At 33.4% G+C, this 144,179-nt stretch overlaps 9 protein-coding genes and 3 pseudogenes across 15 annotated transcripts; 3 read left to right on the top strand and 9 right to left on the bottom strand.

Annotated features, from left to right (window-relative positions):
- Window positions 1-11,309: 11,309 nt before the first annotated feature.
- On the bottom strand, window positions 11,310-15,407 carry LOC142607725 (homeobox-leucine zipper protein HOX3-like). The gene is made up of 4 exons (XM_075779328.1): window positions 15,079-15,407; window positions 14,521-14,702; window positions 14,114-14,193; window positions 11,310-11,788 (listed from the first exon to the last, which is right to left on the bottom strand). The coding sequence occupies exons 1-4, from the start codon at window positions 15,164-15,166 to the stop codon at window positions 11,464-11,466; spliced, it is 675 nt and encodes a 224-aa protein (XP_075635443.1). The 5' UTR covers window positions 15,167-15,407; the 3' UTR covers window positions 11,310-11,463.
- An 8,515-nt stretch (window positions 15,408-23,922) lies between these two features.
- Window positions 23,923-45,424, bottom strand: LOC142608452 (ATP-dependent DNA helicase homolog RECG1, chloroplastic/mitochondrial). Of its 5 annotated transcripts, XM_075780234.1 has the most exons (19): window positions 45,248-45,424; window positions 45,013-45,098; window positions 43,953-44,035; window positions 43,755-43,881; window positions 42,061-42,681; window positions 41,842-41,954; window positions 39,638-39,872; window positions 36,521-36,684; window positions 35,513-35,594; window positions 33,399-33,488; window positions 32,471-32,538; window positions 32,305-32,374; window positions 31,440-31,511; window positions 31,117-31,269; window positions 30,874-31,017; window positions 28,878-29,036; window positions 28,054-28,137; window positions 26,411-26,983; window positions 23,923-24,453 (listed from the first exon to the last, which is right to left on the bottom strand). In XM_075780234.1, exons 2-19 carry the CDS (start codon window positions 45,049-45,051, stop codon window positions 24,361-24,363), a joined length of 2,970 nt encoding a protein of 989 aa, XP_075636349.1. In that variant the 5' UTR covers window positions 45,052-45,098; window positions 45,248-45,424; the 3' UTR covers window positions 23,923-24,360. The 5 variants fall into 5 exon arrangements, with proteins under 5 accessions (XP_075636349.1, XP_075636347.1, XP_075636348.1 ...); XM_075780232.1 differs by having other exon boundaries at window positions 32,305-32,538; XM_075780233.1 differs by having other exon boundaries at window positions 32,305-32,538; window positions 43,791-43,881; window positions 45,248-45,416.
- Window positions 45,425-52,333: 6,909 nt separating this feature from the next.
- Window positions 52,334-54,100, top strand: LOC142608125 (UPF0481 protein At3g47200-like). The gene has a single exon (XM_075779836.1). The coding sequence runs from the start codon at window positions 52,385-52,387 to the stop codon at window positions 53,966-53,968; it is 1,584 nt and encodes a 527-aa protein (XP_075635951.1). The 5' UTR covers window positions 52,334-52,384; the 3' UTR covers window positions 53,969-54,100.
- Window positions 54,101-61,570: 7,470 nt separating this feature from the next.
- Window positions 61,571-62,772, bottom strand: LOC142606578 (serine carboxypeptidase-like 50; annotated as a pseudogene).
- A 1,202-nt stretch (window positions 62,773-63,974) lies between these two features.
- Window positions 63,975-65,770, bottom strand: LOC142608038 (serine carboxypeptidase-like 50). Its single transcript, XM_075779742.1, has 2 exons — window positions 65,335-65,770; window positions 63,975-65,100 (listed from the first exon to the last, which is right to left on the bottom strand). Exons 1-2 carry the CDS (start codon window positions 65,732-65,734, stop codon window positions 64,094-64,096), a joined length of 1,407 nt encoding a protein of 468 aa, XP_075635857.1. The 5' UTR covers window positions 65,735-65,770; the 3' UTR covers window positions 63,975-64,093.
- Window positions 65,771-66,277: 507 nt separating this feature from the next.
- Window positions 66,278-68,214, bottom strand: LOC142608327 (uncharacterized). The gene is made up of 2 exons (XM_075780081.1): window positions 67,836-68,214; window positions 66,278-67,243 (listed from the first exon to the last, which is right to left on the bottom strand). The coding sequence occupies exons 1-2, from the start codon at window positions 67,980-67,982 to the stop codon at window positions 66,944-66,946; spliced, it is 447 nt and encodes a 148-aa protein (XP_075636196.1). The 5' UTR covers window positions 67,983-68,214; the 3' UTR covers window positions 66,278-66,943.
- A 2,366-nt stretch (window positions 68,215-70,580) lies between these two features.
- On the bottom strand, window positions 70,581-78,105 carry LOC142606579 (serine carboxypeptidase-like 50; annotated as a pseudogene).
- Window positions 78,106-82,631: 4,526 nt separating this feature from the next.
- Window positions 82,632-87,381, top strand: LOC142606713 (alcohol-forming fatty acyl-CoA reductase-like). Of its 2 annotated transcripts, none has more exons than XM_075778050.1 (10): window positions 82,632-82,801; window positions 82,957-83,060; window positions 83,330-83,532; window positions 83,622-83,722; window positions 83,809-84,001; window positions 84,385-84,546; window positions 84,842-84,923; window positions 85,057-85,323; window positions 86,779-86,902; window positions 86,994-87,258. In XM_075778050.1, the coding sequence occupies exons 1-10, from the start codon at window positions 82,723-82,725 to the stop codon at window positions 87,020-87,022; spliced, it is 1,344 nt and encodes a 447-aa protein (XP_075634165.1). In that variant the 5' UTR covers window positions 82,632-82,722; the 3' UTR covers window positions 87,023-87,258. The 2 variants fall into 2 exon arrangements, with proteins under 2 accessions (XP_075634165.1, XP_075634164.1); XM_075778049.1 differs by having other exon boundaries at window positions 82,636-82,801; window positions 86,779-86,906; window positions 86,994-87,381.
- Window positions 87,382-97,836: 10,455 nt separating this feature from the next.
- On the bottom strand, window positions 97,837-100,633 carry LOC142606580 (protein decapping 5-like; annotated as a pseudogene).
- Window positions 100,634-102,726: 2,093 nt separating this feature from the next.
- Window positions 102,727-104,979, top strand: LOC142606909 (uncharacterized). 2 transcript variants are annotated; one of them, XM_075778277.1, is made up of 5 exons: window positions 102,727-102,912; window positions 103,022-103,163; window positions 103,252-103,333; window positions 103,487-103,603; window positions 104,689-104,979. In XM_075778277.1, the coding sequence occupies exons 2-5, from the start codon at window positions 103,042-103,044 to the stop codon at window positions 104,737-104,739; spliced, it is 372 nt and encodes a 123-aa protein (XP_075634392.1). In that variant the 5' UTR covers window positions 102,727-102,912; window positions 103,022-103,041; the 3' UTR covers window positions 104,740-104,979. The 2 variants fall into 2 exon arrangements, with proteins under 2 accessions (XP_075634392.1, XP_075634391.1); XM_075778276.1 differs by having other exon boundaries at window positions 102,737-102,920.
- A 13,621-nt stretch (window positions 104,980-118,600) lies between these two features.
- Window positions 118,601-124,639, bottom strand: LOC142607470 (mitogen-activated protein kinase 9). Its single transcript, XM_075778980.1, has 11 exons — window positions 124,052-124,639; window positions 122,306-122,714; window positions 122,092-122,219; window positions 121,805-121,864; window positions 121,265-121,414; window positions 120,952-121,107; window positions 120,708-120,845; window positions 120,524-120,597; window positions 119,517-119,618; window positions 119,172-119,415; window positions 118,601-118,979 (listed from the first exon to the last, which is right to left on the bottom strand). The coding sequence occupies exons 1-10, from the start codon at window positions 124,283-124,285 to the stop codon at window positions 119,199-119,201; spliced, it is 1,668 nt and encodes a 555-aa protein (XP_075635095.1). The 5' UTR covers window positions 124,286-124,639; the 3' UTR covers window positions 118,601-118,979; window positions 119,172-119,198.
- Window positions 124,640-126,260: 1,621 nt separating this feature from the next.
- On the bottom strand, window positions 126,261-130,515 carry LOC142605497 (nudix hydrolase 25). The gene is made up of 6 exons (XM_075776894.1): window positions 130,247-130,515; window positions 129,457-129,507; window positions 128,709-128,801; window positions 128,062-128,156; window positions 126,707-126,818; window positions 126,261-126,611 (listed from the first exon to the last, which is right to left on the bottom strand). Exons 1-6 carry the CDS (start codon window positions 130,310-130,312, stop codon window positions 126,507-126,509), a joined length of 522 nt encoding a protein of 173 aa, XP_075633009.1. The 5' UTR covers window positions 130,313-130,515; the 3' UTR covers window positions 126,261-126,506.
- Window positions 130,516-144,179: the final 13,664 nt, after the last annotated feature.

Below are 144,179 nucleotides of genomic sequence, written 5' to 3' on the forward strand. Positions count from 1 at the left end.
TATTCTTTGACTTCTATTTATGAGTAGTATTTCTGTCACACTTCATCTCCTTTACTTTGCAGCTACATATACAAGTCCTTATCTTCGTCAATCTTCCACACCCACCTCCATTCTTTTTGAACACTATCTTGTACTTGTACTCGTTTTTTGAATTAAAACCTTCAATTCCTCTTTATTTTACTCTCTTATAATCATTGAGTTCTTTGGAAATAGTTTCCTTCCTATGAAAGTGACTCATAATATAGAAAGGGTCAAATTCATGTCATCAAAGAAAGTAGGATGAGGGAATCAAAGCTTGCAAAAGATTCAAAAGGTATATATATAAAATCTCATATAGATCATTGTTCATGCATCTGTTTAATTGAGACTGTTTCGTCTAACGAATTGAATCCCATTTTGCTTATAGGTATAAAATATTGTTTAGTTAGTGAAAAGAGTACATGGAGGATCAGTATGAGTCATATTCGTGTTGACTAACATGGCAAACGATAATTATTCATTGTTGCGTAGAAGAAAAACCTTTTGTGATCACTTTTACTCTGTCACTAATTTTAGCCTCAAATTTCTGTACGGTTAATAGCTGAACACCATGGGATTATGACTAAAATGATAATCAAATAAAATTCCACGTTCGTTTTTTTTTTTTTTTTTCTGTTTTTTCTTTTTTACTGTCATCATGTGAGAAATGAGAACGGTACTCATTGCGAATCTCTCTACGTGAGACATGCTAGTGTGGAACAAATCAAGATGAATGTAGAAATAGCATTTTTTTAATTTAAATTTTAAAAGTGACTAATCTTAATGATACTTTGACAATATCATGCATATGGAGATGCTAATAAGGCCCACATTATAACTAAGAATCACTTCTACGCTATTTCGCCATCATTACGGGTATAAAATAAAGAGAATTTAGTAGATTATGATCCATCAATGAAGTCATACTTAGTTTGCAACTACTAAAAATATTGTGAATCTTCCTTCTCTAATCTAGGAAGATCAATAGTGACTAAACATGTGAGGCAAAGGGAATGTGTTTTAGTTGATTATTGACTAACCATATACAGATTAACCCTAAAAGCTGGTTGCTAAAGCAAAGAGCTAGGGAACCATTGAGCTAATTATTCAGAAGATCCATACCGAAAGGAATAATAGAATATGGAAGTTCTTGAGTAATAAACATCAGTCACATTCAAATGACTAAAATATCAGTCTCCTTGGCCCTGCATGATTGAAAATATGTTATCAAATCAAACAAAAGAAGCATCTTTTGGCAGTGAAGGTTACCCACCATGAAATTCCTCCTAACTAAAAAAATTTAATAATAACAACAATAATAAAAGAAACTTTCTTTTGGACCACAGTTAAGACTATACAGGCAATCCCCAACAAACCTACTGTAATTTATAAATAAAATATATATACCATGCACACACACGCATATCATTAAAAATGGGGAATTCAAACTTAAGTTTTCTTAACAAGTATGGCATTTCTAGCTATATATCATATTGTGTTAAACTAGATTGCTCCACGTGCAATTCATTGAGTAATTACTATCAGAGATTAAAAAGAAGAATAACAAAAGGTTATTTAAATAAAAACTACACACTTTACTTCTAATTCAGGCTGATGCACCAAATTACTATAGCATCTATAAGACATTTTGTCATTCATATAAAGCAAATGCGATGAGTGCATATAGCTGCTCTGTGTATCTATAGACTCTATACTCTATGGATTGAACATTTGAACTTCAAAAGCCAACTTCACCTCAAACTAGCTAGGTACAAGCGTCGACAGGTTTCCATCCACAGAGGGGGTCCAATTGTACCCGATCGCGTAAAGCAAGAAGGACCCCAAAGACTAATGTATTGGCAATGCACATGGATATGCAAGCCTCAAGACACTACACACGTGCACATCTATAAGTACACACGTGTAGGTCTGTAACTAAGCAAAAGACATAGAGGACCAACCCCACCATTGTTGTTTCTCCAAAAACCAAAATAATCTTCCACTCTCTTTATGAACCAACAATCACTTAGTTTTGCTGCCACTGGTATTTCTAACCATTGAGTGCCCACTTCGTGCCCCATCTTGCAAGAAATAAAATGATTTTAGAAATGTGTTATAAATGACCAAAATTGAATGCCCATAAATATCGGGAATTAAGGATCAAAGTAAGTAAACAAGGCATGACACAATAAAAGTGATGTACAATTGGTAGATTTTGCTTGATTCTTAAAAAGTGAAAGTTGACAAGAGAGTCGAGAAGTACTGCTATTATTAGATTAAAGAAGAGGATGATTGAGATGCGAGGAAAAGGAAAAAGTTACATTATAGGTCCAAGTTGAGTGTTTCGAAGTGGCTCTCTTTATTGCGGTTAGTACATAGTAAGATATGTTAAAGATAATGGAGGACTCAAAAGAGGTGAACCTGTCGGCCCATTAGGCCTCTGCCCTACCCTCACCAGTCACCACCACCATCACCACCACCCTCTCAAGTTCACCATGCTGCTGGAGCCACCAACCCCATAAGTCCCTTTTCCAAAGCAACTAGAAACTTTGGTGTCGTAACTTTATATTGGGAAATGTTAACTTAGTTTCAGAAATAGTTATAGAAACTTTTTTTCGAAAAAGAGAAAATGAATTAATTATTTTGACAAATTTTTATATGAGTTAACAGGTGTTTCTTTGAGCAATTATTAATAAACCATGTTAAAAATGTTTTAAAACCATTTTCATGAGAAATATAAAATGTAATCAGAAAAATTAGTTACTTTATTATTTTTTCATAAAATGTTTCTAAAAATTGTTCCTAAACCAATGTGCTTAAAACATTCGTTAACATTTTCCTTTTCATATTTTTAATTAAAGTGGCGATAAATTTTTTTTTAAATAATTTATTAACAATTGATTTAAAGATATCTGTTAACAAAACTCCTTTATCTTATCAAATTGTACTCATTATGCATGATAGCTGTTGGGATCTTTTTGTGACCGGTACACTTGTTGCATTTTGATATATGTCGGAGGGTAGATCTAGATTTGCTTAGGATGTAGTTTGAAATTCATGTTAATAGGATCCTAAAATTTAGTGTTATGGAGTGTAAGAGCTTTTCCATTATGAAGATAAAGTAAGCAAGAAATAAACACGTGTAACTTAAATTTAACAAAGAAAATTGTTTATAATGTACAAGACTTATGTCTTATACTCTAGTTGTTTGGGTTGCCTTTGAATTAGAGACCCATATTACGTATGTAGGATTCAACGGGAAGATTTTGGAAACGCTAATATTGGCACGTTGATCTTGAAATGAGCCATATGACTTTTGTTAGAATTGAGATTGCAAGTGTGAGATACCTGCCATGGTAGAGATGGAAAGCAATTAGCAATTACATATATATTGAGGTATTCAGCCAAGGTGGAAGTGGAAGGTGTTTAGGAATGGCACCCTAAGATATTCGACAAAGAATGATATTAAGTGTTTTGTAGTAATGACACCATCTATGGAGCATTCAGCTGCATACCCTAAGGCAATTAACAGCACATCACGAGACATTCAACAATACTAGATAGGTAATGTAGCCATCAATAAGTGTGAGATGCTATAAGATGTTGAAGTTAGCTCATATTTGTTATTAGGCCATTAAGTTGGAAGCCTTATAATGAGTGTAGTGAAGTATAGTGGAGTAGGGATTTAGATTGTATCTAATGCATTAGTTGCATTAGACATATTACGATGTAGACACGTGTTCATGACTCTATATCCTATGCAGTAATGCATTAAATACAAGTCATGTCCGTAAAGTAAAATGCATTATTGTAACCTTTATTTATAATATACCTTGATGTATAATTTGTTAAAAAAAAGTGTTTTCAATGATATGACTTATAATAGACTCACTATTTGCAGTAAACATAAAACATTCCCATGTCTCCATTTTGAATTATGTTATAGTAACTTTTTAAGATGGTGGGTCTTTTCCCCTCTTTAGGTAAACAATGGTCTAATAACAAATCTACTTTTCATGTGATTAATAAAACTAATAAGATAGGTCTATTGAACATTAATTAGAGCCGCACCATTCACTCCTTTTTCATCTACTTTCTTGCACCTTTTACCTCATTTCATGGAGGATAAGTGCCAATTCAAATCCACTTTCTTGGTAGCGTACAGAATCTTTTTCGAGAATCTAGCGTAGGAGCGTAGCTCATGCTAGTGGTGTTGGCTTCTTGTTCTTTTTTTTTTATTTTTTTATATAGAAGTGTGAATATGAAATAGTTAGTACTATGTTAGAAGCGTGATATGTGAATAGTGCAATTTCAAAGTCTGTTTCTCTCAAATTATAAACTCATGAGTTGATTTATCTAGGAAAACTAAGTATTGCATAGTAAACATTATAAAAGTCCTAAGCTCATGTCTCAAGTTTCTTTAAGAAACAATGTGTACGCAATAGTTGAACAATCGAGAGACTTTGTTCTGGAAGTAGATTTTTATTTCAAGTTGTAATCTTGTTGTTCAAGCAATTAGTGCATAGCTGCTTGTGTGTGTGTGTGTCTCTCTCTCTTCGTTAACTTAGGCCGCTTGTATATATTGAAAAGTGTATTTCTTGCATTTTGAATCGAAGGGAGATTCTAATTCGACCAAAAAGAAGAGTAGGCACTAGGCAAAGGTTTGGTAAGGTGATCAGCTCAATCGTCTTGTTAGGCTCTTTTTTTCAGGTCCAAAGTAAACTCTAGCTAATCAATCACGTTCTAACCAAAATGAAATTGATTTTGTCATGTAAATGTTAAATCCAACAGTATAACTCTACTTCAGGTCAAACTCCAATAAAAATAAATAACAATGATCTTCTTTTATAGGTCGGTTTTAATTAGGTTCTGATATTCGGTGCCTACAACTGCAAGTGGGACCTTCATTTGTTAAACCAAGGTCAACATTTGATTAGCCCATTTTTCCAATACCTTGAGATTTCCCAAATAATTGAAGTTATGAGGCAATTCTAGCTTCTTTTATTTTTTTTAAGGATCTATATTAATTAATAGATGCATTTATGACATTCATTAATCGGTCATTATAGAAAAATTTTAATATTATTTTTATGATAAATATATAATAAATTTGCAGAAAGATTAGTTTTTTTTTACTTTTCATATAAAAAATTTTAAAAATATTTTTTAATCCAATGCCATTAAAAAGTTAACTTTTTCCTTTTCTTTTTTAAATTCTTAAATTTTCTTGATCTGTCTCTTATAGTCTTACTAGGTACCATACATATCTTTAAAACAAGCAAAACTGATCAAACTTAAATTCAATTTAAGTGATACACACATCTGAGGAAGTAGGAACGGCATGATCATGTGGAATGAGATGGTGCCCAATTTCACATGCATCTTAATGTGGACAGTTAAACCACCATTGTCTATTGCACACGTGAATACAAGGTTGACCTAATCTCTTGGGACCATGACCATGATAAGGATAGGTTATCGTATCAAGATATTATTAAGATTGGTTATTGATTAATAATGATAATTAATCAATTTCATTAGTACCAACGAAGTGTTACAGGAATTAGGTTTCGTGCTTATGGGGTTGTCTTTAACATACATAAATACTAGTATAGTATAGTTTAGTATAGTATTAGTTGTTTATTATAAACCCAAAGCCAACCATGTGAAAGAACATTCTTTTGAAATTGTGTCACTCATTCTTATTCCTCGGCCCTTGCTATTCTCACAATGCCCTTTATCATCTCTCTCTCTCTCTAGCAACTTCCAAAATACAACTAAGAACATTTTATCTCTTTGGAATTTGAATTTCTATCAAGTATCATTAAGATTTAGTAGTACATTGTGATAAAAAACGGGTGAGGAAAAAAAAATAAAGGAGAGGGACATATTTAATGGTGCTTGGAGACATGTTGAGTTTATGTTTAGACACATTTTAGGTTGGAAAAGACCTTTCGTGATAAAATTTTCTGACTATTTGTCTACAAGGCATGTGTCTACACGACCATCCATTTGGAATAAAGCTTTAGCTAGCTATAGCTTGTGAGACTTGAGAGGTCCATATATATATATGTGATATGGTTCAGTGCTTTAGTGAATTTATTCTACATGTTGGGTTGAGAGGGAGTGTAAATTAAATGCCCAACAAAGGGATCTATTGTGTTGAATGCACTAAAATGACAAAATGATTTGTATTTTTCTATTATGCTTTATTGCTTTGGTCTTGAAGCTTTGGTCTTGGAAAAAAGAAAAAAAAGAAAAAAAAAACTTTTCATATTTTCAAGGTACGTTTTCGTTTCTTTTTCTTTTTTCCCATAGAAAGCTATATGTTGAGTAAAATTGTATTAAAATCGACTAATCACCTCCTCAATTATCATGAATAAACGAAAATGGAAGGCTCTATGACTTGGGGGACGCACAAGTGTCACTGCAGGCACTGGTTTATAATTGCTGAATCTCATCATTCACACACATTCTAAGCCATGTGCTAAACTTCTAAAAGCATACTTTTTTTTACTAGTGAAAGGTGAATATTATTGAAAACATAAACATAGTTTATGGAAACATACAAACGACCAATAAAGGAACCAAAACCAGCAAGTACCTACACTCCATAACAACACGAGCCAACACAGTCAAGAACATACTCACTACAAACATTAGACACTAAAACACACAATAACTAAAACCCACAACAATGAGACATGAAACCAAGAGTAGCTACATCAAGCTCATGTCAAAGCACAAACACGTACGGGGTGGAGAGAAACCCATAGTGTTCCAAAAAAGACATAGCAAAGGAAAAGTGGGGCATTTGTCAATTTTCATAGTGATTTATATTTTTGTGTCTTTTCTCTCCCCAAAACCATATTCACATCATCTTTTTATCTCACGATCTATTATTGTTATAAGTTTTATAATTTAATTGGTATCTCTTAGCATTTGCAAGATAAAGTTTGGATCTAAACTTGTTTGGAGCTATATTTTATAACTTACTACGTAATGATTTATAAAACTATCAATATATATTATTTAAATAATGACTCATTAAAAAATGTTACGTGAATAAAATTATATTAAACTCATGAACTATCATATAGTAAGTTACATGAAGATAACTCTAAGTCGGTTTGGAACCCAATTTTTTCCATCTATGGAGAATTATATGGTTCAAATTCTCCTTCACTCATTGTAACTATCAAATTATCACTAACTACATATTGCTAAATAAATTAGTTCCAACAAAAAAAAAAAGGTCTTATAACTATTAAAAAATATGGTGTATTGACAATATGTTAGTAATATATGGATTCATTGTCCAAATAAAAATGTTATTTTACACAACTTTTCACCTTAACTAATTGTAATAGAAGTCGTGCAAATTTTGGTGTGCCTAACATTTGGTTTATAAAGTATCCTATACATACCTCTTGACTAGATCAGTAGAACTCATGACATCTACGATCTAGCTATAGCTAGGCCACTTGAAATTCCTCGTACTATAAAGTATAAAGCCCAAGATTATCTACCTTACAATATATATATATATATAGAGAGAGAGAGAGAGAGAGAGAGAGAGAATATTGTGTCTGTTTTAGACCTTTGAAGGTTTTTTGGATTTTCAAAAGCCTATCTAGGCCACTTGAATTCCTTGTGCTATACAGCTCAAGATCAATATGTACCTTACAATTGATATAGAGAATATTGTGTTTCACTGTTTCTGTACATAGGAGGAATATTGGATTTTCAAAAGCCTAAAAAAAAGATTTCTGCCTAGAAAAACTGAAATACCAGGTCAAACAAATGCTTAAATTATGAGGTGATTTGCAAAGCCCTATAAGAAAAGAAAGGATGAAATATGTCAAAGTAGATTAGCTCTGCTTGATTGCTAAATGCTAACTCTAAATTTGTTATTAAACCATTGAATTAAGGATAATGCCAAAGTTCATGCCCCACAACTAATCAAAGAAGTGATGTGGTGCAACTTGATTTGAGTATGTCCTACATAAATTCCATCATTTGTGAGTTTGGTCCTTGTTTCAGACAGGATCAAAGAGTGTTCCCTTGATGCAAAATGAGAGGACATCTTTCACATTTCTTAGCTGTTCTTAAACCCCCAAATATGAGTTTTATGAAGAAATGTTTTGTCCAGTTTCAGTTTTCTTGATATTGGGCTTCTCTTCACAACAGCTCATGATTTTACAAGAATTCAAGTAGGGCATACTATGCATACAATTTACTAACACATTGTTGGCAGAAAACTGACCGACATTGTTGTGATTTCCCCAATTCGATACAACTCATTTGTAACATAAATAGATGGAAACACAAGCCAACAACTCCTATGATTCCATGGCCAATTCTTCCCTTCCTCAAATTAGATATCAACTTTGATGAAAAGATACTTATTGAACCAACTGATTTAGCTTAAATTAATAGTAAATCACTTTCCCATAATTTATTATTAAAAAATCGCTAAAATAGTTTAACTAATTGGCTTAAGGCACCAAGATTTAGGCTCTAATAAGTTCAAATTCTAGAGCTTTATAGACAAAGGACATCATAAACGATCACAAATTGACATCCCTAACTATATACTTAATGCTAGGGCAATACAATAAAAATTGCAAGAGAAATATAGAAATTACGACAAAATTTATTTGTAGATCTCAAGTTCTCAACACAATCGAACTAAATTTTATATATCTCATATTCTCTTGAAGGATATTTAAGCCCTCTCAATTGGCAAAGCTAAACTCTTAACTTGTCTCCTCCAAAATACAGCCCAACAATATTGTTTGGCACAAACCAACCCTTCACCCATACCTCATCTCTTTACCCTTCCCTTGCGTTTGGCTTGATCTATTTTCTCATATATTACATTTAAGCCCTATAAGTCACTAAACTTATAAATTAATATGAATTATCTCTCCTTATCAATGTAAGATTCCAAATATAACTAAAATACTAAGAAAAATGCTATATCCACAACTTTTTACAACAAATCAAGTTGTTACTAATTGTTACTTGTTGGCAAAAAAATAATTTTAGTGATGAACTCAAATTAAAACTAATAACAATTTGTCACCTATAATTGAATATATATTTCAAATACTTAACTCATTAACCACACATAGCTCCCACAGTTTCACACTTGATTTGCTAACTTACCATTTAATTAATTATCTCAAAATTATAAGAAGTACTTATAATTTTGACATAATTTAAGCACATAAATATTCCATTTTACTCACTCCTTGCTCACTTGAAAAACCTGACCAATGGGACCCCATGGGATTGCGCAGATTTGGAGCTCACTGGATAATCCCTCTAAAATCCAAAGAATTTGGGCTGAACTAACATATAATTTAGCTCGTGCTTCCGAGTTCTCTGAGTAACTTTAAACTTTCGGCCCTTTTATGAACAAACATTGGGCCTGCCAATTAATCACTAGTACATTTTGTTGTGCTTGAAAGATTTTATTTTTTATTTTTTTCATTTTCTAAAGGCCCGTGGGATTTAGGTATTATATAATCAAAGTTTTTTTTGAATCCATTATATAATCAAAGTTAATCCTCTATTATCATTTAAAACTTTTTGTTTAGTGCGTCAAGAAATTTTATCTATTAGGCTTAGTTGATATATTACTTTGAATCAAAATCTAAATTCATAGTTTTTAAAGGATGAAAGGGAACTACTTTCTAGTATGCATAATTGTTAAAATTATGTATTTAAATGATTAAATTTATCATTTTTCAATATTTGAAACTTTAAGAAGTTCGATCACTATCTCCTTCACTCTACCTCATATTAAAAATCTCACGTGTTGAGTTTCACCTATTAAAAGGGAGTTTGAGTCTACCTGTGAGAAGGAGTGTTAGAATTATTTAACTAAATGACTATCATTTTTTAATAATTTAAACGTTTGGGAGACTCCGCAATTTAGCAGAACGTTTAAGTTATTAGAAGAAAAAAAGAAAAAGCACATGCACTATCATATCCCAAATTCCAGTTTCGGATCTTCATTCTATACCACATCAAAGCCCTAACTAGTTTTCTTAAATAGACAAACATATATTTAAGAGCTATTATCCAAAAAATTTAGAGACAGATACAGAGGCGCAAGTTTGGGCTACGTTCTGAATTTTGAAGTGCCATTTGTTAGAAGTCTGTACCCAATGCAGAGGTTATTAATGGCCTCGCAACTACAAGATCAGGTCAGCAGAGGCCCAAGGTAAATAGCTGATAGCTAGGCCCTAAATCTATGGGCCATGCCCAAATGTTTAAGATTCCGATAAAAAAAAAAAACACAAATTTTAAAGATGGAGCCTTAGAGATGTGAATGATGCAAGGAATTCAGACGAAAATTAATGAACTTAAAACCACCCCTTCTTCTTCTCAAAATAAAATAAAATAAAATAATAATAATAATAATAATAAAAACCACCCCTTCTTGTAAAGCTCATCAATGGAATTTTTTACCCCCTACTTTAAAAAAAAAAAAAAATTGCAATAAGAGTATAAGACAATGAGAAATCTAAAGGGTAATGAACTTTTGTTTTGGTATAGTTTATTTTACTTAAAAATAGGTTAGACAAAAATAAAATTTATACTTAAGTTTTTTTTTTTTAAATTATTATACATAAGCAAATAAATTAAATACATCCCAAAAAAAAAAAGAATCACAGATCCATAAAGTGGATGGGACATCATCCAACTCACTAGTTGACCACTTTCAGTTCAAGTAGGGTTGTTTAATACTAATTATTAGGGTCGCTATATAAATCTCATATTACTTTAGGATCAATTCTTTGTAATATACAATCTAATCTTTTTTCTTTTTTTTTAAACTATTGGCATAATAATCATTAACCCACGAATCCCATGGGATCTCTCAAATTTACTTTGTACAATGACGAAGACGAAGTTCCATTAGACTATAAAAGTGACGTGACTGATATGTATAGGTGAAGTGGTAGCAAGCATTTATCAGAATCACAATTTCTAAGCACAGAAAAAAAATGCACACCCTATAGCCACTATAACCAAATCCGAACCTGTCCCATTATACCTTATGTTATTATTTGCAACTTGCAACTTTTTTTATTTTTCCCTTTTCTCTTGGGCCTTGGATATGTCGGTTGTTGACATGATAAAATATTAGATTTTGATTCTATATGGTCCCAGATTATTGACTCACACGTTATAACATTTCCAACTTGCAATCTTTTTCATTAGTTTCCTAGGTAAACATGCCAACATGACCAACACAACAGAAAAAACACCCCCAATTAAAATTATCTATATAGGAATTGATATTAAACAACATTCCATAGACACTTTTTTTTTTTTTTTTCTTGTAAACTACTATGAACATTATCTAATCTAATTTTTTTCCTTTTTTTTTTTCCACTTAAATGGGTCATTACACATGATAATAACCGCCTAACAAGCCGCCGGAGATTGCCGGGATTGAAGGGTGGACGTTGTCACTTTGGTAGACATTGTGGTGGTGGTGGCGGTGGTGATGGCGGTCTTGATGGGACCTTTTTCGAGATTAGTGGTGGTCACGCGCTCGCAACGAGGGCACATTGTCAGAGTGGATGCTGGGAGGGGCTCACAACTATGGGGAGAGATTACTGTAGGTGGGCCCACTTTCATGGCCCTCAGCTCCTCAACCTCCCTCTGAAGCCTCCGATTCTGCTCTGTCAATGACCCAAACCATCTCTTCAAGTACTCACATTCCATCTCTGTTTGTTTTAGCTTGCTCCTGTTCAGATCACAATGTCTAATTTAGTTAATTTTATGCATGTGTAACATGTGTTATTTTTGCATGCTTTCAAGTTGCCAATGCACAAAAATGTCTTGTTCTTCTCTTCTTGTGTGTGGCCTATGTTTACGTTCTTTTTAATTTAGTGGATAATGTTTTTGTTTTTGTTTTTTTTGGTTTGAAAGAAGAGAATTCGAACTCAAGTTCTCTTATATAAGAAGTAATGGATAATGTTTTTTTTTGTTTGTAATAAGTGAAAGAAGGGAATTCGAACTCAAATTCTTCTAAGTATTGGATAATGCTATTAAACTACAAAGCGTATAATAAATCTTGGTATTCAAAAGTTTAGGTGCTTGTACTTATGGAGGTAGTACTCAGAATCATTTATAATCTGGTTTTTCCTTTTGAGAATTTTTACCCTCGTGATTACTGAGTGATCTAAGTGTAATTAATGTTTTTACCATCCATACATGCACAGCATAGGTCACAAAAGGAAGAAAATGTGGTCAATGAATTTTCAATGTTTCAAACCTAATAATAAGTGCATCAATTTCCCATTTAAAAAAAAAGTGCAACAATTTCTTCTATAATAACAATTACTACTAGTACTAGCTAGTGTCATAATAAAGTAAAGCATATTGTTCTAAAACATCTTGATTCATAAACAGTTTCAACTGATCAATTATTATGCTTAAGAAATGGCTATTTAATATTAAAATAATAATAATAATAAATAAAAGAAAAGAAACTGCAATTTCCCCAATTGCTACAACTACAAGAAACAAAATGAGAAAGTAATAGATATAACGTAGCTATTATTATGTACAAACTAATTAAAGAATATGCCATTGCTTTTATTGGTATATCAAATCGATAATTTAGCACACGTTACACGTAATTACATAAATGCATGGCTAGTCCAAAAGCATAACGAGTCAAAGTTGCACTTATTAGAGTGAAGCACACGAGGAAGAAGAACTTATGGACCTCAGTGTACTGATCCTTCTAATAAATAGAGTGCTATCATTATTATTTATACTTTGGACAACCATCATTATATTGAGGCACAAAGATGAGCTCATGAGATAACCATATCATTAATTGCTCATAATTTTGCTGAGCTATCTTTTTTCTCTCTTTAAAAAAAAAATAAATTAAATGAAAATTAAGCTACTGAGATAATTATCAAGTGTCTATGGGAATTGGTAGGATTAATAATAATAATAATATTATTATTATTATTATTATTATGGTCTACGATTGCAAACCCCACCAACTCCATCATTTTCTATTAGGATTTACCCGATTGCCAATAACAGTGTGTTACAACATTTGTGACAATAACTGGTAAGTTATGCCCAACCATTCAATTCCAACAGCTACTATTTGAAAAAAGATATTAGCTAACTAACGCAAAAGGATTTCATTTCTCAAAATAATTTTATATAATTCCTATTATTTCATCATTAATGTAACTATGCTGCATTTAAATTTCACAAACCATGTATTGGAAGTATTTCCAACTTGAGGTGCATCCTGTAGTAGTTCTAATTCTTTATTAATCATGATTTTTTTTTTTAAACTGCAAAACCATGTATGGATAATTGTCTAATCCATTTTGATGTTAGTTTTCCTTATTTTGTACATATAAAATACAAGTATAGAGACTCGTTTTTTTCTCTTAAAAGCACTAAATTATACATATTGGTGGGTCTTAAACTCCCCACTTTACCTTCCACTTCGTACAAAAAGAGAAAATGTTATTTGAACTAGAACTCATTCACAAAAATGAAGACAGTTTTCTATTAGCTCTTTCCTTGTAGGTAAGATGTGAACAACTGATTTGACAAAATTTATAGTGTGCAAATTTTTCTTACCCTTTCCTTATAGAGGAGGAAAGATACCATTTAGCTACAAAGACTTAGATAAAACATTACGTATCACATAAATTTTTCTATGTTATATATATGTAGATCCACACACACACACATATATATATATACACACACTTTGTCGATCGATCATAAAAAGTACCTATATTATTTTCCAGTAAAATGACCAAAGCAGCCCCATACGAATCAGTATGGAAATATTCTGTTACATGTATTATGTGTTTGAAGAAAATCTTATGCTAAACAATGGATCGCTTTCCACTTTATAAAGAGTACGAGTTATACGGGTTAGAAATTTAGAATCGGATTCAGATTATATACTCTGTAATATTATTATTATTCTGTCAACCTTAAATATCTATGACTATTCCCAACCACCAACAAAAGAACCATAGCATTGAATTTCAAATAAAGCATATTTAGGGTACAGTACCTGGCCCTACGGTTCTGAAACCACACCTCAACTTGCCGTGGCCTCAGCTTCAACTGCATAGCCAAAGCCTCTTTTTGTTTCTGCACAACAAAAACTCCAAAAGAGTTCATAAATTTCAGCAACATAGATATTTTCATATAACCATTATATGGGAGAGAGACTCTTATTATCCCATAAATAAATAAATAAAAGTAATTACGAGAGACTAAAACTCGTTAATAATTATCTTATTTATCTGATATATGTATTTTCGTATGAGTTTTACATTTGTACGAGACCCGCATGATTTAATGGTCTCAAAACTTTTAATACCAAAGTCTTAGTATTGCACCTCTTCATTTTATTTTTGTGTTACCAATAAGAAAGAAAACAAAGAGAGGGAGGGATATAGTGAGAGAGAGGTTTACAGGGTTTAGGGTGTGGTTTTGCCTGAAACTTTCTTCAAGGAGACGAGATTGTTCCTTAGTGAGACGAAGTTTCTTGCGAGGTGGGCCTCCGTTGCTGCTTTCTTCTTCATCATCCATGTTCATCGTGATCCAATCTTCTTCAGCACCTATTGATGGTACTTGGTTTATGTCCAAGTCCCTCACTGCAAAATAATGATCAGTAAATAATAACCCCCTTCACTTTTTTTATTTAACATTGTTATTGTTCACCAAATTTTTACAAAAAAATAAAAATTTGTATAAATCAACCACATATTTATTCAGCATGAATCTTTCTTTATGCCATGGGATATGAGAGAAAGAAAGAAAGAAAATTCATGTGATCATGATTCATGCACCATAAAAAAAAAAACTCCAAAAATATGAATTATTGAAAGGAGAAACCGATATCTGATTGGCATAGCAGTTCAAATAAAGCTCAAAGAAGATCAAATAAATAAACTTGCCAAACAAAGAGAGATATGAAAGAAACAGAAACGAAATGAATAATCAAAGTAACAAAGTTTGTAACTTAATTACCAGACGAAGGAAGAGATGAAGATGAAGCAAAGCCAGGCATAGACATGGTCAATTCCAAAGCAGATGAGCTAGAAGGCAAAACAGCCATGAAACTTGTACAACAAATAAGAATCAGAAGAAGAATAAGAAGAAGATTTAAGCGAAGGGAAAAGGTAAAGTTTCACAACCAATAAAAAAATAAAAAATAAAAATAAAAAGCCCAAAAGAAGACACAGATGGAAACAGAAGTAGATGATGAAATGGAGAGAAAAAGGTTAAGATATAAAGGTCAAATAAATAGAGAGGAGCATGGAAAAAGACCGATACTGAGGTTGGGTGTGTGTGTGTGTTTTTTTTTTTTATATATATATATAATTTTTTTTTTTTTTGGTGTGTTTTGTAAGAGGAGTTGGTTTAGGGTTTTGACTATGGTCGTCAAGTCAAGGGTTCTGACCCGTCTGATTTTGGACACGTGTCAGGCTGATGATAAGGCTCAGTGTGGGAGAAAAACCAGCAGATTTTCCTGTTTAGAAAGGGGCCTCAGTCTTGTGTTGTCGGTTCTAAGGTCAGCTGGTGAAATGATTGGGAGGTTAGACTAGGCCTCAAGCCCCCTCCTACACCTACACCTACACCTACAACATTTTTTATTTTTTTACTTTTAATGTCCCACATAAATTCTTTTATAAAACAGAAAAAAAAAAATTATTTTTACGAGGTTCACGTCTCGTAATAGAAAGATACATGTATCGGATACAAGTAATATTTATTTAAGGGTAAACTATGTATTTGGTCTCTATCCTATACACCATATTTTAATTTGATCTCTAACCTTTTAATTGTGTCAATTTGGTCACTAATCTTTTTTTATCGTGTCAATTTAATCTTTTGGATGAAAATTAATGACATGTCTAATGACCAAAATAAAAAATTAGTTTCTGTTGATGTGATAATAAACTAAAATTTTATTTTGGCTACTTACTATGTAAACAATTTTCGTCTAATATATAATGACAAAGACTAAATTGACACGACATTAAAAGGTTAAGGATCAAATTGACACAATTGAAAAGTTAAGGACCAAATTGAAATATGGTGTAAAAGCTAGGGACTAAATATGTAGTTTACCCTTTATTTAAATATGTCATGTTAATCACGTTATATGAATATTATATGATTGTGTGGTTTATATATTCTAATAAAGAAGATGCATGTATGAACCCTATGCAAAATAATTATTGTTCAAAATAAAAAATGTGGTAAATGTCATTCTTATCTTGCTAATATGACTTTTTAAGTACATGATTTTATCTGGGTCTTTGAGAATTTGACTTGAGATTATTTCATGTTCTTTGGTCTGGGATTTGACCTGAAATTAAGAGGAAGAAACCACTGTGGCTGTGGACTTGGGGGTACATGAGGTTCATGTGGGGAGGTTGGGTAGGAATTAATGCATAGATACTGAGGATTGAATGCTATTTTACCTGCAACTGCAAGCGGGTACAAAGGAATTGTAACGCCACTTTGCATTTATAGAAGGAAAGAAAGACATCATTTCTGAACAGGGAGTTTGGACTGGACTCATTTATGTAGGATGGGCATGCTTGTGTGTGGAGACCTTTGTTACTTCCTTTGCAAACTGTACCAATCATTTCGTACCATATTTTTTGCATCATGTTGGTGTTGCCATTTTAGTGAAAAGAAAAAAAAAAAAAAGGCTATTGTCTCTGACAGGATAGGAAATTTAAACCCCAACACTTATGAAACATCATAAGGCATGTCAGTTAGCTATAGCTTACTGCAAAAGTTTAAAATGATCATTGAAAAACGAAGACTTCGAATTTTGTTTTATAGGGAAAAAGTAGACAAAATCTCCCATTGTTTATCTGTAGAATCCTATTTAAGCTATATATTTTTTAAATTATTTTTTTTTTAGAATTGAAAAAGTTGTCTATATTTTTTTAATTTTTGAGAAATTTTTTTCCAAAAGTGAAAATTATTGTATGCCCTAAGGACATACATTAGCAAAATCCTTTAATATAATGCTTAAGGTATATTTGATATCGTTTATTGCTAAAAATTAAAAACATTGTAACAAAATACAATTTTTAAATGTGTGAATAGTATCATAGGGCCTAGTTTTAAAGTTGTTTTCTTTATAAAAAAAAAAGTAGTTTGTAGGTCCAGTGAACAGTGCATGGGACCCACAAAAAATGCATGGGATAGCTGAAACGTAGACGTTGAACGCCAAACGTTGTATCCAAACAGATACTTAGTGTGTGTTTGGATTATGATTAAAACTTAAAATTATTTCGCTATTTAGCTTATTTTTACTATTATTTATGAGTCTCACTGCACTTTTTGGAACTATTTATAAACCCTACTGTACTATTTCAACTAATTTTTATTACCTTTATCTACAGTACTTTCAGCAATAATATTTTAGTTTCAGCAAAATAAGCGGTATCCAAATACATTCTTAACCTCTTTGATATTGTTTTATGCATAAGTCATTAAATTTTTGTTAAAAAATCAATTAGTTGTTCATGTAATGACACGTAGTTGTAGTCATTAAGAACTACATTTCACATAAAACAATACCACACGTGAGTTTTGTGTTATACTAAAAAAAAATCTTAGATGATTGTGTTACAAAATTAACGGTTTATACACGTATAGGGTTAGGTTTTATGCTCAAAATATTTGGAAAAAATGCACCGAGGTTTTGTGTATAATATTTTTGTTTCTTTGTTTTCATTATTGAAAGGGATAAGTCTTTCTTTTTGTTTTTTTAATGTGTGTTAGGAATAAGTCTACTTTTTTTTTTTTAGACTAATATGCATAGGAGAGTTTAGAGGGCACAAAATTTGTCTAGACGTGAATTACCTTTCATAAAAGGCAAAAAAAAAAAAAAAAGTGTTCAATTCACGGTTTCATGAATCCCCTTAAACAAGGACCTAGAAGTGGTCAAATTTGACTAGACTCATAACAGCAATCAAATTGAAAGGTCTGAGTCAGTCTACCCATTCAATAGATTGAATGCATATTAACCAATATCAACCCACCAGACCCAGTAGTAAACAGGTTTGGTTCAAAGTTAAGAAACCACCAAATTTGCTTACCAAATACTGCTACCAAAGACACCAAATAGAGAGAGAGAGAGTACTGACAAACTTGGAATACCCAAGACTTTTTGTTGCACCAATATCTACGATTCTATTATCTATATAAAACTTTGAACATCAACATTAATTTTAAACTAATTATTGAAAAAAAAAAGCCGCCATAGACGTCCACAAATTCGGTCCAAAGGCACGCCAATTAAGTCCACGTGCTTAGTCTTAAACTCTTAATTAATTAACACTAGCTACTACTGATTTGCTTTCCTTCTTGCCAACTAACCTCAACTAAACTCTTGATTAACACTAGAACGATTCAAAACCAACCTTTATGTCCAATTGGTATCCTAAAAAATATTGGCCTACCTCTATTTCAATTTCTGATTAGCGCAGTCACCAACTTGTACTTCCTTTTAGTAATAAATAAAAAAAAATTCACATTTTGTTTTTATAATTATTGATGTAATAAGTTATTATTGAAGCAACATTGTTTTTACATGACTTCATTATTGATATTACTTTTGTTATTATAAATTACACCATGTCACTTTAACCATTTTGAAGAATATTACGAAAAAATTGTTTTCGAATATTTTTTTAAAAAAAATGAGATTTTCTAACCTCTCTCACAAATTTTAAACTTAAAAGGAGATTAGCAAAGAGAAAGTGTATCTCTATGCTCATATTGACTGCGTCCACACCTCTCTTTCACAATATAAATTATACATGTGAAATAAAGAAGTATAGAAAGAGCTATTATGATGTGGAAATAAAAGTTCCCTCAATGAATGCTACAAATAAGGAGCAATTATATATAGATGTAATTGGGATGTGGTGGGTCTTAGTTCAAATGTTACATAGAAAAGAATATTAAGAAAAAAAAGATAGCTCAATATTATTATCTATTTGCATTTCTCAAAAAACTCAAACTTTTACACAAACAATTGTGGCTTTGTTTAGGACAAAAGAAACCAAAAGGATAAATTTCAATCAATAGAATTCTCATAAATGGAACGCATTTTTGAGACCACAAAGTTGTTTAGGAGACCAAGTTCAATGCATAAGTTGCCTTATAGCTAGTGCAAATAATTGTGCATAAGGACTTCCTGCTTTAGGCAAGCTTTATCCCACTTAACAATTTATATCTTCTTTAAATCTATTGTATAAGAGCGCAATAATTGTTTCCCTAAATTTCCATCACAAATTCACAATAGTCTTTTTTTACCTCTTAAACTTTATTCAATCACAAAGTTTGAAAACATGATGAAGTTTCACCCATATCATAGAGGTTATTCTTTCAATATATAATGATTATGGTGGACACAAACCCTTGAGAGAGAGAGAGAGTTATATTGGATGAAACAGGTATGTTGCTCAGCTGATTTAGGAAAAAAAGAAACAAGGTATAAACCTGAATTTTATACACTTCCTTAATTCCTTTTCTTTTTTATTTTTCAAGATAAAAAATTTATCATTGAAAACGTAGTACTTCATTCCAACCAATGATATCATGTAAATTTCAAAGGTCAAAAGAATTTAATTGTATTCATTAAGAAAAAAAAATCCTCAAAGAAAGTAATAGGTCTTTGATCATGGCTAGTGATTATTGACCTATACATCCAATAAAATCACAGGAAGCTTTCGCATTTGACTATATGATGCCAATAGACAAGGAAATGCAAACCACGAGCAAATGATTTCACACTTATAGTGAAAGTTCTAGCACGACATGACAACCTAAAAAATCTATTCAACGGCCAAGAAAGAAAAGAAAAGAAAAATCTTGTGATTTGCATAATTAATGGAAGCATTTATATTATATTCTAAAACGATCTCACACATTTGTGGTAATCGAATTAGATGCATAAACAATGACGAAGTCACATTGTTTCTAAGGCAAATGAAACTTTTGGAATCAAAGTAGAAAGAAAAGTTTTTCCGAAGCAAAAGAAAACAAAGGGAGTATTTATTACATGATTACGAACAACAATTTTTAGTTTTTAAACAATATTACGTATTTTTTTACACATTTTTTCACTCACACGTATTTTTAAAATAGCTTTTTAAATTTAAAAACGGTTGATTAAACACACGAAAATTTTCAAAATTGGCGTGAAAAAGCCGTAATGCTTGTGAAAGGGTGAGGTGGTCTCTTCTCATTTCTGGGTCTTGTGGTCATAAACAACACAATTGCACACGGCCGGACACAACTTTTCACTAAAAAATTTATGGCAAAAGCGTGGGAATGTGGGGCCTAGTTTGATGATTAGATTAGGGACAACACATGGAACAACAAAACTGGTAGACCCCACAGTTGATGATTGGGTAGGGAACCATATTGGGACCCACTGTGTCTGCTTGTCCTTCCTTTGCCTTTGTTGATTGGGTAGTCCATGAGCATTCAGTGTCTTGCTATCTCAGTGGATTACATGTTGGGCCCATCAACCCCCATGAATTCCCCAATTCCAAAGTGGGATTTCTGGTTTTTCTATCTGTCGGTAAACAATGTTGTTTAATTTTAAAAAACTCTTTAAAAAGCGAGACAATCACTCCTTCTTTGATTAGGGTTCTTTCTTTTTTTTTTTTTTTTTTTTTAGCTTTAATTAAGGGGGGAAAAAAAAGAGAGAAAGTGATTACATGCGTGAATTGTAGTTTTTCACTGTAGACTGTAGAGTTTTTTGGTAATATACACCAAACAATGTACCTGAAATTAGTCAGATTTTGTTGAACATGTCTCTTTGTTTAATAATAATAGAGTATTATCTTTCTCTCAAATCCTACTATTTCTATATAAACAAATTAAATAGTGTCTGAACAAGTTTGGGATAGAGTGACTTGTTCTATTGGGAAGCGTAAACTTCAATCCATGAGTTAAATAACATGTGCCATCACTCTCGTATCTTATTCTAACTTGATAATATAATAATAATAATAATCTGTGAAGGTTGCCAATTTCACGAGCAACCCAGCTTTGTATCGAAAAATAGGAAGGAGACAGTAATAAAGCTGGAATTACCATGATGGACTGTCATTTTAACTTGCTACTATAATTGTTCACCGTTATGAACTAGAATAATAACGCATGAATGATGACAGATGTTATACAAACTAAACAATGATAGTAAAGACACTGGAATTTTTGTAGAAACTTAGAGAATTAGTACATAGGAAGGAGACAGTAATAATTGAACAAGAAAAAACCATGGCAATACTTAGTCAAGGGCTAAGATACCCCTTTTTCTTTGTTGTCCTATTTTAAACAAATTTTACTCGTGCACTCAAGGGCTAAAACTCCAAATCTCACCCACCACACCTTGGAGGGATGGATATAGTACTTGGGCCAAAGCAAATGTTTATTATGATAAAGCCCTAAATAAAGCTTAATTTTATGGTGGTGTTCAAGTCACAATTTCAATGCAAAAAATGTGTGTACGTTTTTGTATAGGCTAAAATACACTTTTGGTTCCTACATTTTGGGTCAATTCTCATTTTGATCTTAAAATTGATTTCGTTACTAATGTAGTCCCGAAAAGAAAAAAATTATTTTTAAAATGATCCCTGTCATCAACCCACTAACGGAAACCTCCTACGTGGCAGATGGAGTCATATGCTTGCTGACATGGCATTGACGTGGCTATTAAAATATTATTAAAAATAATTATTTGGCATTTTAAAATGTCACGTCAGCATTTTAATTTTTTTAAACAAAGCCACATCAGAAAATTTATATAAAAAAAGAAATTAAATTTAAAAACCTTAAATCTAATTTAATTAAAAAAAATTATTACTTATCATTATTATTTATCATAAGAACATTACAACTTTTTCTTCGTGTTCTTCCCAAATCAAACCCAACAACCAAAAACTCAAACCCAGATTACAAGAACACAAACCCAGCAACCAAGAACTCAAACCGAGATCACAACACAAATGAAAAAGAAAAAGAAAAAAAAGGAGACCAAACACAGACCCATATCACAAATAAAGATCAAATATAAATGAAACCCAGATCACAACCCAAGCCAAAATCATCAACAAACCGAATCACTGATCCATGTTCACAACACCCACATGCAAGACTCCAAATTTTTCCCATTGTTTTCACGGCATCAAGACCCCATGGCCTCCATGATCAAAACCTCGAAGATCAGCCTCTTGATCTGCTCACCGTTGGTCAATATTAGGTGTAAGGTTTTGAGCAAAGATGAGATTTTGAAATTAGAGAGTTTAGGGTCAGACCGGCGATGCGTGGTGGAGAAGAATCCAATTAGTCTCCAAATCATTCACAAACCCAATCTCCTCCGCCAACCCTAGCGAGTTCACCAAAACCACCGAAGCGGCAATGCTCTTCTTCACCGGAAAGGGCAACCTCAACACCCGAGCTAGATCGGCACAGTTGAGATTAACACGAACCAACTCAAAGAGTGGGGTTGGTTTGTCTTGGATTGCTAGGGTTTGATCATGGGATAGGTTTTGTGGGTCTTCAATTTAAGGGGTTAAGGTTTGTCGAATTAGGGATCATGAGATTCTGGGTTCTCTTGATCTTGATTTTGAGTGGTCATGCGGTTTGGCTCTTGAGACCAAGAAAGGTGTTCTTGTTAGGAATGGATAAGAGAGCTCGGGTTTAGTGTGTGTGAGAGTGAGAGATGAGAACACGTTGAGAGCTTTTTTTTGCTGAATGAGAACACAATGAGAGCTTGAGCTTCAATCTTTACAACTTAAAAAAAGTAAATTTTTTTTGTTTTTATTTTTATTTTTTTAATTAAAATTAAAATTGAGATATTTGGCTTTTTATTTTTTATTAATTAAAATGCTGACATGGTATTTAAAAATGCCAAATCATTTTTTTAATAATATTTTAATGACCACATTAGCACCATGTCAGCAAACAAGGCACTCTGTTTACCACATAAGAGGTTTCTGTTAGTGGATTGATGGCAGAGATCATTATAAAAACGATTTTCTTTTTTTAGGGACTACATTGATAGCAAAATCAATTTTGAGACCAAAATGAAAATTAAACCAAAATGAAGAGACCAAAAGTGCATTTTCGCCTTGTGTGTAATAACAAGCGTACTAGTATTTGCCTTACTTTTATAGGTCTGCATGCCTAATAGAAGCACAAAGCTGTGTTATCGCTATTAATTTCTTATAATCCACATTACTTAGTGGTACATATCCTATTGTAAGAGAGAACTCACCCAGTGTACTATATCTCTCTTTCATATAAATGTGAGTCTCAATTTGTGAAACCCACATCGGATGCATTTAATCATTTAACATGAGAGAGAGGCTTTCAATTTAAAAATGTAATAAGTTGAAATGGAACACTGTAGAGGCTCCTATATTCAACAGTGGGCGGTGAATAATGATATAACTTGCACGATTAGAAAATTGACCTATGAGAATGACATTGAAAGTTTCTAGCAATTTAATTGAATACACTTCCAAGAGTAAGAGAATCAATCTGATAAATGCTTGACATATTTTACTTCTAGTTTTCTAATTCTTAACACTATTGAATTGAATAATGGATTGAGTTCCAGTTGAACTTCCTATATAGTCAAGCTGGTATTGTGTTCAAAATATTAACCCAATACACATTTAGCACTGGTTGAGTTAGACTACCACATTTTTATTCCCAACTGACCTGAGCAGTTGCTTGCAAGGTTCTGAATATAATGAACAAAAAAGTCCGCATTTATTATCAGTCCAAAATGAATCAAAACCTCTTGGAAACATTTAGAAATTTGTGATGCAGTTCCAGTTAAGTAAATAAGAATTTCATGACCCTTACGAGTTTCAAATAGTTTTCCTTTACAAAATCAAAGTAACTTCCAATAGCTAAGCAAAGATAAGAATTTCATGACCCTTACAAATTTCAAATAGTTTTCCTTTACAAAATCGAAGTAACTTTCAATTGCGCATATTTTCCTACCAAGAGTTGAGTTCTTCTCCAACTAGAAAAGAAAAAAGGAAATAGAGAAGGAAAAAACCAAATAGTATAATACTAAAGATAGTATGAAAACCATCATTACAGTGCTGTACATGGAAGCATCAAGCTTGTAGAATAACCATATCATACAAAACATACAGCTGCAGACAAAATTATAATTTCAAAAAAAGAGGCCAGCATACCATGAAACATCGTCAACATGGACTAGACAAATTTGCAAAATTTTACAACTCAATCACCCAGAAGACAAAGAGGCTGTCTCATACTAAGCTCTGCTTTGAGTGTGGGGAATTGTTCCAAATCATGAGAAGCACCTAAAATTTTCTGCATTGAACAAACATAGCTTGTGTTATACAGGTCAATTCCCAAAGCACCAACTATGCAAAACAGGTTTACAAAAGTGAAACAGATTCCATTCAAGCACTCTTTATGACATCAGGGCATTTTCCACCAATTTGGCTTTTCAAAGAAAGACAGCACTATTACTATGACTTTCCATGAAAAATTATCCAGAAACTCATCCAATTTCTAAAACAAACCATTACACCAACCTTGGGACAGCTAAAAAAGAAAGCCCAACAATGGCACAAAACACCATTTTCAGGAACAACAGCTAATGAAAAATACAAACTAATCAACTTTATTTGCCCCGAACATTGGAGTACCAATCCCCAAACTCGAAGGCCATCTCATCAGCAGAAGGCCACTAGAGTCCAATGGTCACCCCCATCAGGTGGCACCTTGTATCATGCCTCTGTAAATGTCCCCATAATTGTATTGCTCCCTAGAAGAGTGCTAGGACGTAGCTGAGATAGGAAACCAATCATAGGAGTGATATAATCTAGCCAAGTGTCAATCTGAACTCATTCATGCTAAGTGTCACTCCTTGACCTAATGAGCAACTTCCATTCTGATTAGGAAATCTTTTAGATGTGGGCATTATCAAAGGAAAGCGCAACCACTTAAGTGCCAAAAGTGGACACAAAAGACATAACTAGCCAGGTGAAAGTAGCTGCAAGATCCCCATAAGACGTACCAAATTAACAGCTTGCACAAATTTGGGGAACCAATTTGCATTTTGGCCTCTTAGATTTATGGATATGGGATGTAGCTGGATCCATTTGTTTAAATTAAGGTCTCCTATGTTATCAGGCTTGCTATTGGTAAGTTTTCAGATACTTAATTTGGGCATAGTAGTCAAAGGCCATGGAGCCAAATGTAGGGTTAGAAATACTTAAAAAGGTTTTTTACATTGAGATAATGCTTATGATTGAACAGTGAATAAGCCATACAAGAATTTTGCAACTATGCTCTTGAGGTTTGTGTTATGAAAACTCTCTGATGCTTAAGAAAATTAGGGATGATGCCTAGCCTTGTTTTCTTTTCTTCATAATTATCAGCACCTCATCTGGCTTTCAAACATTACAATCTGGCCTTGATCTCTCACTGTCAGAGCCTTAAAATCCATAAAATAAAAACCCTAGAGCAAAGCACCTCTAGCCTCCAAACACAAAACTAGATCTGCTACAACTCCCGATTTACCATTGACAGTCCTGAATCAGATATGCTATTCTTCCATTTCTCACCTATTTTAAGCTCCAAAACATATACATCTTGTTATTCCACAATTAAACCATACCTACACATTATTTTCCAGCTTTTTCCAACAAAACCCCTAATCCAAAAATCCCTGATTCCCCTCAAACACCTACTGCCAGACAAAATCCTACAACTTAAAGTTCTGTTTCCAGCCACTCTTTACCTTCAAAATCACTCTTTCCAAACCCAAATCAGTTGTTATGACCAGCACATCCAACCCCTTAAATTGTCCTTACGTGCAACCACTGAAACCCTTCAAGAAACTGGCCAGAGGACATTTGCAGTGGTCCTACTCTGTTTGGTATTAGAGCCCCATGTCCTACAACAAAAAGGCCATACATCCCAGGTACTTAAGATCAGATACACATATCTTGTTCCTTTCCTAAGTGGTTTAGGCAACAAATTTTTGACATTTTATAATACACAAGCCATGCCAGTGTGTTATAGGGCACAAGTGCGTTACCAATGTTAGTAATCACCTCAAAAGAAATTAGCATTAACCAAATCATTACACAAAAAACAATCTGAAATCCAGATAACTCTAAATGTAGTCCACTTGAGTTCCTAACACTAGAATAGTAAAAATTATACTTGGAAAATTTTTTTTAAAAAAAAGGCTATCAAGATTGTTGTATATTTGTAGCAATGAAAAATCTGAAAAGGGGTTAAAGAAATAATTTACCAGTGCAGCAAGATGTGCATCTTGTAAAATATTCCCATCTATTTCCAATCGGGCAATGGGGAACTCTGGAAGATGACCTGACTGTTTCTTACCAAGCAAATCACCAGGTCCACGTAAAAGGAGGTCCACATTTGCCAAGTAAAAACCATCTGACGATTTCCCTAGAACCCTCAACCGGTTTAGGCCACTGGTGGTAGATGCTAACAATATACACTTAGACTTTCTCTCTCCGCGTCCAACTCGTCCTCTAAGTTGATGAAGCTGAGCTATACCGAACCTCTCAGCATTCATGACAACCATCATAGATGCGTCTGGAACATCAACACCAATCTCAATTACTTGTGTGGAAAGTAGTATACGTGTTTCTCCAGATCTGAACCGTCTCAATGCTTCCTCTTTCTCATCACTCTTCATTTTTCCATGTAACAACCCACAGCTGTATCCCTGAAACCTATGAGATATAAGTTCAAGATCTGCAGACGCAGCACGAAGCTGGGGCAGCTGTTCAGATGGTTCAATGACTGGATACACAAGATACACTTTCCCTTCTACTTCTAACTCATCCAGCATCATCTGTTACAAGCAAAACAAAGTAATTAACAAAAACATTACTGCTACTTTAGCATCCATTGATGACCGGCCTTTATTTGAGAACAATGAACCTTTAAAATCCTACAGATGCATATGCAGAAATTACCCCGCCAAAAGGGAAAAAAAAAAAAAAAAAAAAGCATATGTGCAAGCATTTTAGCCTTGTGCCTGTGTCCCATGTCTAGACTTTCCAGAAATGTGATCAACAGCTCATACCCATCTCTCTCTCTCTCTCTCTCTCAAATTTCTCACAGCCTTGTGAATTATACTTGTCCCAGCAATTAGTATGCCAGAATTAACTTTAATGTCCAATGCTGATGCCTCTTTGACTCTCCTGATTCAACTCTTCTTTATCTCTCAGTTTCATAAAACCTTAATACTCCTTTTAACATAATTTATGCTCCATACAAAAAAAATTCAATGACAAAAGACTAATAACAAATTGTTGATTGCATATGAGCACTTGGTGATGTGAGCATCTTATGATTGGTTTAACTTTAACCTATGCTAGTCTAAGGTAGAACTAGGTGAGTTTCTTCCAAGTCTCGTATATATGAGGGGAATTTTTCAATATAAACAATATTAAACAAAAAGGAAATAAAATGGTTCATAACAATGAGAAAACTGAAACCCATTTACATATTCTTCTTGTCACATCTTGCAGCTTCCTTTTATTGATAAGTAAAAATGATACAAATAAGTGAGTGCTGTAGACTGTAGTTTGTTGGTTGGTCCCAGCAAGGCCCGAACTCATGACCTTCAGCTCATAAGACCAACACTCTAATCAACTGAGCTTCCTTTTAAAAACAAAAGATAGCAGCAAGTCTTTTACTTCTGAAAGGGATACATTTTTAAAAAAAAAACTAAAAGCAGATATCTTACTTATATTCCCTAAATGAGAACATTTTGAAGTCCAATATAAAGAATTTCTTGTTTGCATTGATGGCTTTAATTTGTTTCAAATATTAAATAATCATGCCTTAACTTGAGAACCACAAAAGATAAGAAATGATTTTGTACTTTAGATCATTCACTGCAAGAAAGACCATTACCTTGTACACATTCTCAAAGCCATCTTCATTTCCTTCGATAATGAAAGTTTCAACTGGTATTCTTCCGGGAGGTAGGTCAGTTATCTGTTAAAAAATAAACCAACAAATTGCAGTTAGCAAGAGACAAAATGTTTAACTAACAAATTGTAAAAACTCGGAATCAAATAGCTTAATGTGAAGCCAATTTTTTTAAAAGATGAAGTACAAAAGACTTTCCAGTCTGCAAAACCACACCTTGATGGATTTTTTAATGGTCAGTTTACAAACACACCTAGTGAGTTTTGAACTCATGACCTTCCCCTCCACCTTTCTTAGGTGGGGAGGAGGTGCCATTTGAGCTAGAGCTCAATGGCCACATCTTGATGTAAGTTTTAATTCCAGAAAACATCAAAATCAAATTGATCTACTATGCAGGCATCCCTCTATATCATCAATATCAGAATCTACAACGCCCCTCCTAAAATCCTCCTAAAAAGAAGAGGCTCAAGACCATCCCACTCACCCTTTTCCAATTAAATGCTCCACAATCACCAAGTGCTTATTAATATAACCAAAAGCTATGCAGCCTAATACATGATATACATTTTATAACATCAAAACAACCAAAAATTATTTTGGGGGGGGGGGCGGGGGGGGATTTTGGAGGGGTGGGACATAAAAAGAATTTGAAAAGATATATGCTGAAAAATTGTTCAAATTACACATAAAAGATTCAAGAAGATCATAACAAGACATGGGATTATGCCAATCAAAAAAGAAAAACAAAAAAGACTTGGGATCATGGAAAACAAGAACTGTAACTTAAGATGGCCAACAATACATACTTGTGTCAGGGACATATCCCCATATAAAGCCAGAGCAAGTGTCCTTGGGATAGGAGTGGCTGACATGGCAAGAACATGGGGTGCCATATATTCATCACCTTTTGAGGGCCCATCTAAGTTATTAGCTCCCATTCTTGAACTTTCAGAGGTATAATATAACTGCAGGGAGTAGTCGTCTCAATCAATTCAACTTAGTGAATGAATTGCAGAACAGATTGGAGCCATAAGTTTCAATAGCTACAGCATCAATGCTAGAAAAGGAAAAGAAAAAAAAAACAAACTAAAAATTATTTCAGCAGATGGAAATGCTAGAAACAGCTAAAGCATGCATTAGAAATGTGCATATAATGTTGATTAGGCAATACATAAAACCTTATCCAATCTTATATTCTAGGGAAATAAAAGAGTGGCAGCTTTTCCACTTGGACTGATAGCCACAATCAGGGTTTACAAAATAATCTTATTGATTGAGATTCTGGATGCTGAGATCTTTATCAACAAAGTATTTATAATCTTAGTATTAGTATTACTACTTTTATTATTATTATTATTATTACTTTTATATTGGTAAGCTACACATGCATCCCATGGATCTTGAACCAAAGACCTTACTCTCCATCGCATTATTAAGGGAGGAGGAAGTGCCATTTGGGCTATAGCTCATTGGTCCTCCACCCCTAATTTATGGAAGCAATAAATGCCATATGGTCTGAAGACTATTTATTTTCTGTGAAAAATATGACAAATGCTTATAGTACATCAAGGTATAGATGAAAATAATATCAATGATAACACAGAACCATTTCGAGGATATTTTCAACACTTCATGAAGATGTAAAAATTATTAAGAAAATGCAGAGAAATTCTACATTCAAAAGTACTTCAATGCCACTAAGAACATGTAAAATCAACGATTGTATTTCTTTATGAGCAAATGACTACAGAAGTCTCATTCTCAATCAACTCCCCCAAAGATTATATGCCCTTCAACAAATGTACCAGATGCATTTCTTAAGGACATTAAAATAAAATAAAAACGACTCTAGGGCCAGCCTGAACCTCTTCTGGCCACCACTCCCACTTACCTAAGCCACCAACCTCCACCAAAATCAACTCATAAATTATTTACAATGTGCCTTTTTTACTTAGTATAGCAACCTCCACTGATCTACAAGCAAAGTAGCTCATTGCATGTCCTATTATGTGATTATAAGTACCAATTATTTTCAGAAAGGTTATCCCCAGCCAGCTACTATTAGGAAGAATCTCACAGTTTCTTTTCCTTATTGATGAATTTCCTCCTCTAAAATTTCAGGCCCCCACCACCAAGCAAATATTTAAATTAGCATGTAGAATGACAAAAAGCACGAAAGCTACAACAAAGCAGAGACTGAGACTTGAAAATGGAAAATATATAACGTTAGTACAATGCCTAAGATATTAATCACTTTTGTATAGGACAAATTAAAGTGGTATCATAAAAAATTATACAGCAAACTACAGGTGCACTATTATCTGTTGGAAAAATCCATAATTTCAGTAGTATGGCAAAGACATCAGCCACTTTTGCGTAATGATAGCTTAAGGGTGGAGTACTGCCCCACAATCAGACAATGATAATTAAGATAAAAATAAAATAAATAAAATTGTACCGGACAATGTTCTGGCACATGTAAAATTAGAACTTAAGTAAGATAATATGGTGAATAAGTGGAAATACAAAGAAAGATAGGGTTGAAAATGAGGGAATTCACTTAAAGATAGAGGTAGCTCCAGTTGATTAAAAAAAAAAAAGAGTCGCTTGAGATAGTTTGGTATGTGCAAATAAGAGCAAAAGATAGGGTTCAAAATAAGGAAATTCACTTAGAGATAGAGATAGCTCCTGTTGATAAAAATAAAAAAAATAAATGAGTTGCTTGAGATAGTTTGGTCATGTGCAAATAAGAGCAATTAATACACCAATAAGGAGCAATTTCATTTATATCGAGGGAACCACCTTACTGTTAAACCTTCCTCTCTGGATCACACCAAAGCGATGTTGTTCATCCACCACTGCAATGCGTAAAGCAGAGAACTCCACTTTGTCGGCTATTAGACTGTGGGTACCAATGACCAATGAGATATTTCCAGTTTGAAGACCCTGCCAACCCATATTTTTAATTATAGGAATCTCAAAATATTTTTATTCTATATATAAAAGAAAAGGTAACAACAAAAGAGCTAGATGAGAAATGCATGCCTCACGAATCATCCGTGATTGTTTTAAAGGGGTAGAACCAGTGAGTAACGCTATTGAAGGTTTACATTCAACCTCCTCAATATTCTCTAGTAGATTAAGCAAGAGTTCATAATGCTGGATAGCAAGCAACTCAGATGGAACCATGAAAGCTCCCTACACAGAAGATAAAGTATTCCTAATGATAGTTATTTGTCACAGATTAGAACAAATATAAAACAATTGAAAACCATAAATTTTGTAAAAAGTAATCAATAAAAAAATCAACAAATAAAATCATTTTTTTTTACAAGTAATAACAAAATAAAATATTTACAGCGACTAACCTGATATCCAGAGCCAATAACTTCCATGCATGCCAAAAAAGCTACCACAGTTTTCCCACATCCAACGTCACCCTGAAAGAAGTATCACAACTTACTATCAAATGAGAACCCTTTCAGCTTTTTATGGTCTCAGTTGCATGTGTCATGCAGGTCAATCTATCTCAACTCAATGCTAATAATATTTTTTAATAAAGAACTAGAAGAGAGGGAGATCCTTTTTCCTTTTTCTTTTTTGAAAAGGCAGTAATTTGCAGACCTAGCTTGCAAAAGCTTGCAGGGCTACTAAGAAATCAGCAGTTAATGAAGAAAGGAAACACCAACAACCAGACAAGCCATTATCCAAGTCAATAAAATGTGCCCGTAAGTCAGCATGCTTGATACAAAGGCACCATCTTGAACCCACAGCCTCAACCTCCAACCATTTATTATGGGAGAAGAAAGTGATAGTTGAGCTATAGCTCATTGACAACTAAAGGAAGATTGCTAGATGAAAGAACATAATCCAAGTCGAAGTAAAGTAAAAGGGAAAGCGGAGGATTTGCAACATACATCACTGACTCTTTTGTATAGCTTTACATAAAACAAGAAGACAAAAGTCCTTGCTTAGTATTTTATCCAAATAGATGCCACCAACTCATCATTGGTCCTGACATGGAAAGAAGTATTGACATATATTGGAAGCAAACAAATTCCAGTGACATAATGAAGAAGGTTAAGTAAGTCAATTTTCAAGATCGACACATCAAAACTATAAGAACAGCATTTGTTCATCTTTATAGTAGCACATGAGCCTGGAAACAATTACAAATGAGATGCAGATATATTGACAATGAAAGAGCAGCAATATTGATATAAAATGCAAAACCTGCAACAGCCGGTTCATAGGGATTGGCCGCTTTAGATCCCAAATAATTTCTGAAATAGCATTTAGCTGACTAGAAGTAAGTGAATATGGAAGAGCCTTCAAAAACTTCTTGGTGAGACTGGACCATTCTTCCATATAAATAGCATTTAATTCAGGTTTTCTATACCTATCCAGCAAGCCATCTTTCTCTATTTTTGTACCAAGACCTTCAAGCATTTGGTATAAGCGTCCCAACTGACCAAGTGCGATGGTTTGGTTAGTCTGAGTTTTACATGTGACAAATGCATAACAGCAAAGCATATTTACTACCAGCATCAATAATTACAGAGGGGAATTCAGATATGAATCCATAAACAACATGATTCAGTATGAAACTATCAAGTAACTAGTGACCCGCAAAATAGTTGGAAGCAGCTATTAGGTAATAAGCCTGGTGATACAAGAACAACATTCTCATTTGAAATTAGAAATTTTCATTCGAAAAATCATAAACAACATGATTCACAATGACACTATCAAGTAACCAGTGACCTGCAAACTGGTTGCAAACAGCTATTAGGCAATGAGCCCCATAAAAAAGGACAGCATTCTCATTTGAAATTAGAAGTTCTCATTCAAAAAAATAATATTCCTTTCTGAAAATAATAAAATTTGTTGCAACAACAGCACAAGTACGAAAACGAATATTAAATTTCCTTAAGTTTTAGCCGTAAAGGAACACACCAATGCGTTACAGAAGCACAAGAATAAGCTCATAATGGTGAGTCATGTGCATAGTGCATGCAATACCATTGAACAGTTTGAGGGTGTTAAAATTGAATGCAGAGGCTCTAAAGGAAGAACAACAATTGAGATAACAACAAAAATATTTGAATAGCTGATTGGTGAAAGAAATGGCATCAGATTTATAAATAAAAATAAAAGAGAGAGAGAGAGAGAGAGATGAATGTGTACCCAACCACAAATAGGTAAGAAACTGGCCTCATAGGCCAATAAGAAGATATTAGATTACCACCTTAACAGTAGGAGGAAAAATCTACAATAATTAGCAATAAACTTTGAATAAAGAGCAATATATTGTGAATAAAGGTCACCTGCAAATAAAAGAACTCATCAAATATAAGCCTTTTGCGTGCCAAATCAGCCTCATTTATATTCTTTGGTTGGTGAATCCCAATATATGCCTGCATTGTTTAAAAAAGGATATTATTTCCACTCTGCTAAACATATGCAACTGAGAACAAATTAAATTCAATGTTAATACAGGTTGATTTGGAGTTAGAAATCCATGACCAATCATGGTCAATCAATCCTTTTTTTCATTTGGGCAGCCCAACATTGAAAGTTAGAACCCATGGGCTCTTTCTTAGAGGATTTCTATAAAACTAGCGTGCATCAATTTCAGGACGATTGGACTCTCTCTAAAGCTCATGGCTTCAAAGTCAACACTTATATAAGGTTTTGAGAAAAAAAAAAAAATTTGCGGGGAGGGGAGAATTTCCCTTGGGGACCTGTATAGCGTGTTTAGAGCTCCTCATGTTGCTTCTTTTTTTATTTTTTTTATTTTTTATTTTTTTTTATATGGACTATAGATTACCAATTATCCCAAAAGCTTAAGTTGTTTAGAAATGCTGATTTTAACTCGGGATGAATTTAATCATTTAACCATTATTCTCACACTCCCCTTGACATGTGAGCCCAAACTCCCCCTTAATAAGCGGGACCCAACATGTGGGATTTTTTAACTCTTAACTTTCTAAGACAGGGTTCAAAGTCAAACTGAGGGCCACCTACTTTGATACCATAATAAATTATCGATTGTCTCAAAGGTTAAGTTGTTAGGAAAACTCAGGATAAATTTGAATCATTTAACCTTGATTCTAACAAAAATTAAAGTAAGATTTTAACAACGGATAATTTGAGGAAAAGAGGTATCATTATTACGAATTGGTATAGTATGTGTAAGTTTGATGGGGAGACCATAGGAGTATCATTTTATCACCTATTTTTACACTGTGACATAGCTAGAGAGCTATTGGATTTTATGTTGTGCCTTAAAGAATGAGTTAGGTGATGCCTAGGATGGTGCCAGATTTACTAACCAGCAGGACAGCTTAATGCGGTAAAAAGGCACATTCAGATATATGAGGGCTATTCCTTCTCATTTGATGTGGACTATTTGGAGACAAAGGAACGTGCCCAATTTGGAAGACAAAGAGCATTTGGTAATCCAAATTAAGTAGCAGCTTGTGGGAACTCTATTTGAGTGGAAACAAGCTATTCCTACTTCCCCTTCTGCTTCAGATTCAGATCTTTTAGCCCTTTTGGATTTGTTTTCTCTTTTAGGGTGTCCCTTTGCTACATCCTGTATACTTGGGCTTCGCTAATTTTATCGATAAATTCTTATTTCTTTATTATCAAAAAAATAAAACTCCAATTCTTTGAATGCATAAATCATAAATGTACAAGGACTCCTTGTACTAGCAACATTAGGATTCCTAATTTGACTAGTGAAGTAAAACCAATTAGGTAATAAGAGACTAAGAGAGTCTTGTAGGTCAATGGCATTGATTGGTCTCCTTTATGAGGAGAACTAGGGTTGGAATTTGGAATCCCCCCTCCCCCACTTGTTGTAACAATTTATTTATTATTATAATAAAAGACTAATTTAGACTCAAACGAAATAACCATAATATACTTAAAAATATCCTAAAAAATTCTACACTCAACTAAATTCCCAAACTACCCTTAATGCTAGGATTCACGAACACTTCATTTGGGGTGCCTTACCTAAGTTGTATCATGTTATAATTTATCAAAAGTTACTCTTATGTACCCGTACCCGTACCTGTACCTGTGTCCATGCATCCTAGCCTTAATGTGCAGAAGTTTCAGAAATTACAATTCTACACTGAATACAAAACTAACCATAAATTGTAAATAAAACCCAGATTAAAAACTGTTTAACCATACAATACTTACAAATAGAGCTTAAAACCATAAAATTTTTGTTTCAAATGAACTTCACACATTTTGTTTCATGGTTGTGTGTTGTATCAATTTAGTCACAACTTACCATGTTAATTTCAGAATTGAAAGCGGATGCAGAAAACACATTTTCAATTGTGTAATTAAAGCACTGAATGACCATGATATCACTTGCGAATAAACAAGTATGCATTATAAACAACTGGAAGTATAGACTTACATCATGAAGGGTTAACAGTTTGAAGTCCTGAGTAATATCTTTAGGAATAGGATCAATATTGACAGGCAAGGCTTGTAAGGCTCTGGAAAAAATCAAAATAATCATTTTATATATATCAAGGGAAAGAGTGTTTAGAGACAGAAAATCAACCAATTCTATACTTGAAGGAAATAATAAAAAACAAACAAAACAAAAACAATGATAAGACTTAGCTCCCATTGATAAACCACGAATGTCATTACAGCTAAATCTCCAAATTAAGGTCAACCACCCAGCTCTTTAGGTCAAAAGAATAGAGTATGTCTCAAGAAAAAGAGAGGGGGGGGGGGGGGTGGACACCTAGTCATTTAACCAATATGACACCTCAAAGGAGGCTATTCCTTCTTCAAAGGCCTAGAAAGGTTCCTCATATTTACCTAAAATTTCAATCACTTTCATGTGAACAGATGTACCTCCAATATTGAAAGGTTCAAGAAATCATTTACCGACTCTTGAAATGAAACGTCTTGGTTCTCAGTACATTAAAAAAGAATCAACCTATTATAAAAATAAAATAAATAAATAAAGTGAAAGATGTACACCATCACACTAAACAATTTTGCTTCATAAAACTCAGTTGTCTAATATAAGAGTGCCTTATCAACACCCATAATCATAAAAAGAGCTGACTTTTCATTCCCAGACACAGCATAAAAAACAGTTACTTTTCGATGCAGAAACAAATTCATTGGACTAAGATAGCTTCCCACAAGGAATTTTACAAAAGAATAGATATAAAAAGAAAAGGAAATTTAAAGGGAAATTTTAATCATAAGCAAATACTGGCAATTTTACAAGAAAGGATCAAACACAGCAAGCAATAAGGTAAGAGACTTTGAAGTGCTAGTTTCAATGACTAATTAAGTATCTGAGTAAATGGGAAATATTAGATCCAGGGTTACCCTGCCAAAGGGTGTAGCAATGATCAATAACTACATTTAAAACTATTAAAAGGTATGAGGAACCAACCTTGCAATAGTGTCTCTTAGAAAAATTGGATTTATGCCTCCTTTTGAGGGGTATATGGGATATGGCCTCCCTTTTGCCCGAAAAGACGAATCTTGTTCTTCTTGTAGCACATCAATATTGTATTCTCTCATTTCAAAATGACCTTCAGAACGCATAGACCTCACCTATACTAAAAGGCGACATTTAAGTACAAGGCTTACATATACTAAAACAAACTATAATGGAATGCTCATAGATGAGAAAATAAATCTTGGCATGTAGATTGTAAATAGAAACTATGCTTCATTTCATCAAGAAAAAGTCTAACCCCTACTGTCATTATCTGGTCCACATCAACAGATGTGCTAATTAATCAAACTGCAAATAAATTAACTACAAGTAGAGCAAATCATACTTGAGCTACAAATTTAAGAAAAAAGATGAGAAACTCAACTAAATTTTGAAACCAGAATAGATTAGGCTGGAAAATCCCAAAGAGCCCCCACTACAAATTTGAACTACTGGTACTACGAGCCTGACACTCTGGACAATCAAACCTGTGGGATTTGTTTAAAGCATTCTAAGTTTTGGAAGTTGACCATGTAGGTCAAGCTTTCTATTTGTACATCCATTTCTCACAACTTTCAGGGATTACCTTCATTTTTTGGATTGGTAAACAACTTTCTGTTTTGACAAATGAGTAAATTTTATTAATTAAAAGATAATAGACAACATAGAGTATATGGGATATATAATATATGTGAATCAATGAATGAGAAAAGTACAACTATCAAGAAAATTCAACAAGCTAGAGCCAGAATGACCACCCAAAGTAGTCATCCATCCAAACAAATTACGTAAAAACATGAGCTTCACAGCCACCATAGAATGTTCCGAGCCTTAGGATGTTCAGCTGTTCCACTCCTTCCACATGATACAAAGAGGGGTGGCATTCCAAATATCCCTTATGCCGTACCTAGCATACCGCCCTTTTCAACTCGTCAATATATTAGGCATAGCCCACTGCACCCCAAACAAACAAAGAAAAAAGGATAATAGCTCTCTAGCGATTTGACAATGCAGCAATAAGTGATCAACATATCCCCCCCATCTTGTTTACACAAACACAACCAATTCATAATTAGAATTCCTTATCTTCGTAAATTATCAATAGTAAGAATATTCCCCAAGGCTGTAGTCCAAGCAAAGAAAGCCACTTTGGTAGGCACTTTAACTTTCCACATACTCTTTCAGACATGACCATTTGCCAATGCCACCTTGATGCTCCTCAAAAATGACAATAATGCATGAATTTTTTTTTTTATAGGTAAGATAAAGTTTCATTAAAAAAAGACTACTTCGTGGAAAAGAACATGAGGTAGCCAAAAACATATAATAAAGACTCAAAACTATGTACGAGAACAAAGGCAATATATAAATTTCAGTAGAGAATCACAAGATGTGAGCAAGGTAGTCAAAGGCAACCTTAAGGCGCAAAGGCCTTGTATCACCCGAGGCATGAGGCAACAAAAAGGCACTAGCCCGAGTAAAGCTAGGAGCCAAATTCTGAATATCTTTATTATACATATAGAACTTAAATCATATGTACCTAGTGTATTATAATATTATAATGAAATGTTTTTTAATGTGTAGCATGAAGAAATTAGTCTATCAAATTATTTCAAAATAGGATTAACATGGTTTAGGCTCTATTAGTTAGTTCTAACAATACGTTTTACAACAAGCTTCTATATAACAATAAGCCTTACAAAACAAATTTGTAAATTAATTTAACTGACAACAGGTTTTATAACATGGCTTTTGAAATTAATAATCTAAAAGTAGGTTTCACAACAAGCTTCTATAAAAAAAAAAAAAAAATTTAAATTAACTTAAAAAAAATAAAAAATAAAAAACTTGATGCTCTCGCCTTAGCACCTTTTTCATGGCTTAAGGCGAGCACCTCAGTCGCCTCGCCCAAGTGCTTAGGCGAGCGCCTAGCTCACCTTTTACTGCACAAGATATGAGTCCCCAAACCCGAGACCAATCAAATAATGACCCTGTAAATGACGCAAGAAGCTGCTCTCCCGAGCTCTCCACGTCCTCCCCCAAGCTTCCACATCCTCAAAAGTGCACCTATTCCTCTCCCTCCAAATACACCACATCATTTTTCCTATGATTCCTGGTTTTTTACTAGAGCTTAGCTTCAATACTAAGAGAGAACATGCATCAATACCTATTAGGGTCTCTTAGGGTATGTTTGGTTGAGGAAAAGCTTGAAGGATGGAAGAAGGGAATAAAGTTTTCCCTTGCTTGGTGGGATGGAAATGAAGAAGGATGGAGAGGCGGCTAAATGGAGATTTTTCACCCAGGCACACCAAAAACCATCTCCCAATTAGGCAAAAAACTTGGGGAGAAAAGCATGCATGAAAAAAAGTTTCGATTTCATGCCTTTAGCCCCATTTAATTTAGTGTAAACGTGTTTTTTAATGATATTGTGATTGTAATATTTTTAATTTGACTCAAAATTTTTGGTATAGAAAGCATTGAGGCAATAATTTTATTAAAACAATTTATTTTATACTGACATCGGTTTAATCTATTGTTGGTTGGTATTGTAGTTAGAATTTTTTTTAATTAGTAGTATTGTTATTGTTATTTACTCAACTCCAACTATATAATTGTTTTTGCAATCACCCACCATCAAGGAAAATAACTTGCCTAGTACAATTAAACAAATTGTTTATTATTATTGGCTAAGGAGGAGGAGGGGGAAGTAGGACTTCTCCCAAGTGCCAAGAAGGCAACCTTGAAAAGGGTACGCCCACTAACCCCACAGAGCTAGGTACTGCCCCACTGCAATGTGTAGCATATTCAAAACTAAGCATTGAGCAAGGAGAATGACAGTTTAAGTAGATCACAATAATTAACAGCAGTTATATTCATTCTTAAAACAATGTACAATGTCTCACACAAAGCATTTACATCAAATACTGAAGATTTATTAGAGTGTTTGCCTTTCTTCAAGTTATGACTCTTACTACAGAACTATACAACAGAAATTGATAACAAGACCAATCAAAACACATCAAAGAACAGCAAAAGCAAGTCGAACATTGAGTATCTCAAGACTCTCACCTTACCACTAACACAAACAACCTCTCCCTCTTTATGCTTTGCTTCAAGACTTTTAAGAAAAGGCTGAAAAGTAAAACGACTACCACGAAAAAATTTCTTCAGATGCAAATAAATTGTCTTCTTTTCCTTACTACCAACATCATCAACTGTATGCTCAGGATTTGATTGATTTTCTGCAATCTCACAGCCTACAACCACCTCAAGAAATGATAAAGAATAACTAGCTCTTATTCCCCTGCAGAAAGAATGGTAAGTGTTATCCTTATCCCCAAAAAAAATAAAACATAAAAAATCATCTCACTATAGGTTCTCTACAGTTACTATTACCAATACTATAAGAATAAATGCCAATAAATGGATGCACTTGCATATCTTGTTGATTTGCTAAAGCTTTAGTAATTAATTCCGTAAGACCAAATTACAATAATTTTGTACACAACATATTATGCTTAAAAAATCTTCTCTTTTGAATAAAAATTTTCAGGTATTTATTAAAAATAACATTTTTCAGTTACATATCAAATATATTTATGTGTGTGTGTGTGTGTGTGTAAAAAGATTAAACAATAAAATAAATAAATAAAAATGGATTGAAAAATAGGTCAATGTTGACGTGGAGATAAAAGAGTTGTTTTACATGAAAAAAAAAAAAAGACTCAATTGCATACAAGTGGACAATTTGGACTGTAGAGAAATGGTTGTGCTTCTAAAGGATTCTTTTTTTGATAGGTTGGTTGTGCTTCTAAAGGATTCATCGGATCAAACATGCCTCTCTTTGGAATCACTTTGTTTTCTTGGTGCGATGGCAAGTGCCCTCTGCCCAAGTGGTATGGTGCAGATTTGAGTTCTGGAATTAGCCTCTCAAAAAGTTATGGGCAAGGCTGCCAACAAACTACCTCTCCAAGGCCCCATCAAATCAAGAACCTTGTGCACTAGGTATGACCTTTTCTTTATATATATATATATATATATATATATATATATATATAGTTTCTTGTATACGTTCAAGTATACCCTCAATTTCATTTTCTATTTTAATGAATTAAATATTATCCCAAAAATAAAAAGGAAATTAATACTTCACTATAATAAGCTAAAATGCATTTAAAAAGACAATTTTACCTTTTAATGACCAATTCCATATATCCAGATAATAGATGTTAAATTACTGATTGTCCCAAAAACTTAAGCTAGTGAAAAATGGTAAATTCAATCATTTAACCACTTAATTCTAACACTTCCTTCACATGTGAGCTCAAACTACTTTTTAATAGGTGAGGCCCAACACATGAGATTTTAAATGGGAAGTAGAGTGAAGGAGACAAGAATCAAACTTAGGACATTATGCTCTGATTCCATATTAAATTACCGATTGTCCAAAAAACTTAAGATATTGGAAAATGAAAAATTTAATCATTTAACCACTTAATTCTAACAAGAACAGTATACCAAATATAAAGAGACATCAAATCATAGTAAATGTGAATGTTAAAACTAGTCATAGAACACAACCAAAATAGGGCAGGCATACAACAATGATAAAAATTAAAAAAGGCTGAATATAACAATGAGAACTCAAATATACTAAATATGCTGGTTTTATAAAACTTATATAACTGATTGGCAAATGTTTTAGACACTAAATTCTACTCGCTGTCCCTTAGAGTCAACTTGCAAAATCTTTTTTCTTTGTCTTTTTAGATGTTATCACTTTTTATGAGTATAATTTCTATTAAGTCATTTAGAATGCATACCACTAATCTCATACACCCATTTTATTTATCATCACTTTTTTTTATAAACTTTACTTATCATCACTTAATACATCATCATATTATGCTCTCTCTTCTATAAGCAATTAGAACTCTTACAATGGCCTCATCACACCAGGCTGTTGTTTTCTGAAATATCAATTTTTTTTTTCTGATATATCTTGGTATTGATTTCACTAGGAGCTATGAGCAACTTATACAATTTAGCTCACATGGAGTAGATCAAAACAATTTGTTGGCACCTTGCATCACCCCCATGCCATGGCAGGTTGCACCTGGAGTGCCTATGATAACACTAACTAAAATATCTCTCAGATGTAACTGAAAAAGGTCACAGTTGAACACTTTGAAAGAAACAGAAATACTTCTCCCAAAGAGAAATTACATCCAAGAAATACAATTCAATTTTTTAAGGGGGAAAAAAAAAATTACCTTGAAGATAAAATTTTTCCAATGAAAATTAGGTATTGTCCATCATCAATTTCAGTCTGTGCATTCTGTAAATCAGCATAAGTTCGAGGAAAATGATGCAGCAATTTCCGCAACTACATGGAAACCAAAAAATAATAATAATGTGAGCCCAGGCCTACTTGCAAAATATAAAAACCTAGGAATTCGCTTTTAGATAGTGCAAAATACAAAAGAGCCCACCGTGTGAAAACCACAGTTGTCCAGCTGACCACAGTGCTTCTTACTTAATCCAGGTATGCAATTGATAGAATTGTTAAGAAATGACTCAATGGAGGCAGCATTTACTGGTGATTCAGGCCCCACTTTGTTAGAAGATTCCTCCCCAGAGATTAGATCATCTGATTTTTCTACAGTTTCTAAAGCCATAGGCCGAGGAGATAAAGGCTCATGAGAGTCCTTTTCTCCTTTTGAAGAAGTTGTTACAATCAGATGGTTCGGAGGAGATAAAGGCCTATAAGAGTCCCTTCCTCCTTTTGATGAAGTTGTTACAATCAGACTGCCAGACGGCAAACACCATGTTTCACTAGAACTCTCTTGAACCCACTCTGCATCAATAAGATTATGGACAAATCCTTCGCAATTTTGGGCAGCTAAAGGCTTACTCATCTCAGAGCAATGTACGGTCTCATTATACAATTCTACCTTAGGAGACCTACCCAAGATGATGGATGGAAACTTTTTACATGCCAAGGAGACATCAACTTCATCCACTGCATCATTAAGATTCATACCAGTTTGCTTTTTAGCACTGCCATTATCAATTGAATCGTGAAAACTATCATAATCCATCATAGCAGATACCTATAACAGAACAAATTGCAGTATATAAAGAGTTAACTTGGAAAAGGCAGCTATGGAATGGCCAAAGCAGAGTAAAAGAACAAACCAGGGCACACTAGGTGAAACAAACAGTCATCACATTCTTTACTAAGACAATTCTGAAATGCTTTGCAAAAGGGTACAAAGAAATCTTTCAAATGACAACATAACAGACTGGCAAAACTCAAAAAAGCCCACATATGCATTTGACTAAGTTTTCCTCTGCAAGACTCACTACAGTTCCATATGGACATTTGTTATTCAATTTCCCCATAGGATGCCTTAGTTGTAGCCCAATGGTGCTTCTCCTCCCCTATGAGGAAGTCTTGGGTTCAATTTGTCTGGGATGTGGATTTCATTAACAATCTTAGCATGCCCATCCATGATCTTAACACATGTTCCGTAATCTGGACTTGTCAATGAATTTACTAGGTATTCTTCATAGATTTAAAACAAACTCAAGTCCAACAATTAATTGCATGTTACCACTATAAACAAAATGAACACCAGTCCCATTCTTTTTAAAATATCAAAACTGCTTCACATGCACCTGTAAAGTACTGAAATTGGGCAGGAACACCGTGAGCTAAACCAAAAAGTCAAAAACCAGAAAATTTTTTAAAGAAATACATACACAGAGGGCACAAGTCATAACTGTACATGACATGAAAACCCATTGACAAACACCAGAATGAAACATCATTGCAAATGGTGGGTAGAATAAATTTGCCAAAGACCATGGCCAACAGCCAAGTCAGGTGGATATGCTCAATAATCAGATCAAATGAGTGATAGCTTAATTATCAGCAATAACCTAGAGAAGCTCACTCAGACATTCAGGAAAAGCCATTTGTACAAATTTCATCGATATCAGTTGTTATGAAAAGGTATGGAAAGATGATGCTTTGGTTTTTATTTAAATACGCAAAGCAATTACATGCTTCATATAAGCATATTTATCAAGTAAAATTTCCTTTCTGATAAAAATGCATTAAAAAGTAAATTCATAATGTTCAAATAATAGATTGTATCCAATATGCATGCATAAAATCTACCTTCTCAAGATATTTTGATCTATCTGAGATTCTTACTCTTGCTAGTTCCGCCAACAGATGTCCCGCTAATTCATGCTTTTGTCGAGAACATAGTTTTGATATTTTAGAGAGGAAAAATTTATTAAACCTGCAACAAGAAAATGCCATTGAAATAATGCCTACAATCTTCCCATGCTTATTGATAATGAAGTACATTACCTCATTTTTCTACCCAAAGCATTCCGGTATCCTCTCTCAGCTTCAAAAACAATTGCGCTTCTCAATCCTTTCCCATAGTAGCACTAGAAAATGAAACTTTTATCTTTAAGTACATTTAGAAATGTCAAATTTACAATACAAGCTTTAGTAAAAGATAAATGAGATTTCAAAATAAGGCCAACATAATCAAGCTACGAAACCTGAGCTTGGTTGAATTGCATTTAGTTGCCTCAGAAGCCTAAATGTTAGAATTACGGTTACAAGATTAAATATAAATTCACCATCTCCTAATAGCTCAAGCCTTTGGAAAAATTGGTAATTTATCATAGTATCAAAGCAAATGGTCTCAAGTTTGAATCATGTCTCCACTCTACCTCCCATTTAAAAACTTTATAAAAACCCACGTTTTGAGTCTCACTAATTGAAGGGGACTATCGACCCACACTTGAGAGGAAGTATTAGAGTTCTAGATAAATGATTAAATTCACAATTTTCTAACGATTTAAACTTTTAAGAGAATCGGTAATTTATCCCTTAGCAATTGATATGCTTTAGAGTATGAACATTTCTAAGAAAAAATAGGAAAAGAACTGAGTAGTGACTACTATGCATTAATTGTGAAGCTAAGAAGAACGGAAACGGGTACAACATGGTAACACGAGCAATTTCCTAAAAAATTATAACATAAAAACGGCCGGTACAACACCAGTATGGCACGGATACGATACGGATATGACACGGGTACGGCACCCTAAATAAAGTGTCCATCCTTCCTAGTTGTGAAGGAGCAAAGCCAAAAATTACAAGTATAGAAACAACAACATGAATTGCACTCCATTCACGTCTCAAAAGACATAAACCAATTAAAATTCAATGTAGCTATGTGTTTGAATTCAATTGGATTTAAAGAGTATAACATTGTTTAAGCTTCATTGTTCAAATTTTTTTAATTAGAAAACCTCCTAAGCAACTGTACCTAAGTTTTTCGCTAAAAATAAAGCGAGTTTAAGTCATAGCTGATGAAAAGGATAAACAAAAATAGGTGTTAAAAGTGTTTTACCAGGCCACATGATTGCACAATCGAGATTGTGAGTACCATCACTGCATGAACAGGACATGCCTAAATAACATCAACGTTGATTAAACCTGAAAAACAAGATTCATAATAGTAACACTCAATTGATTGACTCAGGTAGTGAATGAATTTCAATTTTCTTGAGCAAAAAATCACAGAGATTTTGAATTTTACAACTGGTAATTGAACAAAACCCTGATAATTGAAAATTGCAAGGTACCTTTGAGTGTGAACCACTGGTTTTTTGGAGAAAAAGCTGAGAGAGAAGAGAGTGAGAGAGTGAGAGAGTTTGAGAAAGCAAAAGATGAACCTCGAGAGGCGGGAGACGTTAAAAAAAACAATAGCCCAATAACTTTCCACGTCTCGTTAATGCCCGACTTAAAATACTCCAATCTCCGGTCTCCAATTCTTCATTTGTGCTTTTAATATGAAGTTTTTAATTTACTCGTCAAAAAATAAAAATAAATAAATAAATAAAAAGAAGTTGTAAGGTTTTCAATTAATTTAGGTTTTTTTAAGGAATTAATTTAGAATTTTGTATTTAAGTGAAATTCAATTAAAATAAGGGAAGAAAGGAAATTAAAATCAGCTTAAAGATAGTCACCATGCACCCTTGGTGCAGTAGTTACTCCACAACTATAAGTGTTTGTGGGATGTGAATGGCAAGATTGGAGTTTAAGTCTCTACGAAGAAACTTCACACACATATACACCTATATTACGCTAAAATAAAATTTCTACCTTGTAAAAAAAAAAAAAAATCAGCTTAAAGATAAGATTCGGTCATTTAAACTTTAAAGATGATATTTGTCCCCCACTTGATTGAGTACTTGATTGAGTTTGGTAGTGGGTTCGAAGCAAATCGCCTAATATATACAACTGAGCTTGGATTTTACACGTAGTAATTATTGGAAAATCCTATGGAATTCTCTTTAATGTTGAGCAAACTATGTAAAAACTTTGAAAACCTTTGAAAATGTAAACTTAATATGGATGATTAATTGTGAACAATGAAGAGTTGTCTTTCAAAATGAACACTTGAAAGGTCACCTTAGTTGGTACAAGCCCTTAAAAATGTTGTTGAGCCGGCTCAATAGTATAAGTCATTGATGCAACCGCCTAAAGCCCGAAGTAAAAAAAAAAGCCCCTAAATTTTAACCAATAGTATTAATTAAGCCAAAATACTAACTAATAAATAAAATAATATTTTCTTATCAAATGAAAAATAAATTTTAAAAAAATGATATGTTCACAACATTTTTACAACATTTTTACAAAAAATTTTAATAGCAGATTGTTAAGGGTTGTTATTAATAGCAAAAAAATAATTTTAGTAGTAGGTTCAACTAGCAAACAAGAAGTAACTTAACACCTAAAATTTGTCATGAAAAATATTCTGAATATAGCACTTCTAAAAGAAAAAAGAACATAAAGAAAGCAATTCACAAAAAAATTCACAACATTTTTCACAATAGTCAAGTTAGCAAACTTTTACTAGTTTTCAACTACATTACTACCACACACCCTTGGTGCGATGATCACTCCACAGATATAAGTGCTTGTGGAGTGTGGGGGGTAAGGGCCGGGGTTCAAGTCTCCAAGAGGGAGCTTCACACACATATACACTTAGATTAGGCTAAAGTAGAAATTCTATCTTGCATAAAAAATAAAAAAAAAAAAAAAAAAAAACTACATACACCATTGACATCACTCTTTTAGTCACTACTATCAATCTACCACATCAACAAGAGTAAAGAGTTTTGTCAAATTTTTTTGTGTATATAAACTTTTTTTTTTTAAAAATTCTACGTGGTTCATGTTGATTAATAGTAATTTTATATATAAAACAAGATAACCAATTTTTGTCTTAAGCCCCCAAATGCATCAAACCGCCATAATTGTTGCCTTGGCTATTACTAACCATTAAAGACTAAAAATAATCTCTATTCCCTCTTCTTCCTTTTTTCTTTATAATCATGCTAGAAAAAACATATTATGCAATCATTTTGCTTAAGCGAGAATGACATCGCCCTAGCAAGGGGTGCCAATCAAGCAAATCATAAGACCTCGCTTGAGCAAGCTCGATTAAAGTGTTAAGTCCTCTGTTTACCAAACTAGGAACCTTATTTACTTATTAATATTGTGTTTCAACTTGTCCCTTGCTTAAGCAAGGACCTTTGCCCAATTGATTTATGAAGCTTGCTCCAACAAGATGCTTCAACGTGTTTCAACTCTCTCCCCTCACCAACTCCCCCCCCCCCCGAACCATTCTTCTAACACTAAAGTAGGATCACTCACATGTTACAAACTACACATGTATACATATACACAACCATTATAGTTTAAGCTCTTTATGTTTTGATTCCTTAACAGAAAAAGAAATTCATATGGTCATCAACCTGCCTAAACCTAAACGGAAAAAAAATGCACGGGTTAAAAGGGAATTCTCTCCCTTTTTATTTTCTTTAACTTGAATGATAGGTTAGAAGGGAATTTTAATCCATGGGAAAATAGGTTAATCTAAGACCCAATTCATGAAAAATGGGAGAAAATGGGCTTTTGCCCTTTTTTTTAAAATATCCAGCAAAATGCCCCATATCTGAAACTCTTTAGGGAAATGCCCCTGTTTTGAAACTCGATTTTCTAAAAATCGAGTATCAATTTAAAACTTGATTTTTGGACAATCGAGTTATAGCAAACTTAAAAATAAAAAATAAATTTCTGGAACTCGAGTTCCATGTGAAGTACTCAAGTCCATGGAACTCGAGTTCCTTGAAAAAATTCAAGTGGAACTTGAGTTCCATGAACTCGAGTACTTTACGTGTAACTTGAGTTCATGGAACTCGAGTTCCAAAAAAAAAAAATCCTAAATCCACGTTCGTTATAACTTGATGTTCTAAAAATCGAGTTATACATTTGAAACTCGATATTTAGAAAATCGAGTTTCAAAACAAGGACATTTCCTTATTTAGTTTCAGACATAGAGCATTTTGCAGGATATTTTAAAAAGAAAGGGAAAAAGCCCATTTTTTCCTCTCATTTTACTTGCTTTTTTTCCCATCACTTCCCTTTATAACCATGCAGGACTCTTTGGAGCCATCCTTGGAGAGTAAGCCAAGGATACACAACTCCTCATATCATCTAGGGGAACTCATAGTAGGGATCAAATTAGGACATCTAGGTCTACATGTTACAAACTCATGAGTAGAACTCACACTTGAAAACCAGCTTGCAAAAGGAGGGTGCCTAAGAGTTTATAAACACATGGTTAAGCCTCTAGGTTGCCCCCTTTGGGATCCGACCACAAAGCTGCAACTTAGGGTGGTGCTTTGATACCAAATGTTACAAATTCATAGGTAAAACTCACTCTTGAAAACCGGCTTGTAAGGAAAGGGTGCCTAGGAATTTATAAACATATGGTTAAGCTTATATTTAATCTATGTGGGATACTAGGATTATAACACTACAACTCGTCCCAAGTCTGCAACCACTAAGTTGCACCTAATGAAATGATAGTAAATGAATTATATAAGTACTACCGGTTGGGTCAGATTAAATGGGTGAAAATTTTAACAAAATATCACAGCTGATTAGGTATTGTTCTTTTAAAAAAAAAAAAATTCATGTTCCATACCTGTCATTTATACTATCCTAGTTAGGGCAACACGTGCCTTGCCGTGGAAAAAGAGTAATGATCAAAGCCAATTCTAGATTTTATTTATATCACAAAAAAAAGATATAGATCATTTGATTTTTTTTATACATCATTTGATTTAAAAGTACATAGAGATTTACATTAATGAAAGAGACATTAATTTTAAGAATTTTAATAATTATGTCATAAAAAGCTAATCTCATTCTTATAAGAATTTTAATCAACCACAAAGTTATATAGGGTAGCTATTTAACATATAAATATCTATTTTACTATAATAGTTTTTTAATACCTATATGCTAAAAGAAATATATCCACTTACTAAAAACTTCTAAGAATGGTAACGAATATCATCATCTTCCAACAATAAATAATTAAATTTTGCTAAGAAAAAGAAAAATAACAAAAGGCATATAATCAAATTTTCCATTAGATAAATTATAAGTTTCAAAATTTTAAATATAGAAAATCAATGTTCTTTAGATAACAAATGAAACACTTTATATCATCATTCCAACTTTCCAAGAATTACTACCATCTAAAACTCAAAATACAAGAAAAATTATTTTGGGATGTTAAAATTTAGTGGGAGTATTTTAGACATTACACAATAAATATTTTAAGAATCATAAGCTTTAATTAGAATTTAACTGAGAAATAACAATATGACATATTTGCTATTTTCCAAAATATTAAGCGAAAAATTGTTTGATTTTAAAGTTTAAGAAGGAATTATAAACTACCCCAAACATAAAGGATGAAAAGTGTTTTTATCCTAAGTTTGTGTGTGTGTGCGTGTGTGTAAAACTATGTGTTTTTAGTTAAAATGGTGCTTAAGAAAAAAAAATACAAAAAATCAACCCAAGAAAATTGTATGTGAAATAATGAATTTTAGCTTAACAAAATTAACTAAACCAACACAAAATATCTAAAAACACAACAGAATGGCACAAGATTTTCTTAATACCTTTATAATTTTTTTTATATCTTATTTTGGCTTATAAAAAATTGACAACTCAATAGTTTTGAAAATATTGTGACGATAACAAAATGTCTTAACGTTTTCACAAAAGAAATGTTATTTCCACGATATTTTCATAACAAATTATAAGTAGTCGGTTGTTGCAGGTTGTTATTAGTAGGCAAAAAAGTAATTTCATTGGTAAGGTTAAATTAGAACCAATAAAAATTTACCACCTGTAATTTGTTATGAAAGTGTTATGAAAAATATAGTGAATGTAGCACTTTTTTTTTTACAATACCTTTATTTTTAGTTGTGGTTGGTTCCAGTATGATATTTCATTACTTTATTTTGATCTATAAAGAATTAACACCTCAACAATTGTGCCAATTTGTTGTATTAATATTTTGTTACAATGTGAAATAGTGCAAATTGGAAAAACCAAAAATAATATAGCAAATCTACTATAGCTCTACCCATTCACACACCCAAAAAAAAAGATGGCAAAACAGTGAAAATTGAACAAACCAAAACTACTGTAACAAAGCTACTGTAACTTTTTCCATTCACTCTTTTTATATATGGAAAGTGTTGTGAAAAATGTTTTTGATGTATCACTTTTTTTTTTTCACAATACATTTATTTTTAGTTGTAATTGGTTCCAGTATGGTATTTTATTTTGACCTATATGGAATTAACACCTCAATAATTGTGAAAATATTGTGACAATTTGTTGTGTTACTAACTTGTTATATATAAACGGGGTAACTAATAGTTCATATGTATATAATAAAAAATAAAAAATTCGATTGACGATGTTACGAGAAAAAAAGGGGGCTAGTGAACCGTGCAAATTGAATAAACCATAAACACTATAGCAATAAGGATTGGCTTTTTTTATATAGAGAGAGATATAGATATTACCGGTTTGGTTAGGTTAAAAGGGTGAAAATTTCAACAAAATATTAAAGCTGAGTAGGTATTGTTCATTAATTCATGTTCCATACCTGTGTGTGTTTATATATATATATATTAGGTGGATCGAGTAATACTGGTTATTTAGAACCCCAAAATTAACTTTAGCTTTAAAAAAAAAAAAAAAACCTTTTGGCCTCATTGGTGAATCCTACACCTTACCAAAAAAGGTGCATGGATGTGGTGTCTAGGTTGCCAATGAGGTCGAATTGGAAGCTATACTATAGTAGTAATTAGTAAGCCCCAATTTTTCCCGTCTCTCATTCTTTTTTTTCTTTTTTCTTTTTTATATATAAGATATAAATTCTACTCTAACATAATCTAAGTGTATATGTATGTGAACTGTGAAACTCCTTCCTGGAGACTCTAACCCTGGTCCTTACCTCCCAACACTCCACAAGTACTTATACTTGTGAAGCGACGATCGCATCAAGGGTGTGCGGTAGTCCTGTCTCTCATTCTTAAATGTATTTACATAGTTGGGACAAATTAATTACTAATGTGGAAGAATCTAGGTAGGGAAATGTGATAGAATGAGACATTTGATACATGAACGTCGCAAAATTCAGTCCAAAGGTCAACATTTTTGTTAGGTGAATGTGGAAAAGAATGCCCTTTTCACGTTCCCATGCTTTAGTCCATAGACGACAAGTTTCTCAAATTGTAGCAAAAAACAAACTACATAAAATTACAAGTTGCAACTATCAAAAAGCATTGTAACAAATGGGCTATTCAAGAAAAAAGTTTATAAAATAAAATATTAAAAAATTAGGATAAATATTATATTCTAAATCCTATAGTTTAAGGGTGTGACAAATTAAACTTTATAGTTTTAAAAGTAAAAAAGTAAACTCCGAGATTTTAAAAAGTAACTAACTAAATCTCTTAGTTACAAAAGTAACAAATTAATCTGAACCTATTTAATGGAACAACATTGTGTTCCCAAAAATTATATGGGTATAATATTTTCTTTTTAAATGCAAATTAGAACATTGCCCAAATCTCTAATAAGTTCAAGGCCACTAAACTTCATTCTCACTTATGAAAAAAAATTAAAAAAAGGAAAGAAAAATTGTCTTAGTTTGGGAGTGCATGTTTTCATTAGTCTATTGGATTTAAATAATAAATTGAGCAAAAAAAAAAAATTTGTACATAAAAAAAATTGTAAACTTTGAAAAGAGTGGCACATAAGTTAATAAGTTGAATGTACCATTCAATTTTACCATACCGCTCAACCAAACAAATCCCAAACAGTGTTGCTATGGACAGAAAAAATTCACTGAATTATTTACATTCCACTCAGAAGACTGGCAGCTAGAATTCACCTTACAATTTCTCTAATATACCAAAAGACTTACACAGCTGGCATTGACCTTGTGCTTGACCTTGTGCATGTTTTCATTAGTCTATTGGATTTAAATAATAAATTGAGCAAAAAAAAAAAAATTTGTACATAAAAAAAATTGTAAACTTTGAAAAGAGTTGTACATAAGTTAATAAGTTGAATATACCATTCAATTTTACCATACCGCTCAACCAAACAAATCCCAAACAGTGTTGCTATGGACAGAAAAAATTCACTGAATTATTTACTGGCAGCTAGAATTCACCTTACAATTTCTCTAATATACCAAAAGACTCACACAGCTGGCATTGACCTTGTGCTTGACCTTGTGCTTTATATCATGATGATCTAACATCCTACTCTACACAAAGAAGACTGGCTTGTTTGTTCTATAATTTGTTCCTTCAATTTCAATTTTTCAAATGGGTAGTGGCAATCTCACTAGGCTACTCTTGCAGAAGATCTTATGCAGCAGAAGGAAACTTCATTCTGTGGCCATAAGAATAGCTCATGCAGATGATATGAGGCCAGGTGCTCCCCATGCTATCCACACGCTAAATTGGTGTGCCTCAGTCAAAGAGAAGTTGAAAAATGATGAAATTCCTGGAGAGAGCAACAGTGTCTGCATTTACAAGGTGCCTCCAAACATGCGTCTAGTGGAGAAGAAGGCATATGAACCCAGTATTGTCTCAATAGGTCCTTACCACCATGGAGTACCACGGCTACAAGCCATGGAAAAGCTCAAATGGCGATACTTCCATCGTCTCTTTAATCCAAAACAGCAGCATGGAGTAGAGTTAGAGCCCGTGATGGAAGCAATGGAAAAGTTGGAAGAGAAAGCTCATAGCTGTTACAGTGATGAAGTTAAACTTAGCAAAGGCCAATTTGCTAAGATGATGCTTATAGATGGCTGCTTCATCATTGAGCTCTTCAAAGAGCTCAATCAGAAGCAAAATTTCACACAGCAGAAATTGGATATCGATGAGGAGCGTTCCTTAATCAAAAGGTGGATGCTACCAACTCTGCGTCGTGATCTAATCATGCTTGAAAATCAGCTCCCCCTCTTTGTTTTGTGTGAACTGTTCCAGTTAATTACAAATAGCAGTAGTTCTACAAAAGAAACCCCATCATTGCAAGAGCTTGCTCTTCGCTTCTTTAACCCTCTCTTGCAAAGAAATCACTCGGGCACACAAGAAAATCAAGGAAACCAACCAAACTTAGATGAATCTACAGCGAAAGGGTTTGAAGGAAAGCATCTTCTTGATCTTTTCCGCTCTAGCATCCTCCCAAACCTCCCGGAGAAAGATGCACGAGGTAAGCAAACTCACACGATGCGCTCCATATCAGAGCTAAAAGAGGTTGGTGTTAAGATTTGCACAGCTAAAAATCAGAGGACATTGGATATAAGCTTCGGGAAGTGGAAGTTGAATATGGGAAAGAAGCTGACAATTCCTCCTGTATACATTGATGATCATAGAGGCACTTTGTTTCGAAACATGTTGGCATTTGAGAAATGCCACCGGTTTTGCCATCCAGATGTCACATCATACTTGTTTTTCTTTGATGGACTCATTAATTCAGCTAAAGATGTAGGGCTTCTCCATTATAAAGGGATTCTCTACCATTCATTGGGGAGCAATAGGGAGGTGGCAAAACTTGTCAACAATCTTTGCAAGGAAGTGGTTCCGGATAATGATGAGTCCTATTTATATAAGGTTGTGAACAATACCAATTCTTACTTCAATACTGGGTATGCCAGACAAAGAGCAGGATTAGTGCACCACTATTTCAGCAGCTGGGTTGTGGGTATCTCAACTATAGGTGCAATCCTTGCTCTTTACCTGACCCTTATTCAGACAGCCTCTGGAGTTGCTGGTGCTCTGGGTCCCTTGCATGACAACCACTTCTGGTCATATATAAGAGATACCATTTTACTACCACTTTCTGGTAATCCTGGCACCCCACATTGTCCAACTGTAGAGGAGATTAACCAAAGCGACAAGTGATGCAAATGTTTGTGTACTTATTTGGAAAATTTGTTGAAAGGGATCGATGAGATGAAAAATGATTAATAATGTCATGTATTTACTTCTTCTTCTTTTTTTGCTGAATAATATCATGTGTTTACTTAGAAAGCCCTTTCATATACTTTTGAATTCTGTATACCATTAACTAGTCGCAAACTTGTGCGATGCGCAGGATAATTAATTAAAATTGAGTTAAAAATGAAGGAAAATAAATAATTTAGTTTAAAATAAAGGTTCAACTAAAAAATTGGTAAAAAATACAATTAGCTTTAACTTTCTTTGAAATTGAACCTAAGATATCATCCAATTCATATGCCAAAATATCATCCAAAGTAAAAAGTGTCTAATGGAACCATAGAACATGAAAATATATGCTCACTAAGATACAAATAGCTTAATTAAATTTATGAATAATCAACAACAATATGGTGTGTAAATCGATTATAAAAAAAAAAAGAAGGAGTATCTAACGATCAAACATATGTATCTAACAATTCTAACCATAAAGCAACTACAACATGAGAATTTGGTTCAAAGTATTAAAACAATAACTAAATTTACAAATTGCCATTTACATATATTTGTAGTGATGGTGTGATGCCCCACCAACAATGATAGAGCCTCACCTATTCAACATATGCTCACTGTCCACTGGAGGTCTTCCTAGAATTTCATATACATTTGTAACACTAACAATTAGCCGTGTCCACCTATGTTAACCCACCAAATTGTCTTCAACTTCCAAAAAGGAAATGTGTTAACTCTCTAGAAACTATTGTTCTTTCGGGAAAAGATGAAAATCAATAAACTTACTATTATGTATTGAACACTATTTTACAACTAAAATCTCATACTACTCTTAATATGATTCTTCTTTGTTTTTTTTCCTTGAATGCTTAGGCTCTCCAAGTGCCATCAGTAGTTGGAAGAATTGGAGCTTGAGCTTCATAGCTTTAGTGATATAAAAGGATTTGCCAAATCAAACAAATGTTAGACATGTTGGTGAGAATCTATAATTCCATTTACTGTATCCCAAAGGATCTCTCTTGGATTGCTTCATTCTTCTATCAGACACTACAACTAAAGCCCCCCCATCATAACTTTCCTGCCTTGCAAAACTTCACAAACAAAAGCAAGATTCCAAAATTTTCATTTCCTACTTTTGCAGCCCCCAATAAGACTAACTAATAGATAATTTGAAATTGCTATCAAACATTGACCATGATACATGATAATAAAACAAAGGCTGGGAAGTAAGAGATCAACATATCTGATAATAGCAATCAACACTTACCAATTATAATTCACCACCACTGATACACAGGACACCAAAAATCCCAATTTTGCTTCAAAACCGAGATTGAAAAATAAATAACACAAATTTCCACCTTAAATCGCTAGAACCTAAAGCACAAAAAAAAAAAAAACCCTTTTTTAATGCCAGCAAACCAAAACACGTATCATCATACTGCTACTTTTCACATAAAATTTTTTAATTACAAATAATCCTTTGCACAATAGTATCATTAAAAGTACTTAATCTCAGCATGAATCTCCCTTAATACAACAAAGAAATCATGCATAGTTTATGCAGTCCTCTCATGGGTCACATTTATATAAAAAAAATCCTCAAACTTCCTTTTAAGTTGTAAACTTATAGTTATTTCTTTCTGCAGATTATGCATGTGTGATGTATAAATACTACAATTATCTGCTTCAGCTTCTTATAGCATGTTCTAACCAGATCAACTACAACACAACTATCAATAAAGGTGGAATCATTGTTAGATGAAAACAATACCTTGAAAAATGCCCTCATCTCTTATAAACCAATTCTCATTATTGCAGCCTAAACATACATTAACAGCCAAGATAATAGTAAAGCAAATGAGAAACACAAAAACTACTTAAAAAACTTCCAGCTTAGTTGAGTATTCTTTGCACTTACTTTTCTGTAATTTCCCATCTCCAAGTCATCCATAGAACCTATTCCATTAGTGAATAATTCGTCTATTCATTATTCAATTTGTTTAAAGAAGGAGGGAATGAACCAAATTGTACTACTAACATGCTGTTACAAAGCATGAATCTAAAGAATGATTGATTTGCGCACCTAATCCTAGCCAGCATATAAAATATAAATTTGACTATGTCTCAACCATATTAAATTCTTACAAATCACTCTATGATGATTCCTTCATTCATATCATGGATTTTATGAATGATTTGCAATTATGATACCTCATATTACTAGCCAACTAATTTATAATATTGATTTTTATCAACTGAATGTATCCATTGTATTTATAGCTATGACTAAGAAACAAAGAGTACTAAATAGTTGAGCCCATTTCTCAGCAATCTCTCTGCTCTCCCTGTATCCAACTGACTTCTACACAGTAATCTACACATAAACCTCTAGTCAATTAATTGATTTACCCAACAAATATTGGGGGCTTTGAGATTAATCCAGAGAGGTCCTAATCCTTCCTAATTTTTGAAAGGTATTAGAAATAATGCATTGAAATACTGATGAAAAAAAAAGGGCACAATATTATAGTGAGTAAATAGACATTCCTCACTATGGTTAAAAAAGCATCACACACTCCAAAATAAGGCTAAGGCAGAATCCATTCTGCATAGCCACCTTGCCTAATCATATCAAAATATGCCCAAAGGATCCAAAAGCCGAGACAAAGTATTCAAATTAAAAACTTTCACCCTTGACCATAACACCATTTGCCTTATACATAATTTGCAAAGGGTGGACATGAAACAGCACACATAATTATTTGCATAGTTATGTATTTCCAATTAAAGCAATCCAATATATTTTTATTAAAGCAGCCATCTACCAGCAGAGAATCAAACAATCTATTCTCAATACCACCGATATCCCTATCAAGCATCCTTAACAATCTAGAAGCTAACACAGTGATCCCTCTTGTCGTCTTAAATCCATGTTTATTTATCACTTAAGGAATCCCATCAAAGTTGAGCTTCTATAACTCATAAAGTTGATCTAATATGAACTCTAGTAATCCAAATTAAGTACCTTTACAGACTTAGCACAAACTACTAAATTAAACAACAAAATTTAGTTAAAGTGGTGACCTTCCCATGATCAAATATAGGCTTTCACAAAAATGAAAACCCAGATAGTAATTCAAACTTTCTCACACTCATTAATTGATAAAAACCACCCACGTCATCACTTCAAAACACATCCACATTCAATGACACCAAAACCAATTGTCAACAATGCTCATAATTAGAGACAAAACCTTGCTAGCATAGGATTTAGACTTTTGCAGATTTCCCCATCCGATTATCTTCATTCTATTTTTTTCCATTGAAGTACTATCTAACTCTATTCCTAAACTGAATCAACCCCGTGACTCTTTTTTTCCCCCATTCAATATACATATGAAGCAATTTTCAATTATTTGACATAAACTTTCTAAAGTCGGGTATATGAATCTGTTTGGAATTTGGGTGAGAAAAAGGAAATTACTATATTGCTTAAGAAATTAGATACCTAACTAAGCAATTTTAAACTTTTCTATTACTCTCCTATGTTCTTTAACAGATCCAAATGGAGGCTTAATGAGATATCATCACATAATGTATTCCTTCTCCCACACATACCCATTATCCACACATCAGTAATCCAACCTAGTCTTCAAATATACAATCAAGTTAGTTCACCCAATCAGCACACCCCATTTTTCATATAGCAAAAATATACACCCATGAATATAAGTTATAAAACAGAAATACATGACTTAATGACATGTTGAACAGCAAGATGCAGCTTAGTGACCATGGGCCATCTTCAAATAGTTTATGTCAGTTCATTTATTCTATTATTCCAATACATGTTCAACAGTTACTCTTGTAGGCCTTTTGTCAAACACCTAACAGATGTAATTTAATTCAAAGTAAAATTGAATTGATCATTCCCCTAATTATGTCGTGCAAACCTAATCCCTAAATCTGATATACCACCAATTTCAGGCTTAAGCCAAAAAAATCCAATTTTTATTCAATACATACAATAAAAAAATTGGGGATATAACCTTATTGCAACCGATGAACACCACTATTAGTCCAGCAAATCCATCTGAAAGAGCTACTTAATGGTTATCGCAATCTTCTTCGACACAATTATTCCATATGTTGCCTCTCCATCAGACTGGGGATGCATCTGCAACTTGGGGGTGATTGCAGCTGTTGAGTTGTGCCAAAGAAGGTGGAGCCCGTTGAGATGTGGGAGAGAAGGACTGATGGTGGTTCTGGGTTGTGGAGAGAAAATTGAGACTGAAGATGGGCAAAGAATCGGGTTTGAGAGAAGAGCTTTTTTTTCTTTTTCTTTTTTAATTATTATTTTATATTGGGTTGGGTTTTATGATTGTCGGGTTTTAGAGGAAAAAAAAATCAGAATTTTTGTGTGTTTGGTTTTTTTTAAAAGCAAAAATAGACTTCTCGTCCTTACATTTAGGTTAATTTTTATTTTGGTTCTAAAATTAATTTTATTATTAATATCATTTTTTAAAAAGGAAAATCGTTTTTAAAATGGTTTTTGCAGTCAACCAACCAACGGCAAAATCTTACATGTTTAATTGAATGCCCTGATTGTAGACATCGTGACCATTAAAATATTATTAAAAAAAATTATTTGGCATTTTTAAATGCCATGTCAACATTTTAATTAATAAAAAAAAAAGCCAGATTAGATTATTTAAACTAAATTAAAAAACAAACCTTAAATCTCATTAAAACACAAACCTTTAATTTCTTAATTTTAATTTATACTGAAAATACAAATTTGATTTAAACTTTTAAATTTTTTAATCACAATCCTCTGCACCAAACCCTAATCCCAATCCCATGAACCCAAGTTACCCAACCCAACATCAAATTTTCTTAGTCACCAACATCAAACCATTAATTTAATCCCTCTCTCTACCTATTGTTATCTCACTTTCTGTCTCTTTGATTTCTCTTTGATTTGCTCCATACCCAGACACCCATGGCCAAAGACACCAATTTCCAAACCCAGAAACCCATGGCCAAAGACCCCATTTTGAACCCATGATTTGGGTTTAGAGAGAGATAGAGAGAGTGAGAGAGAGAGGGAGATGAGGAGATAAAGAGACAAGGTCAGTGGTAGTCTGGAGTAGATTAGGGGGGAAGGAACCTCTGAACCCCTCTTCAACTTCGGCTTCTCTACTTCTCCGTGTGCCAGGTAAGCCACCATGAATGGCGAAAACCTCTCTCTACCTCACCTTCTCTTTTCCTCTCTTAGGCCTGATCCCAGCCATGACCAAAACCCTTACCTCCACCCCTACTGTTCACTAATGCCGCCACCCTAGGCAATGACTCTCAAACCCATATGGTTGGGTTGACAAGGGAGATGGTGGATCTGCGATCTTGGACGATGATGTTGTCAGCTCCACTGCAACACTACCACCATGAGAAATATTGTATTGGGATAATAATTTTTGGTTGAATGTATAATTGATTTTTGTGGAAGAATTTGTGTACAAATTTTGGAATATTTTGGGTTTCTATTCTTTTGTTCTTGGGATTGAATATTCTAGGTTTGTTGTTCTTGTGTGTTCATGATCAATATGAATTTGGAATAGAAATTTTATAATTTGAATGTGAAATTTATGAGTTTATGGGTTTGCTGGAGATTGGTTGGTTTGTTGGATTTATTTCTTGTTTTCCTAGCATTGATGGAGATTGGATTTGGTTCTTGAGTTAGGAAGAACAAACTATTATGTTCTTATGAAAAAATAATGAAAAGTAAAAAAAAAAAAAAAAAGATTTAAGGCTTTTTTAAAAAAAATTTATTTATTTTTTATTTGAATTTTCTGACATGGTTTTTTTAAAAAAAATTAACATGCTGACGTGGTATTTAAAAATGCCAAATAATTTTGTTAATAATATTTTAATGGCCACGTCAGCGCCATGTCAGCAAGCAGAGCATTCCGTTAGACACGTAGGATTTTTCTATTGTTTGGCTGATGACAATGACCATTTTAAAAACGATTTTCTTTTTTTAGGGATGACATTAATAACGAAATCAATTTTTGGATCAAAATGAAAATTGACCCAAAATGTAAGGATTAAAAGTGCATTTTCACCTTTATATCTCGTTTACATAGTTTATTATTATTTTCAACTTTTTTGTTTGGCCTATTTGACCTTTTTTGGTTCAAGAGAGATTGAACCCAAGACCTCTTATATAATCATCAGAGACTTTACTAATTGAGTTAACTGGAACCCGTATATAATTTATTAAAATGCAAATACTAATATAGTCATGTTTTAAGAGCTCTAAAACAGTAATACCTCATATAGGAAAAGTTCCTAAAAAAATGTAGTAAATCCTAAGAACTTATTACGAAATTATTTTTTTTTTTTTTTTTTAAAAGGAAAATTGCCTCAAAAGGCACAATCTTTAAAGAAATTAATTTAAGACCTTTGCCATAACTCAACGGCCTCAACTTATATTAGTCGATGACCTATTGAGACGACACGATTTCGCCGTTAAAAGACAAAGCCCTACTGATAACCCCGAGTCTTCATTTGGCTGCACTATAAATACTACGCATAATTCACCCACAACCTTCACAATTCACACAGCGCCACTCTGCGTCTCACACACCTCTTGTAATCAAAGTTGCACAGCTTTAGCTTTAGCTCAGGATTAGTGTTTATAGTCTACAAAAATTCATTGCCTTAGTTACATATACAAGCTTATGCTAACCCAAGCAAAGCAAAGGGCCAAGGCAAATAGGGGAGAGCAATACAATTGGCTCTGAAATAAACTTGTGGGTTCTCCACAGGCTGCCCTGCTAATCTGGCCCTATACATAAAAATATGGCATCATAGTACGGGTTTTGTGCTTTGATGGGTATCTCTGGGATTTGAATCTTTGGTTTTCAGGCCTGAGTTTCTTTCCCAAATACCCATCTTCTCTTTTTTCACAAACCCGCCTCCAATCGCCATTACATTACTTCTTCCAAATGATCTGCAATTTTTTTTTTTTCAATTGCAACCACATTTTTATCTTGGGATGTTTTTATTTGTTTACATGGATTGAGGATCTACAGCTTATTACAAAATTTTAGGATAAAGGCTTAGTTGTTGTAGTAATAGATTTATTCATAAGTTTCAGCCTTCTCCGTGTGTTATTGTTCATGGGTCTCTACCATTTGCACCAATTATTAGGAGTTGAGACTTTGTTCTGAATTGGATCCACGTTTAGATTTGTAATAATTAAAATGAGTTATGAAATGGATTGATTTTAAATGGAGAAGTGTTCGAAGTTTGTAGTTGACACCAAATTTTTTGTTTGATTGTCTAGAAGTTAGGCGTATAATGCAGCTGGGTTTTGATTTTCCATGAAGGGCATTGAATGAGATTTAAGTCAAGGTTCAATAACTGGTATTTGCACCCCATGTTCACCATGATTTGAATCACTAATTGGTACAAGTGGTATAAGAAGGATTTGAATTTGAGTAACAGAGTTTACATTAAATGTAAATCCCAGAAATCTGATTGCAAATCCTACTTCTCAAAAAGGGAAAAGTCTACGGACAAATCCACCTTTTCATCATAGCCAAACAACCCCCTCTCTAAAGTCGAATTTTTTATAATTGCCTGAGAATTCACTGCCTGGTCTCAATAGGCACAAGATGCCCAGCTCCATAAACCGCAACATGTCTCAAATTCCCCCATTTCTGCACATACCCAGCAAGCTCTCCATTCAATGCCCAAACTTTCTTCTCAGCCATCAACAACTCACTTAGCACATCACACTTCACTGTCTTCACCAATTAACACTTAAAAACCACAGTATCCATTAAATCATATTGCCCTTGATACAACTATACCTTGTTCTTCTTCACCAACAATTCCACCTTGTATTTTACATTCTTCATGAAATCATTGTGCAATGCAGCCATCACTGCATAGCTTATGAATCATTGACACGTTCACTCCCAAAGCCTTCTTCACCTCCTTTTTTTGCAGAAACTTTGATAGCAATTCAGTACTGTATGGAACTTTCTTACTAATGTCATTCGAAGTTGCCAATCCTGTCACGCTTTGCAACATATCCAAGACCCTCATTTTAACATTTGTTGCTGCTCTCCAATTCCCCATTTTGGTTAGCTTTAACTGCATCCCATTGTGATTGTGCTTTCTCCAACTCACTTTTTTGCCTCTCATTGATCAAACCAGAATAATAGGCATTCATAGCATGAGTAGCAACCTGTATCACAGTATCTGTTAGCCCATTTCCCAGAGCAAAACCGGCAAAGTTCAAGCGCTTTGACACTGGCAAGTATGGATTTTTCTTCAAAATGTGGTACCCTATTGCTGGAATCCCTGCATAACTCGCACCTGCGAAATACAATGGACAAAATTTAAACAGCAGGTCTAATTTAACAAAGGAAGTGATTGCTGCAAAAAGATGCGTGGCTACAGAATATTGATTTCTTGCGATTTCTTCAAGTGTTGAGGCAATGCTAATAGGATTGTCAAGGAAAAGAAGGATGAATATGTGGTTCCAAGAACCTGGATTCTGTTCAAGTGCAAGGGGTTTGGAGCTGGCAATATTGTCATTGACTTTTCAAGTTCCATTAACACATTATCAATTATCAATCTATATTACAGAGGTTTTTTTTTTATTGGATTTGTATTACAGATTGATAATGTGCAAGCATTGATCCTGGTAAGTCTATCTAACAAAGCCAATAGCTTGTCATTCTAATAATGAAGTCCAAGGTTCAAAACCTCCTCTCCCAAGAATTGAATTATTAAAAAAAAAAGTTTTGGAAAAAAATTAAATAAATAAATTAGAGATAAGATTGTATTTGTCTATCAATTATCTCTCCCAAATCATGTAGAAATGGAAGTTTTTGTGGACAATACAACATTATTGATACAAGAAACATAGATAAAACTCTTCTTCTTTTTTTCCTAACAATAAAACTGTAATTTATTCACTTGTTGGTAGCATGGCTTATAAAGTAAAAGTATACTATTTTTAATACTTTAATCAAGGGTGCCTTTATTTATTTATTTTTATAAAAAAAAGTAAGCTTAGATCAATATAAATCTCACAAGTATTTTATTCAGTCAATTACTTACCAAAATAGTAAACCTATTACCAAAAACTTAAAAATTGATATCATATTAACAACATAATAATTTTTTTTATTTACTCCTGTTAAAAAAAAAAAAAAAAGATTTGTGGTTAAAAGTTATTTTTTTACAAAGTTGATACATCAATTTATAAGAATTACGTAATAAAATTTATAGTATTCCTAAAATTAATCTTTACTCATTAGATGCACTATATGTCAAGAATGGACCTCCTTTATAACAAGGCTCATGCATGTGTGTATTCACCTAATCATGTTCTTATTCAAGCCACATCTAAAACCTACTTGTTTGGTGAACTAAATAATAATTTAGTAGAGTATAATAGTATATATTATATGGTAATAGTCAATGAAAAATTGCCCATTTAATGCAAGGCATGTCCAATGTATTCGAGTTTTTTTATTGGTTGTTTGACCATGCCCTGGAAAAATCTGTTTCCCCACATTTCATTGACTACAGTGCTTGATGAGGGGAGGAATTATCTCCAGTAGAGGGCATATGCATTGAGCTGGGTGCCTCACAGCATGTGGACCTCATAGGTATGTGTCTAATCAACTGTGAGACAATGAATGCATATAACCACTGCAAGAGATACCTAGTCTCTTTTATTGGAGAAAGTTACTGATAGGAAGAATGAGGTTTTTTTTGGGGGGGGGGGGGGGGGGGGGGATTTGCAAAGTGGTGGAATTAATAAGTGATACAAATTCGTGCTTGACATCTTACCTTGATCATTACAAGAAGTAAGAACTATAGCACAAGAAGAAGAAATTGATCAACAAATTTACAGAAATGTAATGACCAATCTTTTTTTTTTTTTTCATAACCAAATTATGTGACCCAACAATTAATCCGTGTCCAAAATTCACAATAGAACCCCAAGAAATTTGTTTATAATTCCTACTTTACAGGAGCAGAAAAATGTTATGACACAACCTCCTTTTCCTCGTGGCTGAGCAGCATCCTCTCTAAAATCCAATCTTCCATCATTGCTTGAGAACTCACTGCTTGGTCAGTAGGCACAAGATGCCCAGCTCCTAAAACCACAACATGACTCAAATTCCCCCATTTCTGCACATACCCAGCTAGCTCTCCATTCACTCTCCAAACCTTCCTATTTGCCATCAAAAACTGGTTAAGCCCTTCCCACTTGATTGTCTTAACCCAAGCCTCAGTTGAAAGCACACTATCTCTCAAATCAAAATGGCCTTGATATAATAGTACCTTGCTCTTCTTCACCAAAATTTCTACCATGAACTTCACACTCTTCATGAAATCATCATGCAAAGCAGTTGCCACATCATTGCTGCACAAATCATAAATCTTTGAAGTATTCAATCCCAAAGCCTTCCTCACCTCCTTTTTCCTTAAAAATGCAAAAACCATTTCTGTTTTATAAGGTGCTTTCTTACTAAAATCATGCAAAGTAGCCAACCCTGTCATTCCTTGCAACATTCGCAACACTTCGCTTCTAGCATTTGTTGCTAATCTCCACTTCCTCATTTTGGTCAGTTTAATGGCTTCCCATTGTGCTTTCTCCAACACACTTTTCTGCCTCTCATTGATCAAACCAGAATAGTAAGCATGAGTAGCATGAGTAGCAACCTGTGTAATAGGGTCTGTCAACCCATTTCCTATAGCAACTCCACCTAAGTTCACTTGCTGTGACACTGGCAAGTTAGCATTTGCTTTCAAGATATAGTACCCAATTGCTGGAACATACTTCCCAGCATAGCTCTCACCAGCAAAATACAATGGACGAGACTTGAACAACAAGGGGTCTAATTCAATAAACGAAGTAATGGCAGCAAAAAGATGCTTGGCAACAGAAAGTTGGTCTCTTGGGATCTCTTTAGGTGTCATAGCTATACTAAACCCGGCTCCAATTGGATTATCGAGGAAAAGAAGTCCAAATTTTCGATTCCAAGAACCTGTGAAAATAATTGTTAAATGATTAAATTCATATTTTCTTACTTCAAACTTTTAGAACTAGTACTAATTTATGTATAGCATGTAGTTTGAGTTTGAATCTTGTCTCTACCCTACCTCACGTTTAAAAAGTTAAAAATCCGGGGCAATAGACGAGTGTTAAAACAATAGTTAAATGAAAATTCGCAATTTATTAGTAGCTTAAGCATGTTTTTGGAACAGTCAATAATTTGTACCTGGATTCGGTTCAAGTGCAAAGGTTTCAGAGCTGAAAGTCTTATGAGATGTGACACGCCAAGGGCCAAGCTCGAAAAAGTTGCCAACCATGGAGGAGCAGCCAGGGCCACCCTGGAGCCATATAATAAGTGGAGTTTCGGATAGTGGTGAGATGGGGTTCTGAGCTTCATAGAAGGCATAAAAAATAGCAGAAGAGGTGGTTGGATTGACTGAGAGGTAGCCTGTTTTGGTGGGGAGAGCTTCAGTGGGAAAGAGAGGAGTTGGAGTTGGTGATAACAAGGTTGGAATGTGATGGAAGAAGGAGATGAGGACAAGTAAGAAGGGTATGAGAAGGAGGAGCTTGAAGAATAATTTGCAGCTTCTTGACTTCATTAGAATAATTAAGCAGTGATCTTCCATAATATGTCAACAACTCTTTTGTAGTTTCGTATATGTCTATAGTATATAGTATATAGCATATTAGCATTGATTTGTACGAAAAATAGAGAGGCAACATTGTAATTCATTGGATAACTAATCCGCTTATTCCAAAGTTCATATAAACTGAGTTTAATATAAAGAAATATAATATTATATGATGATTGTTATTGAATTATAATTTATAAGATGCAAGACCTGTTCTTTGTATTGGCATTTGGAAGTTTGGTTTGATTAATCAAACTTTCCATGACAGCTTTTGTAGAAGTTTCAACTTAATACAATAATACGCATATGATATAGAACCTATGAGAAAAGATCAAAAGACTACAAATATTTAATATTTAACAAAGAATGATCCTAACATGATCATAAAAGATTCAAAATTAAGAAAGAGGACTAAGTCTGTTCATACATAAAAATGTGATATTTTATGTGTCATTCTTGACCTTCATTGGAAGGTGATTAGGACTGCACCTTTATAAAAGAGCTACCATTTGGTTCTCATGGAAGGATATGAACTAATATTTCAAATTGTGATAGAGTAGTTATTATATCCATCTCTTCTAGCCTCAATCCATTTGGTTGAAGATAGAGATGCTTAAACGCCTCTATCTTTTGCCTACTTGTTATTTTGATTTCTTGTTTGCATCAATAATAATTTTTATTCAGAAAAACAAAAAGAATTTCAATGGTTTCATTCAACACATTATTAAATATATCTTATCGCTAAGCCTTTGGCACACTAATCAATTTGTTTAAGAAAATACCTACCCAAGCTACTGCATATAAAAAAGGACACGGATTTCCTCCAAACAAGTTTGCAGCAACTACTGCAAACAGGGACAGGTGTCAATTAAATAAGAAGACACCTAAGCAATCACTCGTTGCACATGACCCATTTTAATTGGATTGTTGTTAACCCTAACGTTAACAGCGTTAGGCAGAGTCTTCTCCTCAAACAGCCTCACGCCTCTCTCTCATCTCCTCCACCTCTGTTTTCTCAGCAAACTCAGACCGGCAAGAGCTTGGGAGGCGGAATCAACAGCGGCCAAAGCCTAATATTAACAGCGTTTCTCTCATCTAAACTGGACAGCCCCTCTCTCTCTCTCCTCAAACCCACGTCTCAACCTTCTCACCTCTGTCTTGGAAGGCAGAATCAACGACGGCCACATGCAACAGCCGCTGATCTCACCGGACCATATCTCCATTCCTCCTCTTCACCCACTTCCCCCTTTGCTCACCAAACTTTGCCAACACCATGATCTTGCATTTGTCTTTCGGAATATCTAGCCGCTCATCAAAGGACTCCTGACCACCAACAAGCTCATTTATCTCTTCCATGCTCCTAAAATTTTTGTAATCATCTCTATCTGCTAGAGGCTTCTCTTTTAGTAGCTCAAGTAACAGAATCCCAAGACTCCAAATATCTTCAGCCAAATCTGATAGTTGGCCAGGATTTGTCCTGTCATTGCTGCAATAATTTGCAGACTCCAAATACATCATAAAACACATTAGGCCCTAAAATACATCATGAAAAAGAGAATAATGTATCACTTAAAAAAAAAGTAAAAAGATAATGAGGTTTGATGGTAAACAATATGAAATTGAAAGAAAGATGATTAAGCGAAATTTTCAATATTCCTTCGCCAAATTACTTGTCCTTGGACACCACCACGCCAAACGGCAAATGATTACCCACAAACAATGATCAAAATGTGCATTCCAAGAAGCAATTTGTATGGTCAGTAGTTCTTTGACCCAAAATAAAGGGGGGGGGGGTGGGGGAGGCTTTTCTAGAATGGCAAAACTCATGTACAGATTATAGAATGTGCTTTCATATTCATAATTACAACTTATAACATAGCTGAATTTAATTGGTGAAGTTAAGTTGCAGTACCTAAGTTTGGATATGAAAACTAACTTAAGATACCTACTAAAGCAATTAGCAATTTCATTGTTATTTGTCTGTAAATGTTTCTCAGACTCAAATTGTGCATCATACCCCTAAAGCACACTGGGTACAGCTTTTTTTCAAGACAAAGTGTGAAAAAACAAAGCAAAATGAAATACTACAATATACCTTCACTTCATCATATAGCTTCTCCCAGGCTAGCAACTTATCCAGCACCGTGGCGTGAGTTTCATGCTCTTCTGAGTCAAAGTCATCCTTCCCATCATCAACATTAGGTAACCCTCTAAATGACCGATTCCATGTAATCACACGCATCACTCTAGCTAAATGATCAATATGTCCTTGGCAGCGAATATATGGGTGTGGGATGGGAATGGCAAAGAGAGAGAAGGTTGTTAGGGGTGGCAACGGTTGAGTGGGAAAGGGAATGAGACAGAATCGGCAAAGAGGGAAGGGTGTGAACAGGCGGAATCAACAGCGGCCTCTACATGTGGCCGTGATTCTTTGGCTGGACTGGGGTTTCTGAGAAAAACAAAGGTGGAGTTGCTGCACCGTAGAGGAGGAGATGGGAGAGAGGCGTGAGGCTGTTGTTATGGGCATTATTATTAATACCGGACCCCGTTTCGGTTTGTCCAGTGGAATGGAATATTTCGGTACCGGCCGATTTCGGCGTACCGTTTTAAGGTGTTTCGGATTCCTAAAAATTAAATTATATATATTCTTGTAAAACATAAAATTGTCAATTCTAATAAATAAATAACTAAATTTCAAATAATACAAATCATTTAGTCTTAACTCTTAAGTTTTAAACATCAATATAACATCTATTTAACATCACACAATAAGAAGATTTAGAAGACAATAACTAAATATCAAATAATACAAAACATTTAGTCTTAACTCTTATATCTTAAACCTCAATACAACATCAAATAATAAGAAGATTTATAACAAGTCATTACTCATTACATAAGCCCATAATAATTAATAACTAATAAGCCAACAAAATTTATAACATAATATTAGCCATCAAATAATTTTTTTTTTTTTTCCATAGGCCAAATCATGTACCGGCCGGAATTCACATCTCGGCCGGAATTGTCCGGAATTGGCCGGAATGGACCGGAATGGCCCGAAATTTGGCCCGAGGTGGAACGTTGGGTATCCTGGTACCGGTTTGCATACCGGAACGAAAAATTCCGGCCGGAACGGAATGGAATCAATAACAATGGTTATGGGTGAGAGGAAGCAGGGGCATGTTTGAGGAGAAGACTGCCTAACGCTGTTAACGTTAGGGTTAACAGCAATCCACTTAAAATGGGTCATGTGCTTTGCACATGACCCTTGCTTAAGTGATTTCTTAGGTGTCTTCTTATTTAATTGACACATGTTCTTATTTGTAGCAGTTGCTGCAAACTTGTTTGGAGGAAATTCGTGTCCTATAAAAAAAAGCCTGGAGTCAACCTTTACAAGTTACAATAGCCATGTCAAGTGATCGGATATTCAATGCCATGTTTCTTGTTTCTAAATGGTACTATGGTTTGGATGAGAGAGAGAGTACCAAGTTGGACTTAAATATATAATTATTTTTCCCCCTAATTAGGTGATTTTAAATTATGATAGCTGTGATGGGTAAAATTTTTGGAGAATGAATCACATTTAGGATTCAATCCTAGCAAATAAAAATAAACCTGCTTTCTAGATTTCTGATTAATCATGAGAGTTGATAGAAGGTACTCCGAAGATAATGTTGATTTTAAAGTTTTCTTTTTTATGCTTTTAAGAAAAATATATTTGGAATTGCAATGATGAACATGTATCTCTTTCCCTAGAGTATGATAATATATATATATATATATATATATATATATATATATATATATATATATATATATATATATATTCTTGCTTGCTTCAAAGATGTGTAGTAAAAGGTTCCGCCACTTTGCATTTTTCGGCAAAGGAAAAGCTCAAGCTGGGACTACATTTGATCATAAACATAGCTTCGGACCAAGTGGCTTAAGAAGTCATCAAGGGCCTTGGGACCTTTCTTAGGATCCGTTGGGCCTGGGATAAAAAAAACCTTTTAATGCACATCAGGCTTGGGCTTTTAGAGGCCCGTGCTTACCCCTCCAATAATCCATTAATTAATTCTATAAAGATTTTCCCAAATGATATTAAACCCAACACAATTCACAATTTAGCAACAATTAAAATAAGATGTTACAAATCTAAAATTTAAAAATTTTATTCTAGTATTTATATATTTATTTGGACAAATTTTAGCTATAAAATTAGTTGTAGTCTTAATATTTTTTTTATTGGGGTGAATTTTGACAAATCTACTATCAGACTACATCTTATTTTTTATCCCCATGATTGAAATTTTTTTAGAAAATTAAAAATCAATAACTATGTCATTAATAATTTTTTAAATTACAAGTTTTTGTAGTATAAAATATAAGAAACTTATAGATCATATAGTAAATATCATCCGATCGATTAACATAAAATTTGAGATGTGTATTAAGAGCGTAAAGAACATGCAATACAATAGTTAAATTTTCAAAATATGTAGTAATATTTATTTTATTAAGTAAGGTTGTACCCTTAGGTTACAATTAATTTTGTAAGTAAACTTTTGTTCTATTTGTTTTTGCTTCTCAGCAAAAAAATATTTTTTTATTTTTGTTGAATATCTATTTATTCAATGATAAAAATTCATGCTTGACATCTTACCTTCATCGTTACAACTTACAAGAACTCTATAGCACAACAAGAAGGAATTGATCAACAAATTAACAGAAATCTAATAACCAATCTTTTTTTTTTTTTCATAACCAAATTATGTGATCCAACAATTAAACCCTGTCCAAAATTCACAGTAAAACCAAAGAAATTTGTTTACAAATCCTACTTTACAGGAGCAGAAAAATGTAATGACACAACCTCCTTTTCCTCATGGCCGAACAACGCCCTCTCTAAAATCCAATCTTCCATCTTTGGTTGAGAACTCATTGCTTGGTCAGTAGGCACAAGATGCCCAGCTCCTAAAACCACAACATGACTCAAATTCCCCCATTTCTGCACAGGCCCAGCTAGCTCTCCATTCACTCTCCAAACTTCCTCTTTGCCATCAAAAACTGGCTAAGCCCTTCCCACTTGATTGTCTTAACCCAAGTCTCAGTGGAAAGCGCACTATCTCTCAAATCAAAATGGCCTTGATACAATAATACCTTGCTCTTCTTCACCAAAAATTCTACCATGAACTTAACACTCTTCAAGAAATCATCATGCAAAGAAGCTGCCACATCATTTCTGCACAAATCATAATTATCGAAACATTCGCAACACTTTGCTTCTAGCATTTGTTGCCAATCTCCACTTCCTCATTTTGTCAGTTTAATGGCTTCCCATAGTGCTTTCTCCAAGACACTTTTCTGCCTCTCATTGATCAAACCAGAATAGTAAGCATTTATAGCATGAGTGGTGACCTGTGTAACAGGGTCAGTCAGCCCGTTTCCTCTAGCAACACCACCTAAGTTTACTTGCTGTGACACTGGCAAGTTAGCATTTGCTTTCAAGATATAGTACCCAATTGCTGAAACATACTTCCAGCATAGCTCTCTCCAGCAAAATACAACGGACGAGACTTGAACAACAGGGGGTATAATTCAATAAACAAAGTAATGGCAGCAAAAAGATTATGCTAAAAATTATATTTGAAAATATTGCAAGAAAAGACCATTACTGTTTAAATAAAAGCAATATATATAAAACAATATCTGGTATTGAGATAGTTATGGAAAAGATTAAAAAAAAAAAAATTAAGATCCGTCAGGTTGGGTTGGACTCGAGATCGACTCAGACCCCCGAATATTAGACCCGAACACTACAACAAAATGTATTTTCAGTGAGGAAAAAATTCGTCACTAAAAGTCCAGTTTTTCGTCACTAAGAACCTTTAGTGACGAAATCGGACTTTTAGCGACGAAACTCATTTCGTCGCTGAAACCCCGTTGCTAAAAGTCCTAGCGACGAAAAATTTCGTCACTAAAAGTCCGATTTGTTTTAAAAAGAAAAAACTTTTAGCGACGAAAACGTTTCGTCGCTAAATGTTTTCCTTGCTAAAAACACTATTCAGTGACGAAAATATTTCGTCACTAAAAACACTTCAGTTTATTAAATCATATTTAGTGACGAAAACTTTCGTCACTAAAACTATTTTCGAGTACATATAGTGACGAAAAAATTCGTCACTAAAACTATTTTTAAGAAAATCCAGGCACATATAGTGACGAAAATTTTCGTCACTAAAACCATTGCTTACAAAATTTTGCTACATTTAGCGACGAAATATTTCGTCACGAAATATTTCGTCACTAAAACAATTTTTTGTTGCTATATTTGTAAAGAAAAAATTCGTCGCTAAAACTTATTTTCTGTTTTTATTTTTTTTCATGGCTTTGATATTAATATGTAACCTGTCATTACATTATGAAAACCTCACATTTGAATAATACATTTATTTCAACAGCACATTTATAAATAATCAATCCATACATTCCACAAGTAAAAAATAAAACAAGTATCCAATTCAAACTCCTTCCATATAATAATTGTTTGCAATAGATACAATAACTCAAGATGCTTTATAACAATACAAAAAATGTAGCATAATATAATTAGAACCAATGAAAGATGTCCTCATATATCTTCAAATAATGCCAAAAGTAAATCCCCTAAAAGCCACCAATAAAAAATCTGACCCAAGCATTCATCCAACCCGCCCCTTGGGTTGGGTCGGGTTGGTTTTCATTGTTAAATGTGAGTTTGTGTGTGTTGTGTTTGTGATAGGATTTGTGTTTGTGTTTGTGATTTCTATATTTGTGATAGGATTTGTGTTTGTGTGTTGTGATTTTGAAAGAGAAAACCATAAATATGAAATTATTGCATGAGAAATCAAGAAAACATAAAATTGTTTTTTTTTTTTATAAATTTTTTTTAAAGATTGGATCATTGATTGGGCCACAAATTAGGGGCTTAAATCTTTAGATTAGGCCCTAAAATGGCATGGCGGGACTCGGCCCACAAGGGCCCGACATGGTAGGTTTGGGGGTCTAAAAAAAGTAAAAAACTGTGTAGTTAACGGGCAGGTGGCAAGTCGGATTTGGGCATAAATAAATCCGCCCCAAATCCGACCCGTTGTCATTCTTAGTCTAAATGGGCTTTTCTTTGTTTGATTTTCTAAGATTATTGTTGGGCTTCCATAGGTTTTTTTTTTTTTTTTTTTTCTTTCTAGATTTTAGAGCAAGAAAATTAATTTGTCTTTGTTTAAGGGACCAAGTTTAATTTGATTGAGCTTAAATAAAATTTAGGGTGTTCAAATTTGTTTAGGAGGTAAAAATAATAATAATAATAATAATAATAATGTGGTCAAAACAAAATAATTATAAAAAATATTATATATAATTTTTTTTCCAGGACAGGGTCAAACACCTTGCCTTCCACCACACGTTATTTCATTCTTATCTCACACATGTTATTTCATTCTTATCCCCCAAAGAGAGAGAGAGAGAGAGAGAGAGAGAGAGCTACTATAAGTTTATAACCATAAAATGTTAACAAAGAAAATAGCGGCGTTCGTGAAACACCACTATAAGTCCTAAAAACATTACTATAGGATCCTTTGGGCTATAGTGGCATTTTTTATAATGGCATTTATGAACGACACTATTGTACCATGACTATAGGTTTATAGTGGCATTTTATAGAAAAAACGCCACTATAGGGTATAGACCTATAGTTTTATCTCCTCACTTCTAACCATGGTTTTAAAAACTGGGCCAGACTTGCCAGGCAAATAGTACAAACTGCCAATTCAACCAGCATAACCAGAAACTGGTGCAATTAAACCAATTTTAGCATTTCTTTATAAATACTTCAGCTGTTGTGTTTTTTAACCAAAAAAATAAATAAATAACAAGAGAAATCTTGTTTCAAATTGAAGAAGAGAGATTTTGATTTTGAAAATGCTCTCTCAAGTATGAAGTGGTGAAGCCTAAGACACCCACGATGACCAAAAACATCAAATTTACTTTACTTACCTTTTTCTCAAAAGAAAAAAAAAAGATTTGCTATATTTGTGTGGAGGAAGAACCAAAGAAGATTTGTAATGATTCGTCTGCTTCAGTTGAGGCTTTTTTTTGCTGCTCTTGCCTCTTGTGCATGAACATATTCACGAGAGAGAGAGAGAGAGAGAGATATGAAAAGCAAAAAGTGAGATAGGATATGTACAGAACTATTATTGAACCAATTGTGTGGATGAATGGATTTCAAAATGTGTGGTAGTTAGGATGTTAGCGGGTAGAATGTGTGGAGGGAAAAAAAAAGCAAGTGAGCAATGATATTGCTACCCATTGGTACACTTACTTTTTTTGTTCTTTGAAAGGTTAAAAATAATTAAAATATTATATAGTGGGCTTGTGGGTTGTGGGTGCTTTTTTTTTTTTTGGTTGAATTGTGGTAAGCTAAAGTTTAATGTTTTACTATTATTTAATTTTTTAGCTAAAATGACTAGTTATAAAATTATTTATTTATTTATTTATTTTTATAATTATTAATTAAATTATTTATGACGTCATCAGTTCGATCATCGATCGGACCTTGGTCCGACCAAAAAACCGGTAACCAATCCCTTTTTCAAATCTTTCACCGTACTGGTTTTTAAAGCCATTCTTTTGACCAAATTGGGAAAAACAACCTTTGATTGAAACCATTCACTAAATATTTGAGGAATTAATTTAATGAATTTAAAAAAAAAAATGTCAACCTATATCATGGATTGAAATTTGAAAATACAAAATCCCTTAATTAAAAAAAAAAACCAACCGGAAAATTACAAAAAATATAAAAAAGGGTCATTATAGGTCCTTTTTTAATTTTAATTTCTTTTGGTTGGGCTGTCTTTTTTTTAAAGGATCTATAGTGACATTCAACGCCATGAACGCCACTATAGGCTCTTATAAGATGTAGGATCTATAGTAGTGTTCATGAACACCAATATAAGTCATTTTTTAATTTTAATTCTTTTTGGTTGGTGCTTTTTTTAATGGATCTATAGTTGGCATTTATGAATGCCACTATAGGACCTTGTAAGATCCAAGGTACCCTATACTACAAAAAGGTACCTTATACTATAAGTCCTGAGTCTTACAAAGGACTATAGTGGTGTTTATGAACGTCACTATAGGTCTTATTTTAATTATAAAAAAAAAATTTTGGTTGGTTTTTTTTTAAGGATCTATAGTTGCATTCATGAACACCACTATAGTCCTTTGTAAGACCCAGAACTTATAGTATAGGGTACATTTTTGTAGTATAGGGCCTATACTACAAAAACGCCACTAAAAATCATCACTATAGACAACTTTTTTTATAGTATAGGGTACCAATAGTGGCATTTCTTATGAACGCCACTAAAAAAAAGACCATTATAGGCAGTTTTTTTTTTTTTTTTTTTGGTAGTGGTTACTATATGATGCTCTTTTTTCGGAACTAAATGTGTGACAAACAAGTCACCTACCTAATGTTTTATATCCACAGTCAATTTTACCAAGAAGGATTGCACATAATTCATGGGACTGTAAAGTAGTTGATGTGGTTCTATCTCTACGTCAATTCTCGCCGTTTTGTCTTTAATTTTAGCTGTGTAGTTGTCGAAAGAGCCCAAAGTCCTAACACATGTGAGGTCACGAGGAATGCTACAATTATATATTTTAAACTTTTTGGGATCTCAACCATGATTGATGTGTAATTTAATTCATATGGTTTGATTTTCCCTGGGAGTGCCATTATAGTTGTACATCGTAGTAAGCTTCGTTTTAACATCTTGTCAATGCAAAATTTTTGTATGATCATCTACACTACAATTAAAAACTAAGCCAGGATTCATGGCCTGTTCAGAGTTCAAAGATCCTACTCCTTCGCCAAAAATTGAGATTTGCTATGGAAGAATATTAATAGCTAGGAGTGCCATTATAGTCGTACATCGTAGTAAGCTTCGTTTTAACACCTTGTCGACGCAAAAATTTGAATGATCATCTACACTACAATTAAAAACTAAGCCAGGATTCATGGCTTGTTCAGAGTTCAAAAATCCTACTCCTTCGCCAAAAATTGAGATTTGCTGTGGAAGAATATTAATAGCTGAAGATGGCAAAGTAGTTAGAAAATTTGAATTTTCAAAAGATTAAAGTGGAAAAAAAAACACTAATAAATTCCTTTACCAGAAATTATTAAAGCAGATTACATTCAAACTGGTGAAAAATTTGGTTCATTCTCAAATTTCTTTTTAATTAGTGCTGCTTTTGCTACTACAAGTGGGCAAGCAAAAGAAGTTCCATCTACGATGTAGCATTGAACATTTAATTCATGATGAATGTCAGGAATACAAACCTCAACTTCGGATGCACATATGTCAGGCTTGATGGAAAACAGATAATGAAAGATTATTATCATTTTAAAAAGGAAAATGTACTAAAAATTAATAACAATCTCTTTAAATTAAATTACCTTAAGAATCTCTTTAGCATTTGGGCTAGGTCCCCTACCCAAAAAATGAACAACTTTGTTAAGGTTAGGGTTGTAACCCTGTTACTTATACCAATTGTTGCCTTGATTGTTTTCTCATTATCGCAATTTTTACTGTAAAAACAAAATAAAATAAAGTTAAGCTCAATTTATCTTGTATTACAACCAATTTATAAGTATGATCAATTTTTAATTTAAAGATTAGTATACCTTAAGTAATAACCAATATCTTTGGCTACTTTATGAGTGAGATAAACTGATGACACTTCTTCAGGAGGTTCGGCAAATGGTGGATGGTCCTCATATCGATATAATCTACATGCTATGCCTTTAATTTTTGTCAAATATTTCTCTTCTGGACTATCACATAATACAATTTTTCCTTTCAGTTGTTCTTCCAATTGTTTTGTAGAGCTACACAAATAATTTAGTCATCAATTATAGTTGATTACATTATATGTGATTATGAGGAATTCAAAATTTTGAATATGTAAGTACCTTTTGTAAGTGCACAGTTGCACCTGGACCCAAAGACAATTATGGGCTCAGGCCCAATGAGCCTTAAACAATGAAATTTGTAGAGTGTGGGCTTGAAATCTAGGTTAGAGGTATTGAGAACTTGATAACAGGCTAAGGTGTGCAAACACTTGTAAATAATGGATGATAATTGCAAATGGACCTCCTCGGACGTAAGCCGAAGACCACTTCTGTATTATTTCTTTCTTTCTTTCTTAAAGGTTACAATTCTTAATTTCCTTCTTTACAACTGACCGATCCCCCTTTTCTTTGGCCTTCACCCCCCTTAAATACTTCTTCTCCTGATACTTTATCCACGTGTTGCTCAAATCCCCTCCTCTCTAGATATTTCTTCTCTTAGTGCCTTTGAATAGTAACCAGAAGTTTCAGTTCTACTGTTCAGGGGTCACTTCCCCATTAATGCGGCCAGGGAGGTAGGTGCAGAGTCTTTAATGTGAAGGTGACAGCCTTTGCTCATGATATTTTTCTAACACCGGTGTATTTAGAAGGTTCAGAGTTTCCCCCTTTTAACCAACAGTCTTTCCGGAATTCTGTCTTGACCTTCGTAGTGAATCTCCGAGTTCTCTTGGGTCTGTCCGAGGAGAAACTCACCCTCGGATATGTCCTCGGACCCTCGGCGTATGGGCCGATTCGCAATACTAACAAACTCTTAGCTCAAGAATAGATCGGCCCTCCTTGCTAGAGCCCAAATGCCTGCTTGCGTCCTTTTACTCCCCACACCTTTCATTGTGGGGAAAAACTGCTAAAGGAAGATCTTTAATATTCTTGGAGATGATAGAAGACCCCTACAAGCAAAACATTCATTAGGAAACCAAATCTATTTAATCTATAAAAGTGAATGATAAATTGAGAATATTGGGGGGAAAATCAATAAAAGAAACAAAGAAAGCATAAGTATTTGTTTCACTAAGTGGAAAGCATAAATCATATTAGTGGACACAATTTAACAATCAGATCATGGATCTTGTAGTAATATTTTGGAGTTTATGTATATTATTGAAGATAAAATTATTGGATTAATTAGGATGAATTTTAACTTTCAATCTTAAGCATATAACGCAAAAGGAAACAAAGATATTTTACATACAGATCAAATTATTTGAGATATTGATGTTGTTATGCACCTAAATAAAGTAAGAAAACATACAATCACGTCATATTGTAAATCATCTATTGACAAAGAAGTTATAAAATGTCTCTTTGATAAAGAGCCACCAACTGTCAATATCCATGGTGCAGTATTTGTTATTGTTGCCTCTAAAGGACCAAACTTCCTAGTAGCAGCTACGGTTAGTATATTGGACTCCATAGCAAAAGATGATCCAACCACAATATCATTGAAACTATTATATGATTTTGTAAAATTAAATACAATTGAAACTATAGGCCCATGCAGACCTAGGACCTATAGTGGTGTTTAAGACTTATAGTGGCGTTCATGAACGCCACTATTCAAGGGCCTATAGTGGCATTCATGAACGCCACTATAGGTCCTAGTTTAATTTTAATTAATTTTTGGTTTATTATTATTATTATTATTATTATTATTTATTATAGAGCCCTTAGAATACGCTGATAGATAAGCTTATAGCAGTTTTTATAGAAAACGCCACTATAGGGTACCTTTTTGTAGTATAGGGCACATTTTTGTGGTATTGGGCCTATACTACAAAAACACCACTATAGGCAGCTTTTTTATTTTGTAGTATAGGGTACTTATAGTGATGTTTTTTATGAACGCCACTATAGGCAGCTTTTTTTGTAGTGGTTATTGTATGATACTCCTTTTTCCAAACTAAATGTGTGACAAACAAGTCACCTCCATAACGTTTTCTATCCATAGTCAATTTTACCAAGAAGGATTGCACAGAATTCTCAGAACTGAAGAGTAGTTGATGTGGTTTTATTTTGATATCGATTCCCACCGTTTTGTCTTTAATTTTGGCGGTATAGTTTCCGAAAGAGCCCAAAGTCCTAATACATGTGAGCTCACAAGTAATGCTATAATTATATATTTTAAACTTTTTTGGGATCTTAACCATAATTGATGGGTAATTTAATTCATATGATTTGATTTTTCCTGGAAGAGTGCCCCCTTATATTCGTACATTGTAGTGAGCTTCGTTTTAACACCTTGTTGTCGCAAAAATTTTGCATGATCATCTACACTACAAATAAAAACTAAGCTAGGATCCATGGCCTGTTCAGAGTTCAAAAATCCTGCTCCTTCGCCAAAAATTGAGATTTGTTGTGGCAGAATATTAATAGCCAAAAATGGCAAAGTAGTTAGAAAATTTGAATTTTCAAAAGATTAAGGTCGGAAAAAAAAACTAATAAATTCCTTCACCAGTAGTCATTAAAGCAGATAGCATCCAAGCTGGCGAAAAATTTGGTTCATTCTCAAATTTCCTTTCAATTAGTGTTGTTTTTGCTACTACAAGTGGGCAAGCAAAAGAAGTTCCATCTACGATCCAGTATTGATCTTCTTCTTTTTTTAGAAAAAGGTAAAACATTTTTATTAAATAAATTCAGTTTGGAATACATCTTCCAAATTAGAAGGTAGTTCTTCTAGCCAAACATCACAATTTGCAGATGAAACTGCTCTTCTGGCGAGGGCGTGAGCTAACTTATTCCCTCCTCATCGCACATGTTGAAACTGACACTGATGGAGCTTGCGACCTTTTCTGCATGTCTCTTTAATTGCATTCCCATACATTGTTTTGCAATAATCAGAAGCATTCAAAGCCGTAACAACCCGGAGACAATCACCTTCAACCACAACCTTGGATAAGCTCAGTTCCTACGTAAGTACCACTGCTCTATGAGTTGCCATTGCTTCAGCCATCTCCGCCGAGTGAGGGAGGTGTATATGCTAGGACAATGCAACAATTAATTCATGATGAATGTTAGGTACACAAACCTCAACTCCGGGTGCACATATGTCGAGTTTGATGGAAAAAAGATAATGAAAGATTATTATCATTTTAAAAAGGAAAATGTAATATGAATTAATAAGAATCTTTTTAAATTAAATTACCTTAAAAATCTCTTTAGCATTTACAATGGTGGTGCTAAAAATTTTAGTTTCTAGTACCTCAAAAAACTACTTTATCTATTTTACCACCACACTTTACAATACATCCAATATCAAATGTTCTATTTTTTTTTTATCACTTCATTTAAAATAATATAAAAAAACTCATTAAAATAATAAGGAAGAGAGATGATTTGAGTTTTTTAATTGAAGGAAGAAATATAATCTTAATAAAATATTGTATTTTAATTTTAACAACTTGTTACAGTTACTTGGTATTTATACTAGTTTACTGTAGTTGCAAAAAAATTAGCTTTAACTTCTCCAATAACACATGATTTTTTTGTTCTTTGGTGGTAAAATAGTTTTTTTTTTTTACTAAAATACAATCACCATTGTAAATATTTTTATTGTTTTTGTTAAGTTTTTAGGTGAAATAGTTGCTATTTAGGTTAGGCCAGCTAGATTAATTAGAGAAAAGAGAGGTCTAACTACAAAAATGAAATATAAAGTGACTAATAAAAAAAATTTGGACCTAGGGGGCCTCCACCCCCGGGTCTGTCCTTGGTTTTGAATTTTGAGTAAATGTTGAATATATTAATAGGTTGGGTGAAATAAAATAATTTTGAGTAAATGTTGAATATATTAATAGGTTGGGTGAATTTTTTATTCTAGCTTATTGTTTTGCTAATGAACCGTATGTGATCAAGCCAAGAGTCACAAGATCAAGGGAGTGACTCTTCATTAGAGAAAAAAAAAAATTTGAAGGTTAGAGAGTCTGTCAGATCAATATTTTGTGGTTTCCTACCTAAATTTTGGGTTTAAAGAGGCTGCTGGTGATATGTACCCGAATTGCACAAGGAATAATAATTATAACTTTCATAAAAAAAATTAAAAAAAATAAAAAGAATGGGCTATATTTATTTTTATCGTAGTAGGCCCAGTTAAATACTATAAATGCTTCAGTCAAAAAAAAAAACTATAAATGCTCATTGTCAGTGCTTTTATAAACACTGCCACTCACTGCTCTCTTCTTCCCTTCTTCGCCGACACTGGTAATCATGCATTTTGGGTTTAAAGAGGCTGTTGGTGATATGTATCCGAATTGCACAAGGAATAATAATTATAACTTTCATAAAAAAAAAAAGAATGGGCTATATTTATTTTTATCGTAGTAGGCTCAGTTGAATACTATGATCTATTTAGATAGAATTTATTATTGAAAATTGAAAATTAAAAACTGAAAATACTTAACAAAATAATTTTTAAATATGTAAATAATATTGCGAGACCCATTTTTAATAAAAAAATATTAAAAACGTACATAAACAGTGCATACACAGTATGCATACAGTATACACACTGCACACTTGTCCCCACAGCAGAAGAAAAAAAAAATGCGAATATAGCAATAATAAGCTGGATCCAACCCAGCACTATAAATGCTTCAGTCAGAAAAAAAAAAAAAAAAAAAACTATAAATGCTCATTGTCGGTGCTTTTAGAAACACTGCCACTCACTGCTCGCTTCTTCCCTTCTTCGCCGACACTGGTAATCATGCCTGAGGTTTAGGATTAATTCATCGAATTTATCTTGGATTTAGTCTAAGAATATTATTAGTTAGTAATTGAAAGTACGTTGGTTCACTGTTATTAATTTTTGTATCCTGCGGGGCCTTGATTGAATGGCACTAACTTCAGTCAATGCACAGGTACTTCTTTTACAATTTTTCAATTTTTTAAGGTCATTTGTCCTAGCATGCATATATCTCACCATATTTATGATTTATTATTACTTCAACCACATAGAAATTGATATCCAATTTTCTTGTCTTATTTGACGTATAATCTCGAGGGATAACTGTTAGCTTTGATTGAATGGCACCGACTTCAGTCAATGCACAGGTACTACTCTTACAATTTCTTAAGGTCATTTGTCCTAGCATGCATATATCTCGATCACCATATTTATGATTTATTATTACTTCAACCACATCCTTGGTTTATTTGATGTATAATTGAGGGAGAATTGCTAGCCTTGAATGAATGGCACCAACTTCAGTCAATACACAGGTACTTCTTTTACAATTTCTTAGGCCGGGGATGTTTGACAAATCAATTATAACACATTTTTATATATTTTAAACAACTTTACATATATTTTAACACACTTTTTCACCTATATATATATCAAAAACACTCCAACAACATTACTTAAACTAACTTACCAAACAGTCTCTTAAGGTCATTTGGAAAAAGCGTAACAATGCAATTGATTTCTAATGAATACCCTGTAGGAAAATTACCATGAAATTTTCAACCTGTAAGAAACAGAAAATAGAGGAAAACACATGCCAAATAAAATAATTACACGTACAAAACAGTATTTATATGGCTCGCCAATTTGCCTACGTCCATAGAGTTGCAGGAATTTCACTATTATCAAGGAAAAATACAAAGTGCGATTACAGTCTTTTTCTCTCTCTCAAACCAATAACAGAAAAACCCTAATCACCAAAATAACTTTTTTTCTTTTTTTATATCTTGTGCACATGATTCACAATGGGCTACAAAACGGGCCAAAAAATTTTCCCCGTGGAAAATGTCGGCCCAAGCCTCCATTCCATAAACCAAGTCTCAGAAAATCTCTCATTAAAAAACCACGCAACATTATTCGGGTCAAATCAGATTGTCAACTGGATCAAACACAACTAGGCTCCACAAAACCCAACCTACCCAAAAATTTAATGAAAGAAGCTTCATAGGAAGATGCTAAAACATACTATATAAAAAAAGAAAGCTATGACTCTCAAATCTGCCTTAGAAATCATCTACTTCTTGCTTGAGATCATCATCATTAACTCTCTCCCTCTCTCATTTTTTTTTTCCTCTCATGGAGTTGGAAGATATACTCCAATTTTTTGAGAACAAGACTATTTTAGTCACTGGTGCAACAGGCTTTCTAGCCAAAGGTTCTCTCTCTACCTCTTTCTCTCCCTCCTTGGCTCCTCTCATTTATGTATAGCACAACGTGCGTTTTTGCTTGTTTATAATCTTGTGTGTGCATGTGTTGAAGGATGTTGGTGTTAGTGATAAGTGATAACCCTACTTGCAAAAATGCATGCAGTGTTTGTGGAGAAAATACTAAGGGTTCAACCAAATGTGAAAATGCTCTATCTTCTTGTGAGAGCTTCAGACAATGAGTCTGCTACACAACGCTTTCATAAAGAGGTACACCAACTAAGTACTTTTTAATTCTCTAAAAAAGAAAATGGATGCACCCAACTACATACTGGTTTTCAGTTTTTTCGTGTTACATGATCTCTTTAATTTAGATTGAAATGTAAAATACACGTTTTAAGTTTGGAAAAATTATTATTTTGATCCTTAATGTTTAAAAACTAAAATAGGTTTAAATAAATTTTTTTTTTCGTGTGGTTAATTTAGCAACGTTCAAGGAATATTGTGTTTAATCTGTCATTTGTACTGTTTATCTGTAGGTGATAGAAAAGGACATATTCAGGGTTCTAAGAAATAATTTGGGTGCAAATTTGGAATCCTTTATATTTGAAAGGGTTACTCCAATCTCTGGTGACATTTGTGACGAGAATTTTGGAATCAAAGATTCTATATTAATAGAAGAGATGTGGAAAGAAATAGACATCGTCTTAAATTCTGCTGCTACAACAAATTTTGATGAAAGGTAACAAAGAACAATATTGTGTGCATGGTCAAAATGATTCATATAATTAAACAATAAAACTATTTTACCTTTTCTATTCCTTTCTTTAGATATGATGTTGCATTGGGCATCAACACATATGGAGCTTTGCATGTTTTGAACTTTGCAAAGAAATGTATTAAATTGAAGGTGCTTCTCCATGTATCAACCGGTCAGTGTAGACTTGAACTCTGCCCTCATAAACTGATTTAGTTTACTTGAGCTCTCCTCAATTGACTATCGCTGTTGTTTTTACAGCTTATGTGTCTAGCGAAAAGGGGGGCAACATACTTGAGAGCCCATTACACATGGAAGACACGCCAAAGGGAACCTCAAGATTAGTTATCAATGCCGAAAAAGAAGTGGTGGAGGAATACCTAGATAGATTACGAGTGCAAGGTGCCACGAATGAAGAGATCACATCCACCATGAAGGATTTGGGCATTAAAAGGTTTTTAAGAATCTTATAAAATATGTTGAAAATCCTTTAATAAAATTTTTAATGACATAATAGTTGTCACCTTCATGTCAATAATATGTATTTACTAAAAACTTTTTAAAATACAAAATGAAATGATTAGTGCATACAACTAAGTGTCCACACATAGTACACACAACATCATTATACAAGGGAACTCATGAGTTTAAGTCATGATTTCAAACTTTGAAATTGTGACTGAAAGTCATGAGCTCTCTTGTAAATTGAAGCTAGTGTGTACTATGTGTATACTAGAATGTATGTAATAGGCAGTACTCTAAAAACAAAGTCTTTTGCAGATGATCTATTTTTTCCTAATTGTTTTAATTTGATTTGTTTCTTTTATTAATTGCAAGGGCAAAACTATATGGATGGCCAAACACCTATGTATATACGAAGGCATTGGGGGAAATGATTTTAGGACAATTTCATGAAAATCTGCCCTTGGCTATCATACGTCCCACCATGGTAACCAGTACATACAAAGAACCATTTTCAGGTTGGATTGAAGGCGCAAGGTAATCATAATTTGACATGGAATTATACAAGCTCACAATTCTGAAAAACTGTCTTTCATTTTTTGGTTGGGTAATTGAGAAGATAAGGTGATCAAGAAAATAAAGTGGCTCAAGTGACTGTTTAGTAGTAACGGCATCATTTGTGATGCTCTATGTTTGTGGTTCGAACCCTACTTGTGACCCCCCGCCGTTTACCTATAAAACAATCAAGAAAATAATATTATTCTAGACTATTTTTTTTCTCCTATTTTCATGACTGATTCACGCTTTGTTAAATGGAATTTCCTTGTTACAGAACCCTGGATGGTGTAATTACTGCCTACGGTAAAGGGAGATTGAAATTCTTTCTTGGCCATCCTAATTCAATCTTAGATGTTGTGAGTTAAATCCATTCTTTACTCATTAAGCAAACACATGTAGATAAATCTATTTATCCGGCTTATATGCTTGTGTTTGCCTACGTCATTATTTTCAACAAGCTTTCAATATTGAATTTTGAAAGTCTTGCAGATACCAGCAGACATGGTGGTAAATTCTATTATTATGGCCATGGTGACTCATGCAAATAAGTCTTCTCAGATCATCTTCCATGTGGGTTCTTCATTGAGAAATCCGGTGAAACTCTCTGGTCTTTCAATTTTTACCTTCCGGTACTTCACTCAAAATCCGTGGATTGATAGAAATGGAAAGTCAATCAACGTCTCCAGTCCGAAATTTTTTAGTAGTATCGCTAGCTTTCAAACATACATGGATATTCGGTATATACTGCCATTGAAGGTATGCTTTCGGCTAATTACTTTGTGACCAAAATCATATACATGAAAAATGAAAGTACTGTGCTTGTTTTTGGTTCCTGTTTTTTAGTAATAATTTTTTACATGGATGGACGCAGGATTTTAATTGAGAATGACTGAAGTATGAATCAATTTTTTTTAATGAAAATCTAAACTAGCATGCATTTAGTATTAACCAAATATACACAAATATTGAAATGACACAAAATAATTGTTTATTAATACGATGCAATGTAGTAGTCTATCAACATATAACTCGACACCCTTAAAAACTCAATTATTGTGGTTGACTTTCTCATAATTTACGAATCAAATAAAATGTAAGTTTATTATCTCACTATATGTCCAATAATTTCCCAACAAAAGGACTAGCAATCAGTGACGGAGCTAGAATTTTAGTCTAGAGGTGGCAAAATTAAAAAACGATATTAAAAGTGAAATTTATCTAAAAAACATTAATCAACAATAATAACAAAATAAATAAACGATTGTAAGAAAATATAAATATATTTCATATTATTAAAATAAATAAAAAAAAACAACCAATTCATAGCTAATAAAAGATTTACAAACTGATGGAGTAAAAATATGATTAGTGTTACTTAAAAAATATAATGAATAAATGTTTGAAATTATTTTTTGTGATTGGTGACATGCCAATTTGTAAGATATAAGTAGTAAAATTTGTAATATCTCTAGCATCATTCAAAGATAAAATGCTGTGAAAAGTATCATAAATAGTAAAAATGGTGTAAATAATGATATAAAAAAAATAGTGAAATAGGTAGTTTGGTCACTTTTAAGTTTCAACATGTAGAAGTCTTTTTTTTTTTCTTTCTCCATATGACTACTAATACAAAAAAAAAAAAATTAGGAGACGCGGGGGGGGGGGGGGAGGTGCCCCTCTAGTGCTAGCAATTATTGCCAAGTAAAAAATAAAGGGAAAAAAAATACAATGTGAGAAGTCTATTTAGTAAGCCTAAAAATGCCATAGTTCCCAATCAACAAACACAAATCACAAACCACTCAATGAATTAGATAAGACAAATGCACAAAAAGAACTATAGATTTAAGCTATTAAGTTAAAAAAATAATGATATAAACCCCCCTAATGACAATCACTAAATCTAAATTTATAATATCCCGTTATCTAATTAACTAATTGGGCCTATGTGCACTGGCCATTGGACAAAATCGCGTGTGGGTGTGAAATTTTTAATCTAAATTGTCGAGTATGTCACTAAGTCAAAACAACCCTACAATAATATCAGATACTAAACATGCATTATCACAGAAAAAAAATGCATTATCACTAAAATGATTTTGAATCAAACACTAAACATGCATTATCACAGGAAAAACGTCCCCTCAATATATATGTATTCTCTATACTATAATATCACTATTTTTTTTTTCTTTCTAACAATATTCTTTGAAGGTGTTATGGTTAGCAAATCTGGTGCTTTGCCAGTATTGTCGGGGCATATGTATTAATCTTAACCGGAAGGTCAGAGTAGTGATGCGATTGGTTGACCTCTACAAACCATATGTATTTTTTACAGGCAGGTTGGTATTGTTTATTGTAATGATTAATTTTTCAATGGTGTTTTCAATGTATCCGCTGATAATAATAAGCTTTTGTTTTCCATACAGCTTTGATGACTCTAACACAGAAAAGCTAAGGATGGCGATTAGAGAGAGTGATGTCAATGTAAATTTGTTTTACTTTGACCCAAGGTGCATTGACTGGGAAGACTACATTATGAACACTCATATTCCTGGCCTGACAAAGTACTCAATGAAACCATAACTTTGAGGGATTGTTTATTTTTATTTCGCAAAATGTTGTGTGATTTGAAATTTCTTTCATCAATAAGGCAATAGCAACCTACCTAGCCAGCTGCTAGTCTGTTTAGAATTTTACTTGAAGTGAATTAGTGTTCAGAAATTAAATATGCAAGAAATAAATGAATGGATGTGAGGAGCTAAATAAATGTATGCTACAAATTAATAAAGTGTGAAAATGGAGTTAAAAGGGTTTTATTTGGAGTACACATACCCATTTGTAACCAAGAGGGGAAAGAATTATCTTCTTGTTATTCTGTCTCCCTTCAATATTCTATGGTGAATGTTTGAGATTGTTTAGATGCATGAGTAAGCCAACCAACTTGTAATGAAGCGAATTTTGAGTGAAAATGCTTATGGTGGGAATTGAAATTGTTAACTCGATTGTCTCTTTCATTTTCTTGACTTACCAAAGAAAACTTTGATAATTGGGGTTTCTAATTGAAAGACTCACTCATATTCCAAAATGCATAGAAATTAGTGGGAAAATTGTATGTATAGTTACAAGATCAAAAAAAAACCTTTTGACTCCAAATCAGAAATAGTCCTTGCAAAAGGCTTAAAAGAATGATCAATGAGCTCTAATGCTTAACTATAAGGTTTTTGATGAAATCGCATTCGCGAAATTTGTAAATGTAATTGTCTAATCAAGCATGAGAGATCCTTCATAACTATCTCAAAGGTGTTGATAATGTGACGAAACTCCACCTTTAATCGTTTACAGGTGAGTTTGAATCTTTACACATAAAATGTTGAAATGGCTTAAATTGTAATGTCGGTGGACTGACATTACAAGCAAGCATTAAATGCTAGGAAAATTCTTAAGTAGTCTCGGAGTACAGTGAAATAATGCTCCTTCTTCTCACATTCATGGTGGACCCCACCATGAATTTAATGAGCGAACCCCACCATAAATGTGAGAGGAGGGAGTACCATTCTCCATACTCCGGAAGTACCTAAGAATTACTCTAAATGCTATTTTGCATGAATTGTCAAAAGGCAAGATCTAACATACAATTTTGGCAATGAATGCTTGCATGCTTATGTTAGAAAGTGTGGCTTGATCAACAAAGCCAAAGAATCGCAATTCAGTATTTTCATGCATGAAGAAATACAAGAAGTTGCATTTGAAATTGAAAACTTTTTACTAAAAATACTGTAAATAAAGGTAAAAATTAGCTGAAATAGTACAGTGAGACCCATGAATAGTACCAAAAAGTGTAGTGTGGCTCATGAATAGTAGCAAAAATAAGCTGAATAGTAAAATAAGTTGACAAAAATAAGTGTTGCCAAACCCACATTAAATGTTGCATTGGCTCATGGCCGAATATATTGAATTCTTTGTCAATAAAAGTTTTGCATTATGACAAGTTATGATTGGTGGAGCATAAAGTGAAACACAAAGAATGGTACATATAGGATTTGTATTCAACAAATCCCACCAAATACATCCTCTCAATATATACAGGTTTTAAAGGGTTTTTTATTTTTATTTTTTATTTTTAGTATCGAACATAAAGATTGATACCAATTTGAGTCATCTCCGATACTTTAGTATCCATTTTATTGTCTTACCAATCTCCCCCCTAACTAATGAATTATTAAATAAAACCACATTCTTTAAGATAACAACTTTTAGGCACTATAAAGATTGATAATAGTTTGAGTCAATAACCTTTGTCCGTATCCGCCTCTATAATTGTTAGGATATATGTGAATCATGTTAGGAACATATGTCATTTAGAATTGGCTAATCATTTGATAAAACACACTTTACTTGTAATTGGGTAGATCTATAATGTGTATAATACTTCAAGGAACAAGGTTTCAAGTCCAAGTGTTAAAGCCATGCAAATATGTCCAAGAATCAAGTGAAGAAGTACTGGATTTTAAAACTCGATAGCTAGCTTGACAGATAGTATCTATCAAGGTTTAAAAGGCAGCTTTAGCCTGATGCTCGACAGCTGCTCGATAGATAAGCTATCTATTGAGAATTATGAAAATCAGATTTTCAGTTCTAATTTCACTCCAATTTGTGTATATATGTTTAGGTTTTCTTTTCTCACAACCCTAAACATATATAAGGATTATTTTAAAGGCTGTCAAAGGTGGCGCATGTGTGAAGCAAAGTTTTGTTCATGTAAATTGTGACCAGAGACAGAATTTGCTCTAATTCATATTTCTCTTGAAGAAGTTACTGCGTTTGTACGCCGTTGGGTTTTGTGACCAAAGAGCTTTGTGATCTTCATCTTGTTAATGAACTGAAAAACTTTGTAGCCAACATCTTTCTCAAGTTGGTAAGTAAGCCGTGTACTGGGATCCGCGCATTGATTGGTTAGTCACATACTGGGAGCCGTGCATTGAAAATGAGAGATTGTCACTACAGAACAAGTTCAATTGGGTATTGGGGTAAGGGTTTAACTGTAAGTTGGTATAAGATACTGGGATTCCTTTACTTGTAACTGCTTGTTATGATAATAGTGAATTCTAGGGAGTGGTGACCTTAAAATCACCCAATGTGGTTTTTGCCTTAGAGGTTTTCCCCATTCATAAACAAATCACCGTGTCAACTTTATTTTTCGCTCCATATTAACTTAGTTGGTGACTTGTTTGTGTTACCACGTGTTTTGCATGTTAATTGAAGTTATTAATTAACTTGGCTAAATCAATTGGTTAATTTATCACAAGGGGTCAATACATTTTTGGCCTATCAGTAACCAACGACCAATTTTTAATAATGGGAAATGTTAATAGTTCAACGTGAAACAAAGTTCGGCAACAACATCTAACACCTAGGTCCTACCCTAACACACATGATCAGAGATTCAGAATGAACTCTCACTTCGAGAAGATCAGATGATGGGGATTTTCTTAGTTTGTTTCATGTCCTCTTAGTAACCCATAGGAATGGCAAGGGGTCGGGTTCGAGCCAGGTTTTTTCATACCTGGACCCGACCCGCAGCCCAGACCCAGCCTGTTTATTAAACAAATTTTTTTTTTAGGGCCCAGACCCACCCCGCTGGCCCATTAAGCCCTGCCAGATTTGGGCCCAATTCGCGCCCAAATCATTGCCCAACCAAAAAAAAAATTTGAATTGAAGCCCAAATTTATTTTTGCCTAGATTCAAGCATGCATATTCAAGCCTAGATGATGTGGCCCAAATGCCTAATCAGTCCAAATCATAGGCCACTAATCATAAATCAATAAATCACCCGTTAATTATAAATCTATAAATCAATAAACCATAACTAATATCATAAATCAATATATCATAGCTAAGATTATAAATCAATAAATCACCTAGCTAAGATAACCATTTAATCATAAATCAATAAATCATAGCTAAAATCACCTACTAAACATAAAAATAAAATAAATCCAACAAGTCCAAAAAATAAGTATCAAGAAATAAGTATCACAAGTCCTACAAGTCCAAGAAATTAAAAAGTTACAAAATAAATTCCACAAGTGACAAGTTTAGAATAATTACAAACCCTTGTGCACCTCGGTGTTTTTGTGAATGAATTAACACGTTCCATATGGACTTGTAAATTTCAATATCTGAATTTCACACTTTAGTTTTAGCCTCAACACCTTTTTTTCAATGTTGCATATTGATGGCTCCATTTGGTGGTGTGTTTTTGGGTAAAATCCCCATTCCTTCTCTCTTTTGTGTGCTTATGCGTTTGTTTTTCAAAAAAAAAAACAGAAAAACAAAAAAGTTAAGACCTTTTCACAAGGCTAAAAAGGTCTTTCCGATATTAAAAAAGAAAGAGAAAAAGAGAAGAAATTCACGTCGTTTATATTACCAAATAAGTATGGGTTAAAGTTATATGGATAAAAGAGATTCAAGATACTATCCAGGGGAAAAAAAAAGAAAAAAAAAAAATCTTATGGTTCAGTTTATTTTTCATGATCTTTTAGTTGTAAAAAAAAACCTTCGTAAATTGCAATTTTAAAGCTTCACGCAATCAAAATATCAACAATCATAGGCTGGCTTATTTAAAAGTACGAAAACAACACACTACTATATTTACTATATTGATAATCATTCAGCAATCAAAATTTCCCAACTACCTTGATTTAACATACGAATACATGCACCTTGATTTAACAATGCAATTTGAAGCGGGCAAAAGTTAAGTGACGTAAAGATGTCCCTACTTTGACTCACACAATTTATTTTTAAGAGGTGGGATGTTCAATCAACCATAAATACCTTAAGAAAATGAGAAAAAATTACGAAGTGTGTCAAACCTGATTCCAAATGTGAACAAAAGATCTTAAGTAAAGAACAATTTTGAAGTGTTGATAGTGGGGTCCTCGGGTTTAGTTCTCGAAAGAAGTTACAGAAAGTTTCTAAGTTCTAAGTTCAAAAAATCCGAATCCCTTAGATCAAGGGGCTTCTTGGCTTTATATAATCAGCCAAGATGCATATGAACTCTACATTTGGAGGGATAGAATCGGATTTCTCTGATACTTGTCCCATCAAAGTCTTGGTAGAAGGTTTTTACATGAGGTATGAGCTATGTGGGTACTGTTCATAAGTCATTTCCTCATTAATGCGGTCAGCTAAGTAGTTGTTGTGCATTTAATACTGAGGAAATAGTTGATTTATCTCTCCTCTTTCCTTTCTTCTTTGCTCAACACTGAATAACCCTTTCACCCTCAGTCTGTAATGTGCATGAAATATATATATATATATATATATATATATATATATAAAATAAAATATTCTCGTATTTAGAATAAAATAAAATACTCTCATATTTAGACTTTGGCCATACTTTTAAGCTATTTTGTGATTGATTATAAGTTATCCTTGTCTTATAGATATTAAAGGCTATATAGGTGGACATGCTACATGATGGGCGAATTTGAGAGATTCAGCTCAGGCATATGTGAAGCAATGCGAACTAGTGAAGCTTGAAGTGAAGAAAAGAAGAAGAAAAAAATCACAAAGGAAAAGAATAAGAAGTGAGCTCCAGAATGCATACGTGAAAAAAAAAAGAAAAAAAAGAAAAGGAACTAAGGAAGTTTCGTGGGATAAGAAAATCTACGGGGCTTTAAGGTCCTAATTTGATGGGCTATCCATTAATCCAACGAAATTGAAAAGAGTTGTTAATGGGCCGCCTTTGTTTTGGTTTTGTGAAGAAAGGCTTTAAGGTCAGTGGGTTGTGTGAATAGGGGAAGGAAAACAAAGCAATACTAAACCGACTTTTTTAGGTGTGCGTGTTTCGCTGTCAAACCGTTTTTGGGTGATTATAAATAGGACAGCAAAACAGAAAATTAGAGCCAGAGGCAGTGCATGTGGCTTCTCTTTAGCTTTTCTCTATGATAGTATTGTCAGTATTTTTTTTTACTCTATTTTATTTGTCTAGTATAATGTTTAGTACTTTATTCTTGTGTTTTATTTCTATTACCATGAGTAGCTAAATTTATAATTAGAGTTGAGGATGAAACCTTGTTAAGGATTATTGGTAATATTTATGTGATTTGATTTTTTCCACAATAGTTGTTCTTTAATGATTTAAATTATTCTTGCTTCATATCAATTGACTAAGATGAGATTCTAGATATGAGTTCAATTATGTTTTTCTCATGATTTAGGATTTGTCTTAATTAATTGAATGATTAGTTTATTATTTCTTGATTTTAAAATTGGATATCTTTTGTGATTTGTTTGGCTACAGATACAATTGATGATTTGATTTTATACCTAGGAAGCGAAAAGGAGCATGCTTTAGATATTTAAATAAAAGTTTTAATGTTAATATTTTCCATGGTAACAAGATTGATTTCTAGATTATCATGTAGTGGTTAGAAAAAATTAATGATAAATATATGCTGATATGAATTAACAAGGCGGATTCCAAGACCTTAATTCCTTTCACTAGATTGTTTACATCTCTTTACTGCTTTATATTATATCTTTGATTAGTTTAATTATTTTCTTAGTATATTTAATTGCAAATAAATATTTTTTATTAAACTCAGGGGCGGCTCCAGGATTTTTGCCCAGAGGGGTCAATAAGAAACATAAATTATATAAAATCTAAAAAAAAATAGAGACTTGAATATATCAATATCACAAAAAAAAAAAAATGAGATTCTACAATTGTCTTCTACGAGGTTTCATATTTTGAAACCATTGCATGATAGATTCATTATCAATCTTACGAACTATATCTTTTTCAATGTACACAGTCAAACAATCATTCAACCACTGATCCCCCATTTGATTGCACAATTCATTCTTGATATATTTTATTGCTGAAAAAATTCTTTCTACTATTGCAATCACAACTGGAAGGGTCAAAACTAACTTCACAAGCAAATATACCAATCGATATATAACATCCTTATTTGTCTCCACCATCTTTCTAGCAAGGTCCCCAATTCCTTTAAGCTCTAAAAACTTGTCATTAGAGCGCATATCAACAATGTAAGTCCGAAGCTAATTATCAAGTGCCAATACATCTGTCTTAGAAAAATCAGATGGATAGAACTTTGCAAGACAGGTCAATTTTTGTATATCAAAAGCCGAAAATGAATCACTTGGATTCAAGCAAGCCATACAAAGTAGCAACTCAGTAGTCACCTCTGAAAATGCCACTATAGGGTACCTTTTTGTAGTATAGGCCGCTTTTTCTTTTTCTTTTTCTTTTTTTTTGTAGAAATCCTAAAATTTTCATTGCCTTTTATAGTTATGAACTAAAACTATGACAACAATCACGATAACCATAAAACCTGCACTATATATCATAGGCAGACCCAGGCAATCCTTCTGCAAGGGCCGAGTGAGGAAGGACTTTATCCCATTTATCTCAAGAAATTCCAAGCTAATAAATCAAAGTCACGTATTGCTTTGTTGTCTCGATTTACTGCTTTACTAGGTGTCACCGCTTCACTTTAAACATGGAATGCTTGCCTTGAATCCATCAGAATCTACCATATACAAGTTAATCAAGTTATCTTTAATTCCCCTTTTAGGTCCTGTAAAATTTGATGGTTATGTGTATCTTGTCAAGTGTCTAAGAGTTAAAAACTTCCATTTTCTGATTCATGTAGAGTTTTCACATCCCCCTTGCTCTTGTTCATTCGGATGTTTGGACATTTCCAGTTGTGTCTAATGGAGGATGCAAGTTTTATGTTATTTTTATTGATGATCATTCTTGTTTTACTTGGATGTATCCATTACCTCAAAAATCTGATATCTTTATGTGTTTCATTAAATCCAAAGGTTTGGTTGAAAATATTTTCTCTTGTAAAATTAAACAATTCCAAACAGACAATGGTGGTGAATATCTATCTAATAATTTTAAGCAATTTCTTGAAACACACGGAATTCATCTTAGGCTAACATGCCCTCATTCGTCAGAACAAAACGGAATATTTGAAATTAAGAAAACATTGACATATAACTGAAACCGGATTAAACACCCTTAGCTCAATCACACTTACTTTCCACATACTGGGTTGATGCCTTCTTCACTGCTGTTTACTTAAGAAACAGAATGCCTACACCTGTATTCAATAATACTTCACCTTATTTCAAACTAGCTTTTGAACCCGTGCAAATGCGCAGGAATTACATAAGTACATGTATTTTCAGGTTCTCCAAAAAAAAGCAGTACATCTATTTTTCAACAAAATAAAAATAATAATAGTGAAAATTTTGTAAGAGGCACAAATTAATTTCGGTACATAAAAATAATTAGAATCTGAGAAAGCAAATATATTCAAATAGTTTAAGGTAAATATTAGGAGTGACCATTTTGTTACAAAAGTCTTAGTTAAATAAATTTAATTAACTAAGTATGTAGCTAATGCAATTGAATTTATAAATTTAGAAAAATATTGACACTTAGTATGAATTTCAAATTTCAAATTTATATAACACAGTATGCTATCCATAACAATATGTGTTGTCTACAAATAGATTTTCTTTTAAGGCTACTCTAAACAACTAAAACGGTAACATCCGTTGTGATGGAGAGAAAAATATTTCTAGCAATTGAAAAAAAAAATCCAGGTCAAGAGAATGGTGTGAACGTCCTTCCTTGGAAGCAAATTGGTGGAGAAGCATGATTGTTGTTTATTTCACATTTTTCATCTTAATATTTCTTCTTCAACTAAAGAAATTGTACAAATGAACATGAGTTTAAATATAAAAAATACAAACCAACCTCAAGAATATCTCATCATCACCCAATCTAAATAAAAATTGCTTAATTTAATGTGCATGGTAGTGGATGACAAATTTTTTTTTTTTTTTTTAGAACTGATGACAAAATCTTTTGGTTTTCAGCAATGATGAAAGAATAATGGTTTCATAATGACATAAGACTTGATTTGCCATTTAAACTTTACCTTGAAACTACCCAACTACTCATCTATGTCCATTATTTCACTAACAAAATAAACATATCCAAGATGCATGATATTAAGAAAAAGCATGTAGTCCTTTCCTTACCTAGCATAGACTATAGAAATACCTTTAAAATTCAAAAGTAAATATAATGTAAAGCGAAAAGTACATCCTAGAGAAGTAGTGAATAAATTTAAATGTAAATATAAAAATTATACTTGAACTATGGGTTGGGTAAGTACAAGTTGGGATGTGGAGCTATGCGGTTTTGGCTTTCAATTATCCACCATTTACTATCTCTCTAAAAATTTGCAAAACTAAATAAACTTAAAAGCATTTACTAATTTGCTCAAAGTAAGAACCTATAAAAAATAAAATAAAATAAAATAAAATAAAAAGAAGAGATTCACAAAAACAAATTAACCTAAGTAAATAACTTACCACCATATATAAACTTGAAACACACCAAATCTGAAACCTACCAATTTTGGCCTGTTGTAATGTAATCAAGATTTCATCTCCTAAATTCTTTTTTTTTTTTCTTATAAAATCTAGAAGGTAACAATCTAGAACACCAATCTACCATTCCTAGGAACAACATATCAAACCATGAGACTATAGAACATTTGACAACAAAAAAGGTTTTTTAAAAAAAAAAAAAAGGTTACAAATTTATGAAAAAAAAAGTCAAGGGAAAGTACTAATTTGAGGTATCATAATTTGTACTAGGGTATGAAGGAACATATTAAAATAATAAAAATTGAAATAAGAGAGATCTTTCTTAATGTTTGTGATTAAGCCCAAGTTTTACCTCTTCCTTGCTTGTTCTCTCTTTTTGGGCTTTTGGATGATTAACCCTTCTCTGAAACAGAGGAAAAAAGACGAGAGGGTAGTGAGGTTATGTTATGAAAGTGGGACAGTACTGCACTGCACAACACACACTGCTCTGCTCTGCTAGGCTGCAAAATGAGCATGGAGTTGGGCTGGCAGCTTGGCAGTGCTAATGGGCCATAGAGGGTTGAATTTTCTTTTTTCTGTTTAAAATTTATGGGACATAAATGATAGCAATTTTTCTTCTTTTACTTTTGGATTTGAGATTGTAGTAAGTTCACACCAGCAAAAACAGTGATGTGCTGTCTTATTGTAAAACTTTAAAAAAAAAAAAAAAATTTGGGTATTTGATGAGAAAGTATATAATGCAAGAAATTAGTACTAAACCGTTCATATAACAAATTAATGAATGAATTAATATTAGAAATTGGTATATATAACTTCCTTACTTCATTCTCAACAAAAAAAAAAAAAAAACTTCCTTACTTAGGTGCTTACTTAGGTGCTTCCTTAGATGTACCCTAGCAATGTCATCCAATTAGATTCTATCACGTGCTTATATTGACTAATAAACCATACAATTAAATTTTAGAAAAAAAATTTAATAAAAAATGTAACAATTAATATTTTTGCTATATTGATCAATATAAGTATGTGACTGAATTTAAATGGAGAAACGCACCGCACTTAAGGAACTATACTTAAACTTTTGCTCTAAAATATAAATACATAACCTTTAAATCATTACGTTGTTACATGAATTCCTTTGTCTAACTGTTAAAAATAGTATTTGCAGTTACCTTTTTTTACTATTGGCAGTCCATTGTTCTGTATTCTAAGCAGGAAAATCAAAGCCTCTTATCTTACCTATGATTTTTCCAGTACGTTTGCCTGCTTAAGATGGTCCCAAGGTAAATCAATTTTGAAGCCTAGATGGGACCAACAAGCTGAGAAGGTTCAAATAGATGAGTCACTCCTACAGTTCTTTTTGGTTGGATAAACAAATATAAACAACCTTAACCTCTATATACCACCAAAGGCTAGAGGTATTGGTACTTGGTAGAGTGAATATGACCTGACCAAAGTTTCATTTTACTCCAAACATGTTAGGTTGCATGTTCCGAAGTTCCAACTTTCCATGCCCTTCCAACCCAAAAAAATAAACTTTCCGTGCCCTCAACATAGAGAACTGGATTGAGATCACCTGATATAATACCTATGAATGGTTAAGATTGATAGTTGCAAAAAGCAACTTTCAATCTCAACCACTGATTAAAAAATATTAAGAAAAAAGTTATAAAAAGTAAAAAGTAAAAATTATAAAAGTGAAAAGTGAAAAAAATATTGTGAGAAAAGGGTGAGTGAATTGCACCTGGTGTAATATCCTAGGTATTGCACCGGATCCTATTCTGAGAGAACCATTTCAGGAAGAGTTATAACTTGTAAATCTTATCTTTCGTGTATCTTTGATGATTGACCATCATCATCATCACTAAAATTTTCATCCCCTTTGTCCTTTGAATGAGTTTTACTACCCTTACCAAGATGACCCCACACTTCATCCATCTTAAATTTCTCTTTCATGGCAACGAAATCAAAATCTTCAGTGAATTTTGCTACAGGACGTGAACTCTGCACAGCAAATGTTCAGCTTTTCATGTCAAACTCTCCATTCAATGAAAGCAACTACTCAATAAGAGTTACTGTGATATTGTTTAAATAGAGATAATTGGGGGAACAGTACATTGATCTTACGTAATGGAATAAAATTTTAATACACAAAACTGTCAAAACACATAAGTTTCACATCAAAAAATATCTTAAGCTTTAAATATTTATTTTGAAATGTCATTCAGTTTCCAAAGCAAATTTTAAAATCTCTACTCTCTAAACAACACATCTCCAGCATTATATTCAACAAGTCACCACTCCCAAATTTTGAGTGGTAAAAGATTGTTATTAGGACCAAATTCTAGAACCATAAGAAGTGGAACAGTCCACTCAACTAATTCAATATTTTAACTCTTAAAGCGAGTTTTTAGGTTGTAAGCTTGATCAACATACAGACACCAACTTAATTTTAAAATGTAAACAACAAATTACCCCCATTCCTCTTCCTCTATCACGTCCCCGGTAACCATGATGATGTTATAAAGGAGTTCCATTGGGCTGGGAAGAAAGAGAAAGGGAAAGAGAAAGACAGACATACATGCCAGCAACCTCATCAATACAAGGATATATAGAATATATAATAAGCAAGAAATCAACACAAACTCCGATGTCAGAGCACCATAAGTTTAAATTGTTATGATTGTGACTTAAAATATATATATATATCATCATCATCATCATCATTGTGTAGTATATAAAGGACTAAGTTCAATCAAATTCACATTAGGAAACAATGACTAAATGGGCTTAGCATATATAACAGTTTGTGAGTCTTCGCACATCCAACAGTAAATAGAGCAACCAAGCAAAAACAGCAACAATTTACAAAGCTTTAGCTGCTTGCTTCAAACCCACAGCAGACAGATTCGCCTTAGTTCCAAACTTTTGGGGTCGGTTATGAATATTAAACAAATTAGCCAGGGTTGGTCACATGTATTCTTTTTCTCCATTTTACTCTATCCAAAGTTATAGTCTCTGTTACTTCCTTAATTGACATGTCCCTACTTCTACGAATGTGATTTTTAATCTTCCTATACCCTGTTTCATTCCTTAACTTGAATCAACTCACTCTTTCTTACCAATGCATTAATCTCTCAAACATTATGAACAACCTCATGAAAAATAATGAAAAAGATAAAGCTTGTTAGCTAGCAACCAAGGTTCTAGGGGGAGGGTGGAACCTGTCCACTGTAATCTTGAAATAATCAATTCAAAATCAGACCAAGCCCGCGCAGTATAAACTAAGCTACCGAGCCTATTGATAATTGGAACAAGCCCAAGGGTAATTGGACACACGGATATATGTAACACAATCGCCGTATGAGCAACTCGTGAAGGTACAGGTAATGGCAGTATTGGTGGCTGAGCTTCAGCTGAAACTGGCACTGTTGGTTCTGATGATGATGAAGAAGATACTTGAACCACCTCTACATCCTTATGCGCTGTCTGTGAAGTTTGAGACGAAGAAACTGCAGTAGGTACAGACTGCAACAGCTGACCTGGAGTTATCAACGAGGGAGCCAGTGTTTCTGTACGAATAGAATTGGATGTCCCAACAATAGACAAGGTTTGATATGACAGGGTTGGACCAGAAATTGCACTAGGTTTGTTGGAGATTGGTGGTACAATAGCACTTATATCCGGACTAGATGTAGTTAAAGGAGTCAGAGATGGCAAACTAGAACTAAGTGTGACTGATGGAAGGCCAATAATAGGCGGAGCCTTGTTAGGCACTGAGTTTCCTAATGTTTCAGAAGTTAATGTAGCCGAAGGCACAGGAGGCAGAGTTGATGGCAAAGTTAATGGAGCTAAAGAACTGGAGCTTAAATTCAGGGAACTAGAGCTAGCAGGAGGAAATAAAGATGGAACTTCAGGTAAGTGTGAAACCCCAGTGGGTAGAGAGGTGTTAAAATTAGGCTATTGCATCGGCTGCTGCATTGAAGGGATTGAAAGCCCTGGTGGTGGACGAAGCACAGATTGCTGATGCAAATGAGGGAGCCCATTTGGGGGGCCATAGTATCCTTGACAATACATTGGCATGGCAAGGCCACCACCATTTGCACTAGGAGGAGGTGGTGTAGCTGCCCAAGAACCTAGATTCGGTTGATTCGAATTACCTGTATAATAGCTGAATCATTGGTTATAGGTGGTGGAGGCTGAACAGGTGGAGAAGATTTAACCTGTAAATCCTGCAAAAAGAAGCTTATAGGATGTTCAGGGTCTTTCTACTTTCATAAATATTAACCATCATAATAGACCAAGTACAAAGCTGAGTATTGAGATATTATCTGTTCAGTTCTTTAAAATAAATAAAAAATAAAAAGTAAAATCTCAGCATGTAGCATGCAACAGTCATTCCAGCCAAAGGCTAAAACCCATCAATTATAACGTAAAAGCATTACAGCTTAGGCCTCTTGCCTGGACTAAAAAAACATCTTAATGCACATTAAGCATGGGCTTTTGGAGGTCTATGCTTATTGCTTACCCCTCCAATAATCCATTATATAAAGATTTTCCCAAATCATATCAAACCCAAAAAAATCACAATTACTCCACACATAGCAATTTGGTCCATTACTCAATTTGTCAATTTGCTCCCTAACCTTTTAGTACTATGTCAATTTAGTCTCAGTTGTTATCTCTTAAACGGTATTGCTAACATGACAAATGGCCAAAATAAAAAATTAATTTATTACCACATCAACGGAAACTAATTTTTTTATTTTGGCTGTTAGTCATGTCAGCAATTTTCATCCATGAGATAACATTTAGGACTAAATTAACACGACACCGAAAGGTTAGAAACTAAATTGACATAATTGAAAGGTTATAGACTAAATTGAAATATGGTGTAAAGAATAGGGATCAAATATGTAGTTTACCTATTAAAAGAAAAGGAGAAATTACACTTTGCTCACCTGTGATTTACCCAAAAAACACTTTGCCTACTTGTGGTTTAAAAATTGACACTTTACCCATCTGAAGTTAGTTCCGTTTGTCTCCCATTACCCACCTCTATTAAAAACAGGGGGTAAATTTGTATTTTTATTGCCCTTTTACGTCTCTCTCCTCTCAAAACATAAAAAACTAAAAAAATCAAGGAAAAAGAAAATCAAAAGGCTAGGTTTTGTAAAAATTAAAACCTAACTTTTACATCTTTTCTCATGTATTAACTTTTAGATCTTCTATTTTAAAACCTTTTCCTCTTTCAATGGAACACACACATAAACAAAGCCACCAGCAACTTTGCCTTAATCCTAAAATGAGTAAAGATCAAATAAACCAAACATAGAGGCAACATCAACCATGAGTCTAGAAAGACATAAACCACAGCTTTGACACATGTTGGAGCAAAAACAAAAACAGAGACAAAAGTGAAGGACCTTCAACCTAAGCTTAAATGCCATAAATGCAACTCTTTCAACAAATCAAACATAACCACTCTGTGAATTAATATTTGTTCGCAATTTCATCCAAAGGATTGAATCCGTATAACACTACTGCAGAAACATGAACAAAAGCCCGAAGATGAAGTTCATCAAATTAGACACGGATAATCAAACAATCTAAAGGTCTCGTCATTATACCAAACCAAAAATAAATTAAAAGAATAAGAAGCTTATTAATGTCCCATTTTTTGATGAGTTGTTGTAAGTCTTGTGATGAGAACAACTTTCACTTTCTACGAGTTTGAACTCCTTTGGATTTGACTTTGCTTTTATCCTCAGACTCCTGGATCGAAAAAAGAAAGTTGCACTTTTCACCAGGGTGTTCCAAAGGATAGACAAACAATTTAGTAAACAAACCATATACAGCTTTTTTTTTTTCTTTTTTGCTAAACCAAACCATGTATAGTTATACACCCTAAAACATACAGATGACTAACTTGTGGTAGATGCAGGAAAATGTTGGTCATTGCTGTCGCTGGATTGTGATTTTCTGCACCGTTATTCCAATCATAGCACACCTTCAGAAAAAATAACAATGAAAAAAAAAATTCAGTGCCAACTTAAATATAAAAAAAAAAAAAAAAAAGAGGACACAAATTATTGTTTCGGGCCAAATAGTAATCCTGTAAGCCAGATCTCATTCAATCGCATCTATTCCATATCACAAAGGTTATCCTAGCTTTTGTGTTAAAATATCAACTGCAATGTGTAAAGTTGATGCATGAAAAAAGATTTTTAAGTTTGGTTTTAATTTTTACAAAACCTAACTTTTTGATCTTATTTTTCCTTAATTTTTTAGTTTTTTATGTTTTGAGATCAGATAAACATAAAAGGGTAACAAAAATACAAATTTATCATCATTTTTTACATATGTGTAATAGAAGACAAACGAAGCTAACTTCAAGTGAGTAAAATGCTAGTTTTTAAATTACAGGTAAGTAAAGTGTTTTTCGACAAGTGGGTAAAGTCTAATTTTCCCAAAAGAAAATGGTATTATTTGTCAAGAGTCTTGTAGCTGTATTGACATTTTCTCATTTCCTCATGCACAAGGTAGTCCAATTAAAAAGATAAAAATAAAAATAAAAAAGGGGTACATATCTAAAATTTAAAAATATTAGAAGTCAAAAAAACGAAATGACCTTGTGTAAATTACAATTTAATCTAGTATTTATATATTTATTTTTGCTGAATGTCTAGTGGTATTTATTTCCAAACCTTCGAAATCACAACTGGGAATCTTCGAAGTGTTGCTAAGTGCTAACCAATAAAACACCCACCACCAAATCGCATCACAGTGAGTCTCCCCAAACAACTTTCCCATAACATTGAACCCTTCTCATTAATCGCATTTTCCTCTACTCTAAATCCCAACTGTGGGATTCATTTAATACAAGGAGCCAAGGAGGTAACTTGGTGAGGCTAAGTATTTAAACCTAGCGCCAGAAAATATTTATGCGCACGAAGTGTTTGATTAAATGTCTCACTGATGACTGCTTGGACATTTTTGCTTTCAGGGACGATTTGCGCATCATCAATGATGAGACTATACGATGGGGTCAAAGAGATTCTGAAGATTCAGAAGTTCCGGAGAATTGTGTCTTATACAGGATTCTACTGCTTTGCAGCTCTCGTGAGCTATGCTTACACGAGTAATACGTGAGTCTAGTTCCACTTCAAACTCCTTTAACTTGGTTTTACTGCTCATGTTGTTAATGACCCTTTTTTTTTTTTTTGGGTGTTGCAGAACGAGAGCTGGGTATTCTAGAGCTGACCAATTCTATGCATCTTACCCAGCTGGAACCGAACTCTTAACGGACACGGCTAAGGTTTGTGAAAATAATAGTATGATTTAAGATTTGTACTTTGTTGTTTTTGTATGTGAGTTGTGGTTTTTTTAATTGATGTTACACAGTTCTTTGATCTGATATGGTTTTATTTATTTATTGGTGGTTATATTTGAGTTTGTGATTTGTTGGTAGTTATATAAAGTTGCACTTGGCAATTGCTTTGAAGTGGAAGAGTGGGGTCCGATTGAGTATTGCATCATGGCAAAACACTTTGAGCGGCAAGGGAAATCGCCTTACGCATATCATGCAGTAAGCACTGGAATCTGTTTTATTCAATAGACATGGTTTTTGCATTTCTATGATAGGAATTCAGTCACTTTTGTTTGTTTATAAAAGCTGATTAACGGCCAACATCCATTATTGGGGCTGTGTTATATATATATTGGAATCATTAAAATTGATGCCTAAAGATGTAGATTCGTGAAATCTTGAAAATGTTGTTATACTATTTGATTGTATAGCTCTCATTTTCTTCTGTGATCCTGTTTTGGTGAAATTGGTATTGTACCTTCAATTGATAGGTAAAAGTTTAACACAGGCTTTGAAGTTTGCGATCACAGTAAATTTTTGAATGACTTCTTACAAATTCTGGGCTTTTCTTTTAGCCAGAATGACATCTGACAATCCTGAAATTCTCTTTGGGGTAAGTTAGTGTGACAAGGTCCCAAAGATGAGCTTTTAAAATAGGGTCCGGTTAATGTGTGCCCTTAGGGCATACATTAAGCCATTCATTTTTGGAAACATTTTATGGAGTATTGGAAAAGTTGTAAAACTTTTTCAATTCTCAATAAAACTATTTTAAAAAATGGTATACTATTGTGTCCTTTATTTCAAATCCTTTAAAATAGGGCTAACTGACAAATAAGAGTACAATGATTCCAGGAATACTTGGGTTTGAAACTCTAGGTGTAGCTTGTGGTATTGGCTTCAAACAGAGGACTAATATTAAGGAGTCACATGCTGCAATGCATCATAGCCATGCTAGATTTAGTTAAAACTTGCTAAAAATCTTCAATACAGGAAACAGGCTATAGTTTGCTGAAAGATTTCATTTGCGCAGTCAAGTTGTTCTTTTTGTCCAGATATTCTATGATGTCTTCCTCTCCATTCCCCATTTCCACCTAAACTACTTCTAAGCACAATTGCCTGCCAAATATTTGAATGATTATTGTTCATGTGCACGTATCATTACCTTTGAAACTTGCTTTGATAATATCATTACTCATTACTATACGTGAAACATTATAGTCATGCCTAGTGAATAAGGTCTGCATGGACTGAAACTCCAACACTGTAGTGCTCTCTGACTTCTCCTTTTTATTCCATGCTTGCAGCAATACATGGCACACCTTCTCTCTAATGGTCAACTTGATGGAAGCGGCTAAAAGGAAATTCCAATGCTCTGTTAGAAGTGTAACTGTCATAACTTTTTACAAGTTGAATTATCTGACGCCAATCAAGTGGAGTAAACAAAATGAAGATTAGTTAGTAGAAAAATATGTAACGACCTTCCTTATCCCTTTTTTGGTTATATAATAAGAACTGCTTCTATACAGCTTCAGATATATCTCAATGTTATATGGAATGCCATTTAGAAACACCCAAGATATGGTTAAGTTTCCAAAGTTGGTATCTTTAATTGCTCTGTCCAAACGCAAGATATGTGGCAAATGATGTCGTACACTATATATTTGTGGTGGGCCTTTCTTGTGACTTTGGGTTGGGCTGAGGCCCAAGTATTCAGGGTAGGAGAGTCAGGACCAGTCCAATTACAACTTACTTTGGTCCAACTTGTGCACAAACTATGCTCCCTTTTTTTTTTTTGGGAAAAACTTCGATCACATGCTCATGCCAGGCGTAGCTGTTACAACAAACCTATGACAGGCAGAATGTAATAATAAATAATAAAAGACATGCATTTGCTATTAGACAAGGTAAATAATGGATCTTTAATTAAAATGAAGAATGCAACAACAAGAGACGTGTTGTAAAAGGAATGGTAGAAATAAAGAGGGAAATAATAATGGTAATTAAATCAAAGAAGAAAAAAGTTAGTCTGTCATATTAAATCATGTTACGGGATTAAGACCAAGGAGGGAACCACTTCCTTAATGTGAATAACCTCTCAAGAAAATATTACCACAAAAGTTACTCACTTTGAGGGAATAGACCTAAATGGCTTGTGCCAAAAAGAATCATTTTTCCTTAATAGAGAGTGAGCCTTTTAGAGAGAAAGAAGGGATTAGCCTACTGGTGCATGTCTGTCATACTACATTCTTTGTTTTTCTTCTTTATTCTCTAGTTCTTGTTTTTCATTTCTTCCTTAGTGTTTACTTGTGTAGTGTTGTGGTAATAGTGATACTGTGATTCTCCCCTGATGATTGCTATTGTTATGATTATGTCCCTCCACTGTGCACGGCAAGATCCCTATATATATTGCCTGCCGTGACTACTTTTTACCGTTTTAGCCCTTAACTGCTTTTGTTTGGATTTGGGTGTCCTTTCCGACCACCCACTGGTTTGTCAGCTTGCCAGCCACCACCACTTACCTATGTTGGTTGTGCCACTACATATTACTAGACAAAGAAAACTATTTTGTTTGCTTATTTACCGTGGCATTTTTATCCCCCACGGTGTGGATATTCTCTCTTGCTATCCCTCATGGCATACACCTAGTGACCCTAGCTCATCATCCCTCTTTTAGGTGGTATATCATCCCAGCAGGACATTTCCCCCAAAAGAGTTTGAGCGGGAACCTCAAAATAGGCTTTCCCCTTCTTCCCTACCGCCAAATCATATCCTCTTTTACCTCTGACCCATGACCCACCACCCCTATATTGGCTAGATACAGGTTGGCAGTGCATGGGCCTTGCGTGTGCCCCTCTTCCATGTACATCTAAAGCTTGCCTGCCGCTCATGTGTTCACCATGGTCTGGAGGTTCATTTATGCAATCTGCCGCTCATCCTTGACCTCTTATAACGTGAATAGTCTTCTAATTTTTCATTCTTTATTGGCTTGCTCCTTTCAAGGGTTGAGCCTTGCTTGATTGCGGGTTCACCTCTCTTGAGCTCATTCTTTACTCTTTCCGTAATCTTGTTATCATGCCTGTCATGTCATCCTGCCATTCCTGCTGTGGTGTTATTTGACTCACGCCCGCTGGGCCTTTTTTGGGCCTGTTGCACGTTCTTCTCCCCAATTGGTTTCATTGATCCAGTATGATCATTAGGTTCATACTCATGCTACTTTTGGCTTCCTGGACTCATTACATTGCTTAATGGCTCCTTTTGCCCATTTCTTCCTTGTTGGGCATCCTCGGCCCATTTTCCTTCCTTGTGCGTCCTCAACCCATTTCCAATTATACATTCTCATGGGCTTCTACTAACTCATTTTGAGCTTTTCTAACCCAATTACTATATTCTTCACCCTTGGGGTTCACGGACTTTCTACAAACCCCTTACTTTCTTACTTCATTACATCAGGTCTACTGTGGCCCATTCTCGCTTATTTGCATCACATAATTCCCATAGGTTTACTGCTTCTTCCTTTGGGCTCCTGTTGGCCCATTTGCTTTTCCAAGACCCATTTGTTTACTTTATAAGCCTAAGACCCATCATTCCTGTTATTTGGGCTTGATGAGTTTTTCTTTTTCTCAATCCATTAACTCTCTTCTTGCCCATATGGTTGGGCTTCTTCCTGCTGCCAGGCTTTCCCAAAATGAGCATCAACAATATTCATGGTTTATTACAAAACCATGGTAGAAGTTTATATAGATAATGCATATATACTAATGAACGAACAAGTACTAATCCAACTAGCACCCCCTACCCTTGCAAGTGTGTGTTACAACCTTAAAAGGTAAGGTTCAGTACTCAAGATCCATTTAATACATGTGTTACTTGCCAATAATATATACTATCTAAAAATCAAAGCCAATTTATATATACTATATAAAAATTGAAGCGGAGCATTTAATTTTGCTACGCTCTTGTTGAGCCACATCATCGGCTACATCTTCTTCTTTTTTTTGTTCCTTTAATTTTTTGGTAATATTAAATATATTAAATTGTCCAAGATATTACTGGGAAAAAAAATCGTCTAAGATGATGTGTAAATTCATTCAATCAATTAATATATTTATATTATAAAAAATTAAATTAACAAAAACAATGGTGATGTGACCAATGATTTAGTCCATTTTGGTCTGTTAGGTCAAATTTGGTCCAGTTCAATCTATTATATTATTTGAAGTCATATTCATTCATTGACATGCCATTAGTGGAAATAGTAATTCCCTAAAAATTAAAAACCGCAAGTGTGAAATTGTCAAGCTTATCGAATTGAGCAATGGTATAGTTGAGTTGATCCTAGTGGAAATTCATAGGGAAGTTCGCTAATACTTAATTCCATATCTCAGATAGAATCCTTCCATGCCCAATATAGGTCTACTCACTAATCCCCTTCGGCTTCTTATAAATCATGGCAAATATGATTAACTTTTTTTTATTATATTAAAAAAAATAGAAGAACAAATCAGTCCACTTCTTCCTATTCAATCCATTATATTATACTAGCTTGTAACCCTATGCATATGCATGGATATACTTAAAAGATATACATTAAGATACATAGTATAATTCTTACATATATAATTTAAATATTATTAATAGTCATTTTTATTTTTTAAAAACCCTTTAAAAAGTCTTGTAAGAATGTTATTAGGTAGAAAACGTAAATTGTCCATTTTTTAAATATTTTTATGTTAATTAATTGTAAACTTTTTAGTTTTTGTACACAATAACTCACTTGAATGGATATTTATGATATGATCTCATTTGATTCCAAAATTGAGAAATAAAATTCTCTCTAAAAATAAATAATTTAGGACATGTGGCGCAAAATTGAATTTCAATTGTAGAATCTAATTAGAATTTCTCTAAGTTGTACCTACTAATATATATATATATATATATATATACACACACACATAACTTATAAATTTGAATTTTTTTTGTAATAAAAAAAGGATCATAAATATAAAATCATTCAAACCCTCTCTTCCTCTAATTTTATATATAGTGTTAGATATATGACTATTTTTTTTTATGATTTATGTATATTGGACTCCTCAATTTCTACTCTAAATTAACTCATTTGGCACAAAAATTAAAAAAATTCGATTAAATGGGACATGTGCTGTAAAATTAAAATCTAATTGAAATCCAATTTTTACACTGAACTAATTTACTTGGTATAAAAATTTCAAAAAATTTATTAGATGGGACACGTAGCGCAAAATTAGACTCTAATTGAATTCCAATATGAAATCTAATTGGATTTTCTCTCAACTTTACCTATTAATATATATATATATATGACTTATAAACTTGAATTGTTTTTAGTTCTACAAAAAAAAAAAAAAAAAAGCTCATAAATATTAATCATTCAAAAATTATGTTTTTTATGGTTTACTTATATTGGACTCCTCATTTTTTACACTAAATTAACTCATTTGGTACAAAAATGAAAAAAACTTAGATTAGATAGGATGCATGTCGCAAAATTAAACTCCAATTGAAATCCAATTTTTACATTGAATTAACTCACTTGGCACAAAAATTTAAAAACTTAGATTAGATGGGACACGTGACACAAAATTAGACTCTAATTAAATTCTAATTTATAATCTAATTGGATTTTCTCTCCGCTTTACTTATTATTATATACATAGATTCATTGACAAGTCATTTGGACATTGGAAATAGATATTCCCTAAAATTTACAAACCATAAGGGTGAAATTGTCAAGATTTTCGAATTGACCGATAGTAAAATTCAGTTTATCCCAATGGGAATTCACAGGAAAGTTTGATAATACTAATCCCATCTCTAGTTCTTGTTACATTAAATTGATATAAAATATAAATTGACATATATCAATACAACATAAGAGTATCTTCATAAACGTTTTCTTATTTTTCCTTATAAATTAAATAAGGAGCGATTGCAAGTAAAACCCTTGAACCAAGTAGGCTTTACAAAATTAGATTAATCAATAGAGATTGGGTGTTACCCAAGACATCTGTAAAATAGATACAATTTGCCTTAAGGCCCAAAATTTAATAAATAAAAATTATTTTTAAATTATTTTACTTTTTTTTAATGTTAAACATTTTATTAATACATTTTACTATTAAAATTAGAATTAATAGTTTTTGAGACAAATTTATCACTAAAATATATTGTTCAATAATTAAAGTCCAACATTGCCAAGAGAGACAATAACTATCTAAAATAAGATATTTATTCTAATATTAATTGTTTCGATATTTTTAGAACCAAAATTTTGAAATTACGTTCTATAAATATATGAAAATAATCTGACAAGATATTTTACATTTGCTTCTAGTCCCAAAATGCATTTAGTTAGTCCTAGGCTAGGTTCTATTTTTGCAAATTGTAAATTTGAGTGAGGTTTAAAAATAATTTGTTTAAAATTAAGTTGAGGTAGTTATTAGAAACAACACCATGTCTCAATTATTTTGGCAATAATTGCAATAACATAATAACTTGATACCAATTATTTTTGTAATCTATTGCAACGAAAATTTTGAAATAATAGCTTATTGCAACGAAGATATTATTGCAATAACTTGATATGAATTATTTTTAAATCTATTGCAATGACAAATATTAACATACCATAGCAATAACTTGATATAAATTTAGTCATAATACCATACCAATTAAATCTATTGCTATGGTATGTTAATATTTTAAATCCAAATTGATTTTGAATTTTGATTTCCAAAAGCAAAAGCAAAGCAGAGATGGACGATGAAGTTGTTCAGTGAGCTTTCCAAGAAGGAGGTTGCGATTTCTTTCAACAATAGCCTTCCACTTCGTCTTCGTCTTCGTCTTCCTCTTCCTCTTCAATCCTCCAATCCCTCCCTCTCCACGTGGTACGCTACACACCAAACTTTGTTTTGATTTTTTTTGCTTTTGCTTTTGCTTTTGTTTTTCTTGTGCAATTGTATTTTCTTATTTGCAATGTTAATTTTGCTATTCAAATTTCTCGTATATATATGTGTGTGTGTGTGTGTGTGTGTGTGTGTGTGAAAAGAAAGAAGGATTTCTTAATTATGACTAAATTTCTGACATAATTATTTCATTCACAACATGCATTATTTATAGGACTGAAGTTCTTGCTATGGTATGTTATTTTTAAATCTATTGCAATGACAAATATTAACATACCATACCAATTCAATCCATTATGCTTGACTTGTCACTTGCCCCTAGATCGAAATGCTGGACTAGCTTGTAAATTTCCTAATGTCCCACACACATTTAATATGACTAATGAGAGTCTCAAATCTTTACTTTACTCTCTAGTCATTACACTGTGATCTCACATGCTCATCACGTGTCAAAGACCATGCCTTCCATTAGCCACTCCTGCAAAAATAGCTATGAGGTAATGTTTGGTTTCTTTGAGGCTAATAAGAGATGGTGGCAACTACCAATAAAAATTCGACACGTCAAGTGCCAAGGTTTGGTTTGTTGAGATCAATTATGTCCTGCCAAGCTTAATATCTCTCCTTGCATTATTTCACTATTTTCCTAATTATACCATAGTTTTTTTTTTCATTTGGAATAAGGGAAGGAGAAACCTAGACTCAATGCTTAGCGAAGTGGAATAAGGACTTAAACTCACACACCAACTCCAAAACTGCATGCGGCAGTTGGAGTCGCGGAGCATTGCAATGAAAATTACTGAGATAGTATTGCAATAATCGGATATAAATTATTTTACAATCTATTGCAATGAAAATTATTGAGATAGCATTGCAACATCAAATATTAAGATAGCATTAATATCAATTATTTTACAATCTATTGCAATGAAAAATATGAAATAATTATCTATTATAACAAATATATCGTTGCAATAATTTGATTTAAATTATTTACAATCTATTGCAATTAAATTGTGAAGTAATATATTCTTGTATAGCTCTTTTTGTCAATGGAGTGGCCTTTAGTGAAGTCAATTCGTGAAGATGTTTTTCAAATATCAAAATCTGGTCATGGAGGGGTGATTATGGATACAAGCACCACCGTGAGTAGGTTCTCAAAGGTGGCTTATGAAACGTTACGTGACGCTTTTGTTGTGAAAACCACGGATGTCCCTCGGCTACTTGGAGTAGATATGTTCAACACATATAGTGGATCTCACTAGCATTACATTGGTTCTTTATCTTAAAGATAAGGCTTCTATTGCTACAACAAGGACTATTTAGGTATATATCCTTTGCAAGCATACATGAACTTAAATTGCCTTTTAATATATGCATGCTTTATTATTTTCCAATAGTTTTCCCGTGCATCGCACGGGTTAGCGATTGGTATTATAATATAATAGAGGATGAAAATATTATATAATATTGTATTATTATATTATAGTATCTAATTTAATTGATTTTGCAAACGTCAGACGTCATCTTATGCAATCTACTGCAGTGAAAATTTTGAAATAATAGCTTATTGCAACGAAGATATATTTGCAATAACTTGATATGAATTATTTTTAAATCTATTGCAATGACAAATATTAACATACCATAGCAATAACTTGATACAAATTATTTTACAATCTATTGTAATGAAAATTATTGAGATAACATTGCAATAATCAAATATCAATTATTTTACAATCTATTGCAACAACAAATATAAAGATAGCATTGCAATAACATAACATCAATTATTTTACAATCTATTGCAATGAAAAATATGAAATAATTATCTATTACAACGAATATATCGTTGCAATAATTTGATATAAATTATTTTGTAATCTATTGCAATAAGATTGTCAAGTAATATATTCTTGTATAGATCTTTTTGTCAATGGAGTGGCTTTTAGTGGAGTCTTTGTGATTTAAAGTGATAATATGATCTAGTATTCTGGCTTTGATTACTGTGATGCTTTATTAACTTTATAACAAAGAAAACTTTGTTTCTGTTATTGATTTGTTCCATTTGAAAAAGTCAGTGATGCACTGGTCATCTCTGGAATTATTTGATTTGTTCCAGATATATACTTATTTCTTGGCGTCCTTATTTTCCTTAGGTGGATGGATAGAGTTGGTTTAGTTACTTTAGTATGTTCATGAATGCTGTAAGTGCACAATTGCACCTGAACCCAAAGACAATTATGGGCTCAGGCCCAATGAGCCTTAAACAATGAAATTTATAGAGTGTGGGTTTCAAATCTAAATTAGAGGTACTGAGAACTTGATAACAGACTATGGTGTGCAAACACTTGTAAATAATGAATGATAATTGCAGATGGACCTCCTCGGACGTGAGCCGAGGACTACTTCTGTATTATTTCTCTTTCTTTCTTAAAGATTACAATTCTTTTTTTTCACCCCCTTGGTTACAGACTCTCCCCCCCTAAATACTTCTTCTCCTGATACTTTATCCACGTGTTGCTCAAATCCCCTCCCCTCTAGATATTTCTTCTCTTAGTGCCTTTGAATAGTAACCAGAAGTTTCAGTCCTACTGTTCAAGGTCACTTCCCCATTAATGCGGCCAGGGAGGTAGGTGCAGAGTCTTTAATGTGGAGGTGGCAGCCTTTGCTCATGATATTTTTCTAACACCAGTGTATCTAGAAGGTTCAGGGTTTCCTCCTCTTAACCAACAGTCTTTCCGGAATTCTGCCTTGACCTTCGTAGTGAATCTTCGAGTTCTCTTGGGTCTGTCCGAGGAGAAACTCACCCTCGGATGTGTTCTCGGACCCTCGGCGTATGGGCCGATTCGTAGTACTAACAAATTCTTAGCTCAAGAACAGATCGGCCCTCCTTGCTAGAGCCCAAAGGCCCAAATGCCCGCTTGGGTCCTTTTACTCTCCACAAATGCAATTAGTTGTATTAAGATTTCTTCATCTATTTAAATTTGAATTAAGAAAATTTCAAGAGAACAAGAACTTATGAATGAAATTAGCTAGGGTTGTCTTTTTTTTTTCTTTTCAAATTTTAAGATTTTCTTAATCATCATGACGTCAAGGGCTTCAAATATATATATATATATATATATATATATATATATATATATATATATATATATATATATATATATATATATATAAGTTGGGTAAATTTAAATCTTAGGAAAAAAAACTTTTTTAGTGAAATTTAAATTAATAGCCTCCAGTTCATGAGACGTATTTCTTAAGTTCTTGCCTTTTATAGTTTACATTTTTTGGGCAGTTAAACCAGTAAGTAAAGTGTAAATTGGGAAGTAGTGCATGTGCAAAGGTCCTAGCTCTAGGGGTATCTCATAGCCTAGCTTTACGGCTGAGATATTTTGGCCAAAAATGAGACACATCACACATCGAGTAAACCAGAGATGGTATAAACTTCAGTTAAATTCTATCATCTCTTTTGGCATGTTAACACCCTCTAATAAATTCTTGTTAAAATTCCTCTCAAAAAAAATTTCTTGTTAAAAAATATTGTAATTATTGTGGGGAGTAAAAAGACCTTGATGGGAATATGGGCCGTTGGGTCATGCTTAAGAAGGCCGACTTGCTCTTGGGTTTAGGACTTGTTAGTACTACGGGTCGGCCCATACGCCGAGGGTCCGAGGATCCTACCGAGAATGATTTTTCCTTCGAACTGACACCGGAGAACCCGGGACTTCATGGTAAAGGTTAGGGAAGGACACGGTCAAAACCAATCGTTAAAGGGGGTGAACCCTTGAATGTCCTAGAAGCACCGATGTAGGAGAAATATCAAAGATAAAGGCTGCTACCTCCACATTAAAGACCCTGCACCTACCGCCCTGGCCGCATTAATGGGGAAGTGACACCTGAACAGTGGAAGGGAAACTTCTGGTTACTATTCAAAGGCACTGAGAAAAGAAATATCTAGGCTAAGGGGGAGGTGGGGCAACACGTGTACAAAGTATTCAAAGGAGTAGTATTTAAAGAGCAATCTAAGACAGGAAAGGGGGACGGACTTTTTGTAACCTAAAAAGAAAAGAAACAAAGAGAGAGATAATATAAGAACAACTCTCGGCTTACGTCCGAGGAGGCTGATTTACTATATTCCTTGTTGTTCCGAGTATTTGCAATCTTTAGTTTGTCATTTAATCCTCACACACTTCTAACCTGGGTTTCAAGCCCACACTCTACAAATTCATATTGTTTAAGGCTCATTGAGCCTGAGCCCATAACTGTTCTTGGGGCCAGGTGCAATTGTGCACTTACAATTATTATGAACCCTTGCAATATAAATTGTAGAAGGAAAATTTTGTGAAACCAACTATAAATTGTTATATTTAGGGTTTTAGGAGTTTGCTATTTGTAAAAGTGTGTTTTTGAAAATTTTATTTTTAAAATCACAATTAAGTATTTGGTAAAACTTTTTAAAGGTATTGTTACTATCAATTGAGTTTTTGGATAATTGACCTAAAATTAGTCTTTTTAGTGATAAATGACCAAAAAGGACTTAATTTTGCTGTTAAGATTTTTTTTTTTTAGAAGAATTTTGCTATTAAGGTTATATGCCATCAATATGAAAGATTGCAATATATAATAATATTGAAGATAAAATAAATTCATAAACAGAAATATATTAGAATAATAAAAAAGAAATAAATTAAAATATTCACAATCCACAATATCCATAGGTTCCATACTAACCCATATATTTAAAACAGAAATAATAACAACATTTTTTACAATACATACCATTTAATTTTTATTTATTTAGAATTAGTAAATTAACATAGAACATGTGCCATTTATTAATCAATTCAATGCTTCAATGTAATTTGGCCCAGCTAATCAGCGATGTATGTTCAAATAACAATTTTGTAGACAGAGTATCAGCAAGCAAGATAAGTAAAGTGAAAGAAAATATATAGGTGGAAATGGGATGAGTCTCTATTGGTCTTCTTCATATTATATCCAAATTCAATTTCTTTATATAGTCAAGCATACATCTTCATGGAATTTCTCACATCCAATTGGTCTTCGTGGATTTTGAGGCTTTGTCCAAACTTGGATAATCTTTCACCCTAGTCTTTTTTTTTTTTTTGGTTGTCTATTGCTACTTTATATAGTTTTATACATGTCCTATGACCATTGACATCAAATTCTACAATTTTGGCAAAAGTCTTACAGCAAAGACATCCCATAATAATATCTAAATTTGTTACAATACCAAAAAAAAAAAAAAAGTAATATATCTTGTACTAAGTTATGCATCTATATTCATGTCACAACTAATATGTACGTACAATAGAAGTGATTTATGCTACTCATATACAAACAGGAATATTTATCCATAATGGTGAATGCATTACACAAATGCACATAAGAGGTATCCCATGGATGGAACAAACTTATCCATGATTAATGACCACATAAACTATATTAGTAAGACCCCCATTCCGATTCTATTAATGTATTCTTCACCATGGCTTTGAGATTTTTTTGGTTGGTTTATGGGAACCAATGTTGTTGGCACCTAAGATCTCTAATGGCACATCACTAACAAAATTAATTTGGAAAACCTGAAGAATACGGGGGAGAACAGGAAAAAAATAATAATAATAAAATAAAAAACCTCACTTTAGAGGGACTTTCCAAATTTGCAGGAGTGAGATAGAGCAATTACAAATATATATAGACAAAAAATCAATAGTTTTTTTCTTTTTGAATTCTAAAAGAGTGGCAATTGAACAACACCTAAGATCTCCGATGGCACATCACTAACAAAATTAATTTAGAAAAGCTGAAGAATATGGGGGAGAGCAGGAAAAAAAAAAAACAAAAAACAAAAACAAAAACAAACAAACTCACTTTAGAGGGACTTTCCAAATTTGCAGGAGTGAGGTAAAGCAATTGCAAATATATATAAACAAAAAAACAGTAGGTTTTTTCTTTTCTTTTCTTTTTGGAATTATAATTGAGTGGCAATTGAACAATGTTCATAACTGCTTGATTGGTGAGAGGGAGAGTCATAGAGTTGAAGGAAGTTTGAATTATTATCAGATTAGGTTTGATGGAATAATAAATGGAAAGTTGAAAAGTTAGGAACGTTAATTTAGAGATGAAGGTTTTTTTTTTTTTATGTGATTGAGAAAATGTTAATTTGCAAAAGGAAGGAAAAAAAAAAATTGTAGAACCGATGACGTGGCCGCTAATGTGGCTCAACAAGAGCGTAACAATAATAAATGTTACGCTTCAATTTTTTTTTTTTTTTTTTTTTGAAAGCGTTACGCTTCAACTTTTAGAGACTTCATTTGGCTACACTGTAAATATCCGCATAATTCATCCATAACTTTCATAACGTTCACACAGCGCCACTCTGCGTCTCACACGGCTCTTGTAATCAAAAATTGCACAGCTTTAGCTTTAGGACTAGTGTTTATCTAATCTACCAAAATTCATTGCCTTAGTTTCATACAAGCTAAGCCAAGCAAAGGCCGGGGCAAATAGGGGAGAGCAATAAAATTGGCTCTCAAATAAACTACCCGCCTCTAATCGCCATTACATTACTTCTTCCAAATGATCTGCAATCTTCTTCTTTTTTCAATTGTAACCACATTTTTATCTTGGGAAATTTTTATTTGTTTATGAGTTTTTTTCAAAACGAGTAAGATTATGCTGACAAAAAGAATAGATTTTATTGAGTCTGATTAGTTGAGATCCATAGTCGTGTGACCAAGTTTGTTTAGTTGAGGATCTATAGCTGATTAAAAATTTTAGGATAAAGGCTTAGTTGTTGTAATAGATTTATTCATGAGAGTATTAAGTTTCAACCTTTTCTCTGTCTCTTATTGTTAAGACTTTATCCTGAATTGGATCCACATTAGATTTGAAATAATTAAAAGGGTAATGTTAATAGGTTCTGAATTAGTCAACATTTAGATTTATAATAATTAATATTATAAGACATATAATACGAATAGATATCATGTCCTAATTTTTTTTTTTTTTTTTGCTTTATACACAGTGATATGTCATGTGTATAATTTTTTTTCTATTTAAAATTTTGATTATTTTATAAGGAAAATAAAAAAGAATACATGACAAGTTTTTTTTTTTTGAGTAAAGACAAGTTGTTATTAATAAAGTAGATAAAGTGCACATAAAAGGTGAGACAAAATATTTGTATTCACATACTATGAACATCTCAACGTATTTCAAATATATACATTTTTTTTAATAGATAGATAGTGAGAAGGGAAAGTGAGTTTTGAACCACAGACAAATCACATGACCAAATACAAAAGATACCATTATTCATTAAAATGCATACATTTTCTTTGAAAGGCACATCATAAAGTCAAGTACATATGTTGTCCAAAAAGCTCCCGTCTTTGAATCACGAATCACTACATTGTGCTCTATCTAAAACTTTTTCTTTCCATATCTCTCCTTTGTGTATTTATGTTTGTCTGCACATCATTTGGTGGAAGTAGTGCTACATAAGCAAATTATGTTGCATGCAACTAAAATGATACTTCCAGCATTTTCTTTATTCTCATCAAGATAAACCCTCCCATGAAAAAGTCTTGAAACTCAACATAGCATCATGTGCAAAAGAAAACATCTTCATCTACATATGGTTGCAGTAGAATATTTTCTTTTTTAACAATCCTCTCTAACAAGAAAACCAAAAACCAAATTTTAAGTTTTAACTACTATGCCGTGTTTATTAGTTTTTCCTTCATCGTTTAATCCTATCATGTTGGGCTTTTCAATGGAAGATTCATTCCCCTAGTATAATAAATCACACACCATGCAGATTTTATGAGAAAAATTTGCAAAGAACAAAGGCATAAGGATGTGCCCATGCCATATAACAACAAATAAAAAATCAGTCATACTTATTTCAGTTGAGAAACACTTCAGCTTTTGTCATTAATTGCAAAAATTCAGAAGCCTGGAGCTGAAGACATCAAGGAGATTCTTGGGTAAAAATTCTGACAACCTTTGGTGATTACAATTATTTGTTTGTACACAACTTGTCAGAAGCACCAATCAAAATGGTGTTCTCTAATGGTTTAGCACACACATGAAGGTGTGCTATAATAATCCAAATTACTAACCCAGTCTAGTTGAAAGTACTTAATAAATGATTACCCTTAATATGAATCTCCAATTCTATATTTCTCTAATTGTAACATTAAAACTAAATTGCACACCAAAAAAAAAAAAAAAACACTAACCATGCAACTCTGTCTCATCGTGTAATTTACAAGAAAATTATTTGTGAGCTACAGAGTTCTGGCAGAATTCCAGGATGAAATCGTATAATTCAATATCTCTCTGGTCCATATAATGTTTTTATATAATTTAACAGCTAAAAGCTAATTCAACAGTCTTGAAGTTTTTGTAAAGACAACACTAAAACTAAAATCCTAGCCAAAAGAAAACCCACAATGAATTATAGAAACTGCAACCTCCCACAATCAGGGGAGATGTTATGGGCTTAGTGTGTAAAACAAAGCTATCCCATGTGCAGCTCAGAGGTAAAATTCTAATATGGTGTCGCAACTGCCTATGACAACTAATCAACCACCTCTTCATCATGCTCCACGATCCTGTGAGAAAATACAGCAGAGATCACACAAAAGAGGATGCAGAGTTAGATTTCTCTGTCCCACACAACTGAAGCTTCCATTTCACACGGCCAGTAACCTTTGTCATGTCATTTTCAATAACGGATTACGGGCAACAAAAAGTGCCAGAGTGTGTGTATGTGTGCATGTGTTATGTAATCAAAGAATACTAACCTCACAATTCTTTCCTTTAACATCAACTCACTTAGAAGCACTAATGCTAGCACTCTTCAACAGGCTGTGGGGACTATTACTTGGTTTGCTAGGGCCATTCTGCAATGCTGATGCATTTTGGTTAGTGCTTTCTACTTTCTCAATTCCTTCTGACATTGGAGGGCTCTGAAGGGTTGCACGGGAAGCTGAAGCTGCATTACACTTCTTATTATCGCCATTTTGGTTGGGTACAGAGACCCTTTCCCTGAAAGAATGAAGGGTAACCATCAGTAGGGAAAAGATGATAAAATCAAACAAACTGCATGACCATTAAAAAGATATGACATATTTTGACCAACACTTAACCTGGGCAAGGATGCATGTTTCCTTTCGAGTGCAGAAAATCTTCCACCTTTAACAAACTGCTCCTCAAGATTAGCAAATAGTCTCTTGAATCGATCAATTCCACTGGTTGACAAAGAACTCATTTAGCTTGATAATGACAAGTCTTAGGACAAAACAAGGAATTTAGAAAGCAAACAGAAAAATCACCAAGCATGAAAAGTAAATAATGATTTGATCAAATCAGATGATGCATAATAATCCCCGTGAAGTAAAAATACAAGTTCTCTGAAGAAGCAGCAGGAATTTTTGTCATTCAAAAAAGTTGATTTTGCAGGATAATGCTAGGATTGAAATTGCAACAATACTAGTAATAAAATAAATACCCACTACACATGGCCCCATGGACTGAGTTGATTCAAGATAAGGGAACGAAAAAATGTGGAGGAAGACAAAAAATAACATTAGTAGAAGTAGTAAAAAAATATATGGCAATTAAGGAAGCAAGAGAGGGTATGATTTAGGACAAACTAAAATAATGGAAAAGAATACATGTGGCCAACCCTAACTAATCTATTGAGAATCCATAGCCGACCCCAAGAATGCGGGTCTAAGGCTTGGTTATTGTTATTGTTGCTATAGTCCCATGGCTATAAAAAGGCTAGGTGCATAAAAAACCATGTCAGAAATAGAAAGTGGACATGCAGCAATATGCCCTTTTCCTGAGTTTGGGGAAGAACAAAGTACCTCATACTTTATCATGACCAATAGTGAAGAAAATAGGTAAGGTACCAAGATCCATAATAAGGCAAAACTAGAGTTTTGTTGTTTTAACAGGTTATGATAGTACTTTTCAACAAGCACCTCTGATGGGAACATTTACCATACGCTACACACACAAACACACACACACAAACAACCACATGACTTTAACATTAGGCTCCCTTATTTTACAGTAGATTCACTCACATATAAACATGCATGTACACACCCATCATCATCAACATTAATAGTAGTAGTAATAATAATACCTGGGATACATGAAGCTACTCTGATCTGCACCTTGCAGATACTCCTGAAGCATTTGCGGATGATACTCTAGAATCTGTATGCTTTAAGATTTACAACATAAGCAGATGGCAAGGAAGGAGAGAACAACCAAATCAAGATATAAAAAATAACACCGCTGAAGCACTATCACCACTGTAGTCGTACCTCTCTATAAATTAGCTCTCTTACATCATCCTTTGACAATTTCCTCCTTTCAAAGTCAAACTCAAGTTTTGAAATGGGTTGTCTAGATGGTTCATGGTCCACGTTCGCTAATCCATGGAAATATGGATCAGCTAATGCCTGAAAATGAAACAAGCATGGATATCAAGAAAAATAGATATATGATATCTAAACATATGAGAATTTTAAAATGCATCAGAAATAATCAGTTTTACTAATATCTTATCTCTTCAGCAGATGGGCGATCTTTAGGATCAAATGCAAGCAACTGCTTTAATAAATGAAGAGCCATGGGATCTGCATTGGGAAATTTTTGTGAGAAAGGAGTTGGTTGCTTTTCCTTCATGCAACTTAAATATCTCCTAGCCTTATCATTTCGAATCTGCAGGAAATACAAATAAACCAAAGGTGAGCAATCAAGAACATAATATTAAAATAAATGTACATTGAAATTCAAAGAGACAACTACTTCACAATTATGAAACAATGTTTCAAGGTCTATGTAATTGTGAAAGAAGTGACTGAAAAAGACAACAAACCTTTGTAATGGATTCAGGAGGAGGAGTGCCAAGCAAATCAGTTATGATATCCAATTGATGTACCACATTTTTCCCAGGAAACAATGGTTTTCCTGTTAGCATTTCTGCAAATATACATCCTATGCTCCAAATATCAATAGCGGGGGTGTACTGCAAAAGACAGTTGATGATAACAAATTATCAAAATGTGTGGCTGATTAGTTCTATTTTTAATTCTACTCAAATATTACAGATCTAATAAAACATGAGCATACCATACAAAATGTACAACAGACACAAATATAATGAAGTAATGTAGAAACATAATCTTAAGCACCAAAATCATATTCAGATGCAGTAGGTAATACAGATTCTTTAAATTTCAATTGACACCATTAGTAAGATCTCATCATCCCATCCAATGCTATTAAAGGGGCTAAGCACACTTAAGCACAGATATTAAGTGAGCATTGCCTCTAAATGAAGTAATCACATGTTTTGGAATATATACGACATATCATTTGAACAGAATATCTCATGAAATATAACCAGAAAACTTACCTTAGAGAAAAATGAACCACAGAGTTCAGGAGCGCGGTACCATCGTGTTGCCACATAATCCTTAGAAATTATATTTTGTCAGCAAATGTACAGAATTTATAATAAATAAGTAAAAATTAAAAATCATTTAGCTTAACAACTTTTTTTTAAGTGATCTTCGGCCCCAAGGGGGAAGGAAAAGGGTAGATTCGAACTAGTGACCTCCGCTTCATCAGAAGTGGTCCCTAGCCGATTGTGCTACCCCCTTGGGGTTGACACTTCACAACTTTCATAATGGAAACACCTACGGTCCAGAAAATTGTGGATGGGGCATCATCAAAAGCTGCACGAGCAAGCCCAAAGTCACATATCTTCAGCTTGCAATCCGCATTAGCAAGTATATTTTTTGGCTTTAAATCTCGATGGAAAACATTAGCTGCGAAAAAGATATATATATCAGACCATCAACTTCATTAAAACCACAGGAAATTCTATCTTAGAACAATGAAAATGGAGGCCAACCTGTATGTATATACTTTAAAGCTCGAAGAAGCTGGTATAAGAAAAATTGAAAATGTGCAGGTGTAAGATCGTCATTTGCCTTAATTACTTGGTGAAGGTCAGATTCCATCAACTCAAACACGACATAAATATCTTGAAATTCTCTTCTAGATGGAGGAAGCATTATATGTTTTATTTCTACGATATCCGGGTGTCGAAGCAGCCTAAGAAGCTTGACTTCTCTCAGTATACGTGTCGCGTCAGAAACATGCTCAAAGACATCATTGATTTTCTTTATAGCTACTCTCTCTCCAGTGTGAGTATCAATTGCAGAGGCAACGACACCATAGCTTCCTTTGCCAACTACTTCTTGAATTTCATATTGACTTGCCTCACCATATTCTGTGAAAAATTCTTTGTCAAGCATGCTCTGATTAAATCAATTTTTAATTAGCAACTCTTCAAAAGCAGGTACAAATAAAAATTGAAAGCATGAATAGAAGAAGAATATGAAATGTATAGTTACTGCATAGCTGAAAAAATATATATTATTAACATTTTCTGTCTAAAAAAGAAAAGGAATTACTAATTATTCCATGCACATATAATACTTCAATGTGTTAAAGTCCTTCACATAGTTTCTCAGAAAATGTAACCATAATAATGGAAATTCCTTTAATATCCTATTCAAGTTCCATGCTTGTGATGGGAATCTTGAGAAAAATGTACAGAAAATGCACAAGGACGCTCAAGAATCATTTACAGATTATACCTAGTTTTTAATCAATAACAAACGACGTTGTAAGTTCCATAAAATATGAGCCGGAGAACATTGTCAATAACATCACATTGCTAACAAATAATTTTCTGAAATGATATTGATTTAGCAATCAAATAAATACCAGATAATAAAGTAAACCAACCATCAAGAAATCATTAATTATCCATTTAAATAACTTATATTAATCAAAACATAATTCAATTCAGAGCAAGACTTAGGTACAGTATTTAAGTACTGTTCCTTAATCATTAATTGTCATGTGGCTTTTTTTTCATGGATGAAAGTGTATTTTTTAATTTAAGTAACCACATGGCAAAATCTTAAGAAAGAAACCTAAAGAAGAGCGTCTAACATGTTTTCCTTACTAATGGCTTGTATCCTAGAATTTTTGTGCTAACGAGGGTGTCCAATGCTCTTCAAGCACCCGACTATTCCCCCGAGTATGTGCAGTCGCGCACACATCGGCAACCTAGGAGCTCATGAATATCACACGAAACCGAAAAACCGTTAGAACAACTGGTCGGGGTTGTCCCTAAACATATCAATAGTACAAGTGCAGCAAAGATAGCCTAAACATATCACTAACATGGTCAAGTGCATTCATAGCTTAAAGCTAATAATACTAACAGCAGCATAAAATTAGATTAACGAACAAGCTTTTATAGAATAACAAAAAACCTCAATCGAGAACACGAAAAAATTGCTCGCTCGGGCGATCTCTCTCCGTGTTCTCCAAAGACGCATACAAGTACAATTAATTGATATGAATCGATCAAACAACTCCAACTCATATATATATAGTCGCATAAATTGAAAAAGCGCTACACAAATTTGAGCTTTTCAACTAAAGTTTGGTCAAGTAAATACAGCAGAATCAAATCTTATATACACAAATAATTTGAACCGCTCTCTCAAAATGCGAGCCTTATCATCTTATCAAAAAAGTATAAAGAAAGAGAGGGGGGTTGATTGTGTGTGTGACTGACCTTGTGAGGATCGGTGGGGGCGAGCTTGTGAGCGGTCCGATCGGGGACCTTGATCCGCTTCAAACCTGAGATATCTAAGTCCACAGTGATTTTCAGCTCCTCTTGACTTTCATTCTGTGTTTGTACGGCGTCGTTTTGGGAGTGATAATCATCATGATCATGATCGTGATCGGAGGATGTGGATGAAGAGGAAAATGAAGAGAGGCGTTGAAACCAGCGAACCAAGCCGGACATGATTGTAGATTTTTTTAAAAAAAAGTCTGTGACGCGCTGTACCCTATCTTTTTCCCTAACCAGCAAATAGCTTTTTAGTCGTTAGCTTTAGCTGCCTGTTTTTCTCTGTGTCTGTCTCACTATGTTTTGCAGTACAGAGCTTATCGATCGATGCCTGCTGTGCTGTGCTGTTTGGGTTTGGCAGTTATAGGGTGGGGTATGGTTTTTTTTCCGGTGTTGTGTAAGGACCAATAATTTCGTGCCATGTTAGCATGTTGTGATGGTGTCCGTGTGGAACCCACTTTCTCCACGAATCTCGCCGTTTATAAAGGGAAAGCAATTGAAATACCATCCCCTTTCTATTCTATAATTGGAGACTTTGCATGCTTGTGCATAGAGATGTTTTTGCGTTGTCTTTTTTTTCAGCTGGTCTTATAGTAGTTTTTATAAACTAGCCAATACCTTAAAAAATAAAAAACACGTGTTTTCAGCTATAAATTTTTATTTTTTTAAAAATATATTAAAAGAACAGTATTTTATTTTTTTAAAAATATTTTATTACAATATTTTTAGTAAAATAAATAGTATTCAAACAGAACCTTTATAGACCAGTTGCGTGGACTAAAATTTTAGTTTAAAAAATTGACTTTTTAGAATAAATCTTATAAATAAATTAAGCTATTGTACACACAATTGCATGGACTAGAATTTTAGTTAAAACTGTAAAATCACATTTTTAAAACAAGATTTCGAAATTTTGACTAATATCGTGTTTTTCATTAGAATAAATCCCATAAATAAACTATACTAATGAACTTTATGTACTAAATCCTTATCCAAAACTAAAAAATAAAAAACTGTAGTACTGATTCTAGTGATAATACATTGGATATCTTCTCAAATTAGAATAAATCCCATAAATAAACTATGTTATGTTAATAAAGTCAACATACTAAGTCCTTATCCAAAAATAACAAACTCTAATACTGAATAGTGAATACTGATTCTTTTCTTCTTTTTCTTTTTTTATGGGACTCTATAGAACTGATTCTAGAAATAGTACATTGGATATCTTCTCAAAAAAAAAAAAATAATAATAATAATAATACATTGGGTATAAATTCTGGAGGGTCGCCTCTATCTAGTAATGTTGGAATGTTGGGTTTTATACAACTATTTACCATGTGAACTAAGCCAGGTGGGGCCCTGAAGTGCTTGTAGAGTGAATTTTAGTTTGGGTTGTCTATTACATTGGATTCTTGTTCTTTAGTCAATAAGTTTTGTTTAAAGTCCAATATTTTTCAAAACCATGGGTCATTTTGGGGGCCCATTTAATAATTTGACTTGAAGGTTATGGAGACACTGTAATAAGCCTGACTTTTGAGGAAAAGTATCTAACATCCCTAGATCTGGCTTAATCTTGTCCGCTTGTTACTTATCCCCAAAATATAAATTATACTAAAATAAAAAAGGAAAAACCAGTCTGGTTTTAAACCTCAATAGTTTATGGTGGTTGTAATAGTTTTCAGGTCTCATGTGATCCAAGAAATTATGGGTTTTAGTCTCCAAATCAACACCTTGGAATCACTCTAAATGACCCCTTTTTGTAATTACCTTAGTAAGTACAAAACAGGAAACTACACTCATCCCCAGGAGCCAGACAATTAGTTGAGTGTGCTCTAAAAATCTTGGACACCCAACTTAGAAAGAAAGAAGCAAGAAAACTAGTCATTGTTTTCCACTTTAGAATCTATTCAGCAAGATGGAAATAAGAAGCAAGAAAGAAGGTGAATCTATAAGTTGGAAAACAATTTGTCATCATCTAAATCATATCATGCAAAATTTCATGCAAAATTTCGGAATTGGCTATAAATCCATATAAAACTAGTCATGGCCACCCACATATATTTCTTTTCACATTCTATTCTAAATCATATTGTGCAAATGCTTCAAAACTTATACCAACTTCACAGTGATAGTTACAGACTATGCAACACACTCTCAAGCCTATTCCCCCGGTTTTCTTTTATACACATCTGAAAGCATCCTCATAATCAAAACCAATAAAAAAGAACTACATCACAACAAAGATCTTATTGTTACAATAAAGCAACCATCTATTCTTAAGTTCTTACTTCCATTTCCATTTACAAAGAGCAAACTTCTACTAAATCCAAATTTAAATGGGAAATTTATGCCATGTAGGGAACTCTTAGAACCAAATGATACACACCCAAAACATTCACCATTTAGACGATTTACATTTTGTGGAGATTGCATTTCCACTTAAGTAAGGCTCGAAGGTTTTCATAACTTCCTCATACGTTGGCCTTTTGTAGTCCACCGCCTGTAATCAGTTTAATACCATATGTTACAAAAAATTTGAGAAAATAAATATCATACTGAAATTTTCTATTTAAAAGAAAGTTATCTGTAGCAAACCTGCTCAACAACTTCTTCTGGGCCTGCCCATTTCCATTCAGCAAATTCTGGCTCTGCTTCACCATTAGCCAGATTGATCTCACTCTCATCTTTTGTTAATCTCATAAGGAACCTGTCAAGAGTCCAAATTCATCATCAGGCAGCACAAAGTCTCCGGTTGAATACTCGGTATAAATCCATTGGCAGATAGTCTGAGTATATGATTACATAAAAAGGAAATGAATCACATCCTAATCCCTTGATCAAATAAACAAATACACACACATGGATGTATATCACTGAGATAGGAGCCTGAACACACTATATTAGTAAGCTAGACAAACCCAAAGAAAATTATTTCAGCATTTAAAGTTGTGCCCCTAACCAATAATACATGATAACATGAATATTCATAATAATTGTAATTTGTAGGCAACAAGTCACTCAATATGCTGAGCATACAAACATATCATAGATGGCAACCTTAATGAAAAATTCTTAATTATTTCATTAACAAAGCCTCCATACAGGAATTAAATGCTCAGTTCATTACTAAAGCGCCTGTTAAGACCTTTCCACTTATTTAATAAAGAATCACATTTTTATGGTCTAAATAGCACCAGGAATGGTAGGCTTTGGTAAGCAAAGTTGAAACGTTAAACTCACATTAAAGTGAAGGCCACTCTTACAGTCCTAATTATGAGCTTTTTATCATGGTGAGACAAGGTAGCAGGGCACCAGTATTCAACTATTGTCAACTGACATTAGGATAGAGACAAAAAGCAACAGAAAAGCCATTTATAACTTAGACCAATTATTTCATGCAAATCTTGCACAAATTCATATCTAAACATTTGGCTTGATTCTGTTGCAGGTACTAGAAGGTATATCTGAGTAACCATCTTTATCTTTGCCCATGTAATAAGTTTCCAATTCCATAACCCCACGCAAATAAACTGGTCCAGGTGAAAGCCTGTATCTCTACTCTCTACTTCCAGAAACTTAATGGAGGGAACTTTGATAACAAATTCCAGAAAAGTCAAAGCATTTATCACACAATTCTTACACTGTGAAGACCTTAATTCCATAAATTATTCAAAAAAAACAAAAAAACCTTTATGTATATTGTCATGCCCTCACATCCTAGATTCGGTGAATGTTCCATTATCTACATCTAAAGGAACAAGTTAACTCAAATTCCCTTCAGTCATATTATTTTGTACACATGCAAGCGTTCTTAATTATCTAAAACCAAGGATGTTTTATATGAAATTCAAGTGAGAAAACATAGAAAATGCCACATCTACTTGGGAAGTAATGAATAAAACATGTTATTCTACCCCCCATAATGGACTATGTGAAGAAAGAAGACGCACCACTTTTGTGCCTGCCCATGCCATTCACCTCCCCAGAGACGATTGACTTTGGCCTTCACGGCAGGAGGGAAGTCATAGGTCAACCAATGTGGAACCTGTTAGCACACAACTTGAATCATTACTAAGAAAAATGTGATCCTCACTTTAGTCAGCCACAATAAATAAACCTGAGTGGCAATATATTCAGACAAGCCACATCTTGTATGTTTCAAGTGCTATCCAAGAGATTCCTTATCCTGCAGTAAAATTATACAATTCTAGCACCTTCATCAAAGTGATACCACAAAATGGTCAAAGAGTTTCTAGAAGAAGGCACCACAATTCCATTGAGGTTGATAAATGTTTCTCTAACATAAATATTTGCATGTTCTATCTTCTTCTTTTCTTAGTCCTTAATTCTTATTTTATGAAACAGGAGGAGATCCATAACTTTTGACTTTTTGATGATCCAATAAATTCATTGAATCATTTCATATGGCTTTTAATATCTCTACACTTATTTGTAAAGCACAGAGATATAAAGAGTGAAAGAAGGAGAATCATCAGGTATATGTAAAAACATTGCAAGGATGCAAGTGCCTGTACTGGAGTAGAATCAAGTGAACAAAAAACTGTAGTGTAAGAAGCACTTTTTTTTTCCCACAAACCTCAGCCATAATTTCAGCAGACACAATTCCAGTTTCTTCTCGAAGTTCTCTAATGGCTGCTGATTTGGGCTCTTCACCATCTTCAATACCCCCCTGAGATTGAAGATTCCATAGCCATTTAAATTCAGCTGAAATATCTTGACATTGCAGGAAAATATATGGTAAAAAAAAGCAATGCAATACAATTTATTTGAAAGTTCAAATTTTTTATAGTGGTCATCTTAAATTAGATGTAAGCCTTGATGAAAGACCCAAGATTTGCCAAAGGCTAAATAGACTTAAAACTCCAAAATGACAAATCTCTCTACCCAACAGCAGACAAAGACAATCCATTCAACAGGTCACTTAGACAAATACCTGGTACTCTACATCAGCCCAATACTACTGAAAAAGATGTTTTACCAAGTGAGAATGTACACTAGGATAATTGCAAATGGAGAGATAAGATGTGGATAACTAGGTCAAATCAATTGGCCCAGCTACCTTAGTGGCCACATTAAAATTCCTGTTGCAACAGAATTCTGTTCTTATAAGGATAAGGAATGCATTTACTTTCTGCAGTATCATCTACTAGATCTTATAAGTCATGAGGTCATAAAGATCCTTAGGAATCAAAACAGTGCCCTCCAAAAGGTGGCTATGAAACTGTATGATGTGGCTGCAAGCATGTTAAGAAATAGTTTTTTTTTTTTTTTTGTAAAAAGAAATGGTATTTTAATAGCAAACAAGAGCATCTGCGCAGTATCACCTGAGGCATCTGCCATGCTCCTGGAACATTCAATCTTGAAGCCACAAAAACCTGCAAGAAAGTCTCTTAAAGTTACCATCTTTCCCACTTGATCATGCAGATAAAACTCTGAAATGGAACTAAAATTACTTCAATTTGAAGATAAACATATACATACTTTCCATAACCTTGCTTTCCTTACATTTTTTTTTTTAATTGACCCAAGTTCCCACATAAATGATACATGTGGACTAAAAAAAATAATGAAATAACAGAAAATTTTCCAAAACATAAAGTTAGAATTTTTTGCTTCCTCTAAAACATTTAACACAAACAAGTAAAATACTCTTTTTATGCATTGTGTTTAGTTCATCCAAATAAAAACAACAACCAACCCAACATCTATCTTTTCACCCAAACAAACTCAACCAAGTTTTCTTAGTTAATTAAGTCCAGAGACTCCAGACTATAGAATTTTCAGTCCACAGCAGGAAACACTAATTCTATGATTTTATATATATATATATATATATATATATATATATATATATATATATATATATTTGCAGAATTTCCCATAAAATAACTTAACTTGATTTGTGTTCTAATTTCAAGAAAACCAACAAGATGAAAAATTCAGTAACCTCACAAGTATATACTTACAGACATGCATAAAACAATGCTCAGTTTTGCACTTCTATACATTCAAATCCACCATTGATCTCTTTACTAACAATTCTTCTTATGACATAAATAAACATCTAACCATAACAAAAACTAAAACCCAAAAACAAAAAAAGACAGAGGTTACTTGATTATCAGGGTTGATGAGGCAAATGCCAACGTTGGGACGATAACCAGGAGGGAGACCCTCCATTGCTTATTGGTTTTTCTTTTCTTTTTTTTGCTTTTGCTTTAGCTTTTGCTTTGCAGCTTGTTAGAGAGTCTGAGAGAGAGAGAGAGAGAGAGAGAGAGAGTTAGTGCTATGACTATATGAGAAATTCAACACCAAAAAAAAAGTGGGTTTTGAGCTGTGTGGGAAATAGTGAAGCTGACTCTGACTATAAGCCAAAAAGGTGACTCAGAGTGGGGGAGGAGTATTCTGGTTTGAGTATTTGCAACTCTTATCCTGCGCACCCTTCCACCCAGGATTTTGTGTTTTTTTTTTTTTTTTTTGGTATCAATCTAATAAATATGTAGGGAAATGATAGGCTCAGGGTGTTTTCACATTGTTATCATGAGCTCTACTTTGGTTGAATATTGTTTTATTTGAATATATACATACAGTAGTGTTAATTTTATAATGCTTAATCTTTAGTCTTCACCAACAAGAAAACAGATTTCTTCTTATTAGACAGCATCATATTTCTAAATTAGAATTTTATGTCCTTTATTTGATTTTGGAAAGATAGCATTATATTTCTAAAAAAAGTTTATTTTACAACTAACACAGTTGACAATAATAAAGTTGACAAAGGGTATATAAATGTCTTACGGATTTAGTAGCTACCACCATTATTTATTGGGTTTCCCAATACTTCTAACAAAGACAAGAAATATCAAGGAAACAACCTAATTTCCTCCGAAGTCAAATTGGGATATATGGTACTTGTTGAAAATCACAATGATGAAAGTAGAATTTTATATTGAAAATTTTGTTGTTGTTGTTATTTTCATTGTATTTATTAAATTGCACTTGAATGATAATTGTTCAATTGTACTTTTTTTCAACTATTTCCTTTAAAACGTGCACTATGTAACCATTTCTTCAATAAGTTGAAACTCTTTCTCAAAAAATGAATAAATAAATAAGAAATTCACTAAATAATGTATTTGTCATTTTAATCTTATAAGACAAAAGAGTATAAAACTTATCAGTCTCATTACCAGTTGTGAGGACACTAATCGGACTTATCCGCTTTGGGGAGCCAGTCCCTCACGGTTTAATCTCAGGCGACGTGGGAACGTACGGATCTTCACCCTCTGGGGGCTTTACACCGCAGTCCCACATCGACAAGAAATCCCTCCCACTCATGGTTTATAAGCTTCTGGAGCGACCATGAGTGTACCACCACTACACATGAGTGGGAGGGATTTCTTGCCGATGTGGGACTGCGGTGTAAAGCCCCCAGAGGGTGAAGATCCGTACGTTCCCACGTCACCTGAGATTAAACCGTGAGGGACTGGCTCCCCAAAGCGGATAAGTCCGATTAGTGTCCTCACACCAGTTATTGTCAAGGATTATAATACTCTAAAAATTTTAGAAAACTCTGTCATGAAATTATAGATTCCTAGTCATCTATTTTGAAGTGATTGATTGGGTTAATAATAGTCTAACTTATTTTTTATGAATAATGTTATAAGCTCTAATATAATAGTTTTAAAATAGATACATAGGATCCTACAAATCTTGTGGTATAGTTAATTAGCCACCCAACTAATATAATTGAAATATAAATAAGTACAATAATAAGAAAAAGATAATCAAATCTTAATTATTCTGGTAAAAGAGAAGAGACAATATAATTTAAATTACAATATTATGATAAATCATTCGTGACGAAATTATATAAAATGCACATGTTAATGCATTTATTTGAGAGCCAAAATCCAATGAAACAAAGGAGTGAGCCCATGATAAGGAAAATAAGGACGGGCATGGAATAGAAAATCCCAAATGAAAGGGAGGCCAGTGCATGATAGCGTGCGCACGAGGATGGTGACGTAGTGAATCGGATGAACATTGGTGAATGGTGAGAGAAAGAAATTAAAGAAAAGGCAGAAAAAGCCAAATGAAGCAGAAAGTAGTGGGCTAGGGAGGCCGTTGACTTTCAGGGTGGGGGAAGTGACAGAGGTAGAAGAGAAAAAAAAGAAAAAAAGGGTGGACCAGGTAGCATCTATTCCTTTCCATTATCATGTTTATCATGCACAATAATCATATCATTAGAAGGAAGTAAAGTTAAACGGCATTTATGCAAAAATTAAAGAGAAAAAAGGGGGTTATACTCTAGCATCTTTTCAGAGAGTGATCTGCACTTGCAAGTTGCTTCCTTGCACCAGCCAAACTTTGTTCTTTTCTATGTATTCTTTACTTTTTTTGGGTCCTCCCCAGGGCTAAAATAATTGTTTCTTGGGTTGGGCACTTTGGCTAAATGCCAGGTAAAGGGTTTTATTTTTTGGTTTTTTTTGAGTGCATGAGAAAGCAAGTCAACTCATCTGGTCCCATACCATGAAAATTTGAAGAAAAAAGCTCAATAATTAGAAGAATATTTTGAATCCTAAATATCATGATTGGAAATAACATATATATATATATATATATATCAAAATTGTCAAGCAATTTGTTGGCTTTCTTATTGGTAAGAAATTAATAACACTTTATAATTATATTTTAGAATAAGAAGGTCCATTTTAAAGAAGCAATGAAACTTTTTTCAAAGAATTTTTCATCTGAAGCGGACGTTATAAGTTGTAAAACTTTTAAATCCTCGGCCATTTAGATTCCAACCGATGTGGCTATCCCATCCTACCTTTCCGAGTATTGTCAGAGAAGCTTGGTCCGGCCAGAATGTTTTATCTAATGTAGTTGCCACTTTTGCAGATAAGGCTAAAATCTGGAATAAAAATATATTTGAGAATCTCTTTCATAGGAAGAAGAGACTGCTTGCAAGGCTCCGTAGTATTCAAGTAGCCCTTTCCACTCGCCCTAACAGCTTTATGGTGGAACTAGAAAGGCAACTTAGATCATAATTCCATTACATATCAAAAATTGAAGAAGAGTTTTGGGCTATGAAATCTCGTATTACCTGGCAGGTAGAAGGGGATAGAAACACCGATTTTTATCATACATCGGCACTAGTTCGTCTTAGGAGAAATCGAATCTCCTGTCTAAAGGACGGGGTTGGCAATTGGATTCAGGGAAAGAGAGAAATTGCTGAGTTCATTAGGAATGGGTATGCCAAGCTTTTTTCTTCCAGCCATACTTGTTCTATTCTCTCTTATTGGAATCTTCCTTGCTGGCAGAGTTTTTTAAATGAGGAGGAGATAGAAAATTTGAGCTACCCGGTCTCTGATGAGGATATTAAAACCGGTCTCTGGTCTCTTAGGGCTTTTAAAGCCCCAAGCCCGAATGGTCTCCATACGGGTTTCTTTTAGGGTTTTTGGCTGTTGGTGGGCGATTCTATATGAGAGGAAGTTAAGGGAATTTTTTCTTTAGGTAGGATTCCGGAGTACCTTAACCACACCATCATCACATTGGTTCCTAAATGTAGAAATCCTGAGTCCTTCAACCACTACCGACCGATCAGCCTATGTAATACGATGTATAAGTTCGTTTCAAAGATCGTTATTGGTAGACTTAGACCCCTTTTGCCTGGAGGACCTCTCAATAGGGGGGAGGAGGGTATGATGTTGAAGGATGTGGTTAATTTCTCGGGTTGGAATTGACAGGCTTGCTCCTTTGTGTTCTCCGAAAGGTTGCTGTTGGAGATGAAAGCCACCCCTACCTCCTTTTCTGCCCATAAACCTGACCGCATTACGTGGTCGTCTTCTCTAAGTAGCAGTTTTGAAATGAAGGATGCATGTATGTTAGCTAGATTGGAGAAGGATGGTTTTTGTAATGAAAGTTTTGATGGTGAGTGGATTTGGAGGGTGCCTTTCATTCCCAAAATCAAATGCTTTCTATGGCAATGCTACCATAAAAGCATCCCTGTTAGCTCCTTGCTTGCTGCCCGGGGTATGGATATTCCAACTGTGTGTAGGCTTTGCAACTCAAGTACTGAAACTATTCTACATGTTCTAAGAGACTGCCAAGTTGCCCGGAACCTTTGGACTACCCTTTCTCCGCCTCTCCCTACTGGTTCCTTCCTCGGTTTGCAACTCCTTGACTGGCTTCAGCTTCAGCTGAATTGTGGGAGCACAGAAACTATGGCTTCATCGGATGTAACTTGGGGTACATGTTTTGCATTCGGTATATGGACCTTATGGACCCATCGGAATGGATTCTTGTTTCGAAATGTACAAAGTCAGAGGGACTTAAAGCATGAAGTCGTAGCTAAAGCAAATGAATTTGCTTACATCGGAATCAATGGCAAGCTTCCTGCCCACCATCGGATCATTAGAGTTACATGGCTCAAACCTCCTTTGAATTGGTGCAAGCTTAATTCAGATGGTTCATCACTTGGAAATCCCAAACGCGCTGGCAATGGAGGACTTATCCGAAATGACAAAGGGGAATGGATTAGAGGTTTCGCGAGGGTTGTTGGGCACACAACCAGCGCTGCAGCGGAGCTTTGGGCTCTTAGAGATGGCATCAAGCTATGTATTTCCCTTAAACTCCCTGCTGTGATTATTGAGCTTGATGCAAAGCTTATAGTGGACTTGATGCAAAAGGAAGATTGTAATCAAAATGGCTTAGATGCTCTAGTAAATGACTGCAAGACAAGTCCAAGAGAAATTCCTATGGTTCAAATTCAACATTGTTACCGCGAGGCAAATAAATGTGCCGACGCGTGTGCTAGGAGGGGGGCTTTACTCCCACAGGATTTTGATGTTTTCTTAGAACCCCCGGCAGATGTCTCCTTCTTGCTTAGCTTGGACTCTGCTGGGATGGTTTATAAACATTTTGTATCTGGTTTTTGAGTTTAATATATTCCCCTTTCTACCAAAAAAAAAAACTTTAAAAAAATAAGTGTTTCATTTTTTTTTTCCAAAAATCCTGTCCCCCAAAATGTTTTACCAAAAAGATTTTAATAAGTCGGTTTAACAAAAGATGCATTGTATATTTTGTATTGTATGAAAGAATGTTGGATGAAATCAAAATTGGTTCCCATGACTAAAATTTATGCCTGAATTTTTTATAAAGAAAACTTGGAGTGTAAATTTAAGATATATTTAGTTTCTCCTCTAATTTCTATCACATTTGAGGAGAGTTTTTTTTATTTGGGGGGGGGAGGGGGGGGGAATTATACTTTACCCACCTGTGATTTGCCCTAGATTTAACTTACCCACCCGTGATTTCATTTTTGACATTTTACCCACCTATGCTTCACTCCATTACCCACCTCATATTCTGCCGTTACTCTGACAAGTTTCTTATAAAAAACACAACCCACAAAAGATCAAACACGCCTCTCTCAAAAAAACACACTCCCATGCCTAGTGTGCTCACCAGACAATTATCTAGAGGCTACAATGCGTCTTTCCTGAGAGATTGGACCGAGACCCAGTTGGGGTTTGATCATGCAACTACACCGAGAAAGAACAAGGGAGAGTCTGGGTTCATCTCCATCAAATAGTTTAATTTTTTGTACTTCATTCTAGGATTTGGATATATCATGTGGTTTTTGTGCAAATGTTATGTAGTTTAATTTTTTTTTGGATTTGGATATATCATGTGGTCCACACAAACCACAACAAAGAAAAAGACAATATTCTTAAAAGCTTTTGTTTTGTTTTTGGGAGATAAAACCATGGAAAGGGAATGAAGAAAAAGGCACAAAACAAACAAAACAAATAATATTAGACAAACCCAAGTGCAACTCTTTTGAAAAATGTAAAGAAAAAAACACAAAACCCGGCACTGCAGAAAAAAGTTTGTGCGCTGCAGAAACCTAGATTCGAACAATTTTTTTTTAAAAAACCCTATGTTTCAAAAATCTACCTAGAATCAGATAAAATATAAAACCAAACTTGAAGCTCTCAAATGTTAGGAACTCACCAAAAATAAGGAGATGGATCGATACCCATAAATCAAAAATACTATTTGATCGTGCAACTACACCAAGGAAGAACAAGGCAGAGTCTAAGTTCATCTCCATCAAATAGTATTTTTGATTTGTGGGTATCAATCCATCTCCTTATTTTTGGTGAGTTCCTGACATTTGAGAGCTTTGAGATTGGTTTTCTTTTTATCTGATTCTAGATAGATTTTTGAAACATAGGGTTTAAAAAAAAATTTGTTCGAATTTGGGTTCCTACAGCGCACAAACTTTTTTTCTGCAGTGCCGAGTTTTTTGTTTTTTTCTTTACATTGTTCAAAAGGGCTGCACTTGGGTTTGTCTAATATTATTTGTTTTGTGCCTTTTTCTACATTCCCTTTCCATGGTTTTATCTCCCAAAAACAGAACAAAAGCTTTTAAGAATATTGTCTTTTTCTTTGTTGTGGTTTGTGTGGACCACATGATATATCCAAATCCCAAAAAAAAAAAAAAAAAAAAAAACTACAAAACATTTGCACAAAAACCACATGATATATCCAAATCCTAGAATGAAGTAAAAAAATTAAACTATTTGACAGAGATGAACCCAGGCTTTGCCTTGTTCTTCCTCGGTGTAGTTGCACGATCAAACCCCAACAAAGTCTCGATCCAATCTCTCAGGAAAGACGCATTGTAGCCTCTAGATCACTGTCTAGTGAGCACTGTAAGCGTGGGGGTGTGTTTTTTTTAGAGAGGCATGTTTGATTTTTCGTGGGTTGTGTTTTTGATAAGAAACTTGTTAGGGTAACAGAAGAATATGAGGTGGATAACGGAATGGTAATGGAGTGAAGCACAGGTGGGTAAAGTGTAAAAAATAAAACCACGGGTGGGTAAGTTAAATTTGGGGTAAACCACAGGTGGGTAAAGTGTAATTCTCCATTTTTTTTTTGGCTTCTAATAGGTAGATAGTGTGGGGGTTCAAATGAGGTGATATTTAAACCATAAATATATATCACCCAAAACAAAATTATCATTATTGAATTATAATTGTACCTTGCTTATTTATTATTTGATTAGGTATTCAAATGATATCATAAATTTAGGTTACAAGTGAGATATGAAAATAATGATAATAATAATAATAATAATAATAATAATAATAATAATAATAATAATAATCATCATCATCATCATTGTGGGTACTAGAATTCTGAGTAAGGCAATCATGCCACGTGTCATGACATGGCCAAGAAGGTCAGCTACTGCGCCGAGGAGTCCACGTTCTCGAACTCTATGATCGCGTCATCAACACGTCATTAGAGAAGGTCTTACTGTGCGGAAAGAGCATTGGGAAATGAGTTAGCACTGACGTGACTAAAGAGCTAGAGGCTGCCACCATATTCAATACATTCTACCAAACCTCCTGGCTGCATTTATGTGGAGAAAACTCTTGACAGTGTGCCTTAGTTGCCGCATCTCGCAAGGATATAGAAAAGGTGGCTAATGGGGCTAGCACTTGAGTGGTGGCCTGCACTATCAACAAATGGAAGGATAGGATCATCCGAAAGGGCCTATATATGATAGAAGGCCCCTCGGAGGAAAAGGGGGGCAGAAAAACATATTGTAGGACGAAGAAAGCAAATTATAACACAAGTCTGATAGTAATATATTCAAGAACAAAACCTCCTCGGATAATTAGTCCTCTCAATTTGGTGATAGCCTTCTACTTTTCCTCGTCTCATTGTTATTCCTAGCCCGTGGTAAACGCTATCTTATCCATGAAAGCCTAGTTTAGGAGCCCACTCTCTAACAAATTCATTGTGTTGGGCTATATGGGCCTGGGTCCTTCACTCGTTTGGGCTCAAGCGCTAAATTTAGTCTTTACAATCATCATCATCATCATGGTGTGGGATTCATATACATGCCTGAGTGCGTGACTCAATAAACAAGAATACACTCACAACCCCTTAAGCAATTGTCACTGGCATTTTTCTTGCATCTTATTAAAAGAATGACAAAGTGATACAAACTTAGTTATAGCTTTAAAAATAGATTAATATTATTATATATTTTAAAAATCTAACTATTAGATTACATGTTTTTATGCTCTTAATGTAGATGTCAAACTTTGTATCAATTAGATGTTATTTACTATACAATTCCTAAACTTATTTTTTAAGCATAATTTTATTCTAAAATAACTTGCAATTTAAACAATGGATTGATGCAGGGGTGAAGTTACATGTTAGGGAGGGGGGGCAAAATTTTTGAAAATTTATTTTTACTATATAGAAATATTTAATATTTTAATAATTAGCCCCCAAAAATGGGACCCCCCCCCCCCCCAAAATATTTGAGTGGGTTCAATAATGTTCTTTAAAAAATTGTCCAATTTGTCTAGTAGTTATAGAGAACATATTGTATCTGAAATTCATTTTTTTGGTACAATGTGTTCTCGTATCTCTTAAAGTTTTAGATCATTCATATTTTTGAACACTTCATTAATTCAATTGAAATTTTTTTACTCACAATAGTAGATAATTTGGTAACTTATATTGAAAATGAAAATTGTAAGGATTTCACTATGAAAGATACTAATTTTTGTGTAAGTGTATGGATGCATGTATTTGTGTATTTGTATGAAAGTTTGTATAGACTAATAAATTAGTATCGGCCCCCTCAAACAAAATTTTTTGGCTTTGCCCCTGAATTGATAATATAACTATTGATTTTTTATTTTTTGAAAATTTTGGAAGTATAAAGGATACAAGAAGAAAATGCAATTTAGTGGTAGATTTATTAAAATTCACATACAATAAAAATATATTGAGTAAATTGTAACCTTAGGCTACAACCAAGGTTGTAGTCAAACTTTGTCAGTTAAGAAACATGAGAAATTAACATGATATATTTACCTTAAAGCTATATAGGACCATGAAAGTTTATAATCTTATAGTGTTCTCTTTTTACCCTAGTACTTTTCAAGTTGTCCTTCAATGGGTCAAAGAAGATTCATTACTTATCAGAAAAGAGATGAAAGAAAATTAATTAATACTAATCATCTATAAAGTTGATTTTAAACATTATCACATCAAGGTGGACTTACTATATATAAGTGGCGTGCTTCTTGACCATGTGACATGGTGGATAAAAAAACTAATCCTAATCGATAGCTTCAAAGGACAATTTTATTGATTGTTGAATATCCTATAAATTTGGTCAAATAAGGCTTAGCTGGTTCATTGGACTGACCTCCTCAAAGTCAGACAAAGGTAATTAGGATACTACTTTTATAAATGGTGATCTTAGCCAATTGTAATTTTATTAAGCATTTGGGCTTAACCAACTGGTTGGTTCCATATAAAAGATGCTATGTTTAGATTTTTTGTCCTTTTTTATGGTACTATATTTTATTTTGGAATGTTATAAAATAAGGTATTTTTAGAAAAATCAATGAATACAATATAAATAATATTCTAATCTATCCTTTATTTTATTTTAAAAGTTAATATATTTTTTTGAATAACTTCATTTGAGTTAATTGGGGAAAGTAGTTGAGGAAATTTATATATATTTTTATTTGATTGACAGAGGAATTGTGACTGACTTATTGAAATCTGTACCAAATGCACCTAATTTTATTCTTTTTAACTGTAACATGAAGGAGAAGAAATTAAGAAAACATGATGAAGAGAAAGAAAGGTATATCTGGGGCCATACAGAGTTATGCACAATGCTATTGGGCATGGTGGTGTTAAATCCACCCACGTGCTGTTTAATCGAGCATGCACTACGATGAATTTTGCACAAGAATTAACTCATCCCACGTGCCATGCAAATGGACAGCTGTTGACCATTTTTAATTATTCTCTCTAATTGGGCATGGCAGTTCTACAAATATTTTTGAGGGAGGTGGTTAAGAAATTTAAATTAAATATAATTTGAATATATTTAGTTATCGATAAAAAAATTGTAAAAAAATGAAGTTTTATAATTTTTATCTACAAGTTTTCATCTTTTAAAATCGTTACATGATAGTTTATTATTAGTTATTATTATCTATTGTCAATGTAGCTAAGTATGACCATTTTATCATATTAAGTTTATATATATATTTTTTTTTGTATACAATTTCTATTATCTATTACTCATTGTTTTTATAAAAATATTTTAATCTAAATGACAAAACTCAATTCACTTGCACTATATTAATTATTGCTCAACACAGCTACATTCATTCATACATAAATAATACATTAAGTGCCTATTTAAACAATCAAATTCTTGAATAATCACTAACTTTATAACAAAAAACTTATTATAATATGATAACAGTATACACATGTGACAAACGCTCTATATTTTCTAATTATTAAATTATGTAAAATTATATTATATTTATACTATGCATGAGCATATTTACATACATCACAATTCGCACAAATAATATTATAAAAAATAACGCACATATTAGACACAAACACACACATATATGTTATATAATATAAATTTATAATAAATAGAAAGACACTTACAACTCACAAATATTCACTATTTAATCTTGGAGTTAGAAGATACTAAGATAATCAAATAGAGAAGAGATATGAGATGAGATTCATTAAAGAGATATATGCGATTTGTGTTGTTATTTGATTTTGGACTAGGCTGATATGTGATTAGAGTGAGCAAGATTTAAGTTAGAGTGTGCACTAATAATTTTAATGATAAATTAAACTAATAAAAAATATTATTTACATAATTTTTTTTTTAAGTCAGGGAGTTCATTTGAATCCCCTGGAGTAGCTCTAGCGCCACCCCTGAATTGAGATATCTTCTCTATTACTTAGCACTAAGTACTTCTTGCATTTTGGTAACGGAAAAAATTTATCTCCAAACCAAGTTGTTGTTATCTTAAGCGCTTTGCAAATATCCACAAATCTCTTCTATCCATAGTTTTAGATCCATAATTGAAGGATCAAAGCATTTCAAATTGTTATTTGCAGCTTTGATCATGCAGCAATTGTGCACTAGAGTTCCTAAACTAACAGAAAAACAATCATTATTCTAACAAACCTAAATCTTCCCCAATTCATGACTCCCATAATTGTTTACCATCCTAGGACTATAGCTTCTTTAATTCTAACACTTCTTATACAAGATATCGACTACTTTTTTTTTTATAATAACATACAAGGTATCAACTACAAGGCATATATAATAAAGTTATTTTATGAACCCTACTTACCGTGGCACATTTGGTACACTCTAGTAATAACTAACCTAGGAAGAGAAATGACCAACACCTATAATACAAGAAGTGGATGAATGGAATAATTTTTCATATTCATCTATTTGGTGACAATAGATGAATATAACTTTCAATATATATTTCACAAATTAGTATAATATGATAAGATGGTGAAATTGAATCACATATATATTTGAAAATTTCATAATACAGCCACTGTGCCAGGAAACTCAGCCCCAAACCATAGCGTTAAGAGTTTATTAGGCCCAAGAGGCCTAGGCCCAACTCATATCTATACTAATTCAATGTACTATAGTACGTTGAACTATCCTTCTGGTTGTGGACCTGTGGTGTACTAATATTGTGTTATTGTACTTTATTATTATTATTATTATACTTGTGTACTTCTATCCCATTCAATGGTTCTGTAAGCTATAAAAATTCAACCCTTGTACGTTTTTATACGAACGTAAACATACGGAGGTGTAGGGTGTTTAGTAGAGTTGAAGGATGTTTTTTTAGTTTTTTGAAATACGTATAGGTGAAAAAGTATGTGAAAATATGTGTAATATTGTTTAAAATATAAAAATGTGAGTTTGAAATGGTATAACAAATAGATCCTTAGTATGCGTTTGGGAGGGGCTGAAACGCCCAGTGTCTGCGTTTCAGCCCCCTCCTTTTTCTTTTTTTTTTCTTCACTGGGACGCGCATTGTGTATTGTTTATTGGTCATAAACAGTGATTTTAGGCAAATGAACAGTAATTTTAAGCGTAAACAGTGTTTTTTATACATTAAAAAATTATTTTACTACAGTATTTTTCAGTTTCAGCTACATCCAAACGGACCCTTAGTGTTTTATGGTATTTTATAGCCTAAGTTTTAGAAATTACACTAAAAGTGTTGTCATTTGATGTTTTAAAATGCTCTGTTCCTTGCTTCTCAAAAAAAAAAAAAAAAAAAAAAGCTCTGTTCCTAATGGATTAATCAATGAGTATAAAATCGAAAACATTGAAAGTATGATGATTTTTTTTCCTTATGATTATTGAAAGCCAGAAAGTTTGAAAATTTCTATTTTGTTTACAATGAAGTATGAAGAATGTTACCTTTGAATAAACAATGGTGCTCATTTCTAAAAATAATAATAAACAATGGTACTCTTTTGAACTTAGAGATAACTTCCTTTCTTGATAGAGGCTTCATATAATATTCTTCTACCCTCACTTGCAACTTATGGTATTAAAAATTGAATTTCACATATCATTTAATGAGATTTAATTTAAATATTTGAATTTAACTAGATGGTTACTTGAACATCATAGGTTGAAACTATATCTCTAATTTTTTTTTTAAAATGGTTACTAAAGCATCATGATACATCCTAAAGTTTACATTTACTTTGCTATTTATAAGTTATTTTGAAGAGTAAATATAAATTAAGAATCGCACTAAAATTTTCCTTACTTGACATTTTAAAATGCTTTTGTTTTTAGGGATTTCAAATGCATTTGTGGCATAATCAAATAATACTGACCAAAAAAAAAAAAAAAAACTTTGAAAGCATGAGGCTTTCTTTCTTGTGTTTATTCAAATAATTTGTTTTTTTTTTTTTGGGTTTAAAACAAAAGTCTAAGATTAAAGAGCTAATTATAACCCTCATTTTTTTTTTGCTAGGTAAATAGTGGGAAAGGGGAGTAGGTTCGAATTCCATCCATCAAGTACCATAGCGAATGATAGTATTATAAATATTATAAATTTGCCTCCAAACCAATTTGTTGTTATCTTACGCGCTTTGCAAATGTCCACAAATCTCTTCTATCCATAATTTTAGATCCATAATTAAAGGATCAAAGCATTTCAAATTGTTATTTGTAGCCTTGATCATGCAGCAATTATGCAAATCTAAATCCTCCCCAATTCATGACTCCCATAATTGTTTACCACCCTAGGAGTATAGTTTCTTTAATTCTAAGTTCTAACACTTCTTATACAAGGTATCAACTACTTTTTTATTTTTTGATAACATACAAGGTATCAACTACAAGACATATATAATAAAGTTATTTTATGATCCCTACTTATCATGGCACATTTGGTACACTCTAGAATAGTTATTACCTAGGAAGAGAAATGACCAACAACAATAATACAAGAAGTGGATGAGTAGAATAATTTTTCATATTCATCTATTTGGTGACAACAGATGAATATAACTTTCAATATGTATTTCATGAATTAGTATAATATGATAAGATGGTGAAATTGAATCACATATATATTTGAAAATTTCATAAAATAATTTTATGAAATTATATCTACAATACTCTTTTTAATTATTATTATTTTTAATTTTAGAAACAATATGTACAATACTTTATGGGTCTAGAATACCTACTCATTTTGCTTTAATTGGTCAGTTAGACCCTTGTCTACCTAATCAGGATATTATTATTAATGCTGAAATTTTTTATAGGAAGCTTTGCCTTGGTCCAGTGCTGCCAAAGCATCTTCGAGGATTTGTTGTTAAATGTTAATCATGCTTAAATAAACTTGATCTAACAGTCATACCAATGCCCTCGTCATCAACATCAAATATACCCCAACTCAACGTTATTATCTTCATTATTAGCCAGTACAACAAACCTATTGGTCACTTCTTTGGCTGGCATCTGATTTAGTTGGAGCAAGTGTTTATTGCACTGCTATAATCTCGTACTACTATCAAACAGTTCAACAGCCATTGTGCCAGGAAATTCAGCCCCAAACCATAGTGTTAGAGTTTATTAGGCCCAACACCTATC

The sequence above is a fragment of the Castanea sativa genome, chromosome 8 (assembly GCF_040712315.1).
Source record: "Castanea sativa cultivar Marrone di Chiusa Pesio chromosome 8, ASM4071231v1".
Lineage (NCBI taxonomy): Eukaryota > Viridiplantae > Streptophyta > Magnoliopsida > Fagales > Fagaceae > Castanea > Castanea sativa.

Bases quoted from the DNA above. Each gene is read 5' to 3' on its own strand.
- LOC142607725 (XM_075779328.1), bottom strand. From the start codon at position 15,166: ATGGCTGTTTTGCCTTCTAGCTCATCTGCTTTGGAATTGACCATGTCT. The intron at 14,194-14,520 runs GTAAACCTCTCT...TTTGTTGTGCAG, and splicing joins AAAACCACACCCTAAACCCT to AAACAAAAAGAGGCTTTGGC. The intron at 11,789-14,113 runs GTACTGTACCCT...TGATCTGAACAG, and splicing joins TTTCAGAACCGTAGGGCCAG to GAGCAAGCTAAAACAAACAG.
- LOC142608452 (XM_075780232.1), bottom strand. From the start codon at position 45,051: ATGGTACTCACAATCTCGATTGTGCAATCATGTGGCCTG. The intron at 31,018-31,116 runs GCATGCATTTCT...ATGGGTTGGCAG, and splicing joins AATCACGGATGATTCGTGAG to GGTCTTCAAACTGGAAATAT. The intron at 26,984-28,053 runs GTAATGGTCTTT...TGCTTGTAACAG, and splicing joins GCTTTGAGAATGTGTACAAG to ATGATGCTGGATGAGTTAGA.
- LOC142608125 (XM_075779836.1), top strand. From the start codon at position 52,385: ATGGGTAGTGGCAATCTCACTAGGCTACTCTTGCAGAAGATCTTATGC.
- LOC142608038 (XM_075779742.1), bottom strand. From the start codon at position 65,734: ATGGAAGATCACTGCTTAATTATTCTAATGAAGTCAAGAAGCTGCAAA. The intron at 65,101-65,334 runs GTACAAATTATT...TTATTTTCACAG, and splicing joins TGCACTTGAACCGAATCCAG to GTTCTTGGAATCGAAAATTT.
- LOC142608327 (XM_075780081.1), bottom strand. From the start codon at position 67,982: ATGCGTGTGATTACATGGAATCGGTCATTTAGAGGGTTACCTAATGTT. The intron at 67,244-67,835 runs GTATATTGTAGT...ATGTATTTGGAG, and splicing joins AGCTATATGATGAAGTGAAG to TCTGCAAATTATTGCAGCAA.
- LOC142606713 (XM_075778049.1), top strand. From the start codon at position 82,723: ATGGAGTTGGAAGATATACTCCAATTTTTTGAGAACAAGACTATTTTA. The intron at 84,547-84,841 runs GTAATCATAATT...TCCTTGTTACAG, and splicing joins GGTTGGATTGAAGGCGCAAG to AACCCTGGATGGTGTAATTA. The intron at 84,924-85,056 runs GTGAGTTAAATC...AAAGTCTTGCAG, and splicing joins CTAATTCAATCTTAGATGTT to ATACCAGCAGACATGGTGGT.
- LOC142606909 (XM_075778277.1), top strand. From the start codon at position 103,042: ATGATGAGACTATACGATGGGGTCAAAGAGATTCTGAAGATTCAGAAG. The intron at 103,164-103,251 runs GTGAGTCTAGTT...TGGGTGTTGCAG, and splicing joins TATGCTTACACGAGTAATAC to AACGAGAGCTGGGTATTCTA. The intron at 103,604-104,688 runs GTAAGCACTGGA...CCATGCTTGCAG, and splicing joins CGCCTTACGCATATCATGCA to CAATACATGGCACACCTTCT.
- LOC142607470 (XM_075778980.1), bottom strand. From the start codon at position 124,285: ATGTCCGGCTTGGTTCGCTGGTTTCAACGCCTCTCTTCATTTTCCTCT. The intron at 120,846-120,951 runs ATAAGATATTAG...TTTCATTTTCAG, and splicing joins ATCGCCCATCTGCTGAAGAG to GCATTAGCTGATCCATATTT. The intron at 119,619-120,523 runs GTATTATTATTA...TTTGTCAACCAG, and splicing joins AGTAGCTTCATGTATCCCAG to TGGAATTGATCGATTCAAGA.
- LOC142605497 (XM_075776894.1), bottom strand. From the start codon at position 130,312: ATGGAGGGTCTCCCTCCTGGTTATCGTCCCAACGTTGGCATTTGCCTC. The intron at 129,508-130,246 runs GTAACCTCTGTC...ACTTTCTTGCAG, and splicing joins TCATCAACCCTGATAATCAA to GTTTTTGTGGCTTCAAGATT. The intron at 126,819-128,061 runs GTGCGTCTTCTT...GACTCTTGACAG, and splicing joins CATGGGCAGGCACAAAAGTG to GTTCCTTATGAGATTAACAA.